Source organism: Chiloscyllium plagiosum, unplaced genomic scaffold (assembly GCF_037043375.1).
Source record: "Chiloscyllium plagiosum isolate Xiang-an unplaced genomic scaffold, Cpla_swu_hap1 HiC_scaffold_36, whole genome shotgun sequence".
Lineage (NCBI taxonomy): Eukaryota > Metazoa > Chordata > Chondrichthyes > Orectolobiformes > Hemiscylliidae > Chiloscyllium > Chiloscyllium plagiosum.
The window spans coordinates 53,662,884-53,807,062 of record NW_028270174.1 but is presented as its reverse complement, the minus strand read 5'-3'; positions in this window follow the sequence as shown (position 1 = coordinate 53,807,062).

Here is a 144,179-nt window from a genome sequence, read left to right as displayed (position 1 = left end):
AAAGTGTAATCCTCTGGACTTTCCCTCTCTTGAGAATAAGATAAATATTTCCTTCTCTCAGAGAGGATGGGAGGCAGTCCTGACTGTACGAATAATCGTACATATCCAACACTGGCCCAGCCAGCATGTCTATGAACTCCTTCTAAGTCTCACTCCGAAAATCCATCTGGGCCGGGCTCTTTACCACTCTGGAGCTGCCTCAATGTCTCCTGTATCTCTCTGATTATCAGAGGGGCATTCTAAATAGACGCCTGCTCTGAACTTACACCTGGGAGGTCCAAGGTCGTAATAAAGGACTCCATTGTCGCCAATCAGTCCTCCAAGCCCGCTCACTGGAACAACACAGAGTAGAACTTCCTGAACGCTGCATTAATCTTTTTGGGATCGCGGATGATAATAGCAGCAGTCTTCTTTCTGGCCAAGTACGCCTAATATCTACCTGGTTATCACAATGGAGAAAGTGAGGACTGACGATGCTGTAGATCAGAGCTGATAACGTGTTGCTGGAAAAGCATCCAAGGAACAGGAGAATCGACGTTTCGGGCATGAGCCGGAGAATCGACGTTTCGGGATCCTAAAGAAGGACTCATGCCCGAAACGTCGATTCTCCTGATCCTTGGATGCTGCCTGACCTGCTGCGCTTTTCTAGCAACACATTATCAGCTCTGGTTATCACCATGCTCGAATACCTTCTGTTTTGCAAAATAAATCTCTCTCTTTGCTCTCTGGGCAAATGCAGCATTCAGAGCAGTCCAGAGGGCTGCAATCTGCTGCAATTAAGTTATAGACGGTCTGACAAATTATGGTGTATCAGCTCTATTCAGCCGAGCCTCAAGCATATGCTGCTGTTCTCCCTTCTGCCGCTTCTGAGTCACTGAGTAAGAAATAATCAAATCCCTTGTATAGGATTTGGCAGTCTCCCATAGCACCGTCGGATTACTGGCCGTACGTAAGTTCATGTTCCAAAAAAATTTGAATTCCCCCGAAAAATACTCAATGAATTTGCTATCCTTCAGGAGGAAAGAATCCTCGTGCCAGTGCCGTGAGCCTGTCCCATCGCCACCATCCTTGACCTCCATGTACACTGCCACATGATCAGAAATGGTTCCCAATTCTAAAGGACAGCATCTAATTTAAAAAGACCAATGGGGCAAACAACAGTCAACCCTAGTATAGCATTTATGTGGGTTAGAAAAAAAGGTGAAGTCCCTATCTTCAGGATGAAGACATCTCACACATCCACCAACCCAGCTACCTGCTCAGGTCCACCAGCTGCCTGGGTGGTGGGGAAATACATCCGATACCACTCGACATCTTATCTACCTCGGGGCCCACACGTCAGTTAAAGTCTCCCCTTAATTGTACGACCAAGAAGCTTCCAGCACCTGTTTTTCTATAACGCGCTGGAGTTGCTCAAGGACTGGACAGGGATGTTAGCCCGATCCGGGCCTGCACACTGCGACCCGGTGGGCCCGCTCGACCCACACCCAGTCGGCCCTGACTTCCAGTTTCAAAAATTGTGTGAGCCATTGTTCCAAGAAGCTGACGAGCTGACTTTCTTGTTCCCGTTCCGGCAGCCCGACCAAACTGATGTTCTTCTGAAGGCTCCAATTTTCGAGGTCCTCGACGTGCTCTACTAAGGTCTGTATCTACCATTCTAGGGCTTAGACTCGACCCGCTGAGGATTCTATCATGGTTTCCAAAGCCGCAGTCCACTCTTCCACCTCCAAGACATGTGGCCCGAGACGCTGGATTTGCTGGTCATGCTTCTGAAGCTTGGCTGACATCAGTTCCAGCATGGTTCAGGTCTCCTCCATTGCTGAATAACCAGGGAAAAATTAGGATCCTCTTCGAAACCAAGGGGGTAATCAGTATGTGAAACTGGGGAACATTGATAGACTGTAACACAAGAGCTTCACATCTGTTTTAATTAGGAGAAGGAAGATGTACGTACAGAATTCAAGAAGATGGACTGGGAAGCTCTCGAACAAATTGATATAAGATGCAAGTTGGGATTGATGGTTTTGGATAATGTAAAGTCCAGATGAGTTGTATCGCAGGATGCTGTTGGAGACAAGAGAGGAAATGGCCTGACCTAAATGTTTTAGTCGAATCTGACCACACAAGGGAGGTGCTAGAGGACTGGAGAACAGCTACGTGGTCCCAAGTTACTGGAAAGTTGGTAGAGATAGACAAGTGTCTCTTGGTGTACCACAGCAAGCAGTGCAGTGTATCAAATTATTTGTGGTATTCATAAATGATGTAAACGTGAATGTGGAGGGGGTGTTAGGGGGGGTGATGGTTGAGCATAATAAGTCATTTTGTGTTTGACACAAAGATCGGTCAGGTGGTTGACAGTGAGGAGGAAGGCCTTATTTTACAGAAAAATACAAGTGGAATGATCAGATGGTGAGATCAATGGCAGATGGAATGGAACCCTGATAAATATGAGGTGATGCACTTTTTAAGAAGTAACCAGATGGGGGAGGGGGTATTCAATGAATACCAGAACACTAGGGACGCCAGAGGGTGTTTCTCCACACATCCCTGAATGTGACTGGACAGTGTAATAGCCAGTTAAAAAGTCACACGGTACTGTAGGCATGGTGTCTATTCATCGAGGCGGCATAATATGAGTTAACATGCCATTGGTTAGGCCATAGATAGAATATTGTGTGCAGTTCTGGGAGCCACGTTACAGACAGGGTTTTGGGTTCTCAGTAACATCAAAAACTATTGGGGTCTCCACAGAGTTGGAAGCTTCAGTGGAAGTCTTCTGGCTGCAATTCTCTCACGATTTTCACTTGATTTGTTTTCCCTCCTCGATTGGAGAACTGCATCTGAGCATCTGTGTCTGATCTTTCCTTTTGGCCAAGTACATGTATCAGAACACTTAATTATTAATAGAGTCTAGGCCAACGCCTTCAAATATTTTTGAGGAGCTCTGCTGTAATCCATAACACGTGACGCCTTCTCTTCCTTATAATTGATTGGAGGCATTAAATGGGCTATATCTACACTTCTCCAATAATTCCATTGAGCTGAATGACTTCCTCATATTCCTGTGAAGCTATCGTGAGGAGCTGAATAATCTCCTCCTTTTAACTGTGGAAACGTGCAGTGTCCAAAAGCACTGCTACATGAATGTTACAGATACGTCCAACAGCACAAGCCTGAATGTTGTCCAGGTCTTGCTGCACATGGACACAGACTAGTTCAGGAGCAGAAGGGGATCATTTTTCCTGAATATTGTGTGATCTTCAGTGAACACCCAAACTTCCAATCTTATGGTAGGGGCAAGACATTTATAAAGCAGCTGAAGATGTTTGGGCTGAGGAAGCTACTTTGAGGATCTTTTACAGACATGTCCAGGACTGCATGGATTTTTGTACACAAAACACAATCATTGTGCGTTATGCTTTAAATCACTCTAATCAGGGAAGTTTACAACTCATTCCCATTAAGTGCAATCCTGCTCAGGCTCTTTGAGACCGTCCATGGTTAAATGGTGCTTTGATGTCAGGGCCGGTCACTCTTCCCTGAGCCCTTGTGTTCACATCATTTGCTCATATCAATAGGCCACAGTGTGGGGCAGAGAGTGCTTTTTGACCAGTCAGAATTGAGGGCTCTGATACGAAAGAGGATATTAGACCTTATGATCTTATTTTGGGAGAAACCCGCTTGTGGGTGGGGGGGTGGGGGGGAACGGGTGTGGGTGGCGTGTGGATGAATGATATATCCCTGTTTGTGGCCTTCCCACGTTCTATTATTGGAAAGTAGGGGCTGTTATTTTCCTGGAAGCTCTGTAATTGAATATTGCCAGATTGTCTGGACCATCTCTGGGTGAGGATTGGAGGCTGTATTCACAGTGAAACTGGGTCTACAACTTGGCCAACAAACAAAGCACAGCTTGCAGAAAGGGGAAGCTCAGTTACGAGTGATGAGGACCCTCATTCATACGACTGCCTGGATTTCCTATTACACTTTCCAAACCAGCCCACACTGGGTTTGACAGTTTTGAGGGGCTGAATGCTCTCCTCTGTTCCTGTGATAGGAGTAAGTAGCCTCCAACTGCTCCTGTCTAGCAGGTTTGATGGGCTGAAGGGAACACAGAAACAGGGGACTGAGGAGCAGGAGTGGGTCATTAGACACTTGAAGACTTCTATACCAGGGACTAAGATTGTGGCTGATCAAGTTGTGGTCTCAGCTCCAATTTCCTGTTTGTGTGCTATTATCCAAGAATCACTTCTCTGTCCAATATTTAACTAACTCAGTGTTGAATAAATATAAACAAAGAGACATCTCAAACTTGTGGGGAAGAGAATTCCCACTTGAAATGCCTGTTTAGAATTTCTGCTCATCCTTCTTATAGAGTCATAAAGCATGCAAATGTGTAAGTGCTGACCAGATATCCCATTATGTTCGAGTCTGATTTGAGACCATTTGTCTCATATTCCTCTAAGCCTCCTTATTCAAATAGCCAGACTCCACCACTTCCTCTGGGAGATAATTCCATATGGACACCTCCCTCTGTATGAAAACATTGCGTCTCAGTTCCCTCTAAAATATTTCCCGTCGTACCTTAAAACAGGTCTCCAGTCTGAAAAGCAATCCTCTACCAACCTCTGTCTCCTCCTTTCAATCTAATTTTGTATTCAATTGGCTTAGGCGCGCTGGTTCCCATGTAAGCTAACCTTACTAACTTGTCTAATATGCAGAATGTTGTCAAATAACTTGTTCCAGTCTGTATGGAAAACATCTACAACACTTCCTTCATCAATCTGCTTTGTCACCTCTTTAACAAACTCAGTCAAATTCGTACAACGCGATTTCTCATGGAAAAAGCCATGGTGACTATCCCCAATCAATTCTTGCCTTTGAAAATGCATGCAATTGGCTATCCCTCAGAATCCCCTCCAACTCACCCACCACTGATGTCAGGCACACTGGTCCAGAATTCTTTGGGTTGTTGGGTAACTGTTTTATTTAGTACTGCCACACTTCCATTGGTCACAGCAAATTATCGGTGTAACCAGGTTGATGATATGGCCAATATTATCGGTCTCACATTGGGTTGGGTCATCCTCGGAAGAGGTCAGGTTGATTTCCTTTATTTGTTAAAATAACAAATTCAGAGGTTGGTAGAGGATTGCTTTTCAGACTGGAGACCTGTTTTAAGGTACAAGGGGAAATATTTTAGAGGGAACTTAGACGCAAAGTTCCTCAAACTATGATGGAAAGATGAATGTCAAACAGAATAGAAATTTTTAAAAAAATGTACATTGATATTTCCGTTTCTAAAAATACTGAGGAGCACAAACATGCACAGACACACACACAGATACATGCACAGACACACACACAGATACATGCACAGACACACACACAGATACATGCACAGACAAGCACACTCAAACACACACACACAGACACACTCAAACACAGACACACTCAAACACACACACAGACGCAAAAACACGGACACACACACAAGTATACGCACAAACACAGACAAATGCATGTACCATAGACCGTAAATAATTAGAGCAGAATAAAAGGCCATTTGGCCCATCCAGTCTACTGAGCTACTGATCATGGCTGACACGCTTTTCAAGCCAATTCTCCTGCCTTCTCACAAGAAGCCTTGATCCCATCATTAAGCATAATTTATCTAGTTATATCCTAAAGATGCTCATGTGTCTGTGTGTCCGTGTGGGTCTGTGTGCATGTGTTGTCTTCGTGTGTGTCCCAGTGTCCTGCCCTGTGCTCCATGTTGGGGTTTTAGCAGTATTGAGGCACATCTTTGTAACTTGCTCTGTGCCTATCCATTGAACGCCTGTGTTAATCACCGTCTGCTGCTCATGTGCTCAGTAACATGAGGAATCCACACAACTGTTAGTGATTCAGACCAGGCTTCTCACTTGCATTTGACTGACATTTGACTTCACTCTAGTTTTTGTACGTTCAAGGAAGTTTTGGGGATGGTCTGCTGGAGGCTATGTCTTAAACTGCTGTGGAAATTCAGGAAGACCAGAGGCTTTGGTGACCCATTCTGGATGAAACATGGTGACTGTAGTTACAGTATCTGGATCTGCAACATGCCCAACAAATGGAGCAGAGACTGCAGAGAGGGGAATCTCTGTAAAATGGAATGAGGGAATTGCAATCAGATCAGTCATGGTTTTGAAGAATGTTGGAGCAGGATTGAGTGGCTCGCTCATGCAACTTATTCAGATATTTCGGTTAGTAACAAGCCGATTTCCCTCTTCTCCCAGTGTCCCACTCTGGTGGGTAGTGAGTCACCTCCTCCTGTTCCTTGGGAACAGAAATCTGGGGCCTCTCTAGCCTCCAGATTTCCCTGTATCCCAGTCTCGAGCGGTTGAGTGACTGCCTCTTCCTGTGTCCCAGTCTCGAGCAGTTGAGTGACTACCTCCTGTTTCTCCCTGTTCCTGAGCAGCCATTTAAATGCTCTGAATGATGTCACAAGGTTAAGAAAGGACTTGATAGCAGAGAATTTCAAACTTGGAGCAGCATTAGACAAAGGTATCTAGAAACTTCTGCACCAAACATTTTATGCGGCCCGTCTGTTATTTTATTCCTGCCTCCTTTTATAAACAGGGTGAAACATATACGCCAGTGCAGTGTTCCGACAATACTCCCACATACAGGGAAGACAGATTAAAAAGATTAAAAGATTTATGGTCTATCCCTCAGCAAACCTCATCCATTCCATCCAAACCGAGGCTGCATAAATCTTTAAACCGTATATTGTAATGAATTAGTACAGTAAATGTCACATTTTACCATGACAGTCACTGACTACAGCACTGCACCTTTCACCAAGATCTTCTCCAGAAAGTGCGCGAGCTGACTGACCATGTGATGCCGATGCAGAATTCCAGTTCTCTCCAAGATATTCCCCTCCCGGTTTTGAAATAAAGTTCCTTCTAAATATAGACTACAAATCTCACATTCAGGCACAGTTTCAAGGCTGGCAGAGCAGATTACATTCCTGCTTTTAGCTGAGGGTGCATTTGGCAAATAGAGGGATCCTGAGGCTGGGATTTGCTGTTCAGCTGGTGCCAGAGACGATCTCTCATAACAGTGAATGGGAGCTCGCTTTATAAAGAAAGGGGTGCAATTCACTCATTGTGTTGCAGCGAAATTGCGTTTAATAAACACACCTTATTGGATAACTGTCTGTATATTGAATGGAGGATCTTAATTGATGGACCAAAGCGAATACAGTAGTTCCTATTTTATATGTTCCGATGTTTAAACATACTAAAGGATATGAACACTGTGTGGGGAAAACTTAATTGAGGAGATTTTCACCATGAACTAGAATGGAGGATGCTCAGTGTGTTGAATGACCTACTCCACTCCCGATATTTCTGTGCAGTCTGTGGGAAAGCTCTGTATATGTTGCCACCTGCTCTCAGATGTTAGGAAGGAGATCTCTGCAGGGTCAATAGGTTAATGTTTCCCATTCCAATACTGAGGCTGGTGCTTGGTGATCGGTACGGTTTTATCCTTTAAGACCCTGGAACAGTTTAATACAATAGAGCGTCTTGCTTGGCCGGTTCCGAGACGATCGAAGAGTTTATCACATCTCTGTGTGTCTAGAGTCACGTTTAGGCCAGACCAGGAAAGCAGGGGCGATTCACTTCCTGAAACTACATTGGGGAGGGAAATTGGTGTTTACAATCGACATTGGCTTCAAGGTCACTGTTAATGACTCCAGGTTTTACATCTCGATATTTTATTAATTATAGCCTCCACCAGCTGCAGACCATTAGCCTGGTCTGGATTAGTAATCCAGTGATATTTCCACAACAGCACCATCTCCATATGGGGACCTATCTGAAACCACACTGAGCAGGTATTTTCTGTGCTACTTGACAGCTCTGTCAAAAAGAACTCCCACTAATGTGACTATTGTGACAGGACTCAGGGCGTGGTAAATGTTCAGACTGTAGTTATTCCCTTGTTATGGGATTGGACATAGCTGAGTAATTTTCCACATTGCCAATGAGAGTTGCAGCTGGAATGAAACAGCTTGCCCAGGGACACGGCTTGTTGTACAGCACAAGTCTTCAGTCCTATTGCAGGAATGGGTTCAGGGCCTTTGTCTTATCTACTGTGTTCAGCTGTTTCTTCATGTCATATACAGCAAATCAATTGATTAAAGACTGGCATCTGTGATTCTGCGGACAGCATGGCGAGGGTGAGGTGGATCATCAGCTCAACACTTCTGGCTGAGGACGGTGCAGATAATACAACCATGTCTTTTACACTGATGTACAGGGCTGTCCCGTTATTTAGGATGGCGATGTTTATGGAGTCCTCTCCTCCAGTGAGTTGTTTAATATTCCATCGACATTTATGTCTGGATCTGGTAGCACTGCAGAACTTCGATCTGATCTGTTAGTCTTGGGATCATTTCGCCCTCTGTATCAGATATAAGTCCTGCTGTTTCGAATGTAACCAGTCAAGTGCGATAGCTTTAATAGATTATTATCAGGTTTAGGTACACATGGTTCCGACCCCATTATGTTCACTCACACTCGTCACTGAACCAAAAATCGGCTTGATGGTAATGGCAGGCTGAGGGATTATCCTGGGGAAAACGTTACAGAGTATAGTTGAATACAATTCTGTTGCTGCTGTGATTGTGCTGCACCACATGAATGCCCACTTTGAAATCCAATATGTTCAATTCAATTCTACTGACTGTCCCCCAGTTCACACCAAGACCCATTCACCCATCAGCTCTGTACTCGGTGTCTTAACCTGGTTTCTGATGTGGTAACACTTCCATTTTCCTATTCTCATTCTGCTGAGGGTCTCTCCCTGGTGTCATGCCTCCAAGTTGTAATTTTACTCAAACCCCTGAACATATGTATCTGAATCTTTTCCATTCCCCCATGCCATTTTCTGTGCTTGATGTGAATGTGTTCCCCTCTGTGTTAGACAGGGCGTTTGAACATCTTTAACACACGTCTATGGAACTTGTTTAAAAACAGAAATTGCTGTCGAACCTCGGCAGGTCTGGCAGCATCTTGTGGAGTGAAAGCAGAATTAATCTTTCAGGACCAGTTACCCTTCCAGAAATCTCCCATTTTCTCCAGCAATTTTTGCATTTTCATTTCCAGGATCCACAGTTATTTGTTTAAGTGAAAACTTGTTATGAGCCTATTCATTTCTAGAGAAACTCATCAGGTTTGGCATCATCTGCAGAGACAGAGAAACAGAGTTAGCGTTTCAAATCCCGTATGACACTTATTCAGAAATGAAAAGGATTGGAAAATGAGCTTTATAATCCCCTGACAGATGTGAGGAGTGGGTTGACGGGTAAAAGAGTCAAAAGATAAATATGCTTTTAGTAGTGGTGAACGAGAAGACCATGTGAAATAGCTTTAAATTACGCTATGAATGGGGACAAGGGGTTGTCTCTATTGAGTGAAAGATAAAGAAGATGCAACCACACAAGGTCATAGGGAGGCCAGGAGGGAGAATGTACGGAAACAGGAGAACAGTTATAATGGGGTTAGTCTGTGAAGTTATGAAATTGTACATTAACTCCTAAAGGCTGTAACGTGCAAAAGTGTAAAGTAAGGTGTTATTCGAGCTTGGGTTGTGCTTCCTTGGAACATTGCAGCAGACCAGGGCCAACATGTTAGCATGAGAGCAATGTAGGTTATTGAAATGGGAAGCAATGAGAAGGTCAGGGTTATTTCTACAGACAGAGTGGGAGTGTTCCACAAAGCAATCTCTGTTTGGTCTCGCCAATATAGAGAGACTGCATTGTGAGCAGCAATGATAGGAGACCAGATTGAAAGTTTACAAGTGAAATGTTACTTCACCTGGAAGGTATGTTTGGGGCCTTGGACAGTGAGAAGGGAAGAGGCGAATGAGCAAGTGTTGCAGCTTCTGCAGTTGCATGGGAAGGTGCCATGGCGGAGTGGGGAAGTGTTCGGGGTGATTGAGGGTGTCACAGAGGGAATCGTTCCTGTGAAATACAGTGGGCGGGAGGGGAAGATGTGTTTGATGGTGCTGTCCTGCTGGAGATGGTGAAAATGGCATAAGATGATTATGTGAATGTGGATTCTAGTTCAGGAGGCAGTGCGGACAAAGGGAGATCTATCATTGTTCTGGGGAGGAGGGGATGGAGTGAGGGCAACACCGTGGGAGATGGGACAGTCACAGCTGAAGGCCCTGTCCACAAAAGTTTGGGGATTTCTGGTTTGAAGGAAAAAAAGGTCACGTCAGACGCAGCTCACTGGAATGTGGCATCACCAAACAGAAACAACAGCCATGGAGAAACTTAGAGAATAGAGTCAGCCTCCCCGATCATGTGTTCAGCCACAGGCAGAAGTTCCCCCTGAATGATTGAAAAGAACCAGGCATCTAATTTGAGGATTTCTGCCCCACATCTGATCTGAAGCGGAATGTGAATATAGACCCAGAGGAAGGTCAGTGAGTATACGTGAGCAAACATTTAAACAGATATCCCAAACCGCTCAGTACTTATTGTTTCTGTTCAAAAAGGTGAACCACCCATGGTCTAAAGCTCTCAAGCATACTATTGATGAGCAGTAGTGGAAGGACAGATTTATAATGGTTATTTCAGGGACCATAAGCAGATGGACTTCAGCTGTGCTTCCTAATTTACCCCCCCCCCCCTCCCAGAAAACCCTGCCAATGCTGCTTCATCCTCTTCCCTGCTTTTCTCCCCTTTCCGATTCCAGGTTCTCCCTCTCCAGTTGCAGAGTAAATTTTCTCACGTTATGGTCCCTACCCACTTCACCTGAAACTCATTGGTCAAGTCTACCTACTGTGCAGTAGCACCAAGCTGCGTTTTGTGCTGCCATTTTGCCTCTGGTCTCAGTGTGTCTCGGCCTCTCCATCATGCTGCTTCACACCATCCACTCACATCCCGTTCCGGAAAGTTTCCTTCTTTGAGGAAACTTTATTAAAAAACACCTCTCCCCCTTTGCACTGAATTCACACTAAGATCCAAATTTCAAAAAGCATACTCAGCCTTCATCTCACTCTGCTGAAGGCAACTGCAAGCCGACCGTGTGGTACAAGAATTCCCCTTCTTATATGGTTCAGGCTAGTGATGCGCTTTCACTGTAGAGATCATCGCCCCATCTGGACAAAGCAATTCAGGTGTTTGACCTCTTATTGGTACTCGTAACATTTCCTGCTGCCTTAGTACTGTAACATGGAGAAAACCAAATCACAGTATGAAGCATGGGCTGAGTGTCGTTTACCTGTCATTTGAATACTGTTTCAAATTTGCAGTGCTAAACTTTAAATGCTTGTTCATAAAGTTAATGCCAGATAGCGTGTTGGAGGTTGAGGGATGATATTGTAGAAGTTTATAAAATCATGAGAAGTATGAATAGAGTGACTAGCCAAGGTATTTCCCACGGGATGGGGGAGTTCCACCATAGAAGGCACAGGTTAAAGGTGAAAGATGGAAGATTTGAAATGGACGAAGGGCCAATGTTTTCACACAGAGGGTGATGTATGTATATGGAATGAGCTGTCAGAGGAAGAGTGGGAGATGCAAGTACAGCGACAACATTTAAAACTCATTCGGAGAAACATATGAATAGGAAAAGTTGAGAGGCATATGGACAAAATGCAATCAGATGGGACTAGTTTAGTTTGGAAAACCTGGTCAGCATGGACAAGCTGTACCAAAGGGTCTGTTTGTGCGCTATATGACTGGATGAGTCTAGAAAGCGAGGAAAAGGGGAGAAAAGACATGATGCAGTAAATTGGCAAGAAATACAAAAAAACAAGCAGCACGAGCTTTTCCGAGCATATAAAAAAAGTTCAAGATGAGTGTGTGACCTTAGGTAGAAATTAAGGCAGGGAAGTATACTGAGGATAATTGGAGGGTGTGACTGAAGAATTGGCTACAGGGAGCAGACAGATAATTTACACCCATGTTTTACATCTTTCCTCACAGGGGAAGGTACAGTAAGTATTTCAATGATGCAAACAAAATGTTAATAGGAGGGAAGTTCTTGAACCGTCTCTAACAAAATGAACAAGGATTTTTCTAATAGATAAGAGTAGACAGGCCAGCAGTAATTCATAGCTGATTTTAAAAGAAGTGGTCACAGTCTTGGGGTCATGGCTCCCGCTCTATCAGATGTTAGTTCTGCTGTTTGTTAATGTAAGCAGTAAGTGCTGTAGCTTGAATGGGTTGTCATCAGGTTTATGTACACACGGTCCTGACTGTGGCATGTTCACCCACACTCATCACTGAACCGGAGATCGGCTTCATGGTAATGGTAGACTGAGAGATGATATTGTGGTTGAACATAATTCTGCTGCTGCTGCTATGATTTGCAGCATCACACGAATGCCCAGTATGAGGTGCAATATCGGCAATACAATTCTGCTGCCTGTCCTCAATTCGCACGGGGACCCGGTCACCCTTCTCCCCTGTACACAGTGTCCTATCCCGGATTCTGATGTGGGAACGCTTCCTTTTTTTAAATTCTCATCCCGTTAGGGTATCTTCATGATGCCATGCCTCCAATTTGTCGCAAAACCATGCTGACTGCTTTAATCACACAATGCTTTGCCAAATAGTCATAAATCCTATCCCTCAGGATTTTTTCCAAACTTTTCTGACCACAGATGGAAGACTAACTGGTCTCTAATTGCCAGGGATTTCTCTATTACCCTTCTTGAAATAAGAAACAACATTCGCCTCCTTCCAATCCTCTGGTACGACTCCTGTGGAGAGTGAGGAGGCAAATATCCTCACCAGCAGCTTAGCAACTGCCTTTCTCGCTTCCCGGAGCAGTCTAGGATAAATGTGGCTCTGGGGACGTATCCATCTTAATGTTTTCCAAAATTTCTAGCACATCAACTTCATCAATCTTGACCTAGTCAAGACTGATCTGGCCCAGCTCCTCTAAGTTTTCTTTTACAACAAGTTCCCTTTGCTTGGTGAAAATCGACGCAAAAAAACTCATTTAGGGCTTCTCCGATCTGCTCAGACTCCACGCATACGTTCCCTACGTTATCCCTGATTGGCCCTACCTACTCCCTGATTATTCTCTTATTCCTCACGTATGAGAAAAATGCCTTTGGATTCTCCCTAATCCTTCTTGCCAACCTTTTTTCGTGCCCCATCATGGCTCGCCTTAGTACATTTCTGAGCTCCTTTCTAGCAAGCCTGTAATCCTCTAAAGCTGTGCTAGATCCTTGCTTCCCCCATCTTACGTAAGCTGCCTGCTTCCTTTTGACGAGACGTTCCTCTGTTCTCGTCATCCAAGGTTCCTTAATCTTACCCCTTCTTACCTGTCTCAGAGGAACACATTTGTGTATCACTCGCAACAATTGCTCCTTAAACAGTCTCCACATGTCTGTTGTGCCCTTTCTGTGGAACAATTGCTCCCAGTCTGTACTTCCCAACTCCTGTCTGATAGCATCATAATTTCTTTTTCCCTAATTAAATATCTTCTCTCAGAAACTGCTCCTTTCACTCTCCCAGACTATGCTACATGTGAGGCATTTGTGATCACTTTCACCAAAGTGCTCTTCCACCATGAGTTCTGACACCTGTCCTGGCTCGTTGCCGAGCACCAAATCCAAAATGGCCTCTCCCCTTGTCAGTCTGTCGACATACTGAGTATGGAAACCTTCTTGAACACACCTGACAAAAACGGCTTCATCCACACCATCTGCACCCTAGGAGGTTCCAGTCGATACTGGAAAAGTTGAAATCACATATAACAATAATCCTGCTACTTTTGCATTTTTCCAGAATCTGCCCACCTATGAGATCTTCAATCTCTCTACTGCTATTACGTTGTCTATAGGAAACCCACAAATGCTGTGACTGTTCCCTTGCTGTTCCTAACTTCCACCCATACTAACTCAGTAGACAATTCTTCCTCAACAACCTTCATTTCTGTAGCTGTGACGCACTCTCTGATAAGCAATGCTATACCGTCCCCTCATTTTCCACCCACCCTGTTGCTTTTTAAAATTAGATTACTTACAGTGTGGAAACAGGTCCTTCGACCCAACAAGTCCACAGCAACCCTCCATAGAGCAACCCACCCAGAACCATTCCCCTGCATTTACCCCTTCATCTAACACTACATCTTCACCCAATCTGCACATTTTTGGATTATGGGCGGAAACAGTAGCGCCCAGAGGGAAACCCACAGAGAAAATAGCAAACTCCACACAGTCATTTCCCTGAGGTGGGAAGTGAACCCGCTTTTCTGGCGCTGTGAGGCAGCAATGCTAACCACTGTGCAACCGTGCCGCCCCTGAAGATTTTTAAACGTTCTCAACCCCGGAACATCAAGCAACCATCCCTGTCCCTGTGAAACCTATGTCTCTGTTATGGCCACGACATCATAGCCCCAAGTACTGATCCATGCTCTAAGTTCATCACTCTTATTTCGGACATTTCTTGCATTAAAGCAGACGCACTTTACCTGATCCCTTTGTTTCATCGTGTGAGAAACCTTCCTGATAGATTCAATATATCCTGTCACTGTCCTGTCTGCAATTAACCCCCTCTCAGACATGTGATCTGATTTCTACCCCCCTGCCAAACTAGTTTAAACTCGCCAGAATCACACGAGCAAACCTCCCAAACAGGACATTTGGGCCCCTCCAGTTTAGGTGCAACCCGTCCTTCATGTACAGGTCCCACCTTACCCAGAAGATATCCCGATGGTCTAGGTATCTGAAGCCCTCCCTCCTGCACCAGCCTCCCAGCCACATGTTAAGCTGCATTCGCTGACTGTTCCTCATCTCACTAGCTCGTGGCACTGGTAGCAAACCTGAGATCACTACTCTACTCGTCCTGCTCTTCAGCTTCCAAACTAACTCTCTGTAGTCACTTTTCAGATCCTCAGTCACTTTCCTGGCTATATCGTTGGTGCCAAATGATCTGGTTTCCACAGCCTTCCACAATTTCACCACTCTCTGGCTAAAGACGTTTCATCTTATCTCCGTTCTAATGGGTTTTCCCTTTGGTCTAAACCTGTGCCCTCCTACCAGTGTAAACGTCCTCCGAATTTTGTCAGTATCCAGGTCATTCAGTATTCTGTAAGTTTCAATTGAATTCCCCCTCATCCTTCTAATCTCCATCGAGTATAAACCCAGAGTCTTCAAACGTTCCTCATGTGTTAAGCTTTTCATTTCTGGTGAACCTTCTCTTGACACACACCACGGCTAATACATCCTTCCTGAGGCATGAGGCACAAAATACTGGAAATGTGGTCTGACCAGAGCCTTAGAAAGCCTCAGAATCCCCACCATTATATCCTACTCCTCTCGAGATGAATGACAACATTGTATCTGCCTTCTTAACTACTGACTCAATCTGCAAGTTTATCTTAGGCGAATCCTGTGCTTGGAATCCAAGTCCCTTTGTTACTCAGATTTCTGAATTCTTTTCCCATTTAGTAAATAGTCCATGCCTGTATTCTTCATACCAAAGCGCATTACCTCACACTCTCCCACGTTGTGTTCCATCTGCTACTCCTTTTCCCATTCTCCTAAACTGTCAAAATCTTTCTGCAGGCTCCCTGCCTCCTCAATACTACATGCCCCTCCACCTATCTTTGCATCATCTGCAAACGTAGCCAGAATGGCTTCTGCCCCGCCACTCAGGTCATTAATCTATAAAGTGAAATGTTGTGGTCCCAACATTGGCTCTTGTGGGACACTGGTAGTCACCGGCTGCCGTCTTGAGAGGGACAATTTTATCCTCACTCTGCACCCTCCCAGAGAACCAACGTTTTATCCATCCTAGTACCTGGCCTCTGACTCTGCAGCCTCCTGTGTGGTACCATATCAGAGGCCTTCTGCAAGTTCAGATAGGTAACACTCTCTGGTCCAACCTGTCATTAACTCCTCAAAGAATTCTCATAATCGTGAGAGCAATGTAGGTTATTGAAATGGGGAGCAATCAGAAGGCCAGGGTCATTTCTACAGACAGAGTGGAGATGTTCCTCAAAACAGTTTCTCTTTGGATCACTAGTGTAAAGGAGACTGCATTGTGAGCAGCAATGACAGGAGACTGGATTGGAAGTGTACAAGTGAAATGCTGCTTTAACTGGAAGGTGTGTTTAGGACCTTGGACAGTGAGGAGGGAAGAGGTGAATGGGCAAATGTTGCAGCTTTTGCATTTCCATGGGAAGGTGCCATGGGGGTGTGGGGAAATGTTCGGGATGATGGAGGGTGCAACAGAAGGAGTGGTCCCTGTGAAATACTGACAGTGGACGGGAGGGGAAGATGGATTTAATGGTGCTGTCCTGCTGGAGGTGGTGGAAGTGGGGAAGGATGATTCTGTGAATGTAGATTCTTGTGCAGTAGGAAGTGAGGACAAGGGGAGATCTATCATTGTACTGGGAAGGAGGGGATGGAGAGAGGGCAGAAGTGAGGGAGACGGGACAGACACAGCTGAAAGCTCAGTCCATCAGAATGAAGGGATTTCTCGTTTGAGTGAAAAGGAGGACATGTAGGAAGTTTCCCAAAGAAATTTGGCATCATCTTACAGAAATGACAGAGGCAGGGAAACTGGGAGAATGGAGGCACCCTCAGCTGATCATGTGTTCAGCCAGATACGTAGGCTCCCCCCCAGTGATTGAAAAGAGCCAGGCATTTCAAATGCAGATTTATTTCATATATCTGGTCAAATACGGAGTGTGAAAACAGACACAGGTGAAGGTCAGCAGATATGTGTGAAAGGAGGGGGACATTTAAGCAGGTACTGCTTAATAACGCTCAATAATGATTGACTCTGGTCAAAAAGATGATATGAAGATGTGAAGACGAACCACCCATGATACACGAAGGCTGTGAATTATGCTAATCAATCACAAACTTAACAATTCAGATTGTTGAGCTCTAGCGTCGGCCATATTCGGGAACTTAACTTTTGGAACCAGAAGCAGATTGTATAAAACAAAATACAAAGAAAAATATTCAAAAACTGGTAAGAAATATGAAAAGAAACTAACCGCAAGATTTTTCCCATATCAAATAAAAAAACGTTCATGATGCATGTGTGAGCCTTGGAAGAAAGGCAGGAAAGAATATGTGGGACACCTGGAGGATGTGACTGGGGAACTGGTTTCAGGGAACAGGCAGAGAATTTAAAGCAGTATTTTACATCGTTCTGCATAGGGGAAGGCACAAAGAGTTTCAACATTATAAACAAAATTGTAGTCAGATCCAAGTTCTGCATTGTCTCTAACAAAACGAACAAGGCCTTTCTCAAACAGAAACGACCAAGGGTAAACAACTCATCAGCAATTCATAGCTTGTTTTAATAGAAGTGGTTACAGAGTGACTGGTGGCACTGTGTGAAATATTCCATAACTCTCGGGATTACAGGAGTGTTCCAGTGAAACTGACGAAACTCCAAAGTGGCGCCTGTCTTCAAGAAGAGAGTGAGTCTTCAAGTGTTTAGGTGGTCCCTTTGTTTGAATAGTGGAGCATATTTGAGAGGTTTAATGGCCTCATGATACACTTTCACCCTGAGTAATTTTAAAAAAAGTAAACCTCTGCTCCTTCCTCTGATGCGTTACATACTCGGGGATGAACAGTTTGCTAAAGTTGAATTATTTTAAAAATTATCTGGAACATTGTACAATGACATCATCCAGAGAACTCTAGAAACAGCACTCATAAGAACATTTTATAACCATGTGGGGGTATTGCGTAGGTGTGTGTGTGTGTGAGAGAGAGAAGGTGCTGCATTGCAGTGGTGAGAGTGCTGGAGCCTTATTCTGGGGAAGGCGCTAACAGATATACAAATAGTATGAGAGAGTAGAGAGAATATGGCGACCCTTATCCTGACAGAGCGGGGAAGGTTATTGATGTTTTTCCTGTATTGCTGGACTTTTCTTCGGACCGCAGATACTGCACTGAGCTGGGTGGTGTGCTCAGATCATGCTCGATGGGTCTGGTGGTACGCGTCCTCCTGGGAAGAGGATGGTCCCGCTCTATACTAGACCATTCACCAGGACTTCCGTGCCCCTGTCGACAAGCTGTGGTGTAATTTCGCTAATCTGCCATGCTCGGGGTAAACTGTGCAGGGCAGATCCAAACTGAGAAAGCTCAACCGTGTGCCCATTGGCCTTTTAACGATGGCAGCATTGCCAGGGATCACTGAATATCCAGGAGTACCTGGGCGATGGTGCGTAACTCCAGCCATGATGGATGGGAAAGTCGGGCTGGTATTGAATGAGAGGGACATCATGGGGTGGGGTGGGTAGTTAATGAGGTGAGTTCGATAAGATAACACCAGGAAATTAGCTCTGCCTCGTGCAGACATTCCTTCTGTCGCACTCAATGAAAATGGCACTGAGACAAATTATTGTTCGATTTAGCCCAATGAGTCGAAGACTCTGCTGATCCTACTTCCAGTTACAAAGCTGCAGGACAAATGCTTATCCAAATCTCTCCAACATCTTAACTTTCGCCAATATCCTGCTCGACCATCATTCCTGGAAACAGTGACCTATATTGCAAGATGCTATCGAAATGTTTTCATTTCACAATTTTTAAACCTACCATCAGATCCTTCTGTGAAATTCTCTCTCAATCTCCCCCTCGCTTTTAACCAAGCTCCTCCCATTTGTTGGTATTAAAACTGATTCCCCCGCCATCTCTCTCTGGCAGTGAGTCTCACATCCACAGCACCCCTATGCCATGCCACAACGTAGATATGGAGCTGTAAATGGAGGGAACTGCACATCCTGTCACTTGCAGCATGAGCTTGCAAGTTTCCCCACGCTGGGCAGTGATCTAACACAGTGTTACTCAACAATGCAGTGATTGGTGTACACAGCTGTGTATGCTGGGAAGGTAACTGCTCCAGATTAATAGATAAATTCATGCTATTCACTGCACAGCTCCCCATGCTGCACAGATATCCAGTCCGTGTGTATAGAACAATGCCTTTGTGTGTTCTGCACAACGCCCTGTGCTGAAAAGATTATCTAGTCCAAATTTATAGATCAGTGCACTGTTGGACCGATAAGTAGTGAACTGGTGAGTTCTAAACAGTGTTCGATCCTGGACGGATTGCTGAGCAGTACACCAACCTGGTCTACGCAGTGCTTCATGCTGAGCAGGATCTCATCAGGGCTAATACGTATCTGGGCTGGATCTGAGAAGTGGATTTAGTATCCTATATAATTCCTACATGATTATCATTCCTCCAGCTCTGCCCATTCCGCTGGTAAATGTGAGGTTATATGTTTCAGATAGAATTTACTTGGTCAAAATATTCGACATTAAGCAAAACACAATTTATTCGAATACTGTCGATAAAAGACAACAAAAGGAAAAGGAACTTGCAATAACTTAATTATGTTGGAAAACTTAGCAGAATAATAGTTTACTTAATAGCTATACAGTAACTGCTCCAATATGGTATCGTCCAATAAGCACACAAATGTCAAAAAATAAATGCAGGAAACAGATTGTCTCACATGCAGTTCTCCAATCTAGGAGGCAAGAACATCAAACAACAGTTCCGAGAGAAATCACAGAGAGAGTGTGTAGCACTCGGGAGAGATTTCCTGCCTTCCAACCCTGCTGAGATCCCAGCAATAACTGGTGAAAGGTAAAACTAAGAATCATGGTTCTGTGAGAGTTTGACCATCACTCCACAGGACCAGGCCGTGTCTGCAAGAACACAAGGAATGGACTATATCTACATCGTCTATAGCTCTGTAGGTGTCTCTCAAAAATGCCTAAACTCACCTAAGCCGTTTAATGCTGGACAGACAAAAGTCAAAGTTAAACATAAATAAATAAAACGAAAAGATGCAGCTGGCCTGGTGATCAGACACAGACAGCCTCGGGAGCCCAGCAATTCCTACACTGTCAAAACACAACAGAATCATCAAGCTTGTGAAGAGAAAGAATTATCTTGCTCCATCACCTCTATGTTTACGACTGGAGATGTGCCATTAAACCAATAATCAGTGATATCAAAATCCCACCCACACCAAGTATTATTGTGATATATCAGAGTTGCCGTGAAATGGGTTAACTGGAGCTGTTTGTTCAGTGACTGTGATTAATATCAATCTTCCTGGACCTAATTGGTTCACTGGAGGATTTACCTCTACCATAATTAGGGCCTTCTTTCAACTTGTAATGCCATAGTATTCGGCGCAGAGTCAACCTCAACAAGATTGGGATCAGCAGCTACAGAGAAAGAGAGAGAGATCAGAATCTGAGAACATTATAATGTTACAACAATGGATTTTAATTTGAGAATATTAGACTGGAATGTTCCAACAATGGATCAGAATCTGAGATCATTAGACTGGAATGTTCCAACAATGGACAAGAGTTTATCCTGGGATCTTTACTGGCTTTCCCAGGATTGGACATGGTTAGAGTTGCGGATAGGAGCCGTACTGATGATTATTCAAGCTGGGTACTATCCCATCCTCGCCATTATTGGTGCTCCTGGTAAGTCTATCTCTGTCAATTCTATAAACGATGCTGCATGTTATTGCTATTCTGGTTGATTATATTTAACAAATACATAAACTTTCAGTCACAAACGCCACTTCCTTCTCATGCATTTCCAAACTACTTACTCATAAACAACTGAGAAGGAATAAGACTGTTCGGAACCTTGAGTCTCCTTTTTACCGTGAACTGTTTTATGTCTCCATATACTCTCTGTCATCAAACCTGCCGACACCTACCTACATAATATCCCCAATCTCCAGCTCTGCCTGAGTTCTGTTGCTGACTTCGCCATCATCTACCCCTTCGTTAACGACAGATTTTATGGCTCCAGTTCTCTTCTGACCTCTCTTCCAGTTACAAATAGTTTGACCACAAACTTGTTCTTGTCTTTACAGTTACTTCACAAGGGGGACTCTTAAACAGAGTAATAATCTCACTGGCTATATAACTCAGCGGCACGGGTTGTGACTCTAAAAGCATTGTCTGAAATCCTACCACAGTCGATGACTAAATTTAAATTCCAATGACAAAAATTGGAATGAAACCTAATTTCACTCAAGGCAACCATAAAGCATCAGGATTTATTTTCTTATTTTATTAATAAACTTTGGTAAAGAAACATAACATGTTTGCCCTGTCTGAACTAAGTGTCACCTCAGATCCACAACAATATGGTTGCCTCCATATTGCCTTGACAAATGGCCGCGTGGTCAAGGGCAGTTAGGATGGACAACAAATGCTGCCCTTGCCAGTGATGCTGGCATCCCGTGAAACAATAACATTAAAGGTGAAATAACCAAGGAAATGCGGATGTTGGCGATCTGAAATAAAATTCTCCACCATCTAAAAGAATGTTGAAGAATCTCAGCAGGTATGGCAGTCTGTCGGAAGAAACACAAATAGCGTTTCGAGTTCAGTGAACCTATCAAAACTGAATGCAACTGAGAAATAATATTATTATATCAGAGATGGTTGGAAGGGTTAGCGGGAAGTTTGTGTTGATTGGATGATGTCCAGCAAGAGAGAGAGAGACAGAGACAGAGAGAGAGAGAGCCAGAGAGAGAGAGAGAGAGAAAGAGAGAGAGGGAGAGAGAGAGAGGGAGAGAGAGAGAAGGAGAGAGAGAGAGAAAGGAAAAGCAAGCAAAAGGATTGCTGATGATAGACTGGAAGGAAAACAGAATGAGAAGTTATTTATTATGGGATGTCCCTGCTAACCGTGAGTTATGTTCCTCTATCTCTCATCTCTGAGTGTGGTGATCAACTCCATCAGCAATACTTATAGTCGCTGAGATAGAGAGAAACATAATGTTCTATTGTCAACTGCTTCTCTGGAGAAAGGAACTGTTACTGTGCGACTGCGTGGAGATGTAACAGCTTTCTCAGCCAGGAAGAGAAACTGAGGAGAGCGAGGCATTTTCAACATTGAATGGATGCATTATTGGTGTGGGGAATTGACTTGCTGCTGTCATCTAGAAAGTCAGTGGCGGCTCTGTGGATGGTGTTCTCAGGATTGTGATGTCAGCTACTGGGTTCATTCAGGGAGCCCCGAGGGTCTATGGACCTCACTCTGAATACTGCATTTACAGTGTGCCTGGGTCCATGGTAAACAAATGGAGCTGTGGCTACAAAGAAGGGAAGCTGTGTAAACTGGGAGGAGCAGGGAACTGTACTATACTCTCTGGGATTTCCAGGAAGATTTGTCTAAGCTGCACCCAATCTGGTGTAAAGTGCAAAACCAACTTGTCTCAAAATTGAGGTGGTCATTGAGCTGTATCCCGTCCTTCAGTATAACCTGTAGTCTCACACCAGGGACAGGACTGAGCTGACTCTCACGATGAATTAAACTGGATTGATTCTGGAACTTTGAGGCAGCAGTGGGTAATATATCCACCATCTCTGAAGTGCAGTCCTCCGATCCTCCAATGTATTCACAAGCGGACAGAAACTACCTGCCTGCTGAGAGGAATGCGTTGGTTCCATCTCCACAGAGGAAGGTACAGAAACTAACTTCCAGAATTATTAGGGAACAGAGTGATTGGTAAATATGGGAAACTGCAAGAAATCAGAATTAATGAAGCATATGTTATTGGAAATCTAATTGAATTGATGTTTCATACGTTGCTGCATCTGATGAGCTACATCCCAGAGTGATTCAGATGAGAACAGATCTAATGAAAGAATTACTAATTATTCTTCAAAGCTAGTTAGATTCTGGAAAGAATTCTGCAGACTGGAAAGCAACTATTGTAAACTTAAATATTTAAAACAGGATGGAAAGGGAAAACAGAAAACTAAATAGTTTGATGTCAGCTATGAGAAAAAAATATTGGAACCTTTTATAAGGAACGTGACAACTAGATACTTGGAGAATAATGATATGATTTGGTAGAGTCGGCCTAGATTCAGGAAAGGGAAATGATCTTTGATAAACCTGTGTGTGGAGATTGCCCGTTGTGACATCGACAGTTGAGAACCAATGGGAGTGGAGTATTTGTATTTTGAGAAGACGCTTGACATGTTTGAATACAGGTGAATGGGGAATGTTCGAGTCCATGGCTAATGATGTGTTTAATCTGTAGCACTGTGAGAGAATAAGAAGTTGAAGCTTGATGGGTATGGACAGAAACTGAATAGGGTGAAAAGTTCATACTTTTCATTAAATGTTTGATTCACGACATTTTACATGCATCTGCAGAGCCCCCATGTCGATTGACGGAGAGGTACAGGCTCGGGGTGGAATATATACCACGTGGATTAAAATTTGGGTAATGGAGAAGAATACTGTTTTTCTCTGGACTGAAGGATTGATGGGTGGCAGCAGGATCAGTATTTGGACGATAGCTGTTCATAAGGTGTAAAATGATTTAGATGTGAACAACAAATATCATCATGTACATTTATATTTATTAAATGGTAGAGAGGTTGGCGAGTGCTTTTGTTGAAAAGGACCTGGACGTCCTTGGTCATACGTCACCGACAGAATTCTTACGGGAACAGGAAGTAAATGATATGTGGCTCTTTTTGCAAAATGATTGAAGTACAAAAGTTAGAATATCTTTCTCACAGATCGTGTTTTGTTGAGAGAGTATTTGGTGCATTGTGTAAAGGTTTGGTCTGTTTTATAAACAATTATCCCTTTGTCACTGAGAGAGTGCAAAGTAGTTTGACCAGACTAAATACTGGCATGGTGTTACCATGAGGTGAGAGTGCAGTAACGATGTGTTTAATCTGTAGCGCTGTGAGAGAATAAGAAGTTGAAGCTTGATGGGTATGGACAGAAACTGAATAGGATGAAAAGTTCATACTTTTCATTAAATGTTTGATTCACGACAGTTTACATGCATCTGCAGTGCCCCCATGTCGATTGACGGAGAGGCACAGGCTCTGAATGAACTCTGAACACTGAATGCACAGTTACTGTGTGACACTGCATTGAATGTCACTTTGTACACAACCCTGTCAGCAGCCAAAATACCATCATTCTGAAACAGTTGGTTATTCCCCACCAGTTTCTGACCTCCACGCAGACCATGGGTCTGCCTTCTTGGAGATGGAAGGTAACTTGGAGAATGGCTAAACAATGTTGGCTTCATTCCGACTGCCAGAAAACCATGTTAAAGTTACACATATGTACCATGAGTAATTAAGGCATGTGGATCAATTTGGAGCAGTGTGTCTGTGTAGCCCCTGCTCCATTTGTTTGTGATGTTGGAGCATCTCTGACACTTTCCTGTTCCTGTGTTAGTGGCCTGACAAGCTGAATTACCTCTTTCTGTTCCTTTGTAAGTGACACAGGGTGTGAAATGGTTCTTTCTGTTCCCATGTACATTACATATGGGAAAGAGCAGACTCCCTGACTTCCTGTGCAACAGGTAGGAGGGACTGAATGGTCTATCCCTCTTTTTGCCCAGTAGTTTTGATGGGATGAATGGCTTCGCCACATTCTTGTGAAACCAGATTGAGGTGCTGAATGAACTCGTCATTTCACTGTGGAAATGTACTGTGCTGTTACATAAACGTTGCCCAGACTTTAACAACACGATCTTGAATATTGTCCAAGTCTTGCTGCACATGGTCACAGACTGTTTCAAGAGCTGAAGAGGGACAACCTGTCCTGAAAAGTTTGTAGACTTCAGTGAATTCCCCCTCTTCTGCTGGCACGGTGGCTCAGTAGCTACCACTGCTGCTTCACAGCATCAGGGTCCCAGGTTCGATTCGATCCTTGGGCAACTGTCTGTGTGGAGTTTGCACATTCCCCACTTGTCTGCATGAGTTTCCTCCGGGTGCTCCGTTTTCCTCCCACAGTCTGAAGATGTGCACGCCAGGTGAATTGGCCATGCTAAATTGTCCATTATGTTAGGTGAATTAGCCGGACGGAAATGTGTCTGGGTGGGTTGCTCTTCGGAGGGTCGGTGTGGACTAGTTGGGCCGAAGTGCCTGTTTCCACATTGTAGGGAATCTAATCTGCTCAGTTTGGACTCAATGAGCTGAATATCCTCCTTCCACACTGTAGGGATTGTATGATGACAAAGTGAAGATGCCTGGGCTGAGGAAGCTATGCTGAGGATCTCCGTGTCCCACGGATGAGATGATTGATGCCCACCAATGATAATTATCTTCCCTTGTGCTGTGAATGACTCCAAGCAGTGTAGAGGTCATAATTAATTCTCATTGATTGTGATTTTGCTCAGGCTCCTTGATGTCATCCTCAGTCAAATACTGTCTTGAGTTCAGGGTCAGTCTCTCTTACCTGAGCCCCTGCGTTACCTCTTTTGTTCATATCAATTGGTCATGGTGCAGACGCAGAGAACGTTTTCTTCAAACAGAGGGTAGTGAATGTCAGGAATTCTCTTACACAGAGAGTTAGGGGAGCTAGATCACCGAATGGGACCAGTGGTGTCCCGCTGGGATCAGTTCAGTGACCTCTGCTCTCTGTTATTTTCAAAAATGACTTGGATATGGGTGTTGAAGAGTGGGCTAGTAAGTTTGCCGATGATACAAAGGTGGTTGGAGTGGTACAGAATGTGGAGGGTTTTTGTCGGTTGCAATGGGACATCGATAGGATGCAAAGCTGGGCTGAGAAGTGGCACATGGAATTCAAACTGAAGTAATTCACCTTGCAAGCTCGAATGTGAATGCAGAATACATGGTTAAGGGCAGGATTCTTGGCAGTGTGGAACAACAGAGGGATCCTGGTGTCCGTGTCCACAGATCCCTCAAAGTTGCCACCCAAGTTGATCGGGTTGTTAAGAAGGCGTATGGTGTGTTGGCTTTCAGGTGCAGGGGGATTGAGTTTAAGAGCTGCGAGGTTATGCTGCAGCTCGATAGAGGCATGCTCAGACCGCACATGGAATATTGTGTTCAGTTCTGGTCTCCTCATTATAGGAAGGATAATGAAGCTTTCGAGAGTGTAAAGAGGAGATTTACCAGGATGCTGCCTGGATTGGAGGCCAGGTCTTACGAAGAAACCATGAGGAAGCAAGGGCTTTTCTCATTGGAGGAAAAATAGATGAGAGGTGACTTGATAGAGGTGTACAAGATGATGAGAGGCAGAGAGAGAGTGAATAGCCAGAGACATTTTCCCATGGCAGAAATGTCTATCACGAGGTGGCATAATTTTACGGTAATTGGAGGAAGTTTTAGGGGAGATATCAGAGACAGATTCTTTACACAGAGAGTGGTGGGTGTGTCGAATGCACTACCATCAGTGGTAGTAGAGTCAATACGTGAGGGAAACTTAAGAGACTCTTGGATAGGCACATGGAACAAAGTGAACGGAAGCATGTAGGTTAGAGTAGGACAAACAACACAACGTCAAGGGCTGAAGGTCCTAACTGCATGCATTCATGTAGAACTTTGAGCTCAAAATCTGCACAAATTCATGTAAAACTCCGTTATCTCACTTTTTAGCTTAGAATCAATCTAATCATCATGGCATATTCAGAGAACACAGGAGGCCAACACCTTCAACATTTTGTCTTGCTATCACCATTGTTCACAGTTCAACTGAGAATGCAACTTTTTTTTAAAAAAAAGCTTTTGTGATTTACACATGAAAGAAGTGAAACTATCATGGTATTCTAACAGATGAAAGGCTTAACAGACAATCAATTTTTCCATGTATAATTTCAGTTACATCACACTGTAAATTTTTGCTATAAATTCTGTGTTACGATCGAGCCCTCCACGATCACCTGATGAAGGAGCAATGCTCCATAAGCTAGTGTGCTTCCAATTAAACCTGTTGGACTATAACCTGGTGCTATGTGATTTCTAACTTTGTACACCCCAGTCGAACACCGACATCTCCAAATCAGTCCTGTTCTTTGTTCTGTGTTCTATGGAAGTGCTCAAGAAGACTTGGACATTAAGGAAGATTTGAGAATTGGAGCAGGTCAGCTTTGATCTTAGTGAAGGGCAAGGCAGGCTTGGGATGTGAATGACCTGCCCCTGTTTCTGATGCTCTCCCATTCTGTTATTGGAAAGTTAGTATGCGATATTTTCCTGGAAGGTCTTTTATGGAATGTTGCAATCCGGGAGACCCGTGGATTTTGTGAGCCATCACTGGGTGAGATTTGGGGGCTGTATTCACAGTGAATCTGGGTCTACAACATGATCAACAAATGAAGCACAAGATACAGAGAGGGGAAGCTTTGTAAAGAGAAATGAGCAACCTCTTCTATATCCAGCCTGGGTCTTCCAATTACATTTTCCAAACCTCCCAAACCGAGTGGGACAGTCTCGAGGGACCGAACTGTTTCCTCTATTTCTGTGCACCATGCTATAACAGTAAGTGGACTCTAACTGCTCCTGTCTAGCAGGTTAGAGGGGTGGAATGGAACACAGAAACATGGGACTGAGGAGCAGGAGTGGGTCATTAGAGAATTTGAGCCTTCTCCACCAGGCATTAAGATTGTCGCTGATCAGATTGTGGTCTCAGCCTCAGCGTCCTGTCTGTGTCCCATTATCCGTGACACACTTCTCTGTCAAATCTTTAACTAACTTAGCTGTGAATACTTATAATCAGAGAGGCATCATAAACTTCCGGGCAAGAGAATTCCCATTCAAATGGCCCTTTTAGAATTCTTCCTCATCCTGCTGTGAGAATAAGAGAATCATACAGCATGGAAAAATATCTTTTTGTCCAATTTGTCCATGCCAATCAGGCATCTTAATCAGATCTTGTCCCACTTGCCAGCATTTGGCCCACATCACATGATCCATTCCTATTTATGTACCTATCCAGTTACATTTTAAACGTGTAATTGTACTCGCTTTCAAAACTTCCTCTGACAGTACACCCACCAGCCTCTGTATGAAAAGGTTTCCCCTCAGGTCCTTTCTAAGTCTTTGCCCTCTCACCTTCACCCTATGCCGTCTAGTTCTGGACGCCCCTACACTGGGAAAAAGATCTTGCCCATTCAGACTATCCATGCCCCTCAGGACTTTTTTAAACCTCTGACATGTCACCATTCAACCTCTGGCAGTCCAGGGGAAAAAGCCTCAACCTGTTCATCATCTCCCTGTAGCTCAAGCCCTCAGGTTCCGGAAAATCCTTGTAAATCTTTTCTGCACCCTTTCAAGCTTAGCAACATCCATCCTTTAGCAGAGTCAGCTGATATATACGCAATATTCTTAAAGTTGCCTGACCTACGTCCTGCACAAGCTAAACACGTTACTTCAACTCCTATTCTCAATGTTCTGACCGATTAAGGCAAGCATGTCAACCACGTTCCTCACTACTCTACCGATCTAAACTCCACTTGCAAGGAACTATGAATCTTCACCCGTAGTTCTCTTTGTTAAGCAACATTCCCCAGGCCACTACCCCGTTTAACTTATCAAAATGAAAAACCTCACAAATATCTAAACTAAACTCCATCTGCCAGTCCTTGGCTCATTGATGGTCAAGGATCCCGTTATATTGTGAGATAATCTTCTTCACTGTCCACTGAAGCAATTTGGTGATGTTACCTGTAAACTTACTAACCATGCCTCCGATAATCACATCAAAGTTGTTTATAGCCGTGATAAAAAGCAGTGAGCTCAGCACTGATTCTTTCAGAACACCGCTGGCCACAGGTCTTCAGTCTGGAAAGCAATCCATTACCTTCAAGCCAATTTTGTATCCAATTGGTTAGCTTTTCCTCGATTACATATAACCTAATTTTAGTAATCTGTCTACGATAGGGAACCTTATTAAATGCCTAGTTGAAGTTTGTGTAAAAATTGTACACCACAGTGTCTTCTTCAATCTTCTTTGTCATCTCTTCATAATACTCAATCACATTATTTAGACATGATTTCCATCACACAAATCCATATTGACTATCGCAAATCATTCCTTGTCTTTCTAAATAAATGCAAATTCTATCCCTCAGAATCCCCTCCAAGGAACTCCTCGTATCTGACGTGGGCTGATTGAGTCGATAATTCCCTGTGTTGTTTTGGCTCACTTCTCCCTTTTCTAGCCCCACTCCTCCACTGCCCACAAAAAATAATTATAACTTGTTGGTGATATGGCCAATGATATAGTTCTCAGAGTATGTCAGGGTCAGTGTTTGGAACAAGTCAGGCAGATTTCTTTAATCTACTGAAACAACATGTCTATGACCAAAACAAACTATGATGGAAAGAGGAATGACGAGAGGATATTGCAAATATGTACAGTGATATTTCCCTTTGAAAAATACTGAGAAACACACACACACACACACAGACACACAGACAGACAGATACACACACACACAGACACACACACAGACAGACAGACACACACACAGACACACACACACGCACACACACACACACAGACAGACAGAGACACACACATGCACACACATACAGGCACACACACACACGTATTGTTGATAACAAACTGAAAAGCAAAATATCTGCGCAAAGTTAACTTGAAAGAACATTGTCCAAATATGATTCGAACTTATGACCTAAGGAAAAATGAGGGTTTGACCCAAATGCTGTTCTATTTGTAGAGTCATAAAGTCCTACAGCATGGAGACAGGCAGAGAGTCCCTTTGGCCCAAACTCGTCCATGCTGACCCAAATATCAAACCACACTAAACTCATTTCCCAGCACTTGGCCCATAGCATTCTCGACCTTTCCTGTCCATGTACTTGCCCAAATGCCATTAAATATCGTTAATATAAATGCTTCAACTACTTCTGTTGGCAGCTCATTCCCTTTGTGTACCACTCTCTGTGTAAAACAGTTTCCATCAGTTTCCCTTTTATTCTTTCCCCTCTGACCTTAAACTGATGCTCTCCCCTCCTTGATTCCCCAACTCTAGGCAGAAAAGGTTGTGTCCATTCACCCTATCCATGTAAACTTCTATAGACCCCTCTCCTGTGCGCTAATGAAAAAAGTCCTCGCTTGTCCAACCTCTCCCTATAATTCATACTGTTGGGTCCTGGCAACATTTTTGTAAATTCCGTCTGCACACATTTCAAATTAAAAACATCGTTTAGATCACAATGTGACTAAAACTGAACACAGCACTACAAGTGCAGCCTCACCAACATCCTGTATAACTGCAACATAACAAGAGAAAGAGAGATTGAGAGATGACTTCATGGAAGATCACAGGTTTAAGAATGCTGAAATGAAGATGTCCTGACCGATGCTTGCTAGTGTGGCAAAAGCCTTCTTCATTGCCATGTCTAACTATGACCCCACTTTCAGAGAATGGTGGACCTAAACTCCATGGTCCCTCTGCTCAACTACACTTCTTAAGGTCCTACCAATCACCATGAAACTCCTACCTTGATCTAACGTTGCCAAAATATTCCTCAGTCCACTTCTCCAGTTTGATCAAGGTCCTGCTGCAATTTCTGATATACTTCCTCACTGTCCACGATACCACCTATTTTAGTGCCATCTTCAAATTTCCTAACCATGCCTTGTACATTCGCAAGAATATCATTGATACAGATAACAAACAGCAACGGGCCCAGCAGCGACCCCTGAGGCACTTCATGTGTCACAGGCCTCCAGTCCGAGAGCATCCTTCCACTATTACCCTCTGCTTACTACCATCAAGCCAATTGTGTGTCCAATTTGCCAGCTCCCTCTGGATTCCATGCGATTCTAACCTTCCAGACCAGCCTATCAATGGCAACCTTGTCAAAGGCTTTACTGAAAACCACACGGTCTACCGCCCTACTCTCATCAACATTCCTGGTCACTTCATCAATGAACTCAAACAAATTTGAGAGACATGATCTCCCACTCACAAAGCCATGCAATCTTTCCAGTCTAAAAACAACTATTAATAATAATTATTAAAATTAATAATATCAAACTAATAAATAATAATAAGATGACACTTTCAATGGAGAATAAATTATCCATGGTATGTGATATTGGAACGTGCATCATGGGTGAAGAGCAGAATAGATTTTGTACCTGTGTCATTGAACTGTGTTGAAAAAAAGCAAGGGTGGCATGGTGGTTCAGTGGCTAGTACTGCTGCCTCATAATGCCTTGGATCCAGGTTTTTTCCAGCTTCGGGTGACTCTGTGTGGAGTTTGCATATTCTCACTGTGTTTGTGTGTGTTTCCTCTGGATGCGCCATTTTTCTTCCACAATCCAAAGATGTATAGGTCAGGTGAATTTGCCATGCAAATTACCCATAGTGTTATGTGCATTCGTCAGGGTAAATATAGGGTAGGGGAATGCAACTGGGCGGGTGACTGTTTGGAGGGTCGGTGTGGGTTTGTTGTGCCAGACGGCCTGTTTCCATACTGTCGGGAATCTGTCAAAAAAACTATTTCTAAACAAACCTTATCTTTCCAAATGCATGGATATCTCATCCCTCAGATTCTTCTCAAGTAACCTACGTACCACATGTGTTAGATTCCTGGTCTATCGATCCCAGATTTTTCTTTGCTTCCCTTCTTGAATAATGGCACAACATTTGCTAATCTCCAATATTCTGGAACCTAACCTGTCGCTAACGATGATGCAAAAATATCAGCCAGGCTCCCCGTAGTTTCTTCTGTCGCGTCTTGCAGTATTCTTGGATGCATCTGTTTAGGACCATGAGACTTATCCACCTTCATACATTCTAATGCATCAAACACATCTTCTCCTGTGATATTGACTTACCCCAAGATAACACTACGACTTTTGTCAACCTCCCAAGTTTCATGTATTTGTCCACAGTAAAGACAGAGGAGAAATATTCATTGAGAATCTCGCAAATCTCCTAAGATTCGAGACATGCATGTCCATTTTGGACTTTGAGGGGTCATATTCTCATTTAGCTATTCTTTTTACTTTAATATACTTAATGAACCTCTTTGGATTCACCCCAATCTTCTCAGCCAAGGCTATCTTGTGCCCCCTTTTCGCCCTCCTGATTTCCTTCTTCAGTAAACTACTGTATCCCCTATACATCTCCAGGTATTCCCTCGATCCCAGCTGCCTGGACCTGAGTCACGCCTCCTTTTTTGCTGGTCAAAGCCTCAATATCTCCTGACATCCGAGGTTCCCTCTTCCTACCAACCTTGCCTTTTACCCTCACAGGAACATATAGACCTTGAACTGTCGACATTTCACTTTTAAAGTCCTCCAACTTGCAGGAGGTCCCTTCGCCTGCAAACAAACTCCTCCAACCAACCCCTACAAGCTCCTGTCTCATTCCATTAAAATTCGCCTTGCCCCAAGTTTGAACCTGAAGATGTGGACCAATTTTGTCCTTCTCCATAACTATTTAAAAATTAATAGAACTATGTTTATGGGTCCCAGAGTGCTCCCCTACTGTCACCTCAGTCACCTGTCCTGCCCTAGATCTTAGAGTAGGTCACGCTTCGTCCCTTCGCGATTTGCATCCTCTACTTACTGCTTGAGGAAACTATTCTGAACACACTTAATAAATACACCCCATCTCAGTCCTTAATTCTATGTAATTCCCAGTCTATGTTAGGGAAATTAAAATCTCCTGCTAATGCAATCCTATTGGCCCTACAAGTCTCCCCAGTCTGTCTACATATTTTTGTTCCCCTAATTCCTCGTTTATTATTTGGGGACCTATAGTACAATCCAAATCCTATCACCATTCTCTTCTTATTTATTAGCTCCCAGACAAATCCTCACAGGATGATCCATCAGTTATTTTATCTCTGTTTACTGCTGTGTTACTCGCCTTAATTAACAATGAAACTCCCAGTCCTCTCTTTCCACCATCTCTGTCCCGCATAAATCACCTGTACCCTGGTACTTTAAGCTGCTGGTGTTGTCCCTCCCTTAGCCATTTTCCAGTAATGGTTATAATATCCCAGTCCCACGCACCGATCCATGCCCTGAGTTCATCGGCCTTACCTGTCAGCCATCTTGCATTGAAACAGTTGCAATTTAATCCAACAGGCATTCGTTGCTCCCTGTCGTTGTCTAGCCTGACATGTCTCTTCATTTTACTGTTTCTGATTACTATATCTCCTTCCAGCCTCGCACTTGCCTCCCTGCTATTGAGGATCCCACCCCTCCCCAACCCCAGCCAATCTAATTGAAACCCTCCCTTGCAACAGTTGCAAACCTGCCTGCCAGCATATTGGTCCCCTTCCAGCTCAGGTACAATCCGTCCTTCCTGAACACGTCACCTTGCCCCACAAAAGATCCCAGTAATCCAAAAATCTCTGTCCCATGCACCAATTCTTTTGCCACCCCTTCATTTCCTATATCCTCCTACTCTTTCCCTCACCAGCACGGAGAACTGGAAGTAAACTGGATATTACCACTGTCTTTTATCCTTTTCCCTAGCTCTCTACTATCACTCTGCAGGATGTCATCATTATTTCTACCTGCGTCACTCTGTCCTTTGTACCAATGTGCACAATGACTTCTGGCTGCATCCCACCCACTCCCCCCGCCCCCCCCTCCCCCCAATCCCCAGTGAGAACGTTCTGCAGCCGCTCTGAGACATCCTGGACCCTGGCATTTGGGAGGCTACACACCATTCCGGATTCCCATTTGGAGCCACAGAATCTCCTATCTGTTCCCCTCACTATTGAGTCGGATAATTACTTCTGCTGTTATTCTGCTTGCACAGCCTTCTGACAATGGGATTTCTATTTGAAACAGTTGAATTTGGCTGAATTGTTTTGCTTCAGACAATAGGGAATTCCAATGAATCCTCATAAGGAATCCTCCATTAGTGGGAAAGACGACTGGGCTTTTTTTCAATCCCACACATTGCTGTGATGAGCGATAGGGAAACAGAAATGGAGCAATAGAACGTTTCTCCACAGAGCGGCTACATGTTCCATCTGTAAGTTAAATCAGTCACGTTATCAGTCCCACACTGGACTCTGTGAGCTCTTCTTGAACATTGTCCAAACTATATGACTCCATCACATTCTCGACTCCAGGTCAGTGCGGTATTGCAGAATCAATTCATTAACAATAAATGGTCCTACTTGTTTTGAAGATGTGTTAATATGTGCTTGCATAATGTAAAAATAAGCGTTTCATGTCTGCACAATATCTGTGTTAAAATGAATATTTTTAAACATATACAGTAATTGCTGGAAAAGCTCAGCTTGTCTGTCAGCATGTCGGAACAGAATTCAGAGTTTAATTTTTCGGTCCAATGACCTTTCCTTTGAACCTGACGTATTCTCAAAGTATTTCCCCAGTCTTATGCTCCCACACAAGAAGAAATATCCATCTGGTATTCACCAACTACACCGTTCTCAAGATCTTATATAGTCAATAAAACATCCCTCATTCTCAGGCCGAATTGTTAATTCTTCATAACGTAATGCCTTCATCCCAAGAATGCGTAAAGCGAAACATCTTTGAGACGTTTCGAAAGCAATTTTGTTTTTTTATTTCAGTTTAGGCAGTTATAACTACACGTAATTCAACAGATGTAATCTCAGCAATGCCATGTACTGATGCAGAAAACATCGCTAAGATCATACCCAACACCCCTTGCACAAAACAGGATCACGACATTTATCTTCCAAATCACTTGCTTCATCTTCATGTACTAAGACACACAAATCCCTCTGTAACACTGAGTTCTGCATTCTCCTTGCATTTAAATAAATTTCTGATATTTCGTCTTTTCCATAAAACAGAAAATTTCCATCACATATATATTGTACTGTTTTTTTTTCTGCTGAAGCTTTGCTCTCAGCCATCCTCTGTCTATATGCCATTTCTTGTTGCTGTGCCCTCCCTAGTCTGTGTCGCATTGAAGACATTTTGCACTCCCACTGTCTGTATCCCATTGCAGAAGCACTGCCCTCCTCCGTCTGTATCCCATTGCTGATGCTCTGCCTCCCCGTCTGGATCCAGTAGCAGACCCTTTGCCCTCACCCATCGGTATCCCATTGCAGACGCTCTGTCTCCTCTTGTCTGTATCCCATTGCAGACGCTCTGCCCTCCTCCTGTCCGTATCCCATTGCAGACACTCTGCCCTCCCCCTGTCTGTATCCCATTGCAGACACTCTGCCCTTCCCTGTCTGTATCCCATTATAGATGCACTGCCTTCAGCTGTCTGTATCCCATTGTCGACGCTCTGCACTCCCCGTCTGTATCCCATTGCAGATTCTCTGCCCTCCCCGTCTGTATCCCACAGCAGACGCTTTGTCTTCCCCTAGCTGTGTCCCATTACAGACACTCTGCCCTTCCCCTGTCTGGATCCCATTGCAGATGCTCTGCCCTCCCCCTGTCTGTATCCCACTGCAGACGCTATGCCTTCCCGGTCTGTATCCCATTTCAGATGCTCTGCCCTCCCCTGTCTGTATCCCATTGCAGACGGTCTGACCTCCCCCTGTCTGTATCCCTTTGCAGACGCTCTTCCCTCCCCCTGTCTGTATCCCATTGCAGAAGTGCATCCCTTCCCCAGTCTGTCTCCCATTGCAGACACACTGACCTCCCCCTGTCTGTATCTCATTGCAGGCGTTTTTCCCTCCCCCAGTCAGTGTCCCATCGCAGACGCTCTTCCCTCGCCCTGTCTGTATCCTATTGCAGACGCTCTGAACTCCCTTGTCTGTATTCCATTGCAGACGCTCTACCCTCCCCCGTCTGTATCCCACTGCAGACAGTCTTCCCTCCACTGTCTGTATCCAATTGCAGGTGATCTGTCCTTCCCCTGTCTGTATTCCATTTTAGACGCCCTGCCCTCCCCCTGTCTGTATCCCATTGCAGACGCTCTGCCCTCCCCCTGTCTGTATTCTATTGCAGATGCTCTGTCTCCATTTGACATCTTATTGAATGACTATCCTGGTGCATGAGCGAACTGAGCTCCATCTCCTTCATCCGGTTCATTAGAATAGATTGTATTTTTATGATGAACTCACACAGAACCCTGAAGAATTCCACTCGTTACAGCTTTCCAAACACAAAATGAGTAATGATCTCTATTCTGCATTTCCTGACAGCTACCCAGGGCGTCCCTGCTTCACCATAACAGCCTGGAATGGTTATATGGCGTTCCCCTGTGCTGTGTAATTTACTGAGTACTTCATTTTGTTTGGTGCGGCCTGTTTGGTGCAGCCCATTTTGCCGCAGACCCATTTAGGCGCAGAACTATTTCAGCGCAGCTCATATTTATTCCTTTTCAGGCTTCGATAAAAGCATTAATCAAAGCAATAAATTAAAAATAATGTTGATTCCCTTCAGTAAAAATGTTAAAAAGACACTTGAGTATGTATAACATTGACTCAAAATTTTCTTTCAGAGCTAAAATGATAATTGGCTTTGCATTTATTCACATTGAAAACATTCCTGAAGCTATTGAACATTCGTCTGATGCGCTTCCAAATAAATTGCAACCGCTGCTGGACTGGTTCGAGGATAACTATGTAGGTAGAAGATTACATAGAGAAAATGGTCGGCGTCCACCGCTTTTTCCAGTTGGAATGTGGAATTTATTTGAAAGAACTTTAATCAATGAGGACAAAACAAACAATCATGCCGCAGCTGCCCACAGGAGATGACAATGCGAACTTAATGTGGAACATCCAGTTATTTGGAAATTTATTGACAGTTTACGGAAAGTTCAGAGAGGAAGGGACATTTACTATAAGCATCTGATAGCAGGGCACGATATTCCGTTGAAATTAAAGAAGCAGATGTGAGAATACAAACACTGGTAAGAAGATTTAGTGAGAGAAATGATGTCGAGTATTTACTAATTTTGAATGAACGTCATGTTTTAGATTTTTCGTAATGAACTTATATCGTTTATTTTTTTCTTTTTAACATTTTTACTGAAGAGAATAAAGATTATTTTTATTTTTAGTCTTTCATTAATGCTTTTAACTAAGCCTGAAAAGTGAGAGAGATGAGATTTGAAATACCAGCGAGTTTAAATTGAGAATTGCTCTTTGCTGAACATTGCTGCTTACTTGGTTGGTGGGACGTCGATGTTTCAGAATATCCACGCAAGGTGTCCTGGTCCTCTCTGGTTACTTCCAGGATCCTGCCCACATGTCGAGGTAGAGGGTGAAGGAACGGATATCGGGCACTCTAACATCCGGCTTGGCCTTTTATGTCCTATTCCAGGATGTTTCTCCTGGAATGGGAGAAGAGGAGGGACGGAGTGAGGGTGGGAGTGGGCATCCCTGCTATTAGTGCTATTGTAGTGGAAGGGGGAAGGGTGAGATGTCCGGAGGGAGTCTGACCACAGAGTTGTATCCATGCAGTGGTATTAGTGTGCGGGGCTATTCCGTCAGTGACAGAAAAAGTGGGGGAGGGAAAGTGCTGAAGTCAACAGTGAGTGTAGTCGTGCTTGAGCCTTATTTGGAGATAGAGTGTGAGCCTTGTTCGGGGGTAGGTGTTATAACAGATATACAGTGAGTGCGAGGGAGCAGAAGAATATGGTGACACTTATCCTGGCAAAGTGGGGGGAAAGAATATTGATGCTTGTCCTGTATTGCTGACCAATTCTTCAGATTATCTCAGCGTTGAGGTGAGTCTCCCTGAACATCTTGACCAAGTCTATCGGTAATAACGCCACAGACCCTTTCCATCACTTCCCACAGAATCAGTTTGGGTGGATCTTACAAATAGCAAGGTGAAGCAAACATTAGTGTGTTATATATGAAAACCAAATCTGTCACGTAAATACTTTACAACATATGCTCTGGAAATTAGGTATGCAAGTATATGCAAGGGGGAGCAATGACACAGTGGTATTATTGCTGGGCTCTTAACCCAGAGACACAGGTAATATTCTGGGGATATGAATTCAAATCCTGCCATGGTGGAATTTGAATTCAATATGTATCTGGAATCAAGGGCTTATGATGACAGGAATCCATTTTCGATTGTTGGAAAAACTCATCTGGTTCACTGATGTCCTTCAGGGAAGGATTACTGCTGTCCTTACCTGGTGTGGCCTGCATGTGATTCCAGACTCAAGACAATGCTGCTGACTCTTAACTGCCCTCTGGCATTGGCAATAAATACTGATTATCCAGCGACGCCCTCATCCTGTGAATGAGTAACAAACAATCGTGGGTGCTGCAGTAATAATGGATGGTGTCAAGTTGCACCGAAACTGCATTGACTACTAATACTGTGAAGAAAAACTTCCGAAAGTGTGTATGAGGTAGATTGAACAGTATGTTGTGAACTAAACTAGAGAGCATGTTATTTCAGATTTGGTGTTATGTTGTCAGGAGGACTAACTAATAACCTTGCTCTGAAGCAGCTTTGGAGGAATAGTGACATTAATACGTTGCATTTTTACACGGCGTCTGAATACAATATCGAATGTTTGAACATTCTGGACAAACATCATGGAAGCCCAGAGGCTAGAGGGTCAAGTACGCTCCAATGAATTGGGGAAGTATAATATAACATTCAATGGGAGAAGCAATGATTCTGAGAGTCATAGAGTCCGACAGTACGGAGAAAGGCTCTTCAGCCCAAACTGGTCCATTCCAAACAAAATGTCGATTCACATTAACCCCATTTCCCTGTCCTTGCCCCATATCCTTCTTATTCTTTCCTATCTGTGTATTTGTCCAAATGCATTTTAAATTTTGTGAATGTACCCCCTGAACCACTTCTGTTGGCAGCTCATTCCATGTGAATACCACCCTGTGTGTTAAAGAGATTGCCCCTCAGGTTCCCTTTTACTCTTTCCCCTCGGACCTTAAATTGATGCCCTCTAGTCTGTGGGTTGCTCAATCCTGTGGAAAAAAAGACTGACTGCATTCACTCAATCCATTCTTCCCATGATCCTATACACTTCTTTCAGATCCCCCTCAGTCTCATACACTCTAATGTAAAAACTCCTAGCTTGCCCAACCTCTCACTGTATCTCAGATCGTTGAGTCCGGGCATCCTCCTTATAAATTTCTTCTGCACTATTTCCAGTTTAATAACATCCTTCCTATAGCAAACTGAACAACACTGAACATATCACTACCAGTATTGCCTCACCAGCATCCTGTATAACTGCAACGTAACTCCCTAATTTCGATACTCATTACTCTGACTGAGTGCCAAATGCCTTTTTCCCTGCCCTGTCTACCTGTGACTCCACTTTCAGAGAACCTTGAACCTGAATTCCAAGGTCCCTTTGTCTCAATACACTCCTTAAGAACCTGTCATTCACCATGAAACTCCTACCTTGATTTGACTTTCTAAAATGCAAGAACAGACCCTTATTAGATTAGATTTTTTAGATTACATTACAGTGTGGAAACAGGCCCTTCGGCCCAACAAGTCCACACCGACCCGCCGAAGCGAAACCCACCCATACCCCTACATTTACCACTTACCTAACACTACGGGCAATTTTTAGTATGGCCAATTCACCTGACCCTGCACATCTTTGGATGGTGGGAGGAAACCGGAGCACCCGGAGGAAACCCACGCAGACACAGGGAGAACGTGCAAACTCCACACAATCAGTCGCCTGAGGCGGGAATTGAACTCGGGTCTCTGGCGCTGTGAGGCAGCAGTGCTAACCACTGTGCCACCGTGCCGCCCTTATCTGTATTAAACTCCATTTGCCATTTCTTGGCCCACTTCCTCACCTGATCAATACACTACTGAAATTTCTGATAATCTTCCTCACTGTCCACGATACTACCTATTTTAGTGTCACCTTGAAACTTATAATTCATGCCTGTACATTCTCATCTAAATCATAGATGTGTGGAATATGTAAATATATATATATATATATACAATATACATGCATAAAACAAACAATAATAGTCCCAGAACCGACCCCTAAGGCATTCCACTCATCGCAAGCTTTCAGTCCGACAAGCATGCTTCCACTATTACTCTATGTTTCCTACCATCAAGCAAATTTTGGATATGATTTGCCAGCTCCCCCTCAATTCCATATGATCTAAACTTCCAGAGCAGCCTACCATGTGGAACCTTACTGAAGGCCTTACTGAAATCAATATACCACCATGCCTTTGTCAAACTTACTGGTCATTTCACCAAAGCACTCTCACAAATTTTTGAGCCATGATCCCCCATGCACAAAGAGGTGCTGACTACTCATAATCACACCCTGCCTTGCCAAATGCATGTTTCTCGTCTCTCTCAGAGTCTTCTCAATAAACGTACCTACTAGAGATGTTAGGTTTACTGGTCTATAATTCCCAGGTTTTTCTTTGTAGTTCTTCTTGAATAAGGGCACAGCATTCGCTACCGTCCAGTCCTCCAGGACCTCACCTGTTGGCTACTGATGATACAAAAGTACCAACCACAGCCACCACTATTACTTCCCTGTCCCCCTGCAGTGTTCCTGAATATATCTCGTCAGTACCAGGAGATTTATAGAAATACTGCATAGTCGGAAAGATATGTCTACTTATTTCAGGTGAAAACACCAAAGAATGAGAAAGTGACTTAATGATGATTAACATAACAAATTAAAGAAGATAGTAATCACAGGAATTGACTTCAGAAGAATTCCAGACATTGTGGAATCCTAAGAATTCTCAGAAAATTGCAATCCAGAAAAGGAGGGCCATGAAACTGATCAGGAAATCAAAAAGCGAACATGCATGCAAACAAACAGGAACACAAAGACTGCAAATATCTATGATCTATATTTCAAAAGAAAAAAAACATAGTCAAATGTGGAAATTTGCAATCGGGAGAAATGAGTTTATGGTGGATAATAGGGAAATGGCAAAGCAAATGGCCAGTTACTTTACACCTGTCTTAATGGAGTAAGATCCGGAAAATCATGCAGAAATACGAAGTGATCATATAGGACTTGTGGAAGTAAAGACATAAAGTCAATTCATATCAGTGACAAGGCAATATTGAACATGCAGCTGGATTGAGCATTGCTAAGCTTGACAAATCAGATGTACTTCATACCAAAATCTTCAGAAATAAATCACAAATAGAAGTATTGATTGCATTGTCGATGACTGCGTTCTATTTTCCTGTACATTCTGCAGAGTCTGGAAGCTGGTGTAGATAAATGTACATTAGTAAACGTGATCCAAGCACTATAGGTGAATGTTAGGGATCCAAGCATCTACAAAGAGAAGAAGAGATAGTGTGGAGAACTGCTGACAAATTAAATTGACATTTGTCGGGAAACTGTAGGAATATATTATATAGGATGTGATATTGGATATTTAGACATTAACAGCAAAATTTAAGAGACTCAGTATGCATTTCTGAAAGGGAAATCATACTTGATAAACTTTGGAATTGTTTGAAGTTGATTCGTACAGCATAGATAATGGGGATCCAGTAGAATTGGCATATTTTAGATTATCAGAAGGCTTTCTATAAGAACTCACACAGTGAGTTGGAAAATGCAATGATGTGAAGGGTATTTGGAGGAATATACATAAGTGGAAACTTAAAGTTTGGTTTGCCTTCCTTTAAGGGAGTCAGAATACAGATGTAAAAACATGTTGAAGCAGTTTCACAGAGTGTTGGTGACACTGTACCTGGAGTATTGAGAACAGTTTTGGTGACCAAATCTGTGAAAGAATATACTGACCACAGAGGAAGTGTAATGGACATTATCCAAATAAATCCCTCAGATGGCGAGATTGCGTGATGAGGAAACTCGGCCTATGTTCTCTAGAGTTTCAACAAATCAGCGTTGGGTCACTGTGAACTTTATAAAACTCACAAAACATACGGCAAATTGGAAATTAACAGGAAATTTATCAGGTTGTCTAATCCACCTTCAAGGCAAATAATGGCAGAATAAGGGACAAACCATTTAAGACTGCAATAAGGAGGAAATTCTGTGCGTGGAGGGGACTGACTAACACAGGGGAAAGGCAGAGCAAGATTACGGAGAATCCCCAGAGAACCTGCAAGTGTGTCAAGTGGAACAGAATAACCAATGAACACGTAGGACTCATTAGTGACTTGCCAAGTTGCATCTAAATCAACTTTAGTAGTAGGAGAAAGAGGGGAGTGGGAGAAGGCTGTTTGTGTGACTGTAGGCTAGTGTCCAATGCTGTACCACGGGCATCAGTGCTGGGTCCCTTATTATTTGTGATTTGGAGGTGCGAGTGTTGGGCTGGGGTGGACAAATCTAAAAATAGCATAACACCAGACTAGAGTCTAACAGGTTTATTCGGCAGCACTCGCTTTCGAAACGCAGCTTCTTCATCAAAATGCGCAACCACGTGATATAACTGATGTTGTGAGATTTTTAACCTTATTATTTGTGGTATTCATAAAAGATGCAGCTGTGAATATGGACGAGAGGTGGGGCGTGTAATAAATAATTTTGGATTTGATACATAGATTGGCCGGGTGGTTGGCAGTGAGGAGAAAGGCCTTATGTTACTGGTAGATACTGTTGGAATGGTCAGATGGGTGGATCAATGGCAGATGGAATGTAACCCTGATAACTATGAGGTGATGCAACTTTGGAAGAAGGAACCAGACAGGGGAGTACTCAATGAAGGGCAGCACACTAGAAAGCTCAGAGGGTCTTCTCCACACATCGCTGAATGTGACTGCATAGGTGAATACACAATCTGGGAAAGGCTAGGGGAATGTAAACATAGCCTTTCTTAATCGAGGCATAGATTATAAGAACTATGCAGAACTGTGGTGAGAGCAAGATGGAATATTGTGTGTAGGTCTGGGAACAACATTACAGGAATGATGTGATTGTAGTGGAGGGGTGCAGAGCAGATTCACCAGGATGTTCCCTGGGATGGAGCATATCAGCTATGGAGAGAGGCTAGATAACCTCAGGTTGTTTAGTTTGGAGGAGACAAGGCTCCGAGGTCTGTAATTGAGAAGGATAGGATTACGAGGTACATAGACAGGGTGAATAGACAGCAGCTGTTGCTTTGACTCAAAGGGCCACATTTTTAAAGTGAAGGATTTGCGGTTTAGTGAAGATTTGAGAATTGTTTTTCAACCAGAGGGTGTTGGGGTCTGGAATGCACTTCTTGAGAGTGGAGTTGTCATGGTAACCTCAAACCATTAGAAACCACACGGTTGTGCACTTCAAATGCTTTAAGATTCACGGCTACGGTCTTGTGTCGGAAAGTGGGCCTAATGTAGACCGTGCTGCATTTCTGGTAGTACAGAGCCTGTGCTTCTGTGATTGGAGGGCTGTGGAAGGTCAATCATTGAGTAGCATAAGGTAGGAATTGATGGGTTTCTGTACAATATCTTAGTAAAGTTGTTAAGAGAGAACTTGTAATATTTTTGGAAATATGTCAATGGCAAAATTAAGAGAAAAAAGTTGCAGATTTCTTAGTCTGATACCAGATAATTGAGGACCGGGAAATAGCAGAACTATGGAGCAAATACTTTAGTTATGCCTTCACAGAAGAAAACAAAACAAAAAAGAAAACTCCCTAGCAATACTAGGAAATTTCAGTCTTGTGAGAAAAGTGGAATAGAATGAAAATAGCAACTAAACAGTGTGGACTTGTTGGCCCGAAGGACCTGTTTCCACACTGTAATCTAATCTAATCTAATACTGGGAATGGCATTGCCACGCTGACAATTGTATATAGGCCCAGCACGTGGGAAACTGTAACTTTGAAAGGAATCTGGAACACCCTGTACACCAGTCACTGAAAGCAATATTGTAGGAGTAGAAAGCTGCAAGGAAGATAAATGCTGTATTCACCTTCATTTCAGGGGGTGTACAGGAGTACAGGAGTAAATGTATCTTACTGCAGCTGTACAGGGCCTTGGGGAGACCCCATACGAACATTGTGCAGTTTTGGTCTCTTTTCCTAACAGACGACCGACCTGACATTGAGGGAGAGCAGTGAAGGATGACCAGACTGATCTCTGGGATGACAGGCTTGTTGTGGGAACAGAGTTTGGGGCGACTGGACCTGTATTCCATGGGCTTTAGGAAAATGAGTGGAAATCTCAGTGAAATATATAACACTCTGACAGGGCGAGACAGATTAGAAGCAGGGATGGTAATTCCCCTGGCTGGGACGTCTAAAAGAAGGGCCACAATATTAGGTACAGACGGCCACTTTGCATTGAGATGTGAATAAATGCCTGCACTCAGAGTGTGGCGAACCGGGGGACTCTCTCCCAGATCAGGCTGTGGAAGTCAAGGGGCAGAATATATGTAAGGATTTCTGGAAACTAAAGGGATAGGGAGAGAGCAGGAGTATGGTGTGAAGATAGAAAATCAGCTATTATTCCAGCTTGTTCTCCAATAACCCAATAACTGTGTTCCTGTGCAACACTGTGTTGTACAAAATCGTGCAATATTAATAATGGGGTCTATGGAAAATGAGGGTAAGTGGCAAACTCCCAAAAATATCAGTAAAAACCAAAAATTAAATTTGATCTAACACACAATAGGACAGTCTAAATAAATCTTTAAATTACATGTTGTAATGGAACAGTGCTGTAAATGTAACGCTTTCACACTACAGTCACTCACTGGTGCACCGTACCTTTCACCACAATCTTCACCAGAAAGCGTGCGGGGGCTGACTGACCATGTGATGCCAAATTCCAGTTCTCTCCAAGATTCTCCCCACAGTTTGAAATAAAGTTCTTTCGAAATATAGACTACAATTCCCAGTTTCAGGCTCAGATTCAAGGCCTGCAGAGCCGATTGCATTCCTGTTTTTGCTGAACACATTGATTGTACCTTTTGTAGACAGAGGGTTTCTGGGGCAGGATTTGCTGTTCAGCTGGTGCCCGACAAGGAATCGCGTCACAGTAAACGCCAGTTCACTTTATAGAAAAAGTGAATTGCATTGCAGCCGAAATGTATTTAATCAACACGCGTTATCAGTCAACTGCCTGTACATAGAATGGAGGCGCAAAACAGATGGGCTGAATGGACTACAGCAGTTCTCATTTTATCTTTCACAATGTTTAAACATATTAAGGGATATATATATTGTATGGGGAAAACTGCGTTGAGGAGATGTTCGGCCATTAACTAGAATAGGGAAAGCTCAATGAGTTGTATGAAGTATTCCTTTCCCGATGTTTCTCTACGGTGTCTGGGAAAGCTCTGTAAATGTTGTCACAAGCTCTCAGCTGTTAGGAAGGAGCTCTCTGCAGGGTCGACAGGATTGTGTTTCCCATTCCCTTTTCTGATAACGAGGCTGGTGCCGGCTGATCTCTCCGGGTTTATCCTTTAAGACCTCGGAGCAGTTTGATACAATTGAGTGCCTTGCTTGGCCGTTTCAGAGACTATTAAAGAGTGTATCACATGTCTGTGTGTCTGGAATCACTTTTTGGCCAGACAGGAAAGCACGGGGATTCACTTCCTGAAAGTACACTGGGGAAGGAGATGGACATCTATAATCGACATTGAATACACAATCACTTTTACTGACACCAGGTATTAGATCTCGATATTTTATTAATTGTTTTTAACTTGCACCAGTTGCCAGAGAATTATCCTGGTCTGGATTAGCAATCCAATGACAATTCCACAACAGCACCATCTCCACATGGGGGCCTATCGGAAACCACACTGAACCGATTATTTCTGTGCTGTGTGACAGCTCTATCAAAAATTACCCCAACCAATTTGACTATCGTGATGGGACTGAGGGCTTGGTAATTGGTCCGCTTGTAATGATTCCCTTCTTAGGGGATGGGACATAGTTGAGTAATTACCCACATTAGGAGAAAGTGAGGACTGCAGTTGCTAATTACCCACATTGCCAGGGAGTTGTCAGAGTTGGAGCTGGAATGAAACAGCTTCCTCAGGTACACGGCTTGTTTTGTAGCAAAAGTCCTTAGTCCTATTGCAGGAATGGTGTCAGTAACAAATGCCTTTGTCGTATCTGTCCAGCTGTTGCTTCATGTCACGTGCAGTGAATTGAATTGGTTGAAGACGGGCATCTGTGATTCTGAGGGTATCATAGTGAGGGTGGGGTGGGTAATCGACTCAACACTTCAGGCTGATGATGGTGCAGATACTGCATCTTTTGCATGGATGCACAGGGCTGTTCCATTATTTAGGGGGGGGATATTTATGGAGTCCTCTCCTCCAGTAAGTTGTTTTATGCATGGATTTGACAGGACGAGAGAGCTTATATCTGATTTGTTAGTCTTGGGATCATCACTCTCTCTGTATCAGATGTTAGTCCTGCTGTTCGTAGAGTAACCCGTCAAGTGCGGTAGCTTTAATGGGTAGTCATCAGGTTTAGGTGCATGTGATTCCGACCCGACCATGTTCACCCACACTCGTCACTGACCCATGGATCGGCTTAATGAAAATGGTAGACGGATGGAATATCCTGGGTGAAAAGTTACAGATTGTCATTGAAATCTACAGTATCAGATGATAATCAAGTCTTAGCTGCAATATCTACAATTCAATTCTACTGACTGCCCCCGCCCCCAGTTCACACCGAAACCTATTCACCCATCAGCCCTGTATTCAGTGACGTGCTCTGGTTTCTGATGCGGAAATACTTCCATTTTCATATTCTCATTCTGCTGGAAGTCTTTACTTGGTGTCACGCCTCCAATTTGTTACATAAACAATATCCATTTAAGGTACTAATCTGAATCTTTTCCTTTCAGTAATGTCATCTTCTGTATTTGAAGTGAATGTGTTTCCTTCTGTTTTTCTCCGTGACCATGATTCAGAGCTCTGCAGCATCAGTGATGCCAACCTTATGCAGTTTCAGAGTTCAAGGAACTTGTCACCATGCATTGCTGTTCAGTTCCCAGTGTTCGACACTCCATGTTGGACAGGATGTTTGGGCATCTTTGACAATTGTCGGTGGAAATTGTTCATAATCAGAAATTGCTGAAGAAATTGTTAAAGATGTTGCAGAATTTTCTGGAGTGAATGCAGAGTTAAACTTTCAGGTCCAGTGAACCTTCTATAAAGGTTTTTTATTTTTATTTCCAGCATCCATAATTATTTATTTAATTGAAAAATTGTTCTGCGCCTATTCATTTCTGGAGAAACTCAGCAGGTCTGTCAACATCTGCAGAGAAAGAGAAACAGAGTTAGCGTTTCCAGTCCAGTGTGACAATTCTTCAAAACTGAATACAATTGCAAAATGGTCTTTTAATCCCTTGCCAGATGTGGAGGATGGGTGGCAAGGAAAAGAGGGTGTGGCAAAAGAAAAACGGGCTTTTAGCAGTGGTGAATGAAAATATTCTGTATAACGGGTCGAATTTAAGGTGTGAATGGGGGAAATGAGTTCTCTCTATTGAATGCAAGATAAAAAAGACACAACCACACAAAGTTATACGGAGGCCAGGAGGGAGAATGTTGACGATGTGGTATTATATAGATCTGGCCACAGATACGTTTTCACTGTCGTCATCATCGCCCCCTTTAGACAAAGGAATTCAGATGCTTGACTTCTTATTGGCACTAGTAAGCGTTTCATGCTGCCTTAGTATTGTAATATGGAGAAAAATAAATCACAGTATGACGTTTTGGCTGAGTATTGGTTACCTGTCATTTTTAATATTGTTTCAATTTTGCAGTGCTTATCTTTAAACGCTTGTTCTTGAAGTTAGCATCAGATGGAGTGTAAGATGTTGAGGAGTGACATTATAGAAACTTATAAAATCATGAGCGGTATGGATAGGGTGAATAGCCAAGGTATCCAAACATAGAGGGAATAGGTTTAAGGTGAAAGAGGGTAGATTTAAAAGGGAGTAAGGGGCAGCTTTTTTACACAGAGGGCGGTGTGGGTATGGAATGAGCTTCCAGAGGAAGAGTGGGAGATGCAAGGACAGCTACAAAATTTAAAACTCATTTGGACAAACATATGAATGAGAAACATTTAGAGGCACATGGACCTAATGAAAACAGATAGGACCTGTATAGTTTGGAAAACCTGGCAAGCATGGACGTTTAGAAAAGCTTCACTCAGAGTCAGGGTGGTTTTGTGAAAGGGAAATAAAATTTTGCCCTGTAAAATCATGCAAAGTATTCCTGGAGATGCCTGAGAATGTAACAACGGACTTAATAAAGGGGATCTGGTAGACACGAGAGATTTTCCACAAGGTATTACAAAACAAAAGTTCTTACACAAAACAGAAGCTCCAGGACATCGGATACTGTATTAACATGGGATGATGATTGGTTAACACGGAAATCGGAGAGTCAGGATTAATGGATCTTTATGGCGAAGGTTTATCTGCTGGAGTACCACAACTATCAGTCTGATGGCATCAGTTATTTGCAATCTATACTGACAGCCTGAAGGAGGGAGTTGAGTGCAATATACATCCGAGTTTGTGGATGACACTGAGAATCAAAAGGTAGGCTGTTACTGAATAGAGAAGACTTCCAGAAAAGGAACAGTAAAGGCATTGAAGTCTTCCTGTGTATGAAAAATAAAGTCAGCATGCTGATGCAGCAAGTAACTTGGTTGGTACATGAGGCGGTTTCCTGGGAAGAAAGGGTTGTGTTATTGAGAATCTCTAAGATGGTGAGGCGATAATTAATTGGGGTTTAAATGAATGAGGAGTGATAATGCTGAAACGTACAAGACACAGAAGGGGTTGGAGAAGGTAAATGTTGAGAAGTTTTTTCCATTCTTGAGCAAAGTGTCGAACTCGATGATACAGATACTGAATAAGGAACATCGATTTCAATCTGAGATGTAGAGTAATGTCTTCTCTCCGAAGGTAGTGAATGTCTGGAATTCCCTAACTCAGAGAGGTGTGGAGGGATACAAGGAGTCGGCAAGTGAGTGGAGTTGAGCCTTGGAGTTGGTCAGCCATATCCTTATTAAATGACAGGGTTAGCTTGAGGGGCCGATTGACCTACTCCTGTTCCTATTTATTAATTTCACATGTTATGCTTTTGGAAAGTAACGGGTTATTTTGCTGGAAATCGTGTTGTGCAATGTTGCATTCAGGGAGAGCAGAGGATTTGTTGTTTTAACCCTGCGAGAGGTATGTGGCTGTATTCCCAGCGTATCTGGGTCTGCAACATGACCTACATCTGGAGCAGACCTTATAGAGAGATGAAGCCTGGAAACAGGGACTGGGGGGTGGGGGTGGTGGTCATGTCCTGATCCAGCCTGGATTTTCCAAGTAGAATTCCAAAACTACACCTAACCATCGCAGTGGCCTCGATCTGCCCCTGTTTAGCATGCCCGAGGGCTGAATGGAACATCAGAACACAGGGCTGAGGGACACAAGTGGGCCATTCGGCCCTTTCACACTACCCCACCAGTAAATAAGGTCATGGCTCATCTCATTGTGATCCCAGCTGCACTTTTCTTTGCATGTACCATTATCCCTGATTCACCTGTCCATGGAAAATCAGACAAAGCCAGCTTCAATATAATATAAAGTTCCAGCCACCCCAAACTTCTGGGAAAGAGAATTCCCACTTGACTGGAATCCCACTTTGTGGATTTATCCTAATTCCTGCTCTGATGGATGTTGGAGGGTGTCACCGCTTTCTTCTCTCGTCCCATTCCTCCACTGCTCACATTAAATTTTAAATGTAACCAGCTTGGTGATATGGCCGATGACAAAGTTCTCAGACTGAGTCAGTTTCAGTGACAGGAACAAGTCAGGCAGATTTCTTTAGTTAGCCACAAGTAACTAATAAAACTAACGGATGCGCATGGTGGATCTGTGGTTAGCACTGATACCTCCCGTCACCAAGTAGCTGCGCTCAGTTCCAACCTCGGGCAACCCTCTATGTGGATTTTGAACATTCTCCCCATGTCTGTGTGGATTTCCTCCCAGTGTTCTAGTTTTCTCCCATCGTCCATAGATATGCAGTTGAGAGCTGATTGGCCATGCTAAATTGCCCATAGTGCCCAGGGATGTGTAGGTTAGATAGGTTCGTCATGGGAAATGTAGGGTTACATGGGTAGAGTAGGGGGGCAGGACCGGGCGGGATACTGTTCCGAGGGTCAATGTGGACATGATAGACGGAATGTCCTGCTTCCACACTGTAGAGATTCTATAAAAACAACAAGAAGTTTGGACGATACAAACACCCAGTGGGTATCTATCTGATCCACTCTCCTCTAGGTTTTGTATGTTTCAGTAAGATCACCTCTGATTCCAAGAGTAACCTGTTAAAGCCTCCATAATGTAAGACCCTCATCCCTGAATACATGAAGTGAAACATCTCCGAACTGCTTCCAACTTAATATATCCTTTCTCAGGTAAGGAGACATAAGTAATCTCACACACACATGAGGTTACTTTGTGTTTTCTCAATGGTGAGAGTATTTGGAACTCTCTTCCCTGCGGAGCATTGGAGGCAGAGATATTGAATATGTTTGAGGCACAGACAGAAGGTGCATAAAGAATAACTGAGCCAAGGATTATCGGGGAATGGCAGGAATGTGCAGTGTTGGGGAAATGCTGACAGTGGTACAAAATCACACTGCTCCAGCACATCTAGGAATACAATGCAAAATGAAATGATAATATCGATAAAATGTTAAGGGGAAATCCCAGATGGTGGCGATCTGGAAGGCCTGCTTTGTTGGGCTCTGCATCACTGCACGGGCAAAGTGGTTCCCTAACCCACTCCATCCCAGCCATTTACTTAAAATGCTTAGTTTTGGAAGGTTTTGAGAGTTGGCAGTTGTAGTATCCTTAGTTTGTGTAGTTTTTAAGCTCTACGAGACTTTGTTTACTAATGATCAGTAATTCGAGTTCTTCCTCTCTCGAGTTCAAATGTTGCTACAATGTGTTCTGGGTAATGATGTGCTTAAATGGTCTACCTGGAGCATTAAGATGAGCCATTGGCCAGAAAAGAGGAAAAATTTACTTTCTAGTCTTAAAAAGAGAGAGTGGATGTTGTCCTATTGCAGGAGATGCACCTTGATGACAAGGAACATTTGACATTACAGCAGGTCGGGCTTGATCGGGTTTATTTCTCGACTTTTAATATTACGAGGAGGGGAGAAGCCATAATGGATAAAAAGAATCTTCCATTTAACCTATTAGATTGTATTTGACACTCACGGGAGGCTCATAATACCCAAAGCCTTGAACTATAGTAAAGAATATAGTATTTTGAATGTTTATTGCCCCCCTGCTCCCCCCCCCCCCCCCCCACACCACCACCACCACTCCTAGTGTACCCTCAAAATTCAGTTATCTTGCATCGTGGCACATTATTGTAGAAGTTTTTAAAAGTCTTATGGACCCCACGGTGGACAGAATGTCGAAAGGTGCCCCAATACCCTCGTTATAATGTAAGCAATTAGTGGATACGTGTGCAGAATGAGAGCTGGTGGATGTCTGGTGGCAGATCCACATCACAAGCAGGGATTTTATTTTCTTCTTTAACTGGCATAAATGCCACATGAGGGTTGATTTCTTCCCCATTCCTGCAACAATCTTAGATTCGGTGGCATCCTGCACAATTGGGAATATTACCATTTCTGACCATGAAGCAGTATACTTATTGATTAACATTAAGTGCAATATAATAGTTTCGAGACACTAGCGAATGTATCCCTTTATTCTTAAGACTAGTTGGTTAATTGAGTAGTTAGATTAGATTAATTACAGTGTAGAAACAGGCCCTTCGGCCCAAAAAGTCCACACCGATCCACCCCCGACATTTGCTCCTTCACCTAACACTACAGGCGATTTAGCATAGCCAACTTACCTAACCTGCACAATTTTGGAGTGTGGGAGCAAACCCACGCAGACACAGGAAGAATGCGTTAACTCCACACAGACAGTCACCTGAGGCAGGAATTGAACCCAGGTCTGTGGGGCAGCAGTTGCTAACCTTTGTGCCACTGAGCTGACCACTACAACGAATTCAGATCTTTCTTAGCCATTAATTCAGATTCAACGAATAACTCATCCACTCTATGGGAAATTGCTAAGGCTTATGCCAAGGGTATAATTATTCCTTATGATGTAGCAGAAGGGGGAGCAGGAACGCTGGTTTGAGGCAAAGCTGAGGGCAGCCGAGAGTGCATACTGTGATTGTCGCTCAGTGGCTAAGCTGCAGAGGATTACAACGCTTCGGTCTGCAGTGAATTGCATCCTCACACAGACAGCCAAGAAGGAACTTACTTTTGCAAAACAAAGACTGTTTGAACATGGTGATAAGCCAGGCAGGTATTTATTCTATCTTTCCAGGAAAACGAGCCCCCCTCTTAAGCCATTACCTCAATTAGGGAAGATATTGGGATCCTTACCTTCAATTCCAAAAGATTAATGTCTCCTGTCTGAGATTTTTCATCGAATTATTTCAGAATGAACATTTTGAGGATAGATGGATTAAGATGGAGTCATTTTTCAAGAACCTGGGTCTTCCAGGAGTAATCCCTGAAGAAGTGTTGAGCCTTAATGTACCATTTTCAGCACAGGTGGTTGTGAAGCAGCTTCAGAATGTAAAGGCGCACGTTCCTGACGGATTTCCTAGTGAACTTTATAAATAATTTATAAACCTATTGTCAGGGCTGATGTTTAACGTGTTCTGACCCTCATACAGTCAGGAACCCCTCCCTCCATCCTTAATAGAGGCTCATATCTCTGATGCTGAAGAAAGGAAGACCCCGGAGGATGGTGCTTCTTACACGCCAATCTCATTTTTAAATGTTGGTCTCAAAATCCTGTCTGAGACCCGTGCATTAAGGTGGAATCTTTGCTGCCTTCCGTTACCAAAGAGGACCAAACCGGTTTTATAAAGGGCCGCAGATCTTCCTACAATGTTAAGAATGTACTCAATATGATCCAATAGTGTCATCAACAATCTGTCCAGGGATTATTGATCTCTTTAGATGAGAGAAGTCATTTGATTGGGTTGAGTGGCCGGATCTCTTCTGTACATTAGAATGGTTTGGTGTACGCAAAGTTTTTATCAAGTGGGTGAGGGTCATTTACCGCGATCCTCTGGCTGCAGTTCTCACTAATCAGTAATATTAATATTTCTCCAGGCAGCCGATAAGGTTGACCTTTCACCATTGTTGTTTACGTTGGGGATTGAGGCACTGGCGGAGGCCATCCATAGGGATGCCAACATATCTGCCCTAGACGTGGGATCGAAGTCATGAAAGATTACATTATATGCAGATTAGGGTCTTATGTTTTTGTCAAATCCCACAATTTCGGTAGTTCATGTGATGCGATGCATTGATTCGCTTGTTGCCTTTCCGGGTGATAAGATTAATTTTACAAAGTTGGAGGCCATGCCTACGGGAGGTCTTAGGGAAATACCTGATACTGAGGGCAAATCCTGGTTTCCTTTTAAATGGTCACGGGGGTCGTTTCCCTATTTCAGTATCTTCATTACATTTGTCTTTGATCATGTATTTAACGTGAACTGTGTCCATTTGTTTGACAAAATTAAACAAGACCTTCAAAGATGGAGGCATTTCCAATATCCTGGCTCGGTCGGATAGCTGTTATTAAAATGAATGTCCTTCCTCATTTCCTACACCCAGTTCAAATGCTTTCTATGATGTTTCCCAGACAGATATTTCGGAAACATAATGGCTGGTTTAGCTCTTTTATTTGGCACCATAAGCGATTCTTTATCTAGCTAAAAAAATTGCAACTGGCCCACAGATTGTGAGGAGTAGATCTCCCCGATTATAAGCAAGCAATTAAGTTTTTTTTCATCGTATGTTAGTGCCTGGGCCGCTGAGGTCTCGGCATCAATATGGCTAGACATTGAGCCCTCTCAGACAAAGTGAACCCTTATTAGTCTGATGTTCTTAGATAAAATGACAACATTTATGGAATATTGTCATAAAATAATGATTATCAATACTGTTAAAACTTGAAGGACAATGCGTCAGATCGAGGCAATACAGCCAAAACCATGTTTCTTACCCCTATAATTGGTATACCGGGGATAATGTATTCCAGGTTTAAACTGTGGTCAGCGAGGGGTGTACCTTGTTTGGGTGATTTAGAATTATAGTATCCCTACAATGTGGAAACAGGTCCTTGGGCCCAGCAAGTCCACTTCGATCCTCTGAAGAGTAACCCACGCACACCCATTCCCCTACCATCTTATATTTACCCTGATTAATGCCCCAACTTACAGATCCTGGAACACTATGAGCGATTGAGCAATGGCCAAGTCATCTAACATGCACATGTTTGTGACTGTGGGAGGAAACCTACGCAGTCACAGTTCAGAATATACTAACTCCACACAGCCAGTCACCCAAGGCTGGAACCAAACCCATGACCCTGGTGCGGTGAGTCAGCAGTGCAAACCACCGAGCCACCACGTGTTACTAGAAGGAGAAACAATGATAACGTTTGATCAAATAACTCGTAAGTATGGACTACCTAGTAGAGACTTCTTCTGTTTTTTTTCCAGATTAGAGATTTGATTAAAAAACACAATATTAAAAGACACTTATAGATCCAGTACAGAGAAGCAGGTGATTATTATAAAGAATACACTCTCTGTCAGTACCCTTTACCATTTGTTGGAGAGTGTTCCCGCAGAAAAGACTGTGCAGCTTCGTGACGTCTGTGCGAGAGAGTTGGGGATTTAGATCTTTTCGGAAACATTCGAGGATATTTGTGAAAATGTTCGAAGGATTTTGATCTGTAATAGAACCCAATCCATGCAGTTGAAAAATCTTCATAGGTACTATCTGACCCCAGATTTTCTCTCAAAATTCAAAGTGGGATTATCTTCAGCGTGTCCTAAATGCAGAATGACTACAGACACTCTTACTCATTGCATGTGGTCCTGCTGCAGGCTTCGTATATATTGGAGCACTGCGTTAGGTGTGGTAAAATGGGTCTTGGGGACCTAATTGGAGATGGACCCGGTTTTTCTTTTCCAGTGCCTGCCCAGAGTATCTTACGCAGATGCACATGGGAATAAAAAGTATATCCTTACTTTCTATGCCAGGAAAAATATTATGTTGTGTTGTAATTCTGAAAACTCCCCGGGTCTGTTGAGACTTTGTAAGTTCATCATGGAGAATATCCCTTTGGACTTTCTCACCAGCATGGTGCACCAAAAATAGAGATTAATATAAGTCATAGAATCAAAGAGTCATGGAGATGTACAGCATGGAAACAGTCCCTTCGGTCCAACCCATCCATGCCGACCAGATATCCCAAACCAATCTAGTCCCACCTGCCAGCACCTGGCCCATAACACTCCAAACCCTTCTTATTCATTTACCCATCCAAATGCTTCTTAAATGTTGCACTTGTATCATCCTCCCTGACATCACCTGGCAGTTCATTCCATACACGTACCACTCTCTGTGTGAAATAGTTGTTCCGTAGTTCTCTATTATATCTTTCCCCTCTCACCCTAAACCTATACCCTCTCGTTCTGACTCCCCGACCCCAGGGAAAATACTTTACCTATTTACCCTATCCATGCCCCTCATAATTTTGTAAACCTCGATATTGCCACCCCTCAGCCTCCGACGCTCCAGGGAAAACAGCCCCAGTCTTTTCAGCCTCTCTCTATAGCTCAAATCCTCCAACGCTGGCAACATCCTTGAAATCTTTTCTGAACCCTTTCAAGTTTCACAACATCTTTCTGATAGGAAGGAAACCAGATTGCACGCAATATTTCAACACTGGCCTAACCAGTGTCCTGTACAGCCACAACATGATCTTACAACTCCTGTACTCAATACTCCCACCACTAAAGGAAACGCCTTCTTCACTATCCTATCTATCTGCGACTCACCTTTCAAGAAGCTATGAACCTGCACTCCAAGGTCTCTTTGTTCAGCAACACTCCCTGCGACCTTACCTTTAAGTGTATAAGTCATGCTAAGATTTTCTTTCCCAAAATGCAGCACCTCGCATTTATCTGAATTAAACTCCATCTGTCACTTCTCATTCCATTGGCCATTTGGTCAATCTAAGGTGACCCTCTTCGCTCTCCACTACACCTCCAATTTTGGAGTCATCTGCAAACTTACTAATTGTACCTCTTATGCTCGCATCCAAATCATTTATGTCAATGACAAAAATTAGTGAATCCAGCACCGATACTTGTGGCGCTGCACTTGTCACAGGCCTCTAGTCTGAAAAACAACCCTCCACCACCACCCTCTGTCTTTTACCTTTGAGCCAGTTCTGTATCCAAATGGCCAGTTCTCCCTGTATTCCATGAGATCTAACCATGCCATTCAGTCTCCCATGGGGAACCTCATCAAAACCCTTACTGAAATCCATATAGATCACATCTACCCCTTTGCCCTCATCAATCCTCTCTGTTACTTTCTCAAAAAAACTCAATCAAGTTTGTGAGACATGATTTCCCACGCACAAATCCATGTTGACTATCCCTAATGAGTCCTTGCCTTTCCAAATACATGCACGTTCTGTCCCTCAGGATTCCCTCCCAAAACTTGCCCACCACCAAAGTCAGGATCACTGGTCTATAGTTCCCTGGCTTGTCCTTAACACCCTTCTTATGTTGTGGTTCTGTTCGCCGAGCTGGAAGTTTTTGTTGCAGACGTTTCGTCCCCTGTCTAGGTGACATCCTCAGTGCTTGGGAGCCTCCTGTGAAGCGCTTCTGTGATCTTTCCTCTGGCATTTGTGGTGGTTTGAATCTGCCGCTTCCGGTTGTCACTTCCAGCTGTCCGTTGCAGTGGTCGGTATATTGATTTATCCACCTTTCAAGACATCCAGCACTTCCTCCTCTGTAATATCGACATTTTGCAAGGTGTCACCATCTATTTCCCTACATTTTATATCTTCCATATCCTTTTCCACAGTAAATACTGATGCACAATACTCCTTTAGTATCTCCCCCATACTTCCTGTGCTAGTAAAAATATTCTGTTGTGTTGGATGTCTAAAAACCCCCCGGGTCTGTTGGGTGGTTGTAAGCTCGTCATGGAGAATATCCCTTAGGACATTCTCACCAGTATGGTGCACCGAAAAGCAGAGATTTATATAAGATATGGCAACACTTTTAGGATTACCGCGATACATGCTTATCTGCCATTCTAAAAAGGGCTTTTATATAGCCATGCCGATATTATCTAATGAATCACATATTAGGAATTATGAACGTATGAATGTGTATCAGTTCATGCTCTCGAAGAACGAGAGCTATCACTTTGTTATGCTGAGCCGTATTATTTATTTATTATTTTTTATTTATTATTGTTTTTCTTCTGTCCGTTTAGAGACTTTAACTTATTTTGTATATACATGCACATGGGTGTAATTTTGTTCAGTTATTTGAGTTGTTTTGTTGTTGGTTTAATATAATAATAAAATATCCTATTCAATAAAAAAATTGTTAAAAAATTAAAATGCTAACATTGATAGGTTTGAGTCCCAAATAACTATCATTAGAGAAACCACTCATGGTGGTTTACGTTGAAGGTCACCACACGGGTGATGGGGTGAAGTTGAGAGACATCCCCTTCATGGTAACCTCTGTCAGTGGGGGGAATTGAACCTGCGCTGGTGGCCTTCCTCTGCACCACAAACCGACCATCCAGCCAACTGAGTGGGAGACTGTGTAATGTTGCACACAGAATCAGTCACAAAAAAAGGGCAAGAGAAATTTTAATGACAAGGGAAAAGATGGATTCGAGTTAAAAATGTTCTCTGCTAGAAATTATATTTTATAATGACACAAGTGTTTGGAAGCTGCCTTTGGTTGAATACAATAAGATGAGACAAGTGAAATAACCAGAATGACTAATCATGATTAGATATCGATAACCATAAAATAAGTGCATGTTTTTGATTGGTCTGTGGAAAGCATGCTGACTGTTGCATGAATTTATAAATCAGATGAAATATATTGTAAGGAGAGTCCGTCCCCATAAGAAATGCCTTCTGAACACATGCTAGAAGAAACCCGTGGTATGAAGTATCTGAGAATCGTCTGCTCGGTAACAGGAACCTGGGGGTTGAATGACTGGAAGTTCATGTAACATGGAGCTGAGAAAACCATCAGATCACCCCCAAACGTATTGAATGTTGGAGCATGTTTGAAGTACTGAATGGCCTCATGATGGATTTTAATTGTGTGTGATTTGAAAAAGGTACATCTCTACTCCATTCTCTTATGTGTTACGCACTGGGGTACAGTCGTTTTCCTGAAACTGGGAATAAGTTGGAACAATACCTGGAACATTCCATAATTGACATTCTGCAGAATATTCTCTAACTATGTGGGGGGCATTAGAAAGACAAGAGAGAAAGAGAGGGAAGGTGCTACCTGCAATAGTGAGAGTGGTGGAGCATGATCCATGTTCGGGGGTCGGTGCATTCAAAGATATACAGTGAGAGTGAGGGAGCAGATGAAATATGGTGACCCTTATCCTGACAGAGTGGGGAAACTTATTGATGCTTGTCCTGTTTTGTTGGACATTTCTTCAGACCCCAGAAACTGCACTGAGCTGGATGGTGGGCTCAGCCCATGCTCAGTGGATCTGGTAGTGTGGCCCCCTCTGGGTCCCCTTTTGTACTAGCGCATCCACCAGGACCTCCGTGCTGCTGTCGACAAACCGTAGTGTAATTTCCCCTTCATTGCCATGCTTGGGGAAAATGTGCAGGGCAGCTCCAAACTGAGAAATCGCAACCGTGTGCCCATTGATCTTTTAAAGATGGCACCAGTGTCAGGGATTACGGAATATCTAGGGGCATCCGGGTGAGTACCTCCAGTCATGATGGGTGGGAGAATTGGGCTGGCATTGTATAACAGGGACACTATGGAATGGGATGTGTAGTTAATGAGATGAGTTTGGTAAGATAGCACCAGGAAACTAGCTCGGCCTCGTGCAGACAACCCCTCTGTCACACTCAATGAAAATGTCACTGAGACGGTTTTTTGTTAGGTTCAGCCCAATGAGGCGAAGACGCTGCTGTCCTCACTCCCAGTTACAAAGCTGCAGAACAAATGCTCATCCAAAACTCTCCATCGCCTGAACTCACAGCAATATCCCTTTCACTCATAATTCTTCGAAATACTGACCCGTGTTGCATGATACTATCGAAATGTCTTCATTTCAGCATTCTGAACCTGTGAACATATCCTTCCATGATATTTTTTCTCAGTCTCCCCTCCCCCCCACCCTGTCTTCACCCCAAAACACACTCATTTACAGTCATATTGCTCGAGATTGCCTGTATGACTGGCCATTTGGCCCAGCTGGTCCATGGCAACCAAAATGTCCATCGAGACTCACCCCATTCCCCTGCCCTTGTTCTGTATCCCTCTAATCCTTTCCTATATGTGTATTTGTCCAATTGCCTTTTCAATGTTGTTATTGTACCAACCTCAATCACTTCCACTGACAGCTCAGTCCATATGCGTACCACACTCTGTGTAAAAACGTTGCCCCTCAGTTTCCTTTTAATATTTTTTATCCTTTCCAAACATTAATGCATATCCTCCAGTCCTCGATTCCACAACCTTGGGAACAAATTTTGAAGTATTCGCCCCATGCACACCTCTCATGATTTTATAAGGGCTACTCTTCTATAAGAACCCCCACAGTTTCCTACGCTGTAAAGAAATAAGTTCTAACCTGTCCAATCTCTGCCTATAACTTAGAGCCTTTAGCCCAGGGAAGATCTTTGGAAATTTGTCCTGCGTACTTTCTTGTTCAATAATATCCTTTCTAGAGCAAGGTGAACACAACTGAACAGAAAACTCCAATACAGCCTTACCAACATCCTATACAACTGCAACATAACGTCCCAAATTCTATACTCAATGTGCTGATGAAGGCCAATGTGCCAACAGCCTTCTTCACTGTCCTGTGTATCTGTGACTCAAATTTCAGATAACCGTGCATTTGATCTCCAACGTCCTTTTGTTCCACTACACGCCTTAAGGCACTATCATTCGTCATTAAATTCCTACCTGGATTTGACTTTCCTAAATGCAAGACACTTATCTATATTAAACTCCATTTGCCATTTCTCAGCCCACTTCCTCAGCTGATCAGGACACTGTTGCAATTTCTGATAATGTTCCTCACTGTAAATGATGTCTCCTAATTTGGTGTCATCTGTAAACTTACTAACATTGCGTTGTGCACTCTGGTCCAAATCATTGATATAGATAACAAACAGCAATGGGCCCATGACCGATCACTGAGGTACTCCACTCGTCACAGGCCTCCAGTCCGACAAGCATACCTCCACCATAGCCATTTGCTTCATAACATCAAGCCAACTGTGTCGCCAATTTGCCAGTTTACATTGGAGTCCATGCGATCTAACCTTCCAGAGAGGCCGACCATGTGGAACCTTATCAAAGGCTTCACTGAAATCCACATAGAATATGTCTACCACCCTGCCCTCGTCAAGCTTCCTGGTCACTTCCTCAAAAACTCTTTCAAAATTTGTCAGGCATGATCTGCCAGGCACAAAGCTATGCTGACTGCTCCAAGTCAAACTCTGTCTTTCCAAATGCATGCATATCTTATATCTCCGTACCTTCTTAAGTGGTTTCCAGAAACAGATGTGAAGCTTACTGGTCTATATTTCCCAGGCTTTTCTTTGCAGCCCTTCTGAATAAGGGCACAACATTTGCTGCTGCCCAGTCTTCCGGGACCTTGCCCCTGAACTATCATCTCTCGCCTCGTGCAGTGCTCTTAGATATATCTGGTCAGGACCTAGAAATTTATCTGACTTTGTGCATTCTAATATGTCCAACAGCACCTCTACTGTGATATGGACTGTGCCAAGGTATCGCAACTAACCTCCCAAAGGTCACAGGTCTTCATGTCTTTCTTCATGATAAACACAGAAGGGAAATTGAGGACCTCACCCATCTCTTGAAGTTTTTCACATGCGTGCCCATTTTGGATTTTAAGGCGTCGTATTCTCTCTTTAGTTGTTCTTTTTCTTTACTATAGTGAATTTGGATTCACCCTAATCTGCTCAGCCAAGGCTATCTCATACCCCACTTTAGCCCTGCTGATTTCCTTCTTCAGTAAACTCCTGTATCCCCTGTGTACCTCCAGAGATTCCCTTGGTCCAAGCTACCTGTTCCTGAGCGACGCCTCCTTTTTTGCTGGTCAGAGCCACAATATCTCTTGTCATTCAGGGTTCTCTCTTCCAGCCTTACTTTCCCTTCACCCTCACAGGAACATGCAGACCTTGAACTCGAGCTATCTTACTTTTGAAGCCCTCCCACTTTCCCGGGATCCTTTTACCTGGAAACACACTATTCCAATCAAGCCCTGTAATCCCCTGCCTAATTCCAACAAAATTCGCCTTGTCCCAATTCAGAACTTGAATCTCTGGACCAATTTTGTCCCTACCATACCTATTTTAACATTAATACAACTCTGGTCACTTTTCACAAAATGCTCCCCCACTTTACCTCCGTCACCGATCCATCCCTATTTCCCAACAGTAGTTCGAGCTTGTCCCTTCCCGAGTAGGATACTCTATATATATCTTGTGGAATCTTTCCTGAACACACTTAACAAATTACGTTCCATCTAAGTTCTTAACCCTCTGGAAGTCCCCGTCTATGTTAGGATAATTAAAATCACCTATTATGACAACCCTATTGCTCCTGCAAGTCTCGCCAGTATTCCTGCATATTTGTTCTTCTAATTACCATTGATTAATTGAAGGCGTACAGTACAACCACTATAACATTACCATCCCCTTCTTACTTGTTCGCATCATTTACAAAATCTCATTAGATACTATCTCAGTTATTTCATCTTTAAATACTCGAGTGATATGCGCCTTAATCAGATCTATTGGTATTTAAATTGTTTCCATTTACATCTCTTCCTCGCAGTGACTTTCACATTCACAGCACCCCTTGTCATTGCACTGTGGAGATATGGAGCTGTAAATGGATGGGAGCTGCACATCCTGTCAGTTCCAAAATTGGCTGCAAGTTTCCACACACAGAGCTGCGATCTAATACAGTGTTACCGAACAATGCAACAGAGTGGGTTTATATATGAATGAAACAGTGCGGACTGCACAGCTCCCCACGGTGGACATTTAGCCTAGGATTATAGTTCCAGCATTGGTTTGGGCTGCACAGAGTTTCACTCTGGACATAGCTGGGTTGCATTCAGCAGACACTAGCCGGATCTACACAGTGCTCCATCCTGAATATGTAATGGATGGTCTTGTTATGTGAGTTGGATTGCGAATGTGAGAGAACTAAACATCTGGCAATGCCTTTATTTTGTGTTTTAATTTTTGTGATTGGACTCTTCAAATCCTGACTCATCCGGTTAGACCCATCCCTCTGGATGAGTCGTGGTAACTGTTGTTACAGCATCTGTGTCGGCAACATGACCAAAAAATGGAGCAGAGGCTACAGAGAGGACAGTCTCCGTAAAATGGAATGTGGGAATCACCATTAGATCAGCCGTGGTCTTAGTGAATGTTGGGGCAGTTTATTCATATATTTCTGTTTGTTCCAAGCAAACTCTCCTTCTCTCCCAGTGTCCCATTCTGGTGGGGAATGAGTCACCTCCTCCTGTTCCTGCGTAACAGGATCCTCGGGTCTCAGTAGCCTCCAGATTTCCCTCTGCCCCAGTTTTGAGCAGCTGAGTGACTGCCTCCTGTCCCTGTGTCCCAGTCTCGAACAGTTGCGTCTCCTGTCCCTGTGTCCCAGTTTCAAGCACTGCATGATTCCCTCCTGATCACAAGTTTGTGAAAATACATGTCCTCCTCCTGCTCCTGAGGAGCAGGTTCCAATAGCGCATGCTCACCTGCTGCTCCTGTGGATTTGAGGTGAGGGACTGAATGGCCTCTTCACATTCTTTACAGCTTTTCTTGACTAAAGGCCTTTCTCCTGTTTCTGTAAAACACCATCAAATTCTGAATGATGTATTTTTGTATTTCACTCTCAATAATTGAGCAAACAATTGGCAGAATTCAGATGCTGAATAGCCTCCTCCTGTTCCCCTGTTATACACTGAATAGACTCTCAGAGATGTACAGCAAGGAAAAAGATCGTTCGGTCTGGTCATCCATACCGCCAAATATCCTAAATCAATGTCATCCCTCTTGCCAGCAGGTGGCCCATCTCCCTCTACACACTTCCCAGGCATATATCCATCCAACTGCCTTTTAAATGGTGTAACTGTACCTGCCTCCACCACCTCTTTGGGCTGTTCAATCCATACAAACAGAAGTCTCTGTGTGAAAATGTTGTCCCTCATGTCCCTTTTTAAATGTTTCTCCTCTCACCTTAAACCTTTGTCTTCTAATTTTGGACTCGTCTATCCTGGAAAAGACATTGACTGTTTACCTTATCTATGCCCCTCATGATTTTATAAACCCCTTTAAGATCCCCGCTCAGCCTCAACACTTGAAAATAGCCCCAACCTATTCAAACTCTCACTGTAGCTCTGACCCTCCAACACCTGCAACATTCATTGAAATCTCTTCTGCACTCTGTCAAGTTTGACAATGCCTTTCCGACAGCAGGGTGACCAGAATTAAAGGCAATATTACAAAAATGGCCAAACCAATGTCCTGTACAGATTTAACATGTCATGCAAATGCTTCGACTCAAAGCACGCACCATTAAAGGGAAGATCACCAAGAGCCTTCCTCACTGCGCTGTCTACCTGTGACAGCACTTTCAAGGAACGGAGAACCTGCACCACTAGTCTAGCTTTGCTGCCTCACAGGGCAGCGACCTGGGTTTAATTCCATCCTTGAATGACTGGTTGTGTGGAGTTTGTACATTCTCCTCGTGTCTGCGTGAGTTTCCTCCGGGTGCTATGTTTTACTCTGACAGTATAAGGATATACAGGTAAGGGTAGATTGACCATACTAAATTGCGCACCGTACCCAGGGATGTGTAGGGGAGGTGGATTAGCCAGGGGAAATGCAGGCTCAGATGGATAGGGCAGATGTTTGTCCAGTAGGATACTGTTTAGAGGTTCGGTGTGGCCTCGATGGGCCGAAAAGCCTGTTTCCTCACTGTCGGGATTCGATAATTTCTATGGAGTTCTCCTTCATTGGCAGCTTTCGAAAGGGCATTACCTATATGTCTTGCCATAATTTGTCTGCCAAAATGCAACACCTCACATGTGACGAAAATATACTCTATCTGCCACTCCTCAGTTCACCTAAACAAGGTCCCATTATAGTCTGAGAGATCATTCTTCACCACCAAATTTGGTATTATCTACAAACTTACTGACCATCCTTCATATACTCAAATGCAAATGATTTGTACAAGTGACAAAAGTCGGTGGACCCATTATTGATCTTTGCGGCACGCCATTGGTCACAGGTCTCCACGTTTAATGAACAAATGTCCACTGTCACGCCCTGTCTCCAATATTCAAGAAAATTTTGGATCTAAATGGCGAGTTCTCCCTGGATCCGAGGAAGTCTAACCTTGCTAGCCAGTCTACCACATAAAACATTTTGGTAACCTTACTGAATTCCATAAAGACAACATCCACTGGCCTGCCTTCATCAAACATCTTCATCACTTCCTCAAAAGATTTCACCGAGTCAGTGAGACGTGATCTTCAATGTACAAAGCCCTCTTCAGTCCTTGTCTTTTCAAATGCATGTACATCCTTTCCAACAAAATCCCCTCCAACAATTTAGTCACCACTGACGTCAGGCTCACCGATCTATAGTTACCTTTTTTTTTCCCTTCCTTTTTAAATAATGACACTATGTTAGCAGCCCTCCAGTCTTTTGACACCTCACCTGTGGAAATCAATGATACAAATATATCAGCAAAATTCTGACCAATCTCTTTCCTAGCTTCCTACAAACATTTGGGATACAACTGATCAGGTCCCAGGGATTTGTTCACCTTTATGTGTTTTAAAATGTCAAACATCCCCTTGTAATTTAGACACCTTTCAATGTATCACTATATATTTATTCATTCTCTCGCTCTTGTAACCTCCTCCTCATTAAATACTGAGGAGAAATTTTGTTTTGTTTCCCTCCAATCTCGGGTGGTTCCACACATAGGTAGTCTTACTGATCTTTAAGGGGCCCTGTTCTCCCCCTAGTTAATCTTTTACCATTAAATGGTTTGTAGAATTTCTTCAATGCCTCGTTAACCCTATTTCTAAAGCCATCTCATGTCCACATTTTTCTGGCCAGATTTCCGCATTGACTATGCACTTTCTGCCCTTATACACCTCTCGGGATTTACTTGATCTCAGCTCTGTTTACCTGACATATGCCTCCTTCCTTACCTTGACCAGAGCATCAATATATCTAGCCATCCAGCATTCCCTGCAAACACCAGCCTTGCCCCTCTCACTAATAGGAACATGTTGGCTCTGGACTCTCTGAAACCAAGTTTTGATGGCCTTGCATTTTCCAACCATCCCTTTACCTGTGAATAGGGTATTCCAATTAGCCTTTCACAGGGCTCGCCTAACACTTTCAAAATTGGCCTTGTTCAAAGTTAGAACTTTAATGTTTACATCAGGTCTTTCCTCTTCCACAACTAATTTAAAACTAATATTTATGCGTAACAGAAAGTTAAACAAACACTTCCTGCCCCTCTGTAACTGGCTCGAGAGGCTGAATGGGCTCCTCGTGGCCGTCTGTAATATACTGGAAAGGCTGAATGGCCTCCTCTTGTTTTTGTGTAACAGACCCGAGACATTAATTGAGACAGCAGCCCGTGGACGACGAACAGCCGTTAATCTGTATCTGATGGAGGTCCATCCCTTCTCAGTTACAGAAACATAACCAACACAATGTATTCCCGGTGCCCACTCAGTAACATCTCATACAGATGCAGCGACACATCTCTTTGTTTTGAATGATTCTGTTGGCAAAATGTGCTGAAAAATGTGTTGCTGAAAAAGCACGAAACGTCGATTCTCCTACTCCTTGGATGCTGCCTGACCTGCTGCCCTTTTCCAGCAACACATTTTTCAGCTCTGATCTCCAGCATCTGCATTCCTCACTTTCTCCTTGTTGGCAAAATGTGCCAATATTCTAGATTTCCACCTTTTCAAGTAGCAACAGGCTAATATGGGCTGAATGGCCTTCTATTATCCCTCTGTAAGGGGCCCATAGGGACAGAATTGCATCGGCCTGTTGCAAAGCAGCAGTCTCAATGTTCTGTCTCAAGATTATGAAAGGATTTGGTAGCAGGGCACTTAAAACCAGGAGTAGCCTCACACTGGTCAATAAGGAATTTAGAAACTTGCCCACCCGATCTTTCTTTATGCAACCGATCTGATATTTTATAACTGCTTCTTTCATAAACAGAGTGGAAGATATATAGACCCCTGCAGTGTTCTGTTAATACTCTCATATCCAAGTTTAAAAAAAGATTTAAAGATTTATGGTCCATTCCATTTTTTATTATCATTACATCCAAACCCAGTAAATGTTCTCTTTTGTAGTTATATGAAAAGTGATGTGTGGAACTGGTTAATTGAGCCTGTTTGCTCAGTCATGATTTGGAGATGCCGGTGTTGGACTGGGATGTACAAAGTGAAAAATCACACAACACCAGGTTATAGTCCAACGGGTTTAATTGGAAGCACACGAGCTTTCGGAGCGCCGCTCCTTCATCAGATGATAGTGCAGGACACACTTCTAAGGCACACAATTTATAGCAAAGATTCACAGTGTGATTTACAGTGTGATGTAACTGAAAAATACCTTGATTGTCTGTTGGGTCTTTCATCTGCTCGAATACCATGATAGTTTCACTTCTTTCATATGTAAATCACAAAACTTTTTTTTAAAATGCTGCATTCTCAGGTTAGCTGTAACAGTGAGTTTTAGCTAGACAATATATTGAAGGTGTTATCCCCCTGTGTTCTCTGTCTATGCCATGATGTTTAGATTGATTCTAATCTGAAAAGTGAGATAACAGAGTTTTACATGAAGCCATACAGTTTTTGAGCTCAGAGTTTTACATGAATTCATGCAGTTTTTGAGCAAACTACAATGTAACTCTGCAAGTACAAATTCACCCCACAAAATATATATGTGCATGTGGGTCTTTGTCGGTTTGTATATGTGTGTCTGTGTCTGTCTGGGTTGGAGGGTTGTGAGTGTGAGAGAGAATGTATATATTTGTGTAGTGATGTAGAGTGTCTTAAGTCTGTGACGGGGTGCATGTATGAGTGTGGGAGTGTGTGTGCGTGACTGGGTTGGGGGATTTTGCCGATCATTGAGAGAGAATGTATATGTGTGTGCATGAATGTACAGTGGTCTAAATCTCTGAGAGAGTGCCGTGGGAGTGTGTGTGTTTCTAAGGGTGTGTGTGAGTGTCTGTGTGCGTGTCTGCGTACATGTGTATCCGTATGTATGTGTGTGTATAGGAGTGTCTGTGTGTGTGTATACATTGCAATGGTGGTCACCTGTAATGTGACATGAACCCAAGGTCCCGGCTGAGGCCCACCCTATGTTTATCGAAATTAGTTATCAGCCTCTGCTCGGCCACTTTTCGCTGCTGCCTGTCCTGAAGTCCGCCTTGGAGGATGGTCACCAGAATGTCCGAGGTTGAATATCCTGGACCACTGAAGTGTTCCCCAACTGGGAGGGAACCCTCCTGTCTGTTGATTGTTGTGCGGTGTCCATTCATCCATTGTCGTAGCCTTTGCTCAGTTTCCCGGTGTTTGTTCAGTGACTGTGATTAATGCCAATCTCCATGGATTCTAATTATTCCAGTGGAGGGTTTCCATCTTTAAATAATAAATGGGCGCCGTTCAATGTGTTATCCCATAACATGGGCGGGAACATCACTGACAGCACTGACAGGGATCAGCAGATTTGGAGAGAGGGGGAGGAGAGATCTGAATCTGAGAACATTAGATTGGAATATTCCAACAATGGATCAGAATCTGAGAACATTAGACTGGAATGTTCCAACAATGGATCAGAATCTGAGAACATTAGACTGGAATGTTCCAAAAATGTATCATAATCTGGGAATATTAGACTGGCATGTTCCAACAATAGACAGGAGTTTATCCATTTATGTTTGATATATTTCTGCATTTAATTGGTGGCCATTATTGCGAATCTATTACGTTCTTCTCATTACTCATTATTTTTATTATCCTTTCCTGGCTATCATTGATGTTCCTGGTAAGTGTCACTGTCCAGATTTTTCTTTCTATAATCCAGTTATGACTGTATTACTTCTTTCATATAGTCTACACTTCTTGTCCTTATTATCTTCCTGTTGAAACTCTCAATCCATAGATTCACTCTACAGACTACTGCTAACTCCATCAATTAATGTGTTCAATTCCTGTCTCCCTCTCTGCTCTGACATTATTACTCATGGATCTCTATGTTGACCTACTCAGTTTCAGCGGAGAACTACAATTTATTGTATCATTGCCCTTGTTATTGAAGTATTAACAGCATGGAGATCATTCTCTACTGTTCTGGTTACAAACTCTACTTCCTTCCACTGTTTCCCTCCCATCTCTGGCCAATATCTGCGGCTGAAGCAGACAAGTCACAACTGTGGGTGATCCCTTTGACCATGAGCTGATTCATGACACCATACCCTGACCATTTCTAACTTGAAATACTCACCACTCCAGAATATATCTCACTGGTTTATTCCATCCCCTGTTTGAACCTTGAGCTATGAAATACAGGCTTAAGGAAGCCAAAAATCTGCCGCTGACGCTCCGGCTTCAAACCTGCCGAAGCAAATCTGATTCGAATTCACACCAAACTCCCATCCATCTGTCATTCATGTGTATGCCGATGTATATTGCTATTGTCTCTGGCAATGCCTTTATTTTGACATTCTCAAACACTTTATCTCATCTGTCCATGAAACTTCTCTCGTTCTCTCTCTGTCGATTAAGAAAAAGCCTGCCAGTTGTTCTTATTTAAAATAATTTACTCCTTGTGCCTTCCTTCTCAAACAATGAGTTTCGCATTCGACAATGCCTTTATTCAATGTTCTCATTCTTGTAAGTTTTCTGTCAAAGATCTCAATTCTACAGTTAGTCCCACTACCCTGTCTTTCTCCCCATATTTCCACAACATCTTTTCAGTTAATTAACTGTCTGTTTAATGTGAATCTTTCTGTTCATCTGTATCTTTCCCTGGCCTTTGTTTTTGGCTCCCTAGTGTATCGAGTGCAATCATTGTGAAGCTGAGAAACAGTGAAATGGTGTGTGTAAGACTGTTGTTCACTTCCCGGTATGTCCCATGTGATGTTCCATGGACAGGGGTGTTTCAGAAGTTATGAGACGCATCCTTGTAACTTGGTCTGTACCTGTATTTGTCTCTCTCGGGGCGGCCTTGCGATCAGTAGCACGAGAAAGCCCCTTGAGTAAAGGACCAGGCATCTAAATTGTGTGACAATGCTGTCATTTTAAAAAAGGTTATTTTCTCCTTTTTTTTAAAATAAGAAATCTTAAAGGCCAAACTGCCTATTGAAAACGGCTCAAGTAAATAACAACAAGAGTAACAATGGCCTAGTAACGTATCTTCAGCTGCTACTCTCTCTGACACCTGACTTGATGCTGATTCCTCCTGGATTGGAGAACTGTATGCAAGAATGTATGTCTGAATGTACCTTTTTGCCAAGGGGTGTGTTTATGGGATATTAGTATATTGGGACAGTCCGTCTGTAGAAGGTACTGTATCCATTATTCGGTTAAGATTTCCAATACTGAAAATGTGTTGCTGGAAAAGCGCAGCAGGTCAGGCAGCATCCAAGGAACAGGAGAATTGAAGTTTCGGGCATAAGCCCTTCTTCTCCTGAAGATTCTCCTGTTCCCTGGATGCTGCCTGACCTGCTGCACTTTTCCAGCAACACATTTTCAGCTCTGATCTCCAGCATCTGCAGACCTCACTTTCTCCTCTAAGATTTCCAATAGTTAAATTATTCTAAATTCCTCGTCATTTTGAATGGATTTTCATTAGAGTGTTTAAATATATTGTGTGTTTCTTAATGCCTAGTAACATCACATCTGGAACACCTACTTCACATCTACCTTTAAAATAAGAAAGGTTTGGCATCCAACCTACTCTCTTAAAATAGTTTGAGGCAGTCTGGTTGGTCAATTGCAAACTGGGGTCTCTTGTCTGGTTCTAAATCGGTAATACCAAATTGGGTTGAGAATTACAATCCCTACAGTGTGCAAACAGACCATTTGACCCAACAAGTCCACACCGACCCTCCGAGGAGTAACCTACCCAGACCCATTCCTTTACCTTATTATTACACATTTTCCCCGACTAAGGCTCCTAACCCACACATCCCTGAAAACTATGAACAATTTAGCATGGCCAATTTACCTGACATGCACCCCTTTGGATTGTGGGAGGAAACCAGAGAATCCAGAATAAGCTCATGCAGACACTGGAGATTATGCAACGGGAGGCTATTGCGTTCAAAGGTCGTGTATGGTAGCTGTTAGTGTCTTTTGTTGTGGGTGTGAATTCGGTTGGTTTAAATAGTGGTTTGTGTATAAAGATTCTTTCAGTCATTAACTGGGTGTGGCGGAAGTGAAGTTGGCGGTTTTACAAAAGGTAATGAAGGCAAAGCTGTAGAAATTGACAGACAAGCTGGAGTTGGGGTTGCGTTTGTCTGTGAGAAAATGAGAGATAATCACAGCTATAGCTCGGCAATTACATTTGGTAGAACTGCCATCAGACTCTTTGGAAATGGCTGGAATTCAATTTCAAATGAGGCACATTGAACATGAGAAGGAATTGAAAGAGTTTGAATTATGATGAAAAGGAGAAATAAAAAAAGGAAATGAAGAAGAAAGAGAGAAAAGGACAGAAGAAAAGCAGAGAGTTTCAACTTAAAAAGTTAACAGTTAGAGAGGAAAGTTGACATAGAAGGCGGAGATGAAGGCAGACGGTCGGCGGGATGAGGAGGATAGCGCGGTTGAACAACCCTATTGTAACCAATGGTCTAATGGGGTTCTGTTTAAATGCATCCAGGCATTCTCTAAATTTGATGAGAAGGATGGGGAAGCCTTTTGAATTTCATTTGAGAAAGAGGCTAAACAAATGCAGTGACCAGTGACCATGTGGATTTAGTTTATCCAAACAAAGCTGATAGGTATTTGCATCCCTATTGGAGACGGTATCTGGCCAGTATAGGGTGGTGAAGAAAGCCATCTGAAGTGCATATGAGCTTGGGCCAGAAGTCGACAGAGAGCATTTCAGGAATCTAAAAAAGGGTCCCTGGTTAAACGCACATTGAGTTTGAAAGGATCAAACAAAGTAATTTTGAAAGGTGGGTAAGGGTATTAAAAACAGAGCAAACCTATGACACTCTTAGAGAGATTCTTATTTTGGTGAAGTTCAACAATCCACTTCCGGCAGTCATGAGAACTCGTGTGGAAGAGCAGAGAGTTAAAATGGCAAGGTTAGAAATGGCTGATGATGTTGATTGGGTTCAGAAATCAGAGATTGGTTTCTTTGAGAGGTTGTGAAGAATGTGTGAGATCTTCTTAAAACATATACCTGTGAGAGTGAGATTAACTGGCATAGGCCAGGAGTAGCAGGTAAAGAGGTTAGAGCATTAAGAGGTACAGAAGTATGTAACTCTTTTATGCTGAGACATGAGGAGCTATGTCTTTCAGAAGGACTATTGGAGAGATGAGAAATGCTCCGTGATGTAACGTGTGATTGGAGTGTCCAGTGGAAATATCAACAGATTTATTTCACAATGGGGAAGGATGCCTTGAGCTTAGTGTTGGTGTTACAACATTTAAGCATTCAAATTGCGAATAACATACATGAGACAAACCTTAATCACTGATCGTGACCCGGTAAAGTTTTTGCAAAAGTCTAGGGAGAAAAATACCTGTCTGTTTCGATTGAGCTTATTATTGCTGCCATTCAGTTTGAAATTATACAGGTGACAGGGCGAGAACCCTACGTTTTGACACATTGTGGAGACTTGGCAGGAATAAAATGCCTGAAATCGAAACTAGTTGTGAACATTTATATACTCACAGTCAATGTAATGTATATGCATTTCAGTCTACTGATAGAGGAAGATTAAGATGTCTAAAACGAATCCACCGTTGTATAATGATGGATTATTGTATTAACGACGGAGTTGTGAGAATTCTATCACTGTAAAAAGGTTATTTTCTCTTGGGTTTTGTTTTGAAGAGAGATTTTAAAGGCAGAGGTGCAGAACTCCTGTCTGAAAACAGTTGAAGTAAATAACTGAGATTTTAGGTTTCATTAAAACGGTGGTAACGATGGAAGGGCAGTGGCCAGCTCTCCCAGACCAGGGTTTCTCATTTTGTTTTTTGCTACAGCATTCAGAAGCTGCTGGGGATCCCAAAAGGGGTTGGAAGTTTTATTACAGGATACCCAGCTGCTTTTCTCTGAGATCTCTGTTGATGTTGTTTCCTCCTGGATTGGAAAGCTGCTTGAAGGATCTGTATTTGAATATATCTTTGTGCCAAGCGGTGTAAACCAAAAAGGTGCGGTATCTATTGTTTGTGTAAGTGTTCCAACATATAAGCTATCCCAAAATGTTCTTTTCTTTGATTGCATTTTAACTAAAGCATTTGAATAGATTATATTTGCTTAATGTCGAGTGGTTTGACCAGTCACAACATATCTGTAAGGCACACTTCCCATCTATATTCAAAATAAGGAAAGGTTTGGGTCTAAGCGGCCTTCTTACAATATTTTGCGGGGATCTGGTCTGGTCCACAACACTTGTACCGAGGGGTTTCTGACTGACTCCTGTAATTGAAAATTTAGTGGAGGGGCAGGGGATGTTTTGCTGGAGGTTGTGCTGTAAGTTGCCTCAGACATTCAGGTAGACCTGAGGATTTGGCGACCCAACTCTGGATGGAGCATGGGGACTGTAGTTACAACATCTGAGCCTGCAACATGAACAACAAATGGAGCAGAGGCTGCAGAGAGGGGAAGCTCTGAAACCACGGAATGAGTGTGTGTGGGGAAAGGGATCTGCTGTATCCACTCCGGGTTTTCCAGGAACAGCTTCCCAAGCTCCACTTGAACCAGGAGCAGAGTGTGAGGGACACTGACTGAACAAGGCGCTGATCATAGAATGGTGTCACCTCCTTCAACACGACCTGCAGTTTCACACCAGGGGGAGGATGGTGCTGCCAGTGACTGTTAGGGTCATTGTTTCATTCAGATTCTATGATCCAGAACTTCCCAGGCAGGACTAGGTGATATATCCATCATTTCCCAGTATCTCAACATCAATGTTAACCATTCGGTAACGGAGGATATATATGATGGATGAGAAGCATTGTTTCTCCCTCAGCAGGGAACTGCCGGGTGTATTCAGTGTAGTGGGATTCCCGATGGTGTACATGGCATCTGCAGGGTATCCATGTCAATGGGGAGAGGTAGAGGAACTGAAGGAGCTCTCTCTCTCTCTCTATTTATATTACAGGGTGTCCATGCACAGTACGTCATGCTGGCAGCAGTCACGGCCTCTTCATTCAGAAGCAGTCAGCCATTCCCATCGTCATCGGGTCTCCACGTACAAAGAAATGAATATATCTTGGATAAAGGCCATCCCCTTGATGCACGTTTCAAAACACCATCCCCACCGCCAATCAACCACATTAAAGTATTCCATGTGCACGGAGAGCAAAAGGGTCACTTGGAGTGTCTGGGAGCTGACGATCAGCGATGGAGCAAAACCTCCCATGTCTGAACGGATCTGAGTGAACCCCCTAGTACACAGTATCATTAAGTCCTGTAATCCCTCTCCATTTCAGTAATATATTGCTTTCTATTATTCCTGTAAATGAAATGACAGGTTATATCATCTTAAATTCCACCTTCCAAACTATCATCTATTGCCTTTACCTCTCTGAATTTATTTGCAGACTCTCCACTTTTTCTTGATAATTTAATCTCTTGCTTACCACAGCGACATCACCAAACTCAGCATCTGTATATCTGTTCCGTCCTCCTGATCACTAATATAGATTGTAAATAGTTGAGAACCCAGCGCTTGTCACTGTGACTCCACTGGCTACGTTCTCTCTAACTGAGTGAGACTGATTTATCCTGAGTGCCTGCATCCTGTATGATACCCAGTCCTCCCCCTGTCCAACACAGTTGAAGAGTTGAATAAGAACAAGGAGCATCTGTGATGAATCCAACCCCTCGATGAGGCTGATGTCAACGCGGCATCCGTTCCACTTTCCTGCCATCTCTCCATCCTAAAACTCTAGTCTCTTGTTGTAGATTGCGACACATGAAAAAGAAATCCACTCCACATCTACACATTCAATTACTTTTAGCATTTTACAGACCTCAATGAGATCTCCTTTCATTCTTATAAACTCGAGAGTATAGGCCTAAACTGCTCAATTTCTCTTCATAAGACAAACACTTCAAATATGGAATCAATCTAATGAAGCTCTTTTGAATTTCCTCCAATGGAAATACCTCATTCTGCAGAACACCCAAACTGTACTCCAGTTGCAGCCTCACTAATGCCTTGCATAGCTGCACCAACACTCCCTACCTTTCTACTCTATGCTTTTATACATAAACGCTGAAATTATGCTTGCATTTCTCATTACTTGCAGTACCTGCAGGCAGGCTTTCTGTGATATGCAAGCAGACACCCAGGTCCCTCTGCACCTAAACACTTTGAACTTTATCTCCATTTGGATAATAATTTGTCTTTCTATTATACTGGACAACTTGAATAGCCCATATTTATTCACTTTAATTTTCCTTGCCAAACGTTGGCCCATTCATCCAACCTATCCATATAGTTTTAAATTTCTTGCATCATGATTCCGAAGTAATTTCCTACCAATGTTAGTGTCATCTGAAAATGTGGCACCATATTTTCTATCCCATCAACCGAGTACAGTAATAACATCGATTGAAAATGGTTGAGGCATGAGAACTGAAATCAATGGCACCCCACAAATTGCATTTGCCAAAATAAAATGACACATTTATTCCATCTGACTGCATTTTGTTGGTTAACCAATCCTTCATCCAAGCTAATAAATTACTCCTAAACCCATGTTGTCTGATCTTACCACTTACTCTTTGGAGAAGCGACATATCCGATGCCTTCAGGAAGACCAGATACATTCCATCTCCAGGATTCCCACGATCCATATTGTTTGTGACTTCTTCACATAACTCAAACAAACAATTCAAACACGATTTAGCCTTCGTAAAACCATGTTGACTCTGACGAATTGTGGTTTAACTTTGCAAATGTCCTGCAGAATGGACTCTAACAATTTGCCTTGAATTACAATAGTTTATTGTTACACTTTAGTCCCTAATGTATACGATTATTATAAGTTCTTCCCTTTCGAAAGCCTTGACGTTTTCTTTGAATTCCTATTTAATGGGCAAACGTTTTTACACAGCTCCAAATGCTGTGTAAGAGCCATGTGTGGCTGAATGGACTCATCATCCTGCTGGTGTACAAACTCGATGGGCTGATGTCTTTCTGGTGTTCCCATCTTGCCATCTCCAAGGCCAGAATGACTTCCTCCTGTCGATGTTTTAGAGGATTGGGAGATTATGGAATCTTCCTGTTGCTGTCTAACATTTTGAGGGACTGATGGGTCTTCTCATACTTCTCCATAACAGGTGGATATACTGAACGGTCTCCTCATGTATCCCGGAGATAGGACCGAGGGATTGATTGGTCTTCTCTTGTTCCCATACAACAGACATGTGTCTAAATTACCTCTTCCTTTTTCATGAAAGAAGTCCCAGATACTTTTTATCCTTATCCAATTCCCTTGCAATAGGCTCGGTGGCCCCCTGTTATCCCAATGTAACAATCTCCAGTCACTGTGTGACCTCTTCCAGTTCCTATGTTACAGACTTGAGGAGGCTGAATGGACTGATCCTGTTGTTGTTTAACAGGATACTGGTGCCGCATGGCCTACTGTTATAGGCTCGAGTGGCTGATTAGCCTCCTTCTGTAAATGTATATCAGGCTCCAGGGGCTGAATAGCTTCGTCCTGTTTTGGTGTAACACGTTCGAATATCCTCCTGTTGTTCCTGTGTAACAGGCTGGAGAACGGAATGGATTCCCCCACTATCTGTGTACTTCACTTCACTTGTTGACTCCTTCTGTCATCTATGTGAAATAAGATCATCCTTAATTTTTGTAAACTCCAATGGCTATTGGGTCAACCTCTTCATCCTTTCGTTATAAGCTAGCACCTTCATTGCAGGAATCAGTTGAGGGAATCATCTCTTTGCTGCTTCCAATACAAAAACACCCTTTCTCCATTGAAGAGATTAAATCTGTACACACTACTCCAGATGTGATCTCACTAAGACCCTGTACAGCAGCAGCAACACATTACCAGCCTGTTGTAAGGTTCCCACCCACGTTAGAGCAGTCTCAGCTCTCTGGGGGAATATAGAGCATTGTTGGAAGATCATTGTCCTTCTCTACTCCACCAGCATAATGGGAGATCTGGAGAAATTAAAGTTTGAAAAGATCATAAATGATGTGGCGAGATGATCTCTACCATTAATCTCCCCAGAGCCCACGTCACTCAGATTCCACAGAATCCAGTAGGTGGAGCGTAAAAACAGCAAGGAGGAGCAAACATTGATGAGAGTTATATATCAAAGTGAAAGCTGCAATACAAATACTGGACATGTTATAAAACAGGAAATGAGATATACACATTTGTGAGTACTGCAGTAATACTATATGTTTAAATTATATCTAAACTGTGATAAGCCAATTGAATGCTAATGCGAGGAAAGGGATTTCATGACCACTTCTGAGATGGTTTACGATGAACATTATGTCGAACACTGAGCTCGAGATCAGGTTTTTTAGGAATTGGTGTTGAGTGATCAGAAGAGCTAATTTAAACTTTTGCTGGAAAGAACCTTTTGGGAACAGTGACCACAATGCATTGGTTTTCTTTTATGCTGTTTGAGTACATGGCAGTTTTTGTTTTATTTGAAGTAACCGTTAGAAATCTGAGTCATGCAAGCCATGAAAGTGTGAGGAGAAAGTGGGGACTACAGATGCTTGAGATCAGAGTCGAAGAATGTGGTGCTGGAAAAGCACAGTCAGGCAGCATACTAAGACCAGATAAATCGTTGTTTCGGGCATAAGCCCTTCATCAGGAACAAAGCTTATGGGCTGAGGGGGCTGAGAGATAAATGGGAAGAGGGTGTGGCCGGAGGGAGGTAGCTGGTAATGCGATAGGTAGATGAAGGTGGGGTTGAAAGTGATAGGCGACGAAGGGAGACATAACACCTCATCTACTGCATCCATTAAACCCAATGTGGTCTTCTCTACATTGTCGAGGTAGGAGGTCAACTTGTAGATCATTTCAGAGAACATCTCTGGGACAGCCACATTGAACAATTCCATTGCTTGTAACTGAGCACTTTAACTCCCCTTCCCACTCTGCCAAGGACATGATGGACCTAGGCCTGATCCATCACCAAACCCGAGCCACCAGAAGCCTGGAGGAAGAAAGCCTCCTCTTCTGCATTGGGACCCTCCAACCACAGGGGATCATAGTGGATTTCACCATTTCCCCATTTCCCCTAATTGCACCTGATCTCGCTCCAACCTTCCAAGTCAGCACCGCCCTTTTGAATGTTCCTATGTGTCCACCTTCCTTCCTATCAATCTGTTCCATCCTCCTCTCCGAATATCACTTTCAACCCCACCTTCATCTACCTATTAGATGAAAGGAGGCAGCTTAGAAAAACGGCAGGTATTGCAGTAAGCCAGTGGATTCAGAGAAATGTAGGACCCAGCAAATGGTGACCAAGAAACTGAGAAGAAAATCAAAAAGAGAAAAATCGTGCAAACTAAAGAAAAACATGAAGACTGCTAAAAAGCGTCTATCAATGTATGAAAAAAAAATTAAAACAAGGTCAAATGTGGAACAGTTGGTGTGCGTTCAGGATAATTTATTGCGGAGAACAGAGAAATCGCAGGGAAAAGAAACAGTTTCTTTGTGTCTACATTCATGGAAGAATGTCCAGAAATTCTTCCAGAAATACCAAGTGACCATGGGACTTGTGTAAGTAAAGTCTAAGATCATTCTTATCAATGTTGGGGTCATCTTTGAAAAGAAAGCTGGATTGAGTATTTATACATCTGACAGACTAGATGTACTTCATGCAAGAATTTCAGAGGAAGCAGCAATAGACATGTTGATTGCATCGCGGATTTTCACTTTATTTTCCGACTCATTCCCGAAAGGCATTTAGCCAATCTGGATAAGGTTATAAAATATTATCCAACAGTTTAAGAAAGGATGAATTTGGAGAGTGGTGAACTACAGACCAGTTATCTTGTCATCCACCGTCAGGTATCTGTTGGACTCGATTACAAAGAACATGCTACTAGATATTTAGAAGGTAATAACATAACTGGGGAGTGTGAGAATGTACCGATGAAAGGAAAACCAGAAGTGGAAAACATTTTTTTTGGAATTGTTTGAAGATGGTTCTTGTGGACATAGGCAATGAAGAACCAATGGATAACGTATAGCTGGATATTCATGAGCTTTTTTTAAAAAGAACTCGCACAGTAAGCTCATAAGAAAAGTTAAAGCGAGAGGTATTGGGAAGAATATATGCAAATGGAAAGTAAAAATTAGGTTTACGTTCATGTCAATGTAATTGGAATATAGAGGATGTCGTGCACCAGTTGCATCGAGTGTTCATGAGACTACACTTAGAGTATTTTGTATCGTTTGGAGTCCCAATCTAAGAAAGAATATATTGATTACAGAGGAACTGCAAAAGGTATTATCCAGATTAATCCGTAAAATGGCAAGATTGTCTGATGTGGAAACTCAGCCTGTGATCTCGAGTTTCAAAACATGAGAGGTGATTGCAGTGAATCTTAGAAACATAGAGCGGACTGAATAACAGAGGGACATGAAGAAGTACAAGTAGGCGAGATCAGGAAGAATCCCACAAGGACAAGTAGAACAGAATAATCAGCAAACAGTTAGTGTCCATTAGAAACCAAAGGGGCAATCTGTGTGTCAAGCTGGAGAACATTGATGGATTGTTCCATAAGACCTTCACATCTATTTTACTTGGGAGAAGGAGGAGGCAGGTACAGAATTCAAGAAGATGGACTGGGGAGCTCTTGAACAGATTGATGTAAAATACGAGCTGGGATTTGAGGTTTGTTCTGTACACATTTGGACCAATCTCTGTGTCTGAATGAGTTGTATTACAGGCAGCTGTTGGGGTCAAAGGAGGAAAGACCCTGACTGAATATTTTAATTAGAATCTGACCATAGGGGAGGTGCCAGAGAACTGGAGAACTGCTAATACGATTCCATTTCACAGTAAGGGTGGGAGAGATAGACCAGGGAACTATAGACGAGCGAGTATTAGATCACTGTTAAGGAAATTACTGGAAAAAATAGAGAAGGAGAAAATTGAACTCCAATCAGAGTTGCAAGGTTTGATCGGGGATAATCATCATGACTTTATCAGAAGGAAGTCACATCCAATGGATTTGATTGAATTAGTTTGAGGAGGTGAATTATTTAGTTTTTAGGAACGCCTTTGACAAATTTCCCCCTGGGAAACTGAAAAATAAAGTAAAATCTCACAATATGAAGGGTAACTTGACAGGTTATAACGAAAATTGTCTGAGTAGCAGGGGGCAGAGGGTGGTGGGAGAAGGCTGTTTGTGTAACTGGAGACAGTGTCCCCTGGTGTTGAGATCAGTGTTGTGTCCCTTAATGTTTGTGTTATTCATAACAAAATATAGATCTGAATGTGGATGGGGCAAGGTGGAGCGTGGGGGAGGTGTGATAAGTAAGTGTATGTTTGACATAAAGATTGGCTGGGTGGTTAGCAGTGAGGTGGAAGGCCTTAAGTTACAGGAAGATGCAGATAGAATGGTCAGATGGGCGCATCAATGGCAGATGGAATGTAATCCTGATAAATATGAGGTGATATTTACTTTTGGAGATAGAACCAGGCAGGGGAGGACTCAATGAATGGCAGCACACTGGGAACCTCAGAGTGTGCTTCTCCACACATCTCTGAATGTGACTGGACAGGTTAATGGGATAGTTAAGAATTGGACGTTGGGTGTAGCGTTTCCTAATCAGAGTGTAGATTATAAGAGCAATACAGGGCCTTGGTTCGGCCAAAATGGAGTACTGTATGTAGTTCTGGGAGCCACATTACAGGAAGGATGTGATTGTACTGGAGTGGGTGCAGAGGTGATTCACCAGGATGTTCCCTGGGATGGAGCATATCAGCTATGGAGAGAAGTTGGATAAGCTCAGGGTATTTACTTTAGAGCAGAGAAACCTGAGGGGTCCATGCTTCAGACGGACAAGATTATAAGTGACACGGACAGGGTGGATAGACAGCAGCTGTTCCTTTTAGTCAGAAGGTAAAGAGCAAAGGAGCACACTTTTAAAGCGAAACGTTTGAGGTTGAGAGAGGGTTTAAACTTTTTTTCACCTAGAGGGTGTTGTGTTCTGGGATTACTTCCTGAGAGGGGAATTATCACGGGTAACCTCACAATCATTAAAAAAGTACTTGGACGAGCGCTTGGAATTGTCATAACATTCCAAGCTATGGGCCTGCTGTAGGAAAGTGGGTCTAATATAGATCGTGCTGTACTTCTGTTGGCACAGAGGCTCCTGTAAGTGTATGGTGTGGAAAGTCAATTATTGAGCAGTTTAAGGCAGGAATTGATAAATTCCTGAAGAGTATATTCGCAAGGGTTATAAGATTGAACTGTAATAACTTGATAAATCATGTCAATGTGAAAAATATGAGAAAACAAGTGCAGTTTCCTTACAGTTTGAAACCAGAGAATGGAGAATGGGGAACACGGAAATGGCAGAACTATGAAGCCACTACTTCAGTTCTGTCTTCACAAAACTTTCCAACAATACAAGGAAAACCGAGTCTGGTGTGGGAAAATGATAGAGTACATGGAACATAGAACATAGTAAGAAAATGGTTCAGGAGAAATTATTGGGGTTGAAAGTAATGGTCACAGACACACTAACATAGATTTATGAAATGGGAATTATGTTTGAGAAACAGACTGGGAGACAAATGAAAGAGAAGCAATGGATGTAAAACATTTTGATTTTTAGAAAAGTTTTGGTAAAGCTCCAAGCCCAGTTTGCAAAATCAAATCTGAGTGGATTGGGGCTAATATATTGATATGTTTCTAGAATGGGAGAGCTGGCAGGAAACAGTGAATAGAAATAAACAGACTCGTCAAGCAACAGCCTGACATTGTCTGTAAGGTATGATTCTGTAAGGTATAAGTCCTTCCACATCTAGTCAAGAAACTTTGGGGACAATTAAACAATTCACTGCAGGAAGAGATTCCACAAATAACCCCTTCCTCCATGATGGAAGAGCCCAGCACTTCAGTGTATAAGATAAGGCTGATTCATTCGCAACAATCTTCAGTCAGAAGTGCTGATTGGGTGATCCATTTTAGCCTATGTCCCAGATTCCCCATCATCTTTCCCGGATATCTCCTGTGTCATCAGCAGTATGGACACAGCAGAAGTGGTGGTACATTGGGATACAGTTGGAAGGGAATTGCTCTTGACTCCGTATCCCATGAAGTCTCATGGCATTAGTTTACACATGCGAAAGGAAACCTTCAGCTGATAACCATGTACCAGCCTCTTTCAACTGATGAATCAGTACTCCTCCATGTTGATCAACACTTGGAGAAAGCACTGAGGGTAGCACGGACGCAAGATGTACTCTGGGTGGAGGATTTCAATGTTCACCACCAACAGTATCTCAGCTGCAGCATTACTGATCGAGCTGGCTGGGTCCTAAAGGATATAACTGCCAGACTGGCAAGTGGTGAAGGAACCAACAAGTGGAAAATACATACTGACCACAGACTTACTAATCTGCAGAAGTACCTGTCCATGACGGTATCAGTAAGAGTGGCCACCGCATAGTCATTGTGGAGACAAAGTCACACCTGCACATTGAGAATAACTTCCACCATTTTGAGTGGTACTATCACGGTGCTAAATAGGACAGACTTTGAACAGATCTATCAGCTCAAGTCTGGGTGTCCATAAGGTGCTATGGTTCATCTATAGGAGCAGAATTGTGCACCCACACAACCTCATGGCCTGGCGTATCCCCCTCACAACAATTACTATCAATTCAGAGGATCAACCTTGGTTCAATGGAGTGTGCAGGATGGCAGGAGCAGCACTGGGCATACCTGACAATGAGGTGTCAGCCTGGTGAAGCCACCAAACAGGACAACGTGTGTTCCAAACAGCATAAGCAGTAAGTGATAGACAGAGCTAAGTGATCCCACAAGCAAAGGATCAGATCTCAGCTCTGCAGTCCTTCCACATCTCGTCTAGAAACATTGGGGACAATTAAACAATTCACTGGAGGAAGAAATTCCACAAATAACCCCTTCCTCCATGATGGAAGAGCCCAGCACTTCAGTGTATAAGATAAGGCTGATGCATTCGCAACAATCTTCAGTCAGAAGTGCTGAGTGGATGATCTAACTCAGCCCCCTCCAGTGGTCCTCAGCGATTCAGTTACCAGTCATCAACCAATTCGATTCAGTCCACGTGATATCCAGAAACGGTTGGAGATACTGGATACTCCAAAGGGTCCATACTCTGACAACATTCTGGCAATAGTACTGAAAACTTGTGCTCCATAACTTGCCACTCCCCAAGCCAAACTGTTTCAATACAGTTACAACAATGGCTTTCCCCGATTATGTGGGAAATTACCCCAAGTATCTCCTGTTTATAAAAAGCAAATATATTTCCAAGTCAGGATGGTGAATGGCTTGGAAGGGAACCTAAAGACGATGGTATTCCCACTCTGTCAGTCTACTCTCGATCATCAGTAAAGTGGTCGAAGATCTCAGTGCTTTTAAGCAGCACATGCTCAGCAATACCCTGGTCAATGACGCCCAGTTAGGGCTCCACCAGGGCCACTCAGCTCCTGACCTCATTACTGTGGTTCAAACATGGACAAAAGAGCTGAATTCCAGAGGTGGGTGAGAGTGACAGTACTTTAAAACGAGGCCGCCTTCGACCAAGTGTGGCATTCAGGGGCCTTAGCAAACCTGCAATCAATGGGTATCAGGGACAAATTCCCCGCTGGATGGAATCATACCTGACACGTAGGAAGATGGTCATGGTTGATGAAGGTCAGTCAATTCAGCTCCAAGTCTATAGGAGTCCCTCGGGCAGTGGCCGAAAACTTCTTCAGGGCTGCTTCATCAATGACCTTCCCTCCATTTTAAGGTCAGAAGTGGGGATGTTTGCTCATGATTGCACAATATTCTGCAACATTTGTGTCTCCTCAGATACTGAAGCAGTCCATGTTCAAATGCGACAAGATCTGGACAGTATCCAGGCTGACAAGTATCCAGGCTGACCATCACTAATAAAACACAATCTAACCTGCCCCTTGGCATTCAATGGTGTTACTATCACTGAATCCCCAGTATCAAAGTCCTGGTGGGTAATCATTGCTCAGACACTCACTGGTCTCGCCACATAAACACAGTAACTACAAGAGCGGGTCCGAAGCTAGGAATACTGCAGCGAGTAACTCACATCTTGACTTCCAAAAGTCTGTCCATCATCTACAATGCATAAGTCAGAAGTGTAATAGGAGTCTCCCAATTTGTCTGGATGAGTGCAGCCCCAACAACACTCAAGAAGCTTTATACCATCCAGGACAAAGCAGCCAGTTTGACTGTCTCTTCATCCACAATGCTCCACCATCAACGCTCAGCAGCAGCAGCAGTGTTTTACTATCTACATGCTGTAATGAAATGATTCACCAAAAATCCTCAGAGACCATCTTCCCAATCACGACTACGTATATCTAGAAGGACAAGGGCGGCAGATGTATGGAAAAACCATCATCTTTAGGCTCCCCTCCAAGCTAGTCACCATTCCGACTTGGAAATATATCACCGCTCCTTCACAGTCACTGGGTCAGAATCCTGGGATTCCCTTCCTAATGGCATTTGGAGGTCAACCACAGCAGGTGGACTGCAGCATTCAACAAGGCAGCTGGCCACCACCTTCTCAAGGGCAACTAGGGACAGGCAATAAATGCTGGCCCAGCCAGTGACCCCAGATTCACGAAATAAATAAATAGAAATTAACAGAGGAAGGTTACTGAGGTGTCGCAGGGATCAGTGCTGGGCGCCCAGGTGTTCACAATGCCCTTTAAACATTTGGTTGCTGGAATCAAATACAATATATCCCAGCCTGCTGACAGCACTAACGGATGTGGGATTGTGAGTGAGTGAGGAGGATGTAAAAAAGCACCGAGAAGACGAAGACAAGTGGAGTGAATGGGTAAATACGTGACAGATGGAGAACAATGTGGATAGAGGTGACGGTGTGCCCTTTGGTGGAAACGATAAATTGGCAGCTTACCATTTGAAAAGGATTGGTGGAAACATGTTGATCTACAAAGGGACGTATGCTCCTTTTTGTTGTTTCCTTCTGCACGAACCTCTGAGGTCCCTGCAGCGCAGTGAGTCCTGCAACCAGAAGTCAATACTAGGCATGGCATTGCCACGCTGACCAGCGTATATTGAAGCAGCAAGTGGGGAGCTATAACACGGCAAAGGATCTGCATCTCCTTGTACACCAGTCACTGAAAGCAATATTGCAGAAACAGAAAGCAGTGAGGAAGATAAATGGTGTGTTGACATTCATTTCAGGGAGATGTGAGTCTAGGAGAAAGGGTGGCTTACTGCAGCCGTAAAGGCCTTGGAGAGATCCCATCTCGAGCATTGTGCAGTATTCTGTGCAGGTTTGGTCTCCTTACCTGATAAAGGACAAACCTGACATTGATGGAGAGCAGTGAAGGATGACCAGACTGGTCTCTGGGATGACGGGCTTGTTTTGGGAGCAGAGTTTGGGAGACTGGGCCAGTATTCCATTGGGTTTAGGAAAATAAGTGGAGATCTCAGTGAAATATACAAAACTCTGACAGGGTGAGACAGATTGAAAGCAGGGATGATAATTCCCCTGGCTGGGACGTCTAAAATAAGGGGCCACAGTATTAGGTACAAGCAGGTCACTCTGCATTGAGATGAGAATAAATGTCTGGTCTCACTGACTGGTGAATATGGGGAATTCGCTCGCACCTGGAAACCGAGACACTGATTAGAAATAAGGATTTAGAGACAGTAAAGGGATGGTGGGAGAGTAGGAGTACGGTGTGGAAATGAAGGGCCAACCATCATTTCATTGAATTGGTTAGCAAACTCGATGGAACAAACATACTACCGCACCACCTATTTTATAGTTTCCCAAGGTTACTCACATTAACGGATATGTATATCGTGTGGGGTAAGTGCATTGAGGAGATTTTGTTCATGAACTAGAATGGGGAGGCTCAATGTGTTGTATGATCTACTCCTTTCCCCCTGTTTCTGTTCTCTGGGAAAGCTCAGTAAATGTTGTCACAAGCTCTCAGATGTTAAGAAGGAGGTCTCTGCAGGGTGGACAGGACTGTGTTCCCATTCCCTTTTCCGACACTGATGCTGAGGCCAGGTGTTCTGTCCGGTTTCATCCTTTCAGACCTCGGAGTAGTTTGATACAAATGAGCACTTTGCTTGGCCGTTTCAGAGACCATTGTAATGTTTATCACATGTCAGGGTCTTTGGAGTCACTTTTAGCCCAGCCCAGGAAATCATGGGAGATTCACTTCCTAAAAGTACATTGGAGAAGGAAATTCTGTTTACAATCGATATTGGCTTCAAGGTCACTATTACTGACACCAGATTTTAGATCTCGATAATTTATTAATTGTTTTTAACTTCCACCCGCTGCCAGAGCATTAGCCTGGTCTAGATTAGTAATCCAGTCACATTTCCACAACACTATCTCCACATGGGGACCTGTCGGAAACCACACTGCGCAGAGTATTTCTGTGCTGCTTGACATCTCTGTCAAAAATAACTCCCACCAATTTGACTGTCGTGATGGGACTGAGGGGGTGATAATTGGTCAGATTGTAATTATTCCCCTCTTAGGGGACTGGACATAGCTGAGTAATTATCCACATTGCCAGGGAGATGTTAGAGTTGGAGTTGGACTGAAACAGCTTCCCCAGGGACACGGCTTGTTGTGTAACACAAGGCTTCAGTCCTGTTGCAGGAATGAGGTCAGGGCCCATTGCCTTTGTCGTATCTATTGTGTTCAGCTGTTTCTTCCTCTCACACGCAGCAAATCGAATTAGTTGAAGACTGGCATCTGTGATTTTGTGGGCATCATGATGAGGGTGAGGTGTATCATCGACTCAACACGTCTGGCAGAGGATGGTGCAGATAAAACATCCTTCTCTTTTACACTGATGTGCAGGTCTGTTCCATTATTTAGGATGGGGATGTTTGTGGAGCCCTTTCCTCCAGTCATTTGTTTAATCATTCATCACCATTTATGACTGAATGTGACAGATTGCAGGGCTTCGATCAGATCCGTTGGTCAAGTCCGATAGCTTTAATGAGTTAGCATCACGTTAAAGTTCATGTGATTCTGACTCTGACATGTTCACCCACACTCGTCACTGAGCCATAGATGGTGTTGATGGTAATAGCAGACTGAGGTGTCATCCTGGCAAAAAGTTGCAGGTTGTGGTTGAATACTGTTCTGTTTCTCCTGTGGCTGTGGTCTACAGCACTACATGAATACGCAGTTTCGAGCTGCAATATCTGCAATGCAATTCTGCTGTCTGTTCTCCAATTCTCACTGAGACCCATTCACCCATCAGCCCTGCACTCAGTGACCTAACCTGGTTTCTGATGTGGAAATACTTCCATTTTGAAACTCTCATTCTGCTGAGGGTCTGTCTCCCCGGGTCTTGCTTCCAATCTGACGCATTCCGCAAAAGCATTTAACTGATCTTAATTCAAATATTTAATTCACCTGAATCTTTTTTTTTGAGAAATGCCATCTTCTGTGTATAAAGTGAATGTTTTTCCTCTGTTTCTCTCCTTGACCATGATTAAGAGCTCTGTAGTGTCTGTAGTGTCAGTGATGCCAGCCTTAAGTAGTTTCAGAGCCAATGAATTCTCTGGATTCCCAATCATCTTCACCACATTGTATATTTTCTCTTTTGGTTTGATGCTTTATCACTCATGGCTGCCTTGTTCTCCCATGAGTATGTTTCATCATCTTGGGGTTGCATTTCTGATATTATCTTCCGAATTATCCCCACAAACTTCTGCTATTGCTGCTCCATGGTCTTTCCTGCTCAGCTCCCCCTCCAATTAACCCTGGCCAGCTCCTCCCGCATGTCTTTGTAGTTACATTGCTTAATTATAAACACATTACATCTTGAAGAATGCATTGCGTATAAACTGAAAAAAGGAGTTTTGAGAGATGGGCCACGAAGAACGACTGGTGGATTTCTTAACTAGATATAAAGGGAGTACGAGAGAGAAAGAGGATATAGACATGGAGATGTGGAAAATGAGAAAACTATATCATCGAAAGAAGTAGATATACTTCCCTCAATATTTTGGCAATGCCTGTGTGCTGTGGTCCTTTGTACAGTGCAATATGTTCAAATGCTGGGTCAGATGTCATAACATTTTTCTCCAACAATATGACAGACACTAGCTTTGGAAAGAACCCAGCAGGCCAACATATTAATTCCTGGTAGAAAGGGGATTAACTGAAATAAATTGGGAAACCAGAAACAAGAATTTATAACACACATCCTGATAAGAATGAGAGACTAGAGTTGGGAATCCCAGAAAAGGGGGAACGTTGAGAGAAAGGGAAGGTATCACTTCAGATGAGGATTAAATAATGTTTTAATGCTTTATAAATTTTACACGTCATGTGCATCATTTTTCATTAACTGTGTCTCCGTTGTTCATTCAGAATGTGTTGTACACATATGGACAATCTTCCTTATCTGAACACTCACTGATTAAACAATGTATAAAAAAATCATTTTTCCTCCATTTTAGACTGTCCTGTTGTCGTGCTAGCAGGATATATGAACACCAACTGGCTACCAAAAGACATGACCCACTATCACTAGTTTCTATACATACAGAAAAAGAAGGACACCACGTTGACTGTGACAACACACACTTCCTAGGACAAAAAAAAAGCCACGCACGAAAGTTCTTAGAAGAATGACATTCTAGCCAGAAGTCGATCAATAAACGTATCAATTTACATCCTATCTACCTTCCCTTGAACAAAAAACTGGGAATGACATCACGCAACTTAAGAAACCAAGACCTAGAAATAGAAAGACACGACATACCACCAGTGCGTCACCAGAGACTTTCACTGATGATGTTACCCAGTCATGGTGACGAAACATCTGAAAACAAACCTTCAAGCTCAGCGAGTTAACATACATACTTATAAATAGTTATTTTTCTCTTAATCGTGGAATTTGCGACTACTTTGTCACTCATGTTTTAACAGATTACGAGGCGAGGTGAGCTTTTCTGGGTGTGTGATTTTAATTAACAGAGGGTTTCGACATCGACATCATAACGGTTTGAGGGCTTGTTGTATGGGATGTAGACAGATTTGAACAGATTTGGGGTACAAAAGGTCCCAGCAGATTCCATCACTTGGCAGTTAGTGACCTAGATCTTCAAATAAAACTGGTGAGATAATTCATTTAATTTTGTTTCCTTGTGGTTGGTTAATTTCAAAGAAATGGCTTTTAATATTACTAAAATGGTTCTGAGGTTTGAAGATGGTACCCACATTTGACAAGAAAGTGTAGAAAGACAAAGAAAGGGCATACTTTTAGAATTAACATGTAGATTAGAATTGGGTTTCACCAGAGACAAAAGGAAAGCTGTCACCATAATGGAGTTGGTCAAGCACTTTGGTGTATCTGAGAAGCAGGAAACTGCAGTCCAGTTCAAAAAAACTTAAATTGCAAATATGACAACTGCAGTTAGAAGATAAAGAGAGAGACTGAAAAAGAGAGAAGATAGAGAAAGATAAAGAGAGGAAAAGGAAGAGAGGGAGAATTTGAAATTCATAAGTTTGGAATTAGATAAGAAAGTTAAATTAGCAGGATGAAGATGATGGGAGAATGTAGGGCTGTATACAACTATGTTAACACATTGCCATATTTTGGTGCGAAAAATGGCAAAACCGTTTTTATTTCATTTGCGAAATTGGCTCGGCAGATGGCATGTCCAGTGAACCTGTGGGTAATGCTAGTTCAGACTAAGCTGGTGGATACAGCTTGAGAGGTATGTGCAGTGCTGTCACATGAGGGAGCAAGAGATTATGCAGATGTCAAACAGGCTATTTTGAGTGCTTATGAATTGTTACTAGAAGAATATAGACAGCGGTTCAGAAATGTAGAGACGGAACCAGGTCAGACTTATATTGAGTTTGAAAGAATTAAACACAGTCATTTTGATAGATGGGTGCAGGCCTTAAAAATGGATAAGACCTGTGAGGCTCGAAGGGAGATTATTCTGCCGGAGACTCACTTTCAGAGATGGTAAGAATTCATGTGAATGAACAGCAAGTTCAAGAAGTGAGAAGCGTGGCAGAAATGGCAGGTAAATATGCATTGGTACATGAGATGAAATTTAGCTTCTGGGAGGATTTTAATCCTGTGAGGGATAGAAATTGGGAGAAGGGGAGATCCTACACTACAAAACATAGAGTAAAGCACACTTGTAATAGTTTACCACTGGTGTAAAAGAAGCCCAAGGGGGTTGAAAGATGGTGAAAGGCCTTAGGTGTTCTCACTATAACAGAGCGGAACACATAAAATTACAGTGCTGATGGTTTAAGAAGGGCACTGGGAAAAGGTGTTTTCACTGCAGTCAGCTGGGACACACAGTGCTGGGCATTGAAGGAAGGCATTTTGGGAAAAGATGTGGTAAAAGAGTTTAAGCCAGTGGTATTAGTGAACCAGGTAAAGGAGACCCCAAGTAGAGCCGTGAAACACTTTATTTATGAGCAGTACAGGGAAACACTTTATTTATGAGCAGTGGAGGCAGATCATTGTCAGCATGGCCAGACAGATCATAGGGTGGAAATAGACTTGGACAGAGTAAGGCATACAGGTTACACAGAACAGGACGTGCACTAGACAAGATCAACATGAACAAGATGACATTATTTGAAATTAGAGAGTCCATTCATCAGTCTAACGTGACTTTCCTAATAGTTTATATGCCTTAATTAACTCTCCCCACTTTATTGTCCAGTCAGCGTGTGAACCCGTACTGAACGTCAGGTTGCTCAGAATCCACAACAGCAGCCACAATACCTTCCATCTAAAACAGGTAGCCATTCCCACCCACTTCTGCCCTACATAGAGAACACCAGGCTGTCTTCTCGGAGATGAAAGATGCCTTCTTGAGACTTCACACAAGACATATGGTTTCTCTGCTCACCGCTAAAGGACCATGTTAAAGTCCTATAAGCTGGAGCCAAGAGGGACAAAGTGGAGCAGTCTGTCTGTGCAGCCTTTGCTCCACTTGTTCATCATGTTAGAGCATCAATTAGGAGACAGTGAGGACTGCCTATGCAGGAAATCAGAGTAGAGAGTGGATTGCTGGAAAAACACAGCAGGTCAGGCAGCGTCCGAGAACCAGGAGAATTGACGTTTCGGGCATAAGACATTCATCAGGAATCAGCATAAATTACCTAATTCTGCCCCCGTGTAAGTGCATTATGGTGGGAATGGCCTCCTACTGTTCCTGTGTAAGTGGCTCAAGAGACTGACTAGCTACTTCCTCGTCCGATTGGACAGGGCCAAGTGCTTGACTGGGTTCCTGTCTGACAGCTCGATGTGCTGACAAGTGTGACAATGCTGCAGCTTTAAGAGGTTATTTTTTCCTGGTTTATTTTAAGAGAGAGATTCAACGATTGTTACCAAGCTGGCTAGTTAAGACCACTCGAGTAAACAGCGAGGGAGGCCTTGGGTGTGGCCAGCTCTCACAGGTTAGGATCACTGGGTTTTGGTTTCTCGGCAACATCAGAAACTATTGGGTCTCCACAGAGTTGGAAGCTTCAGTGAATGTCTCCTGGCTGCTACTCTCTCTGAATTTTCTCTTGCTGCTGTTTTTAATTCCTGGATTGGAGAGATGTTTGTGACATTCTGTGGAGAAAGTGAGGTCTGCAGATGCTGGAGATCAAAGTTGAAACTTTATTGCTGGAACAGCACAGCAGGTCAGGCAGCATCCAGGGAACAGGAGATTCGACGTTTCGGGCACAGGCCCTTCTTCAGGAATTCCTGAAGAAGGGCCTGTGCCCGAAACGTCGAATCTCCTGTTCTCTGGATGCTGCCTGACCTGCTGTGCTGTTCCAGCAATAAAGTTTCAACTTGTGACATTCTGTGTCTGAATATTTCTTTTTGCCAAGGGCTGTATTTATGGGAGTTTCCTATGTTGGAATAGTTCATTAGTAATAGCTCCTAGATCTATTATTCTGTTAAGCTGTCCAATATAATTACATTATTCTAAATTACTCTTTCTTTGGTTTTGTTTCATCTTTTGAGTTTAAGTAAATGGTGTTTTGCTTACCACCGAGTAGTTTGACCAGTCACATTGCATCTGGAACAGAAACTTTACATTTCCATTAAAAGAAGAACACATTAGAATCGTGGCTACTGCCTTCAAATATTTTCGAGGGGCTCCAATGTGGTCCATCACACTAGACTCCTTCCCTTCCTGAGTAAATAGGCTGGAGGCACTGAATGGGCTGTCCCTGTTCTTCTCCAATAGTGTCAATGGGCTGAATGGCTTCCTCATATTCCTGTGAAACCAGCATTAGGTGCTGAATGAACTCTTGTTTTACTGTGGCAATGTGCTGTTACATGAATGCTACTGACACTTTATCAGCACAAGTCTCAATGGAGTCTGGGTCTCGCTGCAAATGGACACAGACCAGTTCAGGAGCTGAGGGGGGACAAAATGTTCCAAACATTGTGGAATCTTCAGCGACCATCCCCACATCTGATCTTATGGTGGGGAGGGTGAGTTGGGGAGACATTGATGAAGCAGCTCATGATGTTTGTGAAGAAGAAGCTACCCTAAGGAACTCCCACAGAGGTGACCCAGAACTGAGATGATGAACATCTTCCTTTGTGCCATGTTTGACTCCAAACACTGGAGAGTTTACTCTGATTCCCATTAAGTCCAGCTCCTTGGTATCAACAGAAGTCAACCACTGCCTTGATATTGGGGCCAGTCATTTTTACCTGAACCCTTGAGTCACCCTCTTTTGTTCATATCAATAAGACATGATATAGGAGCAGCAAGTGTTTTCTTCAAACAGGTTGGTATTGAATGTCAGGATTTCTCTTCTCAAGAGTGTTGGGGAGCAAGATGACTGAAAGTATTTGAAGAGGAGGTAGATAGATATTGACCTGTCAGAGAGGTGAGGGCTATGAATAATTGGGTATGCAAAAGGATTTGAGACCAAGAGCAGGTCAGTCATGATCTTAGTGAAGGGCAAGGCAGGCTAGGGGAGTGAACGACCTTCCCCTGATTCTGATGTTCTCCCATTCTGTTATTTGAAAGTTAGTGGGTGTTATTTTCATGAAAGTTCTTTTATTGAATGTTGCAGTCAGGGAGACCAAAGGATTTTGTGAGCCATTGCTTGGAGAGGTATGTGGGCTGTATTCACAGTGAATCTGGGTCTACAACATGACCAACAAATGAAGCACAAGTTGCAGAGAGGGGGAGCTCTGCAAAGAGACATGAGGGGCCTCTTTCATATCCAGCCTGGATTTTCCAATTACATTTCCCAAATCACCTCAAACCGTGTGGGACAGTCTTGAAGGGCTGAATGGTCTCCTCTGTTTATCTGCACCAGGTTATAGGAATAAGTAGCCTCCAACTGCTCCTGTCTAGCATGTTTGAGCGGCTGAATGGAACACAGGAACATGGGACTGAGGAGCAGGAGTGGGTCACTAGAGACTTTGAGCCTTCTCCACCAGGCACTAAGATTGTGGCTGATCAGGTTGTGGACTCAGCCACACTTTCCTGTCTCCATCCCATTACGCATGACTCACTTCTCTGTCAAATATTTACATAACGCAGTTTTCAATCAATGTGAACATAGAGGCATGATAATCTTCCACCGAAGAGAATTCTGACTTGAAAGATCCTTTCAGAATTTTTTGTCATTCCTCTTGTAGAATCAGAGAGTCATGCAGAACGGAAACAGATCCACTAGTCCAATCTGTTCACTCCGATCAGATATCAAATCTGATCCAGTCCCATTTGCCAGCATTTGGCCAATATTCCTCCTCTCAGATACTTTTAAATGTACGACTGTAACCGCCTTCACTACTTCCTCTGACAGAATTTTCTATGCACGCACCACTCTCTGTGTGAAACATTTACCTTCATGTCCCTTCTAAATCATTCTCCCTCTCGCCTTCAACCTATGACCTCTTGTTCTGGACCCCCCCTATCCTGGGGAGCAGAACGTGGCAGTTCAGAATATCCATGCCCCTGATGATTTTATAAACCTCTATAATGTCATCCCTCAGCCTTTAACACTCCAGGTAGAAACACCTCAACCTAATCACCCTCTCCCTAAAGCTAAAACCTCCAGTCCCGGAACATCTATGTAAATCTTTTCTGCAGACAACTGAGTTGTACGCAGTATGCTTAAAGTGGCCTCACCAAAATCCTGTACAGATGCAACATACCACCCCAACCCCTATACTCAATGCTCTGACTGATTAAGGCAAATGTGCCAAATGTGTTCTGCACCAGACTGTCTACCTGCGACTCCACTTTCAAGGAACAAATTACCTGCATCGCTCGGTCCCTTTGTTTCACAACACGTCCCAGGACCTTATCATTAAGTGTATAATTTCTGCCTTGATTTGCCTTCACACAATACAAAACCTCGTATTTATCTAAATTACACTTCATCTGTCACTCCGTGCCCCTTTGTCCCATCTAATTGTGGTCTCGTTGTACTCTGAGATAATCTACTACACCACCTTTCTGATGTCATCTGTGAACTTACTAACTATGGTCCCAATATTCACATCTAAATCCTTTACATAAATGATGAAATGCAGCGAACTCAGTACTGATTCTTGCAGCACACTGCTGCTCACAAGCCTCCAGTCTGAAAAGTACCCCTTTTCCTTCAGGCCAAATGTGACTAGGTTCCTCTGTATCCCACGTGACTCAAACTTACTAATCTGTCTACCAATCGGAATGAAATACCAGCTATGAAGAGAGGCTGAGTAGGTTAGGTTTATTTTCCCTAGAAAAAAGGAGATTTAGGGGGTCCTGGTTGGGGTTTGCAAAGTCACGAAGTGTATACACAGGGTGGATAGAGACAGGCTTTTTCCCAGGGTAAAGGATTAAATAACGGAAGGTTGTGCTTTCAAAGTGAGAGGTGGAAGATTTAAGGGGGATACACGCGGTAAGTACTTCACGTAGAGGGTGGTGGGCGTTTGGAACGCTTTTCCAGCAGATGTGGTGCAGGCAGGCACGGTAGATTCATTTAAGATGCGTTTGGACAGATGCATGAGTAGGTGGGGAGCAGAGGGATACAGATGCTTAGGAATTGACCAACAGATTTAGACAGTGCAATTGGATCGGCTCAGGCTTGGAGGGAGAAGGGCCTGTTCCTGGGCTATAAATTTTCTTTGGTCTTTGTTCTTTAAATGAACTCCTTGCTGAAGTCCATATAGACAATGTCTACCAAACTGTCTTCATCAATCTTCTCTGTCACCTCTTCAAAAAACTCAACCAAATTAATGAGACATGATTTCCCATGCAGAAAGCTATGTTGTCTACTTCGATCAGCCCTTGCCTTCTCAAATGTATATAAATCGTGTCCCTCAGAATCCCCTCCAACAACTTACCCACAACTGACATCAGGCTCACTGGTCTATCGTTCCCCAGCTTTTTGGGTCACTGTTTCGTTTTCTAGTCCCACTCCTGCACTGCTAACAATAAATGTTAAATGTAACCAGGTCGGTGATATGGCCGATGATATCGGTCTCAGGCTGGGACAGGGTCAGTTTGAGGAACAAGTCAGGCTAGTTTCTTTAATCTGGTAAAACAACACGTTTATGATCCAGAGCAATGTTACTCAAACTATGATGGAAAGATGAATGGCAAACTGTTTGGATATTGCAAATATATAATCAATATTTCCCTTTCTAAAAACACTGACACACACACACACACACACACATACACACACACACACACACACACACACACATATATACACACACACAGACAGACACACGCACATACACACAATCTCTGCAATTTTAACTTGAAAGAACTTGGTCCAAATATTATTGGAACTCATGACAAAGGAAAAATTGTGAGATTGTCCAAAACGTTATTCTGCTTCTGAAGATATTGTACTCACACAAGCTGCTAGCAATGGGAATTCATCCTGGGAGAGTTTGGATTTGGCTGAATTCCCTTTGCTTTAGGCTTTGAGTAGATTCCAGTGAATTCTGGTTAGGGATCATCCAAAGGGTAGCATGGTGGTTAGCACTGCTGCCTCACAGCACCAGGGACTTGGGGTCGATTCCAGCCTTGGGTTAATGTCTGTGTGGAGTTTGCACATTCTCCCCTTGTCTGTATGAGCTTCTAATGGGTGATCCAGTTTCCTACCACAAACTGTGTAGGTTCGGTGGATTGGTCATGCTAAATTGTCCATAGTGTTCAGGGATTTCTAGGTTATTTGCAATAGTCAGGGGTAAATATAGGGAAATGGGTTGGGAAGATTGGTATGGACTTGTTGGGTCGAAGGGCATATTTCTACACTGCACAGATTCCATAAAAATAAGAATGGTAACGATGACTGTAGAGGGTTTTTTTCGCTCGCACACATTGCTGTGATGAGGAACAATGAAGGAGCGAGAGTGTAATAGGCCATTCCTTCTCAGGCAGATTACATTTTCTCTCTCTCTGAATTGAACCACACAGTAAAGTCATCCTCTCCCAAACTGGAACATGTGAGGTCTCCTTGTACATTGTCCAAACAATGTCTCCATCGCATTCCCTGTTACATGTAGGTGCATCATTGCTGCTGTCATATACAGAGCCATACACTTCGCAGAAAATGGTCTCGGTCAATTTGAAATATGTTTATATGTCCCTGCGTCATTAAAAAAAATAAAAATGTTTAATTTATTCAAAATACCTGTGTTAAACTGAATGCATTTTTTAAACAAATACAGAAATTGCTGGAAAAGCTCGCCAGGTCTCTCAGTACCCAGATGCTGTAGGTGTACCAGCCTCCATCACTTCCTCTGGCAGCTCATTCCATACGCACACCACCCTCTGTGTGAAATGGTGCCCTTTCGGCCTCCTCAAAACCTTTCCCCTCTCACTTTCCACCAATGCCCTCTAGTTTTGGACGCCCCTAACCTGGGGAAAAACCCCTGACTACTCACCTTATCCATGGCCATTTTGATTTTATAAACCTTTACCGCTGCAAAATGTGACCCCAATCAACACGAATGGCTGTACTTTCAGTCATCCGGGCCTAAATTCTGAAATGCAATACTGACACCTCTTCCTTCTCCATCAAGCCACAATTCTAAATCCATTTTAATCAGTTTGTTCAGATGTATCCTGAGACACTTCTGTGGGCTTTACGCCTGGACCTTTGTGCCCGGAGGTAGCGACACTAGCATCACTCAGCAATACCCATAAAGCTGTAACAGTATTCTCCTGTGTGTTTGTTCATCAGACTGTCCTGACATGGTGTGACATACCTCTGCAACAGTCAGGACTTGAATCCAGGCCTTCTAGCCCAGAGCGAGGATCACTACCACACAAGTTCAGGAATTGGAATCAAATCCAGAGCTCTGGCTCAAAGACAGGGACACTACCCACCACACTACCATTCCCAGATTTTGGGTCATATTTTAGTGCCCACTTTCAGCTTGGTGTGGATTTATTATAATCAGGTTACCATTACTGAATTACAAACAACACTTTGTATTATTAAACAAATGCAAGATATTGGTCTCAACTGTAGGATATTGAGTGTACGTGCTGTTCCATCAAAATTAACTATAAATATCTTTAATTGCTATTATCTGTAGTCTGCAATATTAAGGAAAGAAATCCTGCAGACACACTCTGCCCAATGAAGGATCTCAAATAGATATGTATTACTGAACACCAGAGACGAAGGAAGACCTTAATTTCTGACCCCAAAACACCAATCACTCTTACCCAACTCTCATGTGCGACTCCCCTTTTCCTAAAACCATGAAATGGCACCAGGCCGCTGATTACTGCCCTGCCTCTCCTCCCCACTGACTGTGTCTGCAATCTGTCCCTCCTCCCCCTAACCATACAAGGCATCCCAAGCTCAGGGTCTTTGTGAAAATCAAGGCCGGAGTGTTCAGTCTTCCTGGAGATAGGGAGGATATTTTAAAGGGGGAGAGTGAGGAGGCAGTAATATCACACACTGGGCTGAGGGGTGGCAGATGGTGTTTAGTTTGGATTAATGCGAGGTAATGGGTTTGGTAAATCAAACAACAGCAGGACCTATACAATTAAAAGTAGAGTCTTTGGCAGTGTTGTAGTACAGAAACCTAGGCCGTCAGGTTTAATTCATTAAAATTTGCATCTCATATAGATAGTGTGGTTAAGAAGTTGTTTAACACACATGTCTTCATAGGACAAACCTTTGAGTATCGGAATTGGGATGTCATGTTGTGGTTGTACAGGACATTGGTGAGACCTCTTCTGGAATACTGTATCCAGTCTGGTCACCCTGCCTGCTCATTCCATAGGCACACCACCCTCTGGGTGAAAAAGTTGCCCCTTAGGTTACTTTTAATTGCTTCCCCTCTCACCTTTAGCCTATGTCCTCTAGTTTTGGACTCCCCGTACCCTTAGAAAATAACTTGACTATTCACTTTGATATTACTGACGTTGATATTATTAAGCTGGAGAGAATTCAGAAGAGATTAAACTGGATGTTGCTGGGAAAGGAGGGAGTGAGCTATAAGGAGAAGCTGGATCGGCTGGGACTTTTTTCACTGAAGAATATGAGATTAAGCAGTAACTTTACAGAGGTTTAAAAAATAATGAGGGTTACAGAGAAGCTGAAGGGCTGATGTCTTTTCTCTAGAGTTGGGGATTCAAAACTGAGGGACTTTGAAGGTGCGAGGAAAAAAGATTTGTGAAAGTCACGAGAGGTACTGATGTTAGCTGGCTTGTGTTTGGAATGAACTTCCAGAGGAAGTGATGAAAGCAGGGACAGTTACAATGTTTAAAGGACATTTAGATCAGTCCATGGATTAGACATCAGTTTGGATGGTGCTGTGAGCAGCTGCCCTCTCCCTCCCCCTCTCTGAATGAATCCCTGCTGATTTTCACCCTCTGCCAATGCCTATGCAGTGGCGTGTGGAGGCCAGCAGAGGTTGGCATTGCATCACTTTAAGCACCACAAAGACTGCCAGACCTGCCCCACACAGACACACAGATACACACACGGGAATGGTGAGGACACGGCATGAAGCTCACCTGGTAACTTAAATGTAAAATAAAGAAATGCTTAATTCGCCTTGTAAACTGTTAAAATATGAGGGACAGGTCTGCCAAATAAAAACATCAATTTAGTTTTTTCACTCTGAAAGTGAACATTTTACATCAACTATGCACAATTCTGGGACCCTCTTTCTTTTAACTGCTTATTACCCGACTCCAGCTCGATAGCAATATACTGTGTCTGGGTCTGCCATCCTCTCATATGCACAGGTGCTTGTAAGCTCTCAGTTCAGAACAGCATTCCCTCTCTCTTAAAGGTACAGTACACACTTTCAACTTCATCACATTATACTCTGATGAATATTGATAAGTGGATCCTATCTGGATTACTTTTGCTCTGTGGTTTGTCAATATTTACTTTGCTCCGTCTGGTGTGTGTCAGGACTTTTGTTGCTCCATTGACAGCATGTCATTATTCGACATTGTCCATAGGAATATATCAGTATTTCACTTGCTCACACTCGTGTATGTGGGGCAGAATTTCAGTTGTTTCATGGGGACTGTGACTCTATAACAATCTGAATGTTTGTAGATGGCACCGAACCTGGAAGAACTCTGAAGTCTATGGAGGACAGTGCGGAACTCTAACAGGACAATCACATGTTGGTGTAGTGTTCAGGTTTATGGCAGATGGGGATCAGTGAAGAGAAGTGTGAGATGATACACTTTGGTAGGAAAGACAATGAACGGCAGGTTAAAGCAGGCTGTGACATTATAAAGGGGCTGCAGGAACAGAGAGCGCTGCGTGTATATGAGCACAGATTGTTGAAGATGTCAGGACAAGTGGGGAGGGCAGTTACTATCACAGATTAGTTTCAGTATCTGAGCTGTTTACAGGGGAGGTGTAGGAGGGAGTCTCGGTGCTGCCTTCCTGGGAGGTGGTGGTGACGATGTGTTGTGAGCCCATCCTCCTGCCCACCGAGTCCGTGGGGATTCCATTTGTACCAGCTCAGCACAAAAGGGAGATGACAACAGGGCCACGGTTCTAAGTTGTGTCGGGGGGAAACGGAGGTGCCCGTGGGTTTAAAGTGAGAATTGCCCTTCACTGATCATTGCTCCTTACTCGGTCGGTGGGACGTGGATGTTTCAGAATCTCCACACGAGGCGTCCCGGTCCTCTCCGGCTCGTACCAGGGTCCTCCCACATGGCGGGGGGTGGGGGGGAGGGAAAGGATATCGGGCACTGCACTACCCGGATAGGCCCTTCCTGTCTTATTCCAGACTGTTTCTCCTGAAATGGGTGAAGTGGGGGGAGGGAGTGAGGGTGGGAGTGTGTGGTCCTGTTGTTAGTGTTAGTGTAGGTGGGGAGGGGGTCATGGTGAGGTGTCCGGAGGGAGTCAGTCCACAGTGTTGTATCCATGCAGTGTTATTAGTGTGGGGGTGAAGTGGAGGGAGGGGGGAGAGAGAGGGAGAGAGAGAGAGAGACAAACAGAGAGACAGAGACAGAGAGAGAAGGTGCAGCATGCCGCAGTGAGAGTGGTGGACCATGAGCCTTGTTCGGGGGTTGGTGCTGTAACAGATATACAGTGACTGTGAGGGAGCAAAGAGAACACGGTGACCCTTATCCTGACAGAATGGGGAAGGTTATTGAAGCTTGTCCTGTATTGCTGAACATTTCTTCAGACTGCAAATACTGCACTGAGCTGGGTGGTGAGCTTAGACCATGCTCGGTGGGTCTGGTGGTGTCGCCCCCTCTGGGAAGAGAATAGTCCCCCTCTGTACTAGCCCATCCACCAGGATCTCCGTGCCCCTGTTGACAAACCGTAGTGTAATTGTCCCTTATCTGCCATGCTCGGGGTAAACTATGTAGGGCAGCTCCAAGCTGAGAAAGCTCAATCGTTGTCCATTGGGCTTTGAAAGATGACATCAGTGTCAGGGATCACGGAATATCCAGGGGCATCTGGGTGATGGTGTGTACCTCCAGCCATGAAGGACTCCATTTACAAAGTTGTAGATCAAATGCTCATCCAAAACTCTCCATCATTTGACCTCACACCAATATCACTTTTTCCCATCTTTCCTGGGAAGACTGGCTCATGTTACAGGATGCTATCGAAGTGTCTACTTTTCAGCATTCTGAAACCTGGGAACACATCCTTCCAGGACACTGTCTCTCAGTCTCACCGTCTCTGTCTATTTCCCAAACCCCTCCCATGTGGTGATATTTAAACTGATTCCCCCGCCATCTCTCTCTGGCAGTGATGTTCACACCCACAGCACCCCCTTGTCAGGGCAACAATGGAGAGATGGAGCTGTAAATGGATGGAACTGCACATCCTGTCACTTCCAGCCGGGCTGCAAGTTTCCCCACGCTGGGCAGTGATCTAACACAGTGTTACTGAGCATTGCACTGGGATGGCGGACACAGTCCTGCATGCAAGAAGGGTAACTACTCCTGGTTTACAGATCAATGCACTCGGGTGGGGTACACAGCCCTACATGCTGGGAGGGTAACCGCTCCTGGTTTATAGTTCAATGCACTGGGGTGGGGTACACAGTCCTACATGCTGTGAGTGTAACTGTTCCTGGTTTACAGACTAATGCTCTGGGGTGGGGTACACAGTCCTACATTCTGGGAGTGTAACTGTTCCTAGTTTACAGATCAATGCACTGTGGTGGTGTACAGTGTCCTACATGCTTGGAGGGTAACTGCTCCAGGTTTGCAAATTAATTCACGGGTGATCACTGCACAGATCGCTGTGATGGTCAGTCATTCTGGTTGAGGTTTATAGATACTGCGATGATGTGGTCTGCACAGCTCCCAGTGCTGGACAGATATCTAGTCCGGGTTTATAGATCAATGCACTGATGTGGTCTGCACTGCTCCCAGTGCCGGACAGATATATGGTCTGGGTTAATAGATCAATGCACTGCTGTAGTCTGCACAGTGATCCACTCTGGACAGATCGCTGGATTGCATTGACCAGTGGAATGGATGAGTCTGGACAAATTGCTGGGTTGTACTGAGCAGTACACTGGCCTGGTCTACACAGTGTTCCACAGTGAACAGAAATCTCCTCTGGGTTGATGGTGTCTGGGCTGGTTCTGTGAGGTAGATTGAGAATGTGGTGTATCTAACACTTTCAGCTGATCTGGCAATGCCTTTAATTCCAATTCCTGTGATTGGACCCTCCGTCTATCACCCCATTAATGTTACAGTGTGCCCAGTACATCATGTTGGTGGGGTGGGTAGGGGGAAAGGTAATGGACAGGTCAAGGAGTTCCCCGGAATGTTCTGTCCCCGACATTCCATAACTGCCATTCCCCGGAACGTTCTGTCCCCGACATTCTATAACTGCCATTCCCCGGAACGTTCTGTCCCCGACATTCTATAACTGCCATTCCCCGGAACGTTCTGTCCCCGACATTCTATAACTGCCATTCCCCGGAACGTTCTGTCCCCGACATTCTATAACTGACATTCCCCGGAACGTTCTGTCCCCGACATTCTATAACTGCCATTCCCCGGAACGTTCTGTCCCCGACATTCTATAACTGACATTCCCCGGAACGTTCTGTCCCTGACATTGTTTGTGAAGGGCCGGACGTCAGTGAATTGAACAAACGATAAGATCCCGAGGGAGGAGATCCTGTTCCAGGGAGAAGGAGACACTGTTCTGAAGGTCCCTCAGGCAGTTAAAGGGGTGAATACGTTTTCCCTGCGTTTACATTTCTCCACGACACAGGATCGACCACAATTTAGACCAAAATACAGAAATTCCCAAACTCCGTTTGTCATCAGGAAACTGGGAGAGAATCCTTCAGGACGGCAACGTTCCCACCCTCCGTATTAGGAACTGGGAAGGAGTGACCTGTGTCTGCTCTCGAGTGATCGAGTGTGTGGGAATGTTCTAGAAACCATCTGTCCTTATGGATGTGACTCTGTGTGGATGGGGAGGGAGGGTTTCTTGTGGTTTATGTCACATTTTTGTCATTAATTCCGACCTTCCCATTTGTTATTCCAGCTCCAATTATTTTAATAAATCCCTGAATACAGGGACACATTTGAAAATCTCACTGGGTCCCCGATCAAACGGGTCCCTTTGCCTCCAGGCTGATGGATAATGGGTTTGTTTTCCTTCCTCACAGTTAACGTAGTGACCATCTACGTCCTGCTTTATAAAGATTGTGGATTGTCTCCATGTGTCAGACGTTACCTGGGGGCCATGGCAGCGGCGGATCTCCTGGTCATTATCCTCGACCTGATCCTGAGACACATTCCCATTGTTTATAAGGAACAGTTTTATTTCCTGAAGGACTCCGTCCCCGTGTGTAATATCCACGCCGTCCTGCTTTATGCAGCCGCTGACTGCTCTGTCTGGTTCACCGTCACTTTCACCTTTGATCGGTTTGTGGCCATTTGTTGCCAGAAGCTGAAAAGTAAATATTGCAGTGAGAAAACTGCGGCTGTGGTTCTGGGAGCAGTGACTGTGCTGAGCTGTTTAAAGAACATTTCCTGGTATTTTATGTTCAAGGCTCAGTATTCGCTGTGGAACCGCCCCTGGTTTTGTGATGTACCATACTCTGTTCAATCCTCCATTGTCTGGGTCACAATCGAGTTCCTGCACCACATTCTAACCCCGTGTGCCCCATTTCTCCTGATTCTGCTGCTCAATGTTCTCACCGTCAGACACATTGTAGTGACCAGCAGAGCCCGCAGGAGACTCCGCACTCACACCAATGGGGACACATTCATCAATCATTCTGACACAGAAATGAGAAACCGAAAAAGATCCATCATTTTACTGTTTGTGATCTCGGCCAATTTCATCCTGTTATGGTCAACATTAATGCTGTATTCTATATGGAGACGGATGGATGATATTGTGGATACCGCTGTGTATCTCCATCGCTTCGTTAAGGAATTGGGCTTCATGCTGCAGCTCCTCAGTTGCTGCACAAACACCGCGATTTATGCCGTGACCCAGACTAAGTTCAGGCAGCAGCTGAAGAATGTGCTGAAATATCCCTTCTCCCAAATTCATCAATCAATCAAACTCCCTCATTAATCAATCCATCCAGGAATTTCTCATTTCAGTTCAGTGTTTCAGTGATGGAGCAGCCTGTCGCTATGGTAACAGACTGAGGGTAGCGCTGGTTTGTCAATCCATATCCCACAGGGGGGTAACAGGGAAACATTTCAATGTTTCTCACAACTCACGGGCCAGTGAGAAAAGGCACCATCCCACTGACTGTATCCATCACTTCCATTTGTAAACAATAAAAATGTTGATTAAAGCGTGCCGAGCAGCAGAGTGACCGATGTTGTTGTGTGTCTTTGTGTTGGAGAAGCTGAGCTGGAGAGAGACAGACTCAGCCCCAAGTCCTGGTCTTCGGGGGAGGGGAGAGAACCGGGCCCTGAGCTCATGAGCTGGGTTTAACTCCCTCTGTCCCCCCACTGCAGCCTGGCCTCCCCATTTCCTCTCCCCTACTTTTTCTCCTCAATTCTGTCCCTCTCTCTCACCACCTCTCCCTTTCAATCTCCCTCATTCCCCCTCTCACACATTCACACACACCCAACCCCGGTGTCTCCACCTGCCTCCACACTTCCCATCCCCTCATCCTCACTTTCACTGTCCTGCCGTCTCTGTCTCCCTCCAGCTGTTCCATCTTTATCCTATTTTCCCCCTCATCCTACCGCCCTCATCTCAACCCCCTCCACACACGCAGCCTCACGTCCAACCACACACCCCCAACTCCCAGTCTCTGGATCAGAGGGAGAGGGAAGGGCCAGGGACCCAGAGTGTTTCAGAGAGAGAGGGAGGAAGGGACAGGAGGTAGAGATATTCAGTCAGAGAGAAACGGAGGGCGGGTGGGGAGAGAGAGACACCAAGGGACGGGGGTCGAGCGTGAGAGAAGGTGGACAGAGTGAAGGAGCAGGGAGAGAGAGAGGGGAACAATAGAGAGATAGTGTGAGAGAGTGGAGGGAGGTTAGGCGAGGGAGGGAGGGGGAGGGTGAGAGAGCGGAGGGGAAGATGGGAAGGGCGAAAGAGGGGAGGGAGGGGATGGCAAGAGGAAGGGAGGGGGATAGAGGGGAGGGCAAGGGGAGGGAGAGAGCTGGGAGGGAAGGAGGGGATGTGAGAGAGGGAGAGGGCGAGAGAGGGCCTGGGAGAGAGGGGAAGGCGAGAGAGGGGATGGGTTGAACGTGACAGTGAGGGTGGTGTGGGGCAGTGTGTGTCCTGCTAGTGGAGTGTGTGGTGGTGAACGTGACGGTGGCGGTGGTGTGGGGCAGTGTGTGTCCTGGTAGTGGAGTATGTGGTGGTGAGCGTGACGGTGGGGTGGTGTGGGGCAGAGAAATGAGAAGCCAAAACAAATCCATCATTTTACTGTTTGTGATCTCGGCCAATTTCATCCTGTTATGGTCAACGTTAATGCTGTATTCTATATGGGCCTGGATGTATTATATTGGGTATCTCCATGGCTTTGTTTAGGAATTGGGCTTCATGCTGCAGCTCCTCAGTTGCTGCACAAACACCGCGATTTATACCATGACCCAGACTAAGTTCAGGCAGCAGCTGAAGAATGTGCTGAAATATCCCTTCACCCAAATCCATCCATCCATCAAATTTCCTCATTAATCAATCCATCCGGGATTTTCTCATTTCAGTTCAGTGTTTCAGTGATGGAGCAGCCTTTCGCTATAGTAACAGACTGAGGGTAGCGCTGGTTTGTCCATCCTTATCCCACAGTGGGGGTTACAGGAAAATATTTCAATGTTTCTCACAACTCCGGGGCCAGAGAGAAAAGGCACCATCCCACTGACTGTATCCATCACTTCCATTTGTAAACAATAAAAATGTTGATTAAAGCGTGCCGAGCAGCAGAGTGACCGATGTTGTTGTGTGTCTTTGTGTTGGAGAAGCTGAGCTGGAGAGAGACAGACTCAGCCCCAAGTCCTGGTCCTCAGAAGAGGGGAGGGGACCGGGCCCTGAGCTCATGAGCTGGGTTTAACTTCCTCTGTCCCTCCACTGCAACCTGGCCTCCCCATTTCCTCTCCCCTACTCTTTCTCATCACTTCTCTCCCTCTCTCTCTTTCTGTACACTGGCTCTTTCTCACCACCTCTCCCTTTCACTCCCCTCTCTCTCTCTCGCACACCCCAACACCCGTTTCTCCACCTGCCTCCACTCTTTCCTCTCCCCCCAACCCGCACTCTGCCATCTCTCTCTCTCCCTCCCGCAATTTCGTCTCTACCCGATTTCCCCTCCTCCTACCTCCCACATCTCTCTATTCTCTCACCCCCACCACCCCCCCCCCCACATGCAACACCACCACCCACACCACCCCTAGTCTCCGTGTCAGAGGGAGAGGGAAGGATCAGAGAGACAGAGTGCGTCAGAGAGAGAGAGAGGGATGGAGGGACAGGAGAGGGAGAGATTCAGTCAGAGAGAAACCGAGAGAGGGGGATCGAGAGTGAGAGAACGGAGAGAGAGTGAAAGAGCAGGGAGAGAGAGACGGGAACAAGGGATAGATAGGGTGAGGGAAGGAGAGAGAGAGACAGGGGAGGAGATAATGAGAGATAGAGGCGCGAGAGAGAGAGACAGAGAGGTGCAAGGGAGGGGGCGAGAGAGAAAGGGGGCACGTCTTAGAGAGAGAGGGACAAGGACCGAGAAAGATGGGTAGGCGAGAGAGAGAGAGAAGAGGAGAGAGGGAAGAGAGAGAGAGAGAGAGAATGAGGAGGTGAGAGAGTGAGGGGGCGCGAGAGAGAGAGAGAGGCGGGGTGAGAGATAGAGGGAGAGACAAAAAAGTGGGATGTCAAGAGTGAGGTAGAGGTGGCAAGAGTGAGAGGGTCGAGTGAGAGAGAGAGGGGTCTGCAAGTTTCCCCACACTGGTCAGGGACCTAACACAGTGTTACAGATCTATGCACTGGGGAGGTGTACACAGCCCTACATGCTGGGAGAATAACTGCTCCTGGTTTACAGATCAATGCACTGTGTTGGTGTACACAGACCTACATGCTGGGAGGGTAACTGCTCCTGGTTTACAGAACAATGCCCTGGTTTGGTGTACACAGACCTTCATGCTGGGAGGGTAACTGCTCCTGGTTTACAGATCAATGCACTGGGGTGGTGTACACAGTCCGACATGCTGGGAGGGCAACTGCTCCTGATTTACAGATCAATGCACTGGGTTGGTGTACACAGACCTTCATGCTGGGAGGGCAACTGCTCCTGGTTTACAGATCAATGCACTGGGTTGGTGTACACAGTCCTACATGCTGGGAGGGCAACTGCTCCTGATTTACAGACGAATTAACGGGTGATCACGGCAGAGGTCGCTGAGTGGATCAGAGTATCTCGTTGTGGTTTATAGATAATGGAATAATGTGATCTGTGCAGCTCCCCATGCTGGATGGAGTGAATTGTTGAACTTCTCCAAAACAGGAATCTCTCTAAGGGTATCATAGCCTTGCCCTGTTTTTAATACCCTTACCCACCTTTCAAAATTATTTTGTTTGATCCTTTCCAGGCAGGATTCTGATCCAATGCTGCAAATGAACAATTCAGTGGCTGAGCTATTTCAGGTTTTCTATTATACAATACATACAATATACCTTATACATTGTTGTATAGAGCTGCTTGTCTGTGCATAAATATTGTTTTGCATTGGAGCTGATCTATTTACATGTAAATATTACTGTGCATCAAACTATCTCAGTTTATTTATAACTTTCTTTGTATGGGAACTGTTTGTTCATAAATACAAATATTGTTGTGGATGGGAAGTGTTCATGTTTATATTTAAATCCTGTTTTGTTTTGGAGATGTTCATGCGTTTTCATAAGTATTTTTGTGCATTGGAATTGATGTGAATTATATCCCAGACCACAACAACTCGCTGCATCAAAACATCTGCCTTCTTGATACCTTTTGCTCAATTCGATGGGCTCTGATAACATCAGAGATAGCACATCTGCCTTGTGTGTCAGAGAGAGTAGTTACATTTCATTTAAACCCTTTCTCAATATCATTAAGAAGTGATTAATCAAAGAAACGACATGTTTTTACAGTTCAACCAAATAAAACAAAAAATTGTACAAAGTTAGAAAAATAAAATAATCTGGAGTGTATATGTCAATCCCTGTTTCCCTTCAGTGTTGTTATGGATTTGGTTGGACTGGGAACAGGGACTGCAGTTTAGAAATAATCGAATGAACAGCAGAAAGGAATCTTTTTTTAAAATTTCACTGGAATTTCAGTGAAAATTCTGAAGTCTGCTCTAAACCCACCAGATGCAGACTAATGTAAACTCCACGTGGAGCAGTCAGGCAGACTCACAGCAATGTGCTCTGACCCCACTAGAGGGCAGACTATTGTAAACTCCCCATGCAGCAGTCAGTGTAAGGAACAAGTCAGACAGATTTCTTTAATCTGCTCAAACAACACGTTTATGACCAAAACAACGGTTCTCAAACTATTATGCAAAGAGGAATGACGAGAGGATATTGCAAATATATACATTGATATTTTGCTGAGAAACACACACAGACACACACACACACACAGACACACACACACCAGCACGCACAAACACACACGTATTGTCAATAACAAACTGAAAAGCAAAATATCTGCAAAGTTAACTTGAAAGATCATTGTCCAAATATGGTTCGAACTCATGACCAAAGGAAAAATGAGAGTTTGACTCAAATGCTGTTCTATTTGTAGAGTCATCAGATCCTACAGCATGGAGAGAGGCAGAGAGGCCCTTTGGCCCAAACTTGTCCATTCTGACACAAATATCCAACCACATTAACCTCATTTCCCAGCACTTGGCCCATAGCATTCTCATCCTTTCCTGTCCATGTACCTGCCCAAATGCCGTTTAAATATCGTTAATATAAGTGCTTCAACCACTTCGGTTGGCAGCTCATTCCCTTTGTGTACCACTATCTGCGTAAAACAGTTTCCATCAGTTTCCCTTTTATTTATTCCCCTCTCACCTTAAATTGTTGCCCTCTCGTCCTCGATTCCACAACTCTAGGAAAGAAAAGGCTGGATCTATCCTATCCATGTAAACTTCTATAAGATCTCTCTCAGTCTCATATTCTCGAAAGAAAAAAGTCCTCGCTTGTCAAACCTCTCCCTATAATTCATGCTGTTGAGTTATGGCAATATTTTTGTAAAATCCATCTGCACACATTCTAAATTAAAAACATCCTCCTGATCGCAATGTGACTAAACCTGAACACAGCACGACAAGTGCAGCCTCACCAAAATCCTGTATAACTGCAACATAACTTCCCAACTGCTCTCCTCACTGTCCTGACCGATGCATGCTTGTGTGGCAAAAGCCTTCTTCACTACCATGTCTAGCTATGACCCCACTTTCAGAGAACGGTGGACCTAAACTCCATGGTCCCTCTGCTCAACTATACTCCTTAAAGTCCTACCAATCACCATGAAACTCCTACCTTGATCTAACGTTGCCAAAATATTCTTCGGCCTACTTCTCCAGTTTGATCAAGGTCCTGCTGCAATCTCTGATATACGTCCTTCCTGTCCACGGTACCATCTATTTTAGTGTCATCTTCAAGTTTCCTAATCATGCCTTGTACATTTGTAAGAATATCATTGATACAGATAACAAACAGCAATGTGCCCATCACTGACTCCTGAGGCACTTCATGTGTCACAGGCCTTGAGTCCGAGCATCCTTCCACTATTACCCTCTGCTTACTACCATGAAACCAATTGTGTGTACAATTTGCAGCTCCCTCTGGGGTCCATGCGATTCTAACATTCCAGAACAGCCTATCAATGGTGACCTTGTCAAAGGCCTTAGTGAAAACCATACAGACGACATATACCGCCCTAACCTCATCAACATTTCTGGTCACTTCATCAATGAACTCAAACAAATTTGAGAGGCATGATCTCCCACTCACAAAGCCATTCAATCTTTTCAGTCTAAAAATATATATTAATAATAATTATTAAAATTAATGAGAACATATGAATTAGGAAATAATAAAATCATTTCATTTTCAGTGGAGAAAAAAATTATCCATGGTATGTGATATTGGAACGTCCATCATGGATGAAGGGCAGAATAGATTTTGTACCTGTGTCATTGAACTGTGTTGAAAAAGGTAAGGGTGGCATGGTGATTCAGTGGTTAGTACTGCTGCCTCATAGTGTTATTGTGGGATATAAATGAATTAATGTTATTTCTGCGACTATAAATTCTGATACAGAACAGGAATGAGAAAATATATATTCAGCAAAAAGAAAGAATATGTTAGCATGAGACGTGATTACAGAACAATGGTGGATGTATGTGCAAACAGGAAAACATCTGTTTCCCCACTTGCACGGAGACACAGGAACAAACCCTAATTAAAGAGGTCAAAGTGGCCTCTGGATAGAAATAGATGCTGATAGAAGAAAAGATATGCCTAATCAATAACCTACGGTAGACTGACGTCAAACACCCTTATGGGAGTCAGAGATAAGAGTTTGTCACGGACAAGACAGGATAAACTGAAGTTGTGGGATAAGTCTTAAGGAAATGAGTGACGTAAGTGAAGCAGGGACAAACAATGGAATGAGTCAAAAATATGGGAATTTAAAATGTATAAATTGCGAGAGTTGGTTGGGGTATAGTGTGTATTTGTCATTGCCTTTCTAGGCATCAGACATTACACCCAGCTGCAGGTGTACAAATAAAACGACGCTGCTGTTTCAGATATTTGGTCTCGGACTGAAATTATTGATGTGAGTGGGCTTTGTTTCTCACAATTGGGGGCTCGTGTCCGAGATTTTCTTCCATCACCGGGGGGAGTGGCTGGCCTTGGACACTGGGAAGACGCGTCCCGTTCCCCATTGAGGAGCGGTCTCGTGTCCCGGTTTGGTCTGCTCCCTTGGGTGACTGATGTGAATCCTATAAGACAGACATCTGAATCAGACAGTGATAGGAGCTCGATAGAAGATACGGTGACAAAAGGGGCCAGGCAACTCTGCACAGACCAAGGTAAGAAAACAGACTTTTAAGTATTGCCTTGGTGGCCGGGAAAAGAGGATGTTGTTCCTGACCCTCAATCCTCAGCAACAGAAAGGGGAGCTACAGTAGATGAAGAGGAGGCCTCCGGAGAATCTAAATCAAAGTCTAAGGGGGGAAAACAAAAGAAAAAGGGGAAAAACGTAATGACTTATCCTCTTCGGGAGGTACCCATAGGGGACAAAGAGATTGGGTTTGTAAGTGCCCCCCTCACCAGTGGGGAGGTCAGAACATTTAAAAAGGAAATGAAGGTCCTGGTTGAGGATCCGGTGGGATTGTCCGAACAAATTGATCAATTTTTGGGGCCTAGTCTGTGTACCTGGGCTGAATTAATGTCTATTTTGAATATACTATTTACTGGGGAGGAAAGGGGACTTATACGAGGAGCTGCCATTAAAATATGGGACAGGGAACACCCGATTGGAGATGGGAATGCTGGACAGGGAGAGGTGAAGTTTCCCCTCAGAGACCCCCAATGGGAAAACCAAAACCCGGAGCATAGAGAAGAAATGAGGGAATTGAAATACCTGATTCTAAAAGCAATAAGAGAGGCAGTTCCGAAGTCACAGAATTTGATTAAAGCCTTTGAAATTAGACAGGAGAAAGATGAGACTCCCTCAGCTTTCTTGCAAAGATTAAGGGACTCAATGCGGAAATACTCTGGAATGAACCCTGAGGACCCAGTGGCACAGGGTCTTTTGAAAGTACATTTTGTGACAAGAGCATGGCCAGACATACAGAGAAAGATACAGACGATAGAAGGGTGGAGCAAAAAACCATTAGATGAATTGTTGAGAGAGGCACAGAAAGTGTTTGTAAAGAGGGAGGATGAGAGACAAAAACAGAAGGTGAAAATGATGGTAGCTACAGTGGATGAGGTAATTAAGAGGAGAATGGAACCGATAGTGAGCAACCGGAGCGGCGGGAGGCAGCATGTAGGACAGAGAGGAAGAGGAAGAGGGAGAGGACAAGGGGGAACATTTGATAGAGGGTTTGAGCGACAGGGGCAGAGATGGAAGTCTCTACAGGCAGGATGCTATTATTGTGGAAAGATAGGGCATTTTAAGCGGGAGTGTCCTGATCTACAAAGGGAAGAAAGGGCAATTCCGCTTATGAATTATGATGAAGAATAGGGGTGTCAGGGGTTCCTGCCCTCGGGGGCCCACCAGGAACCCTTGATAAACTTGAAGGCGGGACCCTGTAGGGAAGAGGTAGTCTTCCTAGTAGATACGGGGCGGCTAAATTTTAAACCAAAGAAAGCAGAAATGTTAACACGATCAATTACTGTTTCGGGGGTAAAAGGGGAAGGATTTACTGTTCCAGTATTCGAACCTATGATGATAGAAGGTCCTAAGGGTAGGGTTACAGGGGAACTGCTGTATATCCCTGATATAGGAAGTAACTTACTGGGGAGAGGCTTAATTATCCTTTTAGGACTGGAGATTGGAATTCAGGAAAAAGAATTAGTTGTACAACTGGTGATGTTGACAGAGGACGCAGAGAGAGAGATAGACCCTATAGTATGGGCTAGAGAAGGGAATCGTGGAAAACTACAGATCCCTCCCCTTTTAATAAATTTAAAACGAAAAGGAGACATTATCTGTGAACGACAATATCCTATTTCCATAGAAGGTAAACGAGGAATGCAGCCAGTAATTGAGGGATTGATTAGAGATGGACTATTGGAACCATGCATGTCTCCTTATAATACCCCAATTCTACCAGTGTGGAAATCTGATGGAACTTTTGGATTGGTGCCGGATTTGAGAACATTAAATCGGATAGTACAGGTCAGGCACCCAGTGGTGCCAAACCCCTACACGTTATTAAGTAAGATCTCTCATGATCACAAATGGTTTAGTGTGATAGATTTAAAGGATGCCTTTTGGGCTTGTCCCTTGGCGGAGGAAAGTAGGAATTTGTTTGCCTTTGAATGGGAGGATCCCAAGACAGGGCGGAAACAGCAATACCGGTGGACTGTGCTCCCCCAGGGGTTTACAGAATCCCCAAATTTATTTGGACAGATGTTAGAACAAATATTGGAGAAATTTAGCAGCCCCAAGGGGACTACCCTGTTGCAGTATGTAGACGACCTCTTAGTATCAGGAATAAGAAGAGAAAGAGTAGTAGAAGCCACTAACAAATTATTGAATTTCCTGGGCCAGCAGGGCCTGCGAGTATCTAAAAACAAATTACAATATGTGGAGCAAGAAGTAAAATACTTGGGACATTTAGTGAGTGAGGGTAAGCGAAAGATAAGCCCGGAGCGGATAGAGGGAATAGTGGGGAAGCCACTGCCCAGCACTAAACGAGAGTTACGCAAAATTTTGGGTCTAACGGGATATTGCAGATTGTGGATAGATTCCTATGCTCAGAAGACTAGGAAATTATATCTCAAACTAATAGAGGGGGAGCCAAAACATCTAAATTGGAATAATGAGGAAAAAGAACTAGTCGAGAAACTCAAAAGAGATTTGATTCATGCCCCCGTGTTAGCCTTACCTTCCCTAGATAAATCTTTCCACCTCTTTGTCACCGTAGATAAGGGAGCGGCTTTGGGGGTATTAACCCAGAGTGGGGAGGGATGAAACAGCCAGTAGCATATCTTTCAAAGCTATTGGATACAGTATCCCGAGGGTGGCCTGAGTGTGTGCAGGCTGTGGCTGCCACTGCACTATTGGTGGAGGAAAGCAGAAAGCTTACATTTGGGGGAGCCCTAATAGTAAGCACCCCACACCAAGTGAGAACGATCTTAAACCAAAAAGCTGGGCGATGGTTGACAGACTCGCGGATTTTGAAATATGAGGCGATACTGATAGAAAAGGATGATTTACTGCTAGTCACCGACAATTGTTTAAATCCAGCTGCTTTTCTTTGGAAAGGGGAAGGAGACTCTCCTCAGAATCCAGGGCCCGACTGCCTTGACATTATAGAATACCAAACTGAGGTCCGTATGGACCTGAGAGATGTTCCGCTTCATGCAGGGGCTAGACTTTTTATAGACGGGTCATCCCGGGTGACTGAAGGGAAAAGACATAATGGGTATGCAGTTGTAGATGGGACAAAAAGTAGTGTGGTGGAGGCAGGAAGGTTGCCAAATGGGTGGTCAGCTCAGACCTGCGAACTCTATGCATTGGAGAGAGCCCTTAGGACATTAGAAAATAAAGAGGGAACAGTATACACTGACTCTAAATATGCATTTGGTGTTGTGCACACGTTCGGAAAGATATGGCAGGAAAGAGGACTGATCAATAGCCGGGGGAAGGAATTAGTTCATGAAGAATTGATTAAACCGGTCTTGGAATCTTTATTACTCCCCCGAGAGATAGCCGTAGTGCATGTAAATGGTCATCAGAAAGGAAATGAACCAGAGGTTAGGGGAAATAGATTAGCTGATGAAGTGGCTAGGGAAGCCGCCCTGAATCCACAAGAAGTGATGGTTCATTCCCTAATACCTACTGTCCCAGGTCATAGGGAAACTCCTATATTTACTAAAAGAGAGGAAAGAGAATTGGAGAGATTTAGGGGCTACAAAGACAGCAGACGGGCATTGGAAGTTACCTCATGGAAGGGAAATGTTAAACAAAATGACGATGCGGGAGATTATGGCTATCCTACACCAAGGCAGTCACTGGGGAGTACAAGCAATGTGTGATTTAGTTCTTAGGGAATATGGAAGTAAAGGGATATATACCATTGCTAAACAAATATGTGAGGGATGCATAATATGCAGAAAGATAAATAAAAAAGTTCTGAGAAAACAGGCCCATGGAGGAAGAGACCCAGGATTGAGACCCTTCCAGAGTATACAAGTTGATTATACTGAACTGCCTAGAGTAGGAAGACTATAATATATGTTGGTCATAGTAGATCATTTATCTGGTTGGGTTGAAGCATACCCCCTAGCTACCGCCACTGCAAATGGGGTGTCTAAAACAATATTAGAGCACGTAATTCCCCGATATGGGCTAGTGAACCGTATAGATTCCGACCAAGGAACTCATTTTACCTCTAAAGTGTTACAGGGGGTAATGAAAGGGTAGGCGATTTCCTGGGAGTTCCACACTCCATGGCATCCGCCATCATCAGGAAGAGTTGAGAGAATGAACCAAACACTCAAACAACAGCTCTCCATAAATTGATAATAGAAACCAGACTCCCTTGGACCAAATGTTTACCTATAGCTCTCTTGCGAGTACGAACAGCCCCAAGGAAAGATTTGGGACTATCCCCCTATGAAATCTCATTTGGATTACCTTATCTGGGAACGTAGGGAGAATTGCCAATTCCCGAAACTAAAGATTTGTTTTTAAAGAAGTATATACTGAACTTGTCCTCCTCTTTATCTTTCCTCAGAAAATAGGGTCTATTGGCACAGACTCCACCCCTTGAATTTGCTGTTCATCCCATCCGGCCAGGAGATTGGGTCTTAATAAAATCATGGACAGAGACTAAGCTGCAGCCAGACTGGGAAGGGCCGTATCAGGCTCTTTTGACTACCGAAACGGCAGTAAGGACAGCGGAAAAAGGCTGGACTCATTATACTTGGATCAAAGGGCCAGTGGACCCTCCAGTTGAGGAAGAAGTCTGGACAGCCGAATCAATACAAGACCCACTGAAACTCAGACTAAAGAGACTTTGAGTAATTGACTATACAGTGGCGACGTGAGCGCGGGATTATTTCAGTAAGATTGTATATTAAGCCTTTTTGTGTTTTAGCATAATGATTAGAATACTGGGAATGCTTAGAGTTATGATGCTAGCCCTCTTGGTATTAGGATTTTGTCAAATATCATTTTCATATGTATTATTAATGGTTCCTGAGTCTGATAATCCACAAGTAATAGACACTGATGTATGTAGCTTAGTAAATTGTGGGAATGTAGCTAATCAGAGACAATACTGCAGCTCTGAGATACATCTTAAGTCCTATGGGGATGGCCTCGGGGATGGTACCTGGTATAATGGTCTTGTCACAAGACACCGGGCCCCCTTCCGACCAGCACGCGATTGTCCCGATAAAAAGTGTAACCCCATATATTTAACGATAAGGAAAACCACATGGCACGAAGCAGTTTTGGGAGGTGGCACTTATGAGATACAATTAAATGAAACATTTGGGATTGAAATGAAAGCAAATGGGAAGGAGTTTGTGGGCTGTTGTTTTCGAATTAGTGTAGGACAGGGAAAACGGGTAGAATTACTGGGTAATGAGATACAACCTTTCACCCCTCCCGATGATCCTAAAGTAGTAAAAATTATAGAGGTAAAGGACTTGAAACAAACCATCGAGATAGAGACTGGGTACGGGGATGCAAATGCCTGGGTTGAATGGGTAAAGTATACTGTAAAAAGTCTGAACAAAAGCAATTGCTATGCATGTGCCTCCGGTAGGCCAGTGGCCCAGGTGGTTCTCTATCCGCTCGGGTGGAAGCGAGACAGGAAGGGCATGAAATGTATGATAGCCCTGTACCAGGATGAGACTGCATGGAATGATAGGAATTGTACCTCCCTATCTCTAATGTTCCCTCCCTTGGAGGAAAAAGATGCAAAAGTTCCCCCACAGTTGGAAATCACACGTCGTGTGTGCACAGGCGAGGTACGAGTCGGTCGAGAGATTTGGGGGAGCTGAAATTATGTACAGAGATTAAGAATTGTACCGAAATGGAGAAGGGAGGGAACTACGCAGCATTAAAGGTTCCCCGAGCGGATCTGTGGTGGTACTGTAGAGGAAAAATATTGACACCCACCCTGCCTCCGGATTGGAAAGTGATATGTGCAATTATACAATTGGCAATTCCATTTATTTTGGCATTTGAGAAGGAAAAGATAGTAGGGAAAAAGGGAAGGGGTAAGAGATTACTGTTAGATACTTCTTTTGATGACAGGATTTATCTTGATTCAGTCGGAGTCGCTAGGGGAGTACCTGATGAATTCAAGGCTCGTAACCAGATTGCAGCAGGCTTTGAGTCAGCTCTCTTTTGGTGGGTAACAATTAATAAAAATGTAGATTGGATAAATTACATTTTCTATAATCAACAGCGATTTATAAATTATACCAGAGAGGCGGTTAAAGGAATATCATAACAGCTTGATGCGACGAGTAGGATGACATGGGAAAACAGAATAGCCCTTGATATGATTTTAGCAGAGAAAGGGGGTGTATGTGTGATGTTAGGAGGAAGCTGTTGTACCTTTATTCCTAATAACACTGCGCCTGATGGTTCAATTACTCAGGCCTTACGGGGATTGACTACCTTAGCAGAGGAACTGGCTGAGAATTCAGGAGTAGACACATCTCTCACAGGGTGGCTTGAATCCTGGTTTGGAAAATGGAATGGGGTGGTGGTTTCTATCCTTACTTCCCTGATAGTAGTAGTCGGGGTATTGGTGGCCATTGGCTGTTGTATCATACCCTGTATACGAGGGCTCACCCAGAGGCTGATTGAAACATCCTTGATGAAACGAATGCCCCTCAGGGGAAATTTGATAGAGGAACTTTATCAACTAAATAATAAGGAGATGAGTGAGACTAAGATGGATGAAATCTCTGAAATGATGCTTGCGAATTTTGGGAACAATGTTTAAAAAAAAGACAAAAAAATGCAGAAGATAACAAATGGTAATCAAAAGAAAAAGGGGAAATTGTGGGATATAAATGAATTAATGTTATTTCTGCAACTATAAATTCTGATACAGAACAGGAATGAGAAAATATATTTTCAGCAAAAAGAAAGGATATGTTAGCATGAGAAGTGATTACAGAACAATGGTGGATGTATGGGCAAACAGGAAGACATCTGTTTCCCCACTTGCACGGAGACACAGGAACAAACCCTAATTAAAGAGGTCAAAGTGGCCTTTGGATAGAAATAGATGCTGATAGAAGAAAAGATATGCCTAATCAATAACCTACAGTAGACTGACGTCGAACACCCTTATGGAGTCAGAGATAAGAGTTTGTCACGGACAAGACAGGATAAACTGAAGTTGTGGGATAAGTCTTAAGGAAATGAGTGACGTAAGTGAAGCAGGGACAAACAATGGAATGAGACAAAAATATGGGAATTTAAAATGTATAAATTGCGAGAGTTGGTTGGGGTTTAGTGTGTATTTGTCATTGCCTTTCTAGGCATCAGACATTACACCCACCTGCAGGTGTACAAATAAAACGACGCTGCTGTTGCAGAAATTTGGTCTCGGACATAAATTATTGATGTGAGTGGGCTTTGTTTCTCACATTATGGATCCGGGTTTGGTTCTAGTTTCGGGTGACTCTCTGTGCAGTGTTTGCACATTCTCACTGTGTTTGTGTGGGTTTCCTCTGGGTGCTCCATTTTTCTCCCACAATCCAAAGATGCATAGGTCAGGTGAATTGGCCATGCTAAGTTACCCATAGTGTTATGTACATTCGCCAGGGGTAAATATCGCGGAGGGGAATAGGACTGAGTGGTTTACTGTTTGGAGGGTCGGTGTGATCTTGTTGGGCCAAATGGCCTGTTCACATACTGTAGGGAAACTGTCAAAAAACTATTTCTAAACAAACCTTATCTTTCTAAATGCATGTATATATCATCCCTCAGATTCTTCTCAAATAACCTACCTACCACAGTTGTTAGGTTTCCTGGTCGATAGATTCCAGATTTTTCTTTGCTTCCCTTCTTGAATAATGACACAACATTTGCTCATCTAAAATATTCTGGAACCTAAACTGTAGCTAACGATGGTGCAAAAGTATTAATCAGGATCCCCGTAGTTTCTTCTGTAGCCTCTTGCAGTGTTCTTGGATGCATCTATTTAGGACCAGGAGATTTACCCACCTTCATACATTCTAATGCATCCAACATGTCTACTCCTGTGATATTGATGCACCCTAAGATAACACTACTACATTTGTTAACCTCCCAAGTCTTCATGTTTGTTTCCTCAGTAAAGGCAGAGGAGAAATATTCATTGAGAATCTCGCAAATCTCTTACGGTTCGAGACATGCATGTTCACTTTGGAACTTGAGGTGTCATACTCTCATTTAGTTATTCTTTTAACTTTAATATACTTAAAGAACCTCTTTGCTTTCCTCCTAATCTTCTCAGTCAAAGCTATCTTGTGCCCCCTTTTCGCCCTCCTGATTTCCTTCTTCAGTAAACTACTGTATCCCCTGTACACCTCCAGGTATTCCCTCGATCCCAGCTGCCTGGACCTGAGCCACGCCTCCTTTTTGCTGGTCAAAGCCTCAATATCTCCGGACATCCGAGGTCCCCTCTTCCTAACAACCTTGTCTTTTACCCTCACAGGAACATATGGACCTTGAACTGTAGACATTTCACTTTTAAAATCTTCCCACTTGCAGGAGGTCCCTTCGCCTGCAAACAAACTCTTCCAACCAACCCCTACAAGATCCTGTCTAATTCCATCAAAATTCGCCTTGCCCCAAGTTTAAACTTGAACATGTGGAGCAGTTTTGTCCTTCTCCATGATTATTTAAAAATTAATAGAACTATGGTCACTGGTCCCAGAGTGCTCCCCCACTGTCACCTCTGTCACCTGCCCTGCCCTAGATCTTAGAGTAGGTCAAGTTTCGTCCCTTCCCGATTTGCACTTTCTACTTACTGCTTGAGGAAACTATTCTGAACACATTTAATAAATACACCCCATCTCAGTCCTTAATTCTATGTAATTCCCAGTCTATGTTAGGAAAATTAAAATCTCCTACTAATGCAATCCTATTGGCCCTGCAAGTCTCCCCAGTCTGTCTACATATTTTTGTTCCCCTAATTCTTCGTTTATTATTTGGGGGCCTATAGTGCAATCCAAATACTATCACTATTCCCTTCTTATTTATTGGCTCCCCAGACAAATCCTCACAGGATGATTCATCTGTTATTTTATCTCTGTTTACTGCTGTGATACTCGCCTTAATCAAAAATGAAACTCCCAGTCCTCTCTTTCCACCATCTCTGTCCCGCATAAAATACCTGTACCCTGGTACTTTAAGCTGCCGGTGCTGTCCCTCCCTTAGCCGTGTTTCAGTAATGGCTATAATATCCCAGTCCCACGCACCGATCCATGCCCTGAGTTCATCGGCCTTACCTGTCAGCCATCTTGCATTGAAACAGTTGCAATTTAATCCAACAGGCATTCCTTGCTCCCTGTCGTTGTCTAGCCTGACGTGTCTCTTCATTTTACTGTTTCTGATTACTATATCTCCTTCCAGCCTCGCACTTGCCTCCCTGCTGTTGAGGATCCCACCCCTCCCCAACCCCAGAAAATCTAGTTGAAACCCTCCCTTGCAGCAGTTGCAAACCTGCCTGCCAGGATATTGGTCCCCTTCCAGCTCAGGTACAACCCGTCCTTCCTGAACATGTCACCTTGCCCCACAAAAGATCCCAGTAATCCAAAAATCTCTGCCCCCTGCACCAATTCTTTAACCACCCCTTCATCTGCCATATCCTCCTATACTTACCCTCACGAGCACGGAGAACTAGAAGTAAACTGGATTTTACCACTGTCTTTTATCCTTTTCCCTAGCTCTCTACAATCACTCTGCAGGATGTCATCACTATTTCTACCTGTGTCACTCTGTCCTTTGTACCAATGTGCACAATGACTTCTGGCTGCTTCCCGCCCACTCCCCACCCCCCAACCCCCAGTGAGAATGTTTTGCAGCCGCTCTGAGACATCCTGTACCCTGGGCATGTGGGAGGCTACACACCATTCCGGATTCCCATTTGCAGCCACAGAATCTCCTATCTGTTCCCCTCACTATCGAGTCGGATAATTACTTCTGTTGTTATTCTGCTTGCACAGCCTTCTGACAATGGGATTTCTTCATGAAACAGTTGCATTTGGCTGAATTGTTTTGCTTCATGCAATGGAGAGATTCCAATGAATCCTCATAAGGAATCCTCCATTAGTGGGAAAGATTACTCGGCTTTTTTTCACTCCCACACATCGAATGTTTCTCCACAGAGCGGCTACATTTTCCATCTGTAAGTTAAATTAGTCACGTTATCAGTCCCACACTGGACTCTGTGAGCTCTTCTTGAACATTGTCCGAACTATATGACTCCATCACATTCTCGACTCCAGGTCAGTGCGTTATTGCAGAATCAATTCATTAACAATAAATGGTCCTACTTGTTTTGAAGATGTGTTAATATGTGCTTGCATAATGTAAAAATAAGCATTTCATGTCTTCAAATATCTGTGTTAAAATGAATATTTTTAAACATATACAGTAATTGCTGGAAAAGCTCAGCTTGTCTGTCAGCATGTATGAACATAATTCAGAGTTCAATTTTTCTGTCCAATGACCTTTCCTTTGAACCTGACTTATTCTTAAATTATTTCTCCAGTTTTATTCTCCCACATAAGAAGACATATCCATCCGGTATTCACCAACTACACTCTTCTCAAGATCTTATATGGTCAATAAAACATCCCTCATTCTCAGGCCGAACTGTTAATTCTTCATAACATTCTTCTTGCCTTCATCCCAAGAATGCGTAAACAGAAATATCTTTGAGACGTTTCGAAAGCAATTGTTTTCAATTTAGGCAGTTATAACTACACATAAGACAACAGATGCAATCTCAGCAATGCCCTGTACTGATGCAGAAAACATCGCTAAGATCATACCCAACACCCCTTGCACGAAACAGGATCACGACATTTACGTTCCAAATCACTTGCTTCATCTTCAGGTTAATTTGATGTGATTCATGTACTAAGACAAACAAATCCCTGAAAAGTGAGAGAGATGGGATTGGAAATGCCTGCGAATTTAAATTGAGAATTGCTCAATTTAAGAACATTGCTGCTTACTTGGTTGGTGGGATGTCGATATTTCAGAATCTCCACACAAGGTGTCCTGGTCCTCTCTGGCTCTTTCCAGGTTCCTCCCCACATTTCGAGGTAGCGGGTGAGGGAACGGATATCGGACACTCGAACACCCTGCTTAGCCCTTTATGTCCTATTCCAGGATGTTTCTCCTGGAATGGGAGAAGAGGAGGGATGGAGTGAGGATGAGAGTGGGTGTCCCTGCTGTTAATGCTGGTATAGGGGAAGGGGGAAGGGTGAGATGTCCGGAGGGAGTCTATCCACAGTGTTGTATCCCAGCAGTGGTATTAGTATGTGGGGCTATTGCGTCAGGGACAGAAAAGTGGGGGAGGGAAGATTCTGAATTCAATAGTGAGTGTGATTACGTGTGAGCCTTGTTCGGGGGTAGGTGTCAAAACAGATATACAGTGAGTGTGAGGGAGCAGAAGAATATGGTGACACTTATCCTGGTACTGTGTGGGGAAATGATATTGGTGTTGTATTGCTGACCATTTCTTCAGATTATCTCAGCGTTGAGGTGAGTCTCCCTGAACGTCTTGTTCAAGTCTATCGCTAATAACGCCACAGACCCTTTCCCTCACTTCCCACAGTATCAGTTTGGGTGGATGTTACAAATAGCAAGGTGAAGCAAACATTAGTGTGTTATATATCAAAACCAAATCTGTCACGTAAATATTTTACAATATATGCTCTGGAAATTAGATATGCAAGTATATGCAAGGGGGAGCAATGACATAGTGATATTATCGCTGGGCTCTTAACCGAGAGACCCAGGTAATATTCTGGGGGCATGAATTCAAATCGTGCCATGGAAGATGGTGGAATTTGAAATCAATAAGTATCTGAATCAAGGGTTTATGATGACCAGGAATCCATTGTCGATTGTTGGAAAAATTCATCTGATTCACTGATATCCTTGAGGGAAGGATACTGCCGTCCTTACCTGGTCTGACCTGGATATAACTTCAGACTCAAGGCAACGCTGCTGACTCTTTACTGCCTTCTGGCATGGGCAATAAATACTGGTTATCCAGTGACGCCCTCATCTTGTGAATGAGTAACAAATAATCGTGTGTGCTGCAGTAATAATAGATGGTCTCAAGTTGTACCGAACCTGCAGTGACTACTAATACTGTGAAGAAAAACTTCCGTAAGTGTGTATTAGGTAGGTTGAACAGTATGCTGTTAACCAAACTAGCGAGCAGGTTATTTCGGATTTGGTGTTGTATTGTCAGGAGGACTAATTAATAACCTTGCTCTGAAGCAGCTTTGCAGGAATAGTGACATCAATATGTTGCATCTTTAGATGGAGTTTGAATACATTATCAAATGTTTGAACATTCTGGTCAAACATTATGGAAGCCCGGAGGCAGGAGGGACAAGTACGCACAAATGAATTTGGGAAGTATAATATAACATTCAATGGGAAAAGCAATGATTCTGAGAGTCATAGAGTCCGACAGTACGGAGAAAGGCCCTTCAGCCCAAACTGGTCCATTCCAAACAAAATGTCCATTCACATTAACCCCATTTACCTGCCCTTGCCCCATATCCTTCTTATTCTTTCCTATCCGTGTATTTGTCAAAATGAATTTTAAATATTGTAAATGTACATCCCTCAACCACTTCTCCTGGCAGCTCATTCCATGTGCATACCACCCTGTGTGTAAAAAGAAAATTGCCCCTCAGGTTCACTTTTACTCTTTCCCCTCGGATTTTAAATTGATGCCCTCCTGTCCGTGGGTTGCTCAATCCTGTGGTAAAAAAGACTGAGTGCATTCACTCTATCCATGCTTCCCATGATCTTATACACTTCTATCAGATCCCCCTCAGTCTCATACACTCGAAAGTTAAAAACTCCTAGCTTGCCCAACCTCTCACTACATCTCAGACCGTTGATTCTGGGCAACATCCTTGTAAATTTCTTCTGCACTATTTCCAGTTCAATAGCATCCTTCCTATAGCAAAGTGAACAACACTAACATAACACTACCAGTATTGCCTCACCAGCATACTGAATAACTGCAACATAAATCCCTAATTTCGATACTCATTACTCTGACTGATGAAGGCCAGTGTGCCAAATGCCTGTTTCACTGCCCTATCTACCTGTGACTCCATTTTCAGAGAACCTTGAACCTGAATTCCAAGGTCCCTTTGTCTCAATACACTCCTTAAGACCCTGCCATTCACCATGAAACTCCTACCTTGATTTGAATTTCTAAAATGCAAGAACTTACACTTATCTGTAAATATATCTACAATATACATGCATTAAACAAGCAGTAATAGTCCCAGAATCGACCCCTGAGGCATTCCACTCATCACAGGCCTTCAGTCCGACAAGCATGCTTCCACTATTACTCTATGTTTCCTACCATCAAGCAAATTTTGGATCTGATTTGCCAGCTCCCCCTCAATTCCATATGATCTAAACTTCCAGAGCAGCCTACCATGTGGAACCTTACTGAAAGCCTTACTGAAAACGATATGCACTACGTACACCACCATGCCCTTGTCAAAGTTATTGGTCATTTCACGAAAGCACTCTCACAAATATTTGAGCCATGTTCCCCCATGCACAAAGACGTGCTGACTGCTCATAATCACAGCCTGCCTTTCCAAATGCATGCATATCGTCTCTCTCAGAATCTTCTCAAGAAACCTACCTGCTAGAGATGTCAGGTTTACTGGTCTATAGGTCCCAGATTTTTCTTTGCAGCTCTTCTTGAATAAGGGCACAGCATTCACTACCCTCCAATCCTCCGGGACCTCACCAGTTGGCTACCGATGATACAAAAGTACCAACCACGGCCCCCGCTATTACTTCCCTGTCCCCCTGCAGTGTTCCTGAATATACCTAGTCAGGACCAGAAGATTTATAGAAATACTGCATAGTCTGAAAGATATGTCTACTTATTTCAGGTGAAAACACCAAAGAGTGAGTAAGTGACTTAATGATGATTTACATAACAAATTTAAGAATATATTAATCACAGGAAGTGACTTCAGAAGAATTCAAGACATTGTGGAATCCTAAGAATTCTCAGAAAATTGCAATCCAGAAAAGGAGGGCCATGAAACTGATCAGGAAATCAAAAAGCGAACATGCATGCAAACAAACAGGAACACAAAGACTGCAAATATCTATGATCCTTATTTCAAAAGTAAAAAAAACATAGTCAAATGTGGAAATTTGCAATTGGGAGAGACGAGTTTATGGTGGATAACAGGGAAATGGCAAAGCAAATGACCAGTTACTTTCCATCTGTCTTAATGGAGTAAGATCCAGAAAATCACCCAGAAATATGAAGTGATCGTATAGGACTTGTGGAAGTAAAGACATAAAGTCAATTCATATCAGTAACAAGGCAATATTGAACATGCAGCTGGATTGAGCATTGCCAAGCTTGACAAACCAGATGTACTTCATACCAAAATCTTCAGAAATAAATCACAAATAGAAGTATTGATTGCATTGTCGATGACTGCGTTCTATTTTCCTGTACATTCTGCAGAGTCTGGAAGCTGGTGTAGATAGATGCACATTAGTAAACGTGATCCAAGCACTATAGGTGAATGATACGGATCCAAGCATCTACAAAGAGAAGAAGAGATAGTGTGGAGAACTACTGACAAATTAACTTGACATTTGTCTAGAAATTGTTGGAATATATTATATAGTATGTGATATTGGATATTTTGACATTAACAGCAAACTTTGAGAGACTCAGTATTCATTTCTGAAAGGGAAATCATACTTGACAAACTTTGGAATTCTTTGAAGTTGATTCTTACAGCATAGATAGTGGGTATCCAGTAGAATTGGCATATTTTCGAATATCAGAAGGTTTTCTATAAGAACTCACACAGTGAGTTCGAAAATACAATGATGTGAAGGGTATTTGGAGGAATATACATAAGTGGAAACATAAAGTTTGGTTTGCCTTCCTTTAAGGGAGTCAGCATATAGACGTAAAGACATGTTGAAGCAGTTTCACAGAGTATTGATGAGACTGTACCTGGTGTATTGAGAACAGCTTTGGTGACCAAATCTGAGAAAGAATATACTGACCACAGAGGACATGTAACGGGCATTATCAAGATAAATCCCTCAGATGGCGAGTTTGCGTGAAGAGAAAACTCAGCCTATGTTCTCTAGAGTTTCAAAGAATCAGCGATGGGTCACTGTGAACTTTATAAAACTCACAAAACATTCAACAAGTTGGAAATTAACAGGAAATTTATCAGGTTGTCTAATCCACATTCAAGGCAAGTAATGGCAGGATAAGGGACAGACCATTTAAGACTGCAATAAGGAGGAAATTCCGCACGTGGAGGGGACTAACTAACACAGGGGCAAGACAGAATAGGATTGCGGTGAATCCCCAGATAACCTACAAGTGTGTCAAGCGGAGCAGAATAACTAGTGAACACGTATGACTAATTAGTGACTTGCCAAGTTGCATCTAAATCAATTTTAGTAGCAGGAGAAAGAGTGGAGTGGTAGAAGGCTGTTTGTGTGACTGGAGGCTAGTGTCCAATGGTGTACCACGGGCATCAGTGCTGGGTCCCTTATTATTTGTTATTCGGAGGTGCTAGTGTTGGGCTGGGGTGGACAAATCTAAAAAATAGCATAACACCAGACTAGAGTCTAACAGGTTTATTCGGCAGCACGAGATTTCGAAACGCTGCTTATTCATCAACGTACACAACCACGTGATATAACTGATGTTGAGAGATTGTTAACATTATTATTTGTGGTATCCATAAATGATGCAGCTGAGATTACGGACGAGGAGTGGGGTGTGTAATAAATAAGTTTGGATTTGATACAAAGTTTGGCCGGTGGTTGACAGTGAGGAGGAAGGTAGATACTGTTGGAATGGCCAGATGGGTGGATCAATGGCAGATGGAATGTAACCCTGATAACTATGAGGTGATGCACTTTGGAAGAAGGAACCAGACAGGGGAGGACTCAATGAATGGCAGCACACTAGGAAGCTCAGAGAGTGCTTCTCCACTCATCGCTGAATGTGACTGAACAGGTTAATACACAATCTGGGAAAGGCTAGGGGAATGTAAAAACAGCCTTTATTAATATAGGCATAGATTATAAGACAATGCGGAAATGGAATACTGTGTGTAGGTCTGGGAACAACATTGCAGGAAGGATGTGATTGTAGTGGAGAGAGTGCAGAGCAGATTCACCAGCATGTTCGCTGGGATGGAGCATATCAGCTATGGAGAGAGGATGGATAAACTCAGTTATTTAGTTTGGAGGAGAGAAGGTTGAGAGGGCTGTGATTCAGAAGGATAGGAGTATGAGGTACATGGACAGATTGGATAGACAGCAGCTGTTGCTTTTACTCAAAGGGTCACACTTTTAAAGTGAAGGATTTGCGGTTTAGTGAAGATTTGAGAATTGTTTTCAAACCAGAGGGTATTGGAGTCTGGAATGCACTTCTTGAGAGTGGAGTTGTCATGGTAACCTCAAACCATTAGAAACGACACGTTTGAGCACTTCAAATGCTTTAAGATTCACAGCTACGGTCTTGTGTCAAAAAGTGGGCCTAATGTAGACTGTGCTGCATTTCTGGTAGTGCAGAGTCTGTGCTTCTGTGATAGTATGGCTGTGGAAGGTCAGTCATTGAGTAGCTTAAAGTAGGAATTCTGAAGAATATCTTAACAAATTTTATAAGAGAGAACTTGGAATATTTTCTTGAAATATGTCAATGGCAAAATTAAGATAAAAAAGTTGCTGATTTATTACAGTCTGATACCAGGTAAATGAGGACCGGGAAGTAGCAGAACTATGGAGCAAATACTTTAGTTATACCTTCACAGAAGAAAACAAGACAAAATAAAACTTCTTAGCATGACTAGGGAACTTTAGTCTTGTGAGAAAAAGGGAATAGAATGAAAACAGCAACTAACCAGTTTAGAGAAAGTATTGGACTGAAATTCATGGGCATAGACAAAGTCAACAGAGATTTATGAAATGGGAATCATATTTGAGAAAGTGGCATTTAGTAAAATTATGTAGGAGGTATCAATGCCATGCGAGTGGATTATCAGAAAGATGTTTGATAAAGCCCCAAGCCAATTGTGCAAATTCGAATCCTATGGACTTGGGATAATATATGGTCATAGATTTAGAATGGGAGAGCTGGCAGGAAACAGTGAGTAGGAATAAAACAATGTTTTATTTTTAATTGGAAGGCTTGGAGGATATTGTAAGGATCGTGTCTTGGGCTCCAGCTATTCCCAATACACATCGTTTCTTTGGGTGAGGGGCGCAAATGCAATATTCCCAAGTCTGCTGACAGCACTAAACGATATCAGCTTGTGAGTGGATGAGGAAGATGTAAAAAAGTTCCAAGGTGATTGAGACAAGTGGAGTGACTGGGCAAATACGTGGTAGGTGGAGAGTAATGGGGGAGATGACATGTTGTTTACTTTGTTGGGAACAATTGAATGACAGCTTCTCATTTGAAAAACGAATGTTTGAAAAAAATGTTGCACTATAAATGAACTTAAGTTGCATTTTTGTTTATTTCTGCGTAGCTCTCCGAATCTATGCATGGTAGTGAGTTATGAGGCCAGGAGTAAATACTGGGAATGGCATTGGCACGCTGACCATTGTATATAGGCCCAGCACGTGGGGAACTGTAACTTTGAAAGGAATCTTGATTTCCTTCTACACCAATCACTGAAAGCAATATTGCAGGAGCAGAAAGCAGGAAGGAAGATGAATGCTGTATTCATCTTCATTTCAGGGGGATTTGAGTACAGGAGTAAATGTATCTTACTGCAGCTGTGCAGGCCTTGGTGAGACCCTATCTCGAACATTGTGCAGTATTGTGTGTAGTTTTGGTCTCTTTTCCTAACAGAAGCCAAACCTGACAATGAGGGAGAGCAGCAAAGGATGATCAGACTGATCTCTGGGATGACAGACTTGTTGTGGGGGGCAGAGTTTGGGGCAACTTGACCTGTATTCAATGGGGTTTATGAAAATGAGTGGAAATCTCAGTGACTCTGACAGGACGAGACAGATTAGAAGCAGGGATGGTAATTCCCTTGGCTGGAGGTCTAAAACAAGGGGCCACAATATTAGGTCCAGACAGGCCACTTTGCAATGAGATGAGAATAAATGGCTGCACTCAGAGACTGGCGAACCGGGGGACTCTCTCCCAGATCAGGCTGTGGAAGTCAAGGGGCAGAATATATGTAAGATTTATGGAAACTAAAGGGATAAGGAGAGAGCAGGAGTATGGTGTGAAGATAGAAAATCAGCTATCATTCCAGCTTGTTCTTCAATAACCCAATAACTGTGTTCCTGTGCAACACTGTGTTACAGAAATTCGTGCAATGTTAATAATGGGGTCTGTGGAAAAAAGAGGCGAACCCCCAAAATTATCAGTACAAACTAATAATTAAATTTAGTCTAAAACACAATAGGACAGTCTAAATAAATATTTAAGTCACAAGTTGTAATGGAACAGTGCTGTAAATGTAACACTTTCACACTACAGTCACTCGATGGAGCACTGTACCTTTCATCACAATCTTCACCAGATTGTGGTGAAAGGCACGGGGTCTGACTGACCATGTGATGCCGAATTCCAGTTCTCCCCAAGATTCTCCCCACAGTTTGAAATAAACTTCTTTCTAAACATAGACTACAATTCCCAGTTTCTGGCTCAGAGTCAAGGCCTGCAGAGCCGAATGCATTCCTGTTTTTGCTGAACATATTGATTGTACCTTTTGTAGACAGAGGCTTTCTGAGGCAAAGTTAGCTGTTCAGCTGGTGCCCGACAAGGAATCGCGTCACAGTGAATGCGACATCACTTTATAGAAAAAGGTTCACGAATCGCATTGCAGCCGAATTGTATTTAATCAACACACGTTGTTGGTGAACTGCCTGTACATAGAATGGAGGCACAAAACTCATGGGCTGAATGGATTAAAGCAGTTCTCATTTTAGGTTTAAACATATTAAGGGATATGAATATTGTATGGGGAAAACTGCTTTGAGGAGATGTTCAGCCATTAACTCGAATAAGGAAAGCTCAATGAGTTGTGCGACGTATTCCTTTCCCGATGCTTCTGTGCAGTTTGTGGGAAAGCTCTATAAATGTTGCACAAGTTTTCAGTCCTATTGCAGGAATGGTGTCAAGGTCAAATGCCTTTGTCATATCCAGAGTGTCCAGCTGTTGCTTCATGCCACGTGCAGTGAATTGAATCGGGTGATGAGGTGGGTAATCGATTCAACACTTCTGGCTGAGGGTGGTGCAGATACTGCATCTTTTACATGGATGCACAGGGCTGTTCCAATATTTAGGATAGGGATATTTGTCGAGTCCTCTCCTCCAGTAAGTTGCTTAAAGGTCCATCGACTTGTATGCATGGATTTGACAGGACAAGAGAGCTTATATCTGATTTGTTAGTCTTGGGATCATCTCTCTCTGGCTGTATCAGATGTTAGTCCTGCTGTTCGTAGTGTAACCAGTCAAGTGCGGTAGTTTTAATGGATTGTCATCAGATTTAGGTGCACGTGATTCCGACTCGACCGTGTTCACCCACACTCGTCACTGACCCATGGATCGGATGATGGAAATGGTAGAAGGATAGACTATCCTGGGGGAAAAGTTACAGATTGTCATTGAAATCTACAGCATCGGATGATAACCAGTTTTAGCTGCAATATCTACAATTCAATTCTACTGACTGACACCACCACCCCCCCCCCCCATTTCACACCGAGACCTATTCACCCATCAGCCATTCAGTGACCTACTCTGGTTTCTGATGCAGACATACTTCCATTTTCATATTCTCATTCTGCTGGAAGTCTTTCCTTGGTGTCACGCCTCCAAATTGTTACATAAACAATATCCATTTAAGGTACTAATCTGAATCTTTTCCTTTCAGTAATGCCATATTCTGTATTTGAAGTGAATGTGTTTCCTTCTGTTTTTCTCCCTGACCATGAATCAGAGCTCTGCAGCATCAGTGATGCCAACCTTATGCAGCTTTAGAGTCAAGGAACGTGTCACCATGCGTTACTGTTCAGTTCCCAGTGTATGGAACTCCGTGTTGGACAGGATGTTTGGGCATCTTTGACAATATGTCGTTGGAAATCGTTCAAAAATATAAATTGCTGAAGAAATTGCTAAAGATGTTGCAGAATTTTCTGGAGTGAATACAGAGTTAAACTTTCAGGTCCAGTGAACCTTCTATGAAGTTTTTTTTTAATTTTATTCCCAGTATCCATAATTCTTTGTTTCATTAAAAAAAATATTCTGTGCCTATACATTTCTGGAGAAACTCAGCAGGTCTGTCAGCATCTGCAGAGAAAGAGAAACAGAGTTAGCGTTTCCAGTCCAGTGTGACAATTCTTCAAAACTGAATACAATTGCAAAATGATTTTTTAATCCCTTGGCAGATGTGTAGGATGGGTGGCAAGGAAAAGAGGGTGTGGCAAAAGAAAAACGGGCTTTTAGCAGTGGTGAACGAAAATATTCTGTATAACGGGTCGAATTTAAGGTGTGAATGGGGGAAATGGGTTCTCTCTATTGAATGCAAGATAAAAAAAGACACAACCACACAAAGTTATACGGAGGCCAGGAGGGAGAATGTTGATCATGTGTATTATATAGATTTGGCCACAGATACGTTTTCACTGTCGTCATCATCACCCCCTTTAGACAAAGGAATTCAGGTGCTTGACTTCTTATTGGCACTAGTAAGCGTTTCATGCTGCCTTAGTATTGTAATATGGGGAAAAACAAATCACAGTATGACGTTTTGGCTGAGTATTGGTTACCTGTCATTTTTAATATTGTTTCAATTTTGCAATGCTTATCTTTAAACGCTTGTTTTTGAAGTCTAGCATGGAGTCTAAGATGTTGAGGAGTGACATTATAAAAACTTATAAAATCATGAGAGGTATGGATAGGGTGAATAGCCAAGGTCTTTTCCACAGGATCGGGGAATACAAACATCGAGGGAATAGGTTTAAGGTGAAAGAGGGTAGATTTAAAAGGGACTATGGGGCAGCCTTTTACGCAGAGGGTGGCGTGGGTATGGAATGAGCTACCAAAGGAAGAGTGGGAGATGCAAGGACAGCTACAACAGGTAAAACTCATTTGGACAAACATATGAATGGGAAACATTTAGAGGCATATGGACCGAATGAAAGCAGATGGGACTAGTATAATTTGGAAAACCTGGCAAGCATGGACATTTAGAAAAAGCTTCAGGCAGAGTCAGTGTGGTTTTGTGAAAGGGAAATGATATTTTCCCCTGTAAAACCATGCAAAGCTTTTCTGGAGATGCCTGAAAATGTAACAAGCGGACTTGATAAAGGGGATCTCGTGGACACGAGGCTTTCTAGAGATTTTCCACAAGGTGTTACAAAACAAAAGTTCTTACACAAAACAGAAGCTCCATGACGTCGGATACTGTATTAACATGGGATGATGATTGGTTAATACAGAAATCGAGAGTCAGGATTAATTGATATTTATGATCAGGGTGTATTTGCTGGAGTACTGCAAATATCAGTCCGATGGCATCAGTTATTTATACTCTATACTGATAGCCTGAAGGAGGGAGCTGAGTGCAATATACATCCGAGTTTGAAGATGACACTGAGAATCAAAAGGCAGGCTGTTATGTAATGGAGAGGACTTCCAGAAAAGGAACAGTAAAGGCAGTGGAGTCTTATGTGTATGGAAAAAAAGTCAGCATGCTGATGCAGCAAATAACGCGGTTGGTACATTAGACGGTTTCTTGGGATGAAATGGTTGTGTTGTTGAGAATCTCAAAATGGTGAGGCGATAATTCATTGGGGTTTAAATGAATGAGGAGTGATACTGCTGAAACATACAAGGCACAGAAGGGGTTTTAGAAAGTAGATGTTGAGAAGTTGTTACCATTCCTGGGCAAAATGTCGAACTCGAGGACATAGATAGTGAAGAAGGAACATCGATTTCAATCTGAAATGCAGAGTAATGTCTTCTCTCAGAAGGTAGTGAATATCTGGAATTCCTAACCCGGACAGGTAAGGAGGGACAGAAGGAATCGGCAAGAGAGTGGAGTTGAGCCCTGGAGTAGATCAGCCATGTTCTTATGAAATGACAGGGTTCACTTGAGGGGCCGATTGACCTACTCCTGTTCCTATTTATTAATTTCACATGTTATGCTTTTGGAAAGTAACGGGTTATTTTGCTTGAAATCGTGTTGTACAATATTGCAAGCAGGGAGAGCAGAGGATTTGACATTTTAACCCTGGGTGGCGTATGTGGCTGTATTTCTAGTGTATCTGGGGCTGCAACATGACCCACATCTGGAGCAGAAGTTACAGAAAGGGGAAGCCTGGAAAGTGGGACTGGGGGATGGGGGTGGTGGTCACTTCCTGATCCAGCCAGTATTTTCCAAGTACATTTGCAAAACTACACCTAACCATTGGAGTGGCCTCGATCTGCCCCTGTTTAGCAGATCCGAAAGGCTGAATGGAACATCAGAACATAGGGCTGAGGGACACAAGTGGGCCATTCGGCCCTTTCACACTACTCCACCAGTAAATAAGGACATGGCTTATCTCATTGTGATCTCAGCTGCACTTTTCTTTCCATTCACCATTATCCCTGATTCTTCTGTCCATGGAAAATCAGACAAAACCAGCTTCGATACAATAGGAAGATCCAGCCATCCCAAATTTCTGGGAAAAAGAATTCCCATTTGACTGAAATCCCACTTTGTGAATTTCTCCAAATTCTTGCTCTGACTGAGGTTGGAGGGTGTCACTGTTTCCTTTTCTCATCCCATTCTTCCACTGCTCACACCAAATTTTAAATGTAACCAGGTTGGTGATATGGCCGATCATAAAGGTCACAAACTGGGTCAGGTTCAGTGACAGGAACAAGTCAGGCAGATTTCTTTAGTCAGCCACAAGTAGCTAATAGAACTAACGGATGCGCATGGTGGATCTGTGGTTAGCACTGCTACCTCCCACCACCAAGTAGCTGCATTGAATTCCAACCTCAGGCAATCCTCTATGTGGCTTTTGAACATTCTCCCCTATGTCTGTGTTCCAGTTTCCTCCCACAGTCCAAAGGTATCCAGCTGAGAGAGGATAGGCCATGCTAAATTGCCCATAATGCCCAGGGATGTGTACGTTAGATAGGTTAGTCATGGGAAATGCAGGGTTACGTGGATAGAGTGGGGAGGGGGGGGGGGGGGGGGGTGGGGGGGGTGGGAGCAGGTCCGGAGGGGATACTGTTCCGAGGGTAAATTTGGACTTGATGGACGGAATGTCCTGCTTCCACACTGTAGAGATTCTATAAAAACAACAAGAGGTTTGGACGATACAAATACCCAGTGGGTATCTCTCTGATCCACTCTCCTCTAGGCTTTGAATGTTTTAATACGATCATCTCTCATTCGAAGAGTAACCTGTTAAAGCTTTGAAAGTTTTGAGAGTTGGCAGTTGCAGTAGTCTTTGTTTGTGTAGTCTTTAAGCGCGATGAGACTTAGTTTATTAATGATCAGTAATTCAAGTTCTTCCTCTCTCCAGTTCAAATGTTGCTACAGTGTGTTCTGGATAATGATGTGCTTAAATGGTGTACCTGGAACATTAGGTGAGCTATTGGCTCGTAATCCCCAAAGCCTTTAACTATGGTAAATAATACAGTATTTTGAATGTTTATTGCCCCACCCTCCCCCCGGCGCACACTCTTAAAATCCTCATCGATGCATTTTCCCAATTCAGTTATCTTGCATTGTGAACATTAAAATTTCAACTGTCTTATTGCCCCTTCGGTGGACAGAATGTCCAAGGTGCCCAAAATACCCTCGTTATAATGAAAGCAATTAGTGGATTTGTGTGCAGGACAAGGGCTGGTGGATGTCTGGTGGCAGATCCACATCACAAGTAGGGATTTTATTTTCTTCTTTAACCCGCAGAAATGCCAATCGAGGGTTGATATCTCCCCCATCCCTGCCACAATCTTAGATTCGGTATATCCTGCACAATTGGGAATATAACCATTTCTGACCATGCAGCAGTATTCTTATTGATGAAGATTAACGGCAATGTAACAGATTCGAGACACTAGCGAAAGTATCCGTCTATTCTGAAGACTAGTTACTTCATTGTTTTTTAGATTAGATTAGTTACAGTGTAGAAGCAGGCCCAACAAGTCCACACCAACCCGCCGAAGTGCAACCCACCCAGACCTATTCCCCGACATTTACCCCTTCACCTAACGCTACGGGCAATTTAGCATGGCCAATTCACCTAACTTGCATATTTTTGGACTGTGGGACGAAACCGGAGCACGCGGAGGAAACACACGCAGACACGGGGAGAATGTGAAAGCTCTACACAGTCAGTCGCCTGAGGCGGGAATTGAAGCCGGGTCTCAGGCACTGCGAGGCAGCAGTGCTAACCATTGTGCCACTGTGCACCCACTGCGATGAATTCAAATCTTTCTGAGCCATTTATTCAGATTCAACCAGGAAACCATCCACGCTATGGGAAATTGCTAAGGCTTCTGCCAAGGAAATAATTATTCCTTAGGATGCAGCAGAAGTGGGAGCAGGAATGCTGTCTTGCGGCACAGCTGAGGGCAGCCGAGAGTGCATACTGTGATTGACTCTAGTGGCTAAGCTGCAAAGGATCACAACGCTTCAGTGTACAGTGAATTCCACGCTCACACAGACAGCCAAGAAGGAACTTACTTTTGCAAACAAAAGGCTGTTTGAACATGGTGATAAGCCAGGCAGTTATTTAGTCTATCTTGCCAGGAAAACGAGCGTCACCTCAAGTCATTACCACAATTAGGGAAGGTGCCTGGATCCTTACCTTCAATTCCAAAATTACTAATGCCTCCTGTCCGAGATTTTTCTTCAAATTATTTCAGATTGAATAATTTGAGGATGGATGTATTAAGATTGAGTCATTTTTCAGGAACCTGGGTCTTCCAGGAGTAACCCCTGAATAGGTATTGTGGCTTAATGCACCAATGTCAGCGCAGGAGGGTGTGAAGCAGCTTCAGAATGTGAAGATGCATGTTTCTGACGGATTTCATAGAGAAATTTACAAATAATTTATAAACCTATTGTCAGGGCCGATGTTTAACATGTTCTGCCACTCATACAGTCAGGAACCCCTCCCTCCATCCTTAATAGAGCCTTATATCTCTCTGATGCTGAATAAAGGAAGACCCTGGAAGATTGTGCTTCTTCCCCTCCAATTTCACGTTTAAATGTTGGTTTCAAAATCCTGCCTGAGCCCCGTACAATCAGGCTGGAATCTTTGCTGTCTTCCGTTGCTATATTCCTACAATGTTAAGAATTTACTCAATATGATCCAAGATTGTCAACATCAATCTGTCCAGGGATTATTGATTTCTTTAGATGAGAGAAGGCATTTGCTTGGGTTGAGTAGCCGGATCTTTTCTGTACATTAGAACGGTATGGTCTAGGCAAAGTTTTTATCAAGTGGGTGAGGGCCCTTTACCACGATCCTCTGGCTGCGGTTCTCGCTAATCAGTAATATTAATATTTCTTCAGACAGCCGACAAGGATGACCGCTTTCGACATTGTTGTTTACGTTGGTGATTGAGCCACTGACGGAGGCCATCCATGGGATACCAACATATCTGCCCCAGAAATGGGATAGAAGTCACCTAAGATTACATTGTATGCAGATGAGGGTCTTATGTTTTTTTTGTCAAATCCCGCAATATTGGTAGTTCATATAATGCAATGCATTAATTCGCTTGTTGCCTTTCCGGGCATTAAGAATAATTTTACAAAGTTGGAGGCCATGCGTATGGTAGATCTTAGGGAAATACCTGATACTGAGGGCAAATCCTCGTTTCCTTTTAAATGGTACATTCAGTACATTCATTACATCTGTCTTTGATAATTTATTTCACGTGAACTATGTCCATTTGTTTGACAAAATGAAAAAAGACCTTCAAAGATGGGAGGCATTTCCAATATCCTGGCTCGGTTGAATAGTGGTTATTTAAATGAATGCCCTTCTTTATTTGCTATATCTGTGTGAATGCTTCCTTTGATGTTTGCCAGACAGATATTAGGAAACGTAATGGCTTGTTTAGCTCTTTTATTTGGCAATATAAGCGATTCTTTATCAAGCTAACAAACTTCCAACTGTCCCACAGATTGTGGGCGGGGGGGGGGGGGGGGGGCGTGCGGGAGGGGGTGGTAGATCTCTCCGATTAACAGCAAGCAATAAAGATTTTTCATCGTATGTTAGTGCCTGTGCCGCTGAGGACTCAGCATCAATATGGCTAGACATTGAGCCCTCTCAGACAAAATGAACCCTTTTTGGTCTGTTGTTCTTAAATAAAATGACAACATGTATGGAGTATTGTCATAAATTAATGATCATCAGTACTGTTAAATCTTGAAGGACAATGTTTCAGTTTGAGGGCAATGCAGCCAAACCCATGTTTCTTATCCCTATAATTGGTATACCGGTTGTCAACCGGGGATACTGGATTCCAGGTTTAAACTGTGAGCAGGCAGTGGTGTGCCTTGCTTGAGTAATTTAGAATTAGTAGAATCCCTACAGTGTGGATACAAGCCCTTGGGCCCAGCAAGTTCACCTCGACCCTCTGAAGTGTAGTCATCCAGACCCATTCCCCTGCCATTCTATATTTACCCTGACTAATGCCCAAACCTAGACATCTTTGAACACTATGAGCGATTGAGCAATGACCAATTCATCTAACATGCACATGGTTGTGGCTGTGGGAGAAAACCCACACAGACACAGTTGAGAATATATTAACTCTACACAGCCATCACCCAAGGCTGGAACAAAACACGTGACCAAGGTGCTATGAAGCAGCAGTGCAAACCACTGAGCCACGACATGTTACTTGAGGGAGAAACAATGATATCATTTTCACAAATAGCTCGTAAGTATGGACTACCTAGTATAGACCTCTTCTGTTTTTTTTTCAGATTAGAGATTTGATTAAAAAACACAATTTTAACAGACACTTATAGATCCGATACAGAGAAGCAGGTGATTATTGTAAAGAATGCACTCTCTGTCAGTACCCTTTAACATTTGTTGGAGAGTGTCCCCTCAGACAAGACTGTGCAGCTTCGTGACGTCTGTGCAAGAGGGTTGGGGGTTTAGATCTTTTCGGAGACATGGGAGGTTATTTGTGGAAATGCTCAAAGGATTTTGATCTGTAATAGGACACATTCCATATAGTTGAAAGTACTTCATAGGTTTTATCTGACCCACGATTTTCTCTCAAAATTCAAAGTGGGATTATCTTCAGCATGTCCTAAATGCAGAATGACTACAGGCACTCTTATTCGTTGCATGTGGTTGTGCTGCAGGCTTTGCATATATTGGAGCACTTCGTTAGGTGTGGTAGAGTGGGCCATGGGGACCGAATTGGAGTTGAACCCGGTTTCTCTTTTCCTGGGCCTGCCCAGATTATCTTACACAGATGCACATGGGGGAGATATATGTCCTTACTTTCTGTGCTAGGAAAAAATATTCTGTTGTGTTGGATGTCGGAAGACTCCGCGGGTCTGTTGGGGCTTTGTATGCTCATCATGGAGAATATCCCTTTGGACTTTCTCACCAGCATGGTGCACCAAAAACAGAGATTAATATAAGTCATAGAATCATAGAGTCATAGAGATGTACAGCATGGAAACAGACCCTTCGGTCCAACCCATCCATGCCAACAACATATCCCAAACAAACCTCGTCCCACCTGCCAGCATCTGGCCAATAACCCTCCAAACCTTTCTTATTCATTTACCCATCCAAATGCCTCTTACATGTTACACTTGTATCAGCCTCCCCGACATCACCTGCCAGCTCATTCCATACAAGTACTACTCTCTGTGTGAAATAGTTGCCCCGTAGTTCGCAATTATATATTTACCCCCTTACCCTAAACCCATACCCTCTCGTTCTTGACACCCTGACCCTAGGGAAAAGACTTCACCTACTTACCATATCTATGCCCCTCATAATTTTGTAAACCTCTATAATATCATCCCTCAGCCTCCGATGCTCCAAGGAAAACAACCCCAGTCTGTTTCAGCCTCTCTCTACAGCACAAATCCTCCAACCCTAGCAACATCCTTGAAATCTTTTCTGAACCCTTTCAAGTTTCACAACATCTTTCCGATAGGAAGGAGACCAGAATTGCGCGCAATATTCCAACAGTGGCCTACCCAGTGTCCTGTACAGCGCAATGTGATCTTACAACTCCTGTACTCAGTACTTTGACCAATAGAGGGAAGCATGTAAAAAGCCTTCTTCACTATTCTATCTACCTGCGACTCCACTTTTAAGGAGCTATAAACCTGCTCTCCCAGGTATCTTTGTTCAGCAGCACTCCCTAGTACCTCACCATTAATTGTATAAGTCCTGCTAAGATTTGCTTTCCCAAAATGCAACATCTCGCATTTATCTGAATTTAACTCCATCTGCCACTTCTCGGCCCATTGGCCATTTGATCAATCTGGAGTGTCGCTCTCCACGACACCTCCAATTTTGGCGTCATCTGCAAACTTACTAGTTGTATCTCTTATGCTCGCATCCAACTCATTTATGTCAATGACAAAAGATAGTGAATCCAGCACCGATCCTTGTGGCACTGCACAGGTCACAGGCTCCCCAGTCTGAAAAACAACCCTCCACCACCAAGGTAAAAGGTATTTTACCTTTGAGCCAGTTCTGTATCCAAATAGCTAGTTCTCCCTATATTCCACAAAATCTAACAATGCCATTCAGTCTCCCATGAGGAACCTTATCAAAACCCTTACTGAAGTCCACATAGATCACATCTACCCCTCTGCCCTCATCAATCCTCTTTGTTATTTCTTCAAAAAACTCAATCAAGTTTGTGAGAGATGATTTCTCATGCACAAAGCCATGTTGACTATCCCGAATCAGTCCTTGCCTTTCCAAATACATGCACATCCTGTCGTTCAAGATTCTCTCCAACAACTTGCCCACCACCAACGTCAGACTCATTAGTTTACAGTTCCCTGGCTTGTCCTTAACACCCTTCTTAAACAATGGAACAATGTTAGCCAACCTCCAGTCTTCCGGCACCTCACCTGCGACTATCGATGGTAACATATCTCAGCAAGTGGCCCAGCAATCACTTCTTTAGCTTCCCACAGAGCTCTAGGGTAGACCTGATCAGGTCCTGGGGATTTATCCATCTATATCCGTTTCAAGACATCCAGCACGATCTCCTCTGTAATATGGACATTTTGCAAAATGTCACCATCTATTTCCTTCCTTTTGTATATTCCATATCCTTTTCCACAGTAAATACTGATGCACAGTACTTGTTTAGTATCTCCCTCATACTTCCTGTGCTAGGAAAAATATTCTGTGGTGTTGGATGTCTGAAAAAACCCCGGGTCTGTTGCGTCGTTGTTAACTCATCATGGAGAATATCCCTTTGGACATTCTCACCAGTATGGTGCACCGAAATAGCAGAGATTTGCATAAAGTATGGCAACCCTTTTTAGATTACCGCGATACAAGCTTATCTGCCACTCTAAAAAGTGCTTTTATATAACCATGACGATATTATCTAATGAATCACATATTAGGAATTATGAACGTATGAATGTATATCAGTTAATGCTCTGGAAGAACGAGAGCTATCACTTTGTTATGCTGAGCCGTATTATTTATTTATTATTTATTGTTTATTTTTGTTTTTCTTCTGTCCATTTAGCGACTTTAACTTATTTTATATGTACATGCACGTGGGTGTAATTTTGTTCAGTTATTTGAGTTGTTTTGTTATTAGTTTAATAAAATAATAAAAATATATTTTCAATAAAAAATTTTGTTAAAAAATTAAAATGCTAACATTGATAGATTTGAGTCCCAAATAACTCCCATTAGAGAGACCTCTCATGGTGGTTTACGTTGAAGGTCACCACACGGGTGATGGGGTGAGGTTGAGAGAGCATCCCCTTCATGGTAACCTCTGTCAGAGTGGGAATTGAACCTGCGCTGGTGGCCTCCCTCTGCATCACAAACCAATCATCCAGCCATCTGAGGGGGAGACTGTGTATCTGTTACACACAGAATCATTCACAGACAAAGGGCAAGAGAAATTTTCATGACAAGGAAAAAGGTATATTTGAGATAAAAATATTCTCTGTTAGAAATTGCATTTTGGAATGAGACAAGTGTTTGGAAGCTGTGTTTCGCTGAATACAATAACCTGAGACAAGTAAAATAACCAGAATGACGAATTCTGATTGGATATTGATAACCATAACACAGCCAGAAACCCTAACCACCTCAACATACATCAAAGAAGTTTCAGAAATGACAGCAGACTACTAAGCCCCCTCGGAATCATAGTAGCACACAAACCCAATAATACTCTCAAACAAAAACTAACAAACTTAAAAGACCCAGTACATCCCATGGACAAAACCAATGTCATCTTCAAAATTCCATGCAAGGACTGCCAGAAACACTACGCAGGACAAAAAGGAAGAGAAGGTTAGCCACCAGGATACGCGAACACCAAATAGCCACAAAAAGGCACGAACCTCTCTCCCTCGTAGCCCTGCACACGGGTGAAAAAAAAACACCATCGGCTGGGGCAATATATCTATCCTGGGACAGTCTAAGCACAGACATGCCAGTGAATTGCTAGAGGCCTGGCACTCCAACCACAAAGCCATAATCAAACACATAGATGCCATCTATCAACCCCTCAGAAAAAGAAAAGGAAATGACATCACCACAAACCCCAGGAATCCCATCCAGGAGAAAGATATAAATAGAAAGCAGGAGACAACAGCTTCGCTTCACTTGGAGGTTGCCACTGATGATGTTACCTAGCCAGGTAATGAAACGTCTGGATATCAAACCTACTGCTCAGCGAGCAAACCTTCACCCTAAACCTCAACCTGAGCTACAAACCTTCACAAATCTGCATAATCATAAAATAAGTGCATGGTTTTGATTGGTCTGTGGACAGCATGCTGACTGTTGCATGAATTTATAAAGCAAAAGAAATATATGGTAAGGAGTGTCCGTCCCCATGGGAAATGCCTTCTGAACACATGCAAGAAGAAACCCGGGGTGATAAGTGTCTGAGAATCATCTGTTCGGTAACAGGGACCTGGGGGTTGAATGACTAAAAGTTCCTGTAACATGGAGCTGCGAAAACCATCAGATCACCCCCGAAAGTATTGAATGTTGGAGCATATTTGAAGTACTGAATCCGGATGATGGATCTTAATCGTGTGTGATTTGAAAAAACGTACATCTCTACTCCATCCGCTTATGTGTTACACACCGGGGCACAGCTGCTTTCCTGTAACTGGGAATAAGTTGGAACATTAACTGGAACATTCCATAATTGGCATTCTTCAGAATATTGTATAAATATGTAGGGGGGGGGGGGGGAAGCATTAGAAAGGCAAGAGAGAAGGAGAGGGAAGGTGCTGTATGAAATAATGAGATGGTGGAGCATGAGCCTTGTGCACAGCCGGTGCTATAACAGATACACAGTGAATGTGAGGGAGCAGAGAAAATATGGTGACCATTATCTTGACAGAGTGGGGCAGGTTATTGATGCTTGTCCTGTTTTGCTATCATTTCTTCAGACTGCAGATACTGCACTGGGTTGGGTGGCGAGCTCAGACCAGGCTCTTTAAGTCTGGTAGTGTGATCCCTCTGGGAAGAGAATGGTCCCCTTTTGTACGAGCCCATCCACTAGGACATCCGTCCTGCTGTCGACAAACCGTGGTGTAATTTCCCCTTAGCTGCCATGGTTGGCGAAAATGTGCAGGGCAGCTCCAAACTGAGAAAGTGCAACCGTGTGCCCATTGACCTTTTAAAGATGGCACCAGTGTCAGGGATCACCCAATATCCAGGGGCATCCGGGTGACTTTGATTACCTCCAGTCATGATAGGTGGGAGAATCGGGCTGACTTTGAATGAGATGGACATCATGGGGTGGGGTGGGTAGGTGATGAGATGAGTTTGGTAAGATAGCACCAGGAAACTAGCTCGGCCTCGTGCAGACAACCCCTCTGTCACACTTAATGAAAATGTCATTAAGACAGTTTTCTTTTGTTAAATCCAGCCCTGTGAGGCGAAGACTCTACTGTCCTCAATCCCAGTTACGAAGCTGCATAACACATGCTCATCCAAAACTCTTCATCGCGTTAACTCACAGCAATATCCCTTTCACTCATAATTCTTCAAACCCCTGCCCCGTGTTGCATGACATATCGAAATGTCTTCATTTCAGCATTCTGAATACTGTGAGCATATCGTTCCATTGCATTTTTTCTCTTTCGCTGCCTCCGGTTCCACTCCAAAACACACTCATTTTCAGTCATACTGCACGAGACTGCCAGTATGACTGGCCATTTGGCCCAGCTGGTCAATACCAACCAAAATGTCCATCCACACAGTCCATTTCCCTTCCCTTGTTCTGTATCCTTCTAATCCTTTCCTATCTGTGTATATGTCCAAATGCCTTCTCAGTGTTGTTATTGTACCGACCTCAATCAGTTCCACTGACAGCACAGTCCATATGCGTACCACACTCTATGTAAAAAAAATGCCCCTCAGGTTCCTTTTTATTTTTTTTTCCCTTTCCAAACATTAATGGATGTCCTCTACTCCTCGATTCCCCAACCTTGGGAAAAAAATTGAAGTATTCACCCCATGCACGCCTCCCATGATTTTATAAGAGCTACACTTCTATAAGAACCCCTTCAGTTTCCAACGCTGCAGACCGTTCTAAGTTCTAACCTGCCCAACCTCTGACTATAACGTAGAGCCTTTAGCCAAGGAAACATATTTGTAAATTTATTCTACATTATTTCTAGTTCAGTAATATCCTTTCTAGAGCAAGATGAACCAAACTGAACACAATACTCCAACTGCAGCCTTACCAATATCCTGTATAACTGCAACATAACGTCCCAAATTCTGTACTCAATGTGCTGATGTAGGCCAGTGTGCCACCAGCCTTCTTCACTGTCCTGTGTATCTGTGACTCAAATTTCAGATAACCGTGCACCTGATCTCCAACGTCCTTTTGTTCCACTACATGCCTTAAGGCCCTCTCATTCATCATTAAACTCCTACCTGGATTTGACTTCCCAAAATTCAAGACTTATCTATATTAAACTCCATTTGCCATTTCTCAGCCTACTTCCCCAGCTGGTCAAGGTACTGCTGCAATTTCTGATAATGTTCCTCACTGTAAATGATGTCTCCTAATTTAGTGTCATTTGCAAACTTACTAACCTTGCGTTGTGCACTCTGGTCCAAACCATTGATATAGATAACAAACAGCAATGGGCTCAGTATCGACCTCTGGGGCACTCCACTGGTCACAGGCTTCCAGTTGGACAAGTATACCTCCACCATAGCCATTTGCTTCATAACGTCAAGCCAATTGTGTTGCCAATTTGCCAGTTTACCTTGGAGTCCATGCGATCTAACCTTCTAGAGTGGCCTGCCATGTGGAACCTTATCAAAGGCCTTACTGAAATCCATACAGATTATGTCCACCACCCTGCCGTCGTCAAACATCCTGGTCACTTCCTCAAAACACTCTATCAAAATTTTTAAGGTATGATCTGCCACGCACAAAGCTATGTTGACTGCACCATGTCAAACTCTGTCTTTCCAAATGCAGGCATATCTTATATCGCGGAACATTCTCAAGCGTTTTCCGGAAACAGATGTGAAGCTTACTGGTCTATATTTCCCAGGCATTTATTTTCAGCCCTTCTGGATGACGGCACACCATTTTCTACTGCCCAGTCTTTCGGGTCCTTGGCCCCTGAACTGTCTTCTCTCGCCTAGAGATTTATCTGATTTTATGCATTCTAATATGTCCAACAGCACCTCTATTGTGATAGGGACTGTACCAAGATATGAAATGAAACTCCCAAAGGTCACAGGTTTTCACGTCTTTTTTCATGATAAACACAGAAGGAAA